The sequence below is a fragment of the Natator depressus genome, chromosome 1 (genome assembly GCF_965152275.1).
Source record: "Natator depressus isolate rNatDep1 chromosome 1, rNatDep2.hap1, whole genome shotgun sequence".
In the NCBI taxonomy this organism is placed as follows: domain Eukaryota; kingdom Metazoa; phylum Chordata; order Testudines; family Cheloniidae; genus Natator; species Natator depressus.
In genome coordinates, this window is record NC_134234.1 from 53194163 (window position 1) to 53338341 (window position 144179).

The window sequence follows — 144179 nt, forward strand, 5'->3', positions numbered from 1 at the left end:
CAATTTAAATTACTCAATTGATTCTTAGTACCCTGGAAAACAGGGGTAAAAAAAAAGTTTCACCCATCCTGAATCTATTCTTATGAAAAAAATCCATAAAGTATGACTATTTAGGTTTAAATGAATAGGCTTCCACATAAATTCACTTGGATCCTATAGAAATTACTCTGGAAGCCTATAGAAAATGAGATGTTTTACATAGGTTGTTTTAAATGATTCTTTAGAATGCTATAGCAGGGATATAATTTTTGAACAAAATTCTATAGAATGGTCCAAAAATAATGAAAGATTATGACTTTTCTTTTAAAGTTTGTAGAACTTTCTAATAAGAGTACACTTATGGCCTTTCTGCTTTTTAAGGCTGCCCTGATTCAGTGAAACAAATAGCAAGATGCAGAGCATGCTTTCTAGGAAACTGGAAGTTATATTAGTTCTAAGTGTTTAAAAAACAAAACAAAACAATGGACAGTGTAATCAGGTCAAAGAGGATCTATAATCTGGGATATTGTAAAGTGACGTCCATCCCCAGAATGCTGGCCTAGACTTTGAGTGCTACAAGAAGGATTTTAGCTAGTATCCAATCCTAGCTGTCATATGAAAACTTTTTCTCTCTCTGGATAGAAAAATCTCACAAGGGAGCCTTGCCCTTCAGGAGTCAGGTCATTCAAGAGCACAGTAGCATTCATTTCCTTTTAGAATCCTCCACTGAATCACCAGACTGTTTCAGGAGCAGGAGGTGTACGCAGTTCATCTGCCTCTCTTTCTAAGCTATGAGGCAGGAAGGATGGTTTAAATGGCTATGGTGCCGGCCTGGCACTTAGGAGACCTGGGTTCATTTTCCTGCTCTAATACAGACTTCCTGGGTGACCTTGGACAACTCCCTCAGTCTCTGTGGACCTCAGAGCTGTAAAATGGGGACAATAGTCTCCACTCCAGCAGTTGTATGAGGATACATTCAGTCAACATTGTAAATTGCTCAGATATTATGATAATGGTGGTGGGGAGGTCATATAAGTACCACAGATAATGTTAAAACCTACTCTGTAGATAGTGTTGTTGGGGGGGGCGGGGAATTGGGCTGCTGGTAACTGTGAATACCTGTTTCCCATATAGAGAAACCTATGGACAATGCAGTGAAACTACAAGTGCTTCCATCTCATTACATACCCCTGCAACAAGCATCGGAGATAGTACGTGTAATCATAGACATCAAAAGCATAAGTCCAAGAGAACTTAACATTTCTAAATTCACAAACCATAACAGCATAACCAATTTTAATACCCCAATTACCCATGAACCTCCAATAATGAGAATAGTCAAGGAAACAAAATGTAGAAAGCCCAGTCAATAAAGAGATGGAAAAAATTCTTAGAGTTCATAGAATTTAAGGCCAGAAAGGACCATTAAATCACCTACTCTGACCTCCTATACATCATAGGCCATTACATTTCCCCAAGTTGCCTAGAGAGGCATCCAGTCTTGATCTGAAGACTCCAGGAGTTGGAGAACCCACCACTTCCCTTGGTAGTTTGTTAATCACCTCACTGGTTTTTTTGGGGTTGTATTTTTTTCTAAATAAAAAAGAACTGTGCCTTATTTCCTATTTGAATTTGTCTGGCTTCAGCTTCCAGCTGTTGGTTCTTGTTATGATTTCCCCCACTAGCTTGAAGAGCCCTTTAGGATCCACGTATTCTCCCCCATAAAGGTACTTATACACTACTCAAATCACCTCTCAGTCTTTTTGGTGAACTCAATCTGTTCAGTTTTTTAAGTCTCACTATAAGGCATTATCCCCAGCCCTTGAATAATTTTACGGCTCTTTCCTATACCCTCTCTCTAAATTGAAAAAGTGCACACCACAACTGTACACAGTATTCCAGCATCAGTCTCACCAATGCTGTATCCAAAGGTAAAAATCACCTCCCTATTCCTACTTACTTCTCCCCTGTGTATACATCCAAGGACCATAATAGCCCTTTTTTCAATAGCATCACACTGGGAGCTCAAGCTGAGAGGCTTGAATACTATGATCCCTAAATCTGTCTCAGAGTCATGCTAGTTATATAACTTTGCATGTGACTGTTCTTAAAACACATTCTATATGAATGGTCCCAGTTTACCAAGGGATCAGTAATCTGTCATTGTTATTTACCACTCTGCCAGTCTTTGTGTCATCTGCAAATTTTGATCAGCAGTAATTTTATGCTTTCTTCCAGATCATTGATGGAAAAGTTGAATAGCATCAAGCATAGTACCAGTCCCTGCAGAAGCCCACTAGAAACACCCCCATTTGGTGATGATTCCTCATTGACAACTACTTTGAGATCTTTGTTAGCCAGTTCTTAATCCATTTAATGTGTGATCTATTGATGTTGTATAATGCTAAGTCCTTCCCTAAGTCCCCACTGTATTGGGAAAGGGGCATTCAAATTCCTTATGTACTATTAAGCTTCTACACATAGGTATTTTAATTATAATGCTCTCCTGGGGCAATAGTGAGCTTACTCCTGCAGGGCACATTACTTCAAATGGCTTCACTTGCCCCAGCCATGTGAGTTTGATCTAGGGCAGCTTCTCTCAGGAGCTGGGCTTGACCCCTCAGGAAACTGCAGGAATACCCAGCCCAGTGACACACCTTCACAGCACCGACTACACCACATAATTTAACGTTGGATGCTGCTTTCTCCTTCTAACCTCTTTACGCCATGCTTCACATCCAGAGTTTCTCTGTTCTTGTTTTAACCAATAATCTAACTCTCAAGAAAGACCTTCCTGTGTGCAATTTTTTCTTTCCTGCTCAGTCATTCCACCAATTTATAAAATCCTGGACTCTACCTTGCTTCTGTATTTGGAACAGAGGGGTCTGGATCTGATTATGCTCATGGTATGTTGCATGGAACATCTATGTGTTCTCATGGATTTTTCCAGGAGAGGTACAAGATGTTGAGCTGGCTTCTGATACCTATAACTGGGGGACTCCTTTCTTGGACTTGAGCCTTTTGTAAATGTTTGATTTAATTCCTTTTGTTCATGCACTTAGTGTTGATCAGCACACTTTAAGAAAAACCTGACTAAAGAGAGTACGGCAACACACATCCCAAATGGAAGTCAGGATTGTGCTAAACAAGGAGGAGAGCTGAAGAATGAGGCATAGATACCAGGGAATAGATCCCCCAAAAAATGCTCATGAATTATGATCCCTGTGAATATGGAGCTGAACACTAGTTTGTTCCATGCGGAGACAAATGTCTCTGAGGAGAACATTAGTGGTTTTATTTTTAAGGAGCAGACAGTAAGATCTTGGTACATTATTTGATCACTTCTGCCATTTTTAGACCGAAAGAAAAAATATTTCATATGCTCCAGTTAAGTGAGGGAACCATCCAGAGGCACTATTTTGTTCTGGCGTGCAGAGTTTTATGTGGGACATGCCAGACAGTGCTGACCTATGGATAGCAGCAAGTAAGATGTTTGGTGTACATCTCTACACTCCTGAAATACTTCTTATTCCACAGCAGCAGAGCTTCAAGCAATAGTATGAGATATAGTGCAAGTTGCACAGTTTCAAGTGTGGCTCTTTCAGTTGTGACTGATGGTAAGAATGGCCTAAGGGCAGAACTAAACATTATTGCAAGCTGGTAAATGATGTGTCTAACATGGTGAAGGACTCGTGAAGGACTCGTGTCAAGAAAGAAGAAACAACTTAAATTTCCAGAGTCAGTGCACCTTTAAGGCAACAGAGGCTGACAAATCTTCACACTATGGTTAATTTACATTTAACAGGCCATGTTGTTTCAGAAGAGATTTTTACCTCAGTGTGTGTGTAATAGGGTCTTTAGTGGGTCAGGTTGCCTAGTGGTTAGCATCCACAGCCCCACCCATCTATGGATAGGGTTTGCAGTCCAGTCCCTCTCTTAATCAGAGTTGCACTGAGGCGGGCAGAAGGTCTATGTTCCTCCTGTATTAGGAGCAGTTTGTAGGGGAGCCCAAGCCCACCCACTCCACCAGGCTCTGACACACAGTCCTAGGAGGGTCAACTGTGTCTGGTCCCTGAAGGTGCCTTCTGAGTTACTCTCCTTGGGTAGCTTCCTACTGTCTGCCTTTGTCCTCCAGTCTGATATAAGGCAAAAGGAAAAGACAACAAAAACAGTCAGCCCCAACTGGGCTCAACATACAGTCTCCTTCCCTCGGGAAGGCTTCTCTGGCACCCTTATCAGGAGCCTTCAGGGCAGGTCTGTGCTCCTTCCCCCTTCTGAGCTGGGTTGCTCCCTTTTCAACCCTTTCTCCAGTTGGAGCATGCTCTGTAGGTCTGGAGGGGCAGGGTTACCTGGGCCCAGTACTGCCATTTAACCCCTTCAGGCCCCATGTGTGGTCTGTATGCCCCATCAGTGTGTGACCCGCATGCTCACCAAAAGCATGTAGCATATGGCTGCTATTATTTTTGAAGACCGTTGACAGACTGACCATTCCATGCATATCCAAATGAGGTGATGGTATTGCTTGATATCCCTTCACAGTCCATTGTAACATTGGTGGCCAAAAAAAAAAAAATCAGTTTAAGATTTTTAATCAAACATCATAGCCAAGTTTGTCACTTTTTATTTTATCTAGTAAGTCACTGTTCTGCCACCGACAGCAGACAGATTGTCTGGATAATGGCAGACCATCAGACCAGAACTTCCAAGCTATGTCTGTATTTAATACGAGGCAGCTATAGGCAGGTTTTCTGTTTTGTTAACTGTTAGCAGCATTATGACATTCTGCACTCACCAAATGTAACTGATATCAAAATGGAGCACTTAAATGTTGAAGCTATTGTAGATGCTGCCGTGGTGAGATCAATTTGACTTCTGATGTCTATTTCTTGACAATTAGGCTACAGTTACACGAGAGAGTTTACAAAGGCAAAGCTGCACCAATGCACTAGAGAGCTTACAGTGACACAGCTGCAGCCATGCTAAGCCGGCAGGAAAGAGCTCTCCCGTTGGTTTAAATGCTCCAGCCCCACAAGTGCTGGTAGCTATGTCAGCGGGAGAAACTCTCCTGCCAACATAGCGCTGTCCACACTGGCACTTATGTCAGTGTAACTTATGTTTGGGGAGATTTAGTCACACACACACCCTTAGCAACATAAGTTGTGTGGTGGAAAATTAACCATGTGTTGTGTTTGGCTCAGAACAAACCTGAGGCTCCTTTATTTAAGCATGCGCATACAGGGAGAGTCAGACAGAGCTGCTCTGGTGTAAACAGAAATACAGGCGCTTATATTGCTGAAAACCACAGTTTGTCAAACCCACTTCCTTCAACATGATTTTTCTTATTTGGCATATAGTGCAACCTTTAACAGTAGCTTTGCCTTACTTGGAGTTTAGCAAAACAAGCTTTACCTGTTATTGACAGGTATTTCCTTTGCAGTTAACGTTTTTTTTCTAACTTTTAGCGGTTATGGTGACATTTCTCACGCTGTGCTGTTGCAATTGCCCCTCAATGGAATTTTCCTTACTCTCTTCTTATGCTTCATATACACAGTTAGCTTGACCAAAGTTTTAGGCCTATTAGTTTAGGCCTACTAGATTTTTCCTTCACAGTTGTGTCGACATAAGCTGTAGTGTAGACAAAGCTTTAGTGCAGTGGTGGTTCACAAATTTAATTTAGGAACATGACAATACTCTGTCAATGCTTCTCTTATGAGGAAATCATACAGGCAGCACAACCAACTGATGATCAAAGTAGAACCGAGCCACGAAATGGCTGTGAGCTAAGTAATGAGACTGATTCTTTCATCGCCTCACCCCATAATAGTTTATGCAAAGCAGACCGGCTGCATACTGCTGTCGGCACCAAGAGTAGCTGAGCAGAACATATTGCGCTCCAATTTACAGGCCCTTGGAAACTATATCTGGGATGATTATAGCTTGATATTTTATATCAATAGTAACTTGAAAACCTAATGAAGATCCAAGATGCTTCATGGTAGCACTGAAAAAAGTCCTTGCATCTAATTGCTTAGTTTAAGTAGAAACAAGTCACATTCAGAAAGTGAGGAGAGGGATACAAGCAAATATATACACATTCACAATTCTTTTTATTCTAAATCAGAGGTCGGCAACCTACAGCATGTGTGCCAAAGGCAGCAAGCGAGCCAATTTTTACTGGCACGCCGCTGCCAGCCGGGGTCCCAGCCACCAGCCCCACTCAGCCTGCTGCCGGCCTGGGTGAACGGAACCCCAGGCCAGCAGCAGGCTGAGAGGGGCCAGCGGACGGGACCCCGGCTAGCAGAAGCTGGCAGACGGAACTCCAGACCGGCGGCGGGCTGAGCCACTCAGCCTGCCGCCGGTCTGGGGTTCTGTCCACTGGCCCCGCTCAGCCTGCTGACAGTCTGGAGTTCCGGCCACGGGCCTCTTGGGATACCAGCCGCCGGCCCCGCTCACCTCGCTGCTGGTCTGGGGTTTCAGCCACCCGGCCCCCTGCCAGCCAGGGCCAGGCCTCCAGCCCTGCTCAGCCCTCCTGCCGGCTTGGGGTACCGGCAACCAGCCCAGGGCTCTGCTCCTGGCCTGGGCTCAGCACTCAGCAGCCCTTATCAAAAATTACACTACAATTAGTTTAAAAACTTGAAAATTTAAAAAACTTTGTATATTACAGTAGTCGTTAAAAAATGTATAATGTTAATAAATACATAGGTTTGATGAAACAAAGTAGTTGTACTTACGTGCCTGTGCTTAATTTGTGTTTTCGATGATTTACCTTTTAAAAAAATCTCACATGTCTCACACCCCCAGAAAGGGCATCTCGCTCCCCCAGGGAGCGTGTGCACCCCAGGTTAAGAACCACTGCACTAAACTGATAAGATCTGCATTTTAATTTAATTTTAAATGAAGCTTCTTAAACATTTTAAAAACCTTGTTTACTTTACATACAACAATAGTTTAGTTATATAATATATAGACTTATAGAGAGAGACCTTCTAAAAACGTTAAAATGTATTACCAGCACGCGAAACCTTAAATTAGAGTGAATAAATGAAGACTCGGCACACCACTTCTGAAAGGTTGCCGACCCCTGTTCTAAATGGATTATACGAGTGCTATCTGTTGTCAGCTCCTGTATCTTGCCTCTGGTTGGCAGAGGTGTGTCTTGGGTAGAGATTGTACAGTTATAAATCTGTTAAGGGAAGGTGAATCATGAATAAGGGCAACATTGGAAGAAAGCACAGATTTCTACATGAGGTGGGTGAGGAATGGCGCTGTTGCACAACAGTGAGATCGGGGGCAACCAAAATGAGAGAGTTGCTGGTAACTATCTGCTTTAAATGGATAGTGGTTAAACAGAACATACTTGGTTTTCCACCATAAGTGGCTAATGTAGCAGACAACTGACATACAGTAATTACTAGATGATTAAACAGAACAGGACATCTCCATTAGTAAATCATTTGCCATGCCAGATATATTGGAGGTCTGAATGTAAAGGAGATAAATAAATAACTCCAGAGTTGTATGTCAAACTGCATGAAAATAAGTTTTAGTGTGAAATTCAAATGCTTAAACATTAAGCTTTCTCATCTGTTGCTATGCATTTAATGTCTGTGATTGGGTCAATGCAGGGAAAGTTTTTTGTGCATGGTAGGAGGTGAACATGAGGTGCATAAAGTATATCTGTCCCTGACTGTCTGCAACAATCAATCAGAATCAAGAAAAACAGTTTCAAGGGTAGCACTGTGCTGCTTTACATTATCTCTGAAACTAATGTCCAAATAAATATATAGTGTATATATACTATGAGTTACAACTTTTGAAGTTTCCCTTTTTGGTCTTGCATTGAGAAAAATTTAATGACCCAGATCCTTTACACCATTAAGGCTCTCTTGTGATCAGGAATGATCCTGGCTTTGTTACCTTTGTGGCACCCAGTAAAAGATTTCTGAAATATACAGTATAAGTAAGAAACACTACAAGAGTGGTGTAATTCATATATATGTGAAATGTAAGATGGCAGCATGCTTCAGCATAAAGTTTTATAGTTGAGAAAAGTGTTCTTCAGTGGTAAATCAAGGTTTGGGTTTTAACTGCCTACTTAGATTTTTTGCACCTTCCTCTGGAGTATCTGGTGCAGATGGCTGTCAAAGACAGACTAGTAGGCTAGATGGATCTCAAGTCTGATGCAATAGGACAAGTCCTATATTTATATATTATTTTGAGTTTATCTGAATTCAATTCACAGTTCTTCAGTTGGACTTTTTTTCTATTTTATGCAGCTGAAGGAAGAAAGGCAGATTGGGAGGGGATGGGAATGTGGTAAGAGAGTGGATTTTGCTCTGTAAGAAAGAGAAAAGCCATCAGTGGCCTCCTCCAGGATCCTGCTATGACTGGTTGGGTCACAGAGACCCCCTTGGGACTGCCACCTGATGTGCTGGGACTACCTCTGAGCCCATTTTCCCAGGCAGCTTGGAACTTCAGTACCCTGTCTTGTTGAGCCAGACATGCTAGCCTGCTACAAACACAGACCCAGGTCTGAACTACGTCCCCCAAAAGCTGCAGACTTAACTGAAACAGCTTAAGAAGTGCTCCTGTCTCCAACACCCAGATACCCAATGGGATCCAAACCCCAAATAAATCAGTTTTACTCTGTATAAAGCTTATACAGGGTAAACTCATAAATTGTTCACCCTGTATAACACAGATAGAGAGATATGCACAGCTGTTTGCTCCCTCAGGAATTAAATTACTTGCTCTGGGTTAATTAATATTTAAAAAGTGATTTTATTAAATATAAAAAGTAGGATTTAAGTGGTTCCAAGTAAGAGCAGACAGAAGAAAGTGAATTACCAAGCGATATAAAACAAAAACACACAGAGGAATTATTTAAGCTCAGTACCAATGTGGACACAAGAACAAATGGATATAAACTGGTCATTGGGAAGTTTAGACTTGAAATTAGCTGAAAGTTTCACTCCATCAGAGGAGTGAAGTTTTGGAATAGCCTTTCAGGGGAAGCAGTGGGGGCAAAAGACCTATCTGGCTTCAAGATTAAACTTGATAAGTTTATGGAGGAGATGGTATGATGGGATAACATGATTTTGGTAATTAATTGATCTTTAACTATTCATGGTAAATAGGCCCAATGGCCTGTGATGGGATGTTAGATGGGGTGGGATCTGAGTTACTACAGAGAATTCTTTCCTGGGTAGCTGGCTGGTGAATCTTGCCCATATGTTCAGGGTTTAGCTGATCGCCATATTTGGGGTTGGGAAGGAATTTTCCTCCAGGGCAGATTGGAAGAGGCCCTGGGGGTTTTTCGCCTTCCTCTGTAGCATGGGGCACGGATCACTTGCTGGAGGATTCTCTGCTCCTTGAAGTCTTTAAACCACAATTTGAGGACTTCAATAGCTCAGACATAGGTGAGAGGTTTATCGCAGGAGTGGGTGGGTGAGATTCTGTGGCCTGCATTGTGCAGGAGGTCGGACTAGATGATCATAATGGTCTCTTCTGACCTTAGTATCTGTGAATCTAAGTCTAGACCTAATACAGTAGGAAACTAAATGCAGGTAAATCTCACCCTCAGAGATGTTCCAATAAGCTTCTTTCACAGACTAGACTCCTTCCGAGTCTGGGTCCAGCAACTACTCACACCCCCGTAGTTACTGTCCTTTGTTCCAGTTTCTTTCAGGCATCTCTTTGGGGGTGGAGAGGCTATCTTCTGAACCAGGTGAAGACAAAATGGAGGAGTTTCCATGGCTTTTTATAGTCTCTCTCTTGTGAGTGGAAACCCCTTTGTTGTCCTGTGCAAAATCACAGCAACAAGATGGAGTCTGTAGCCACTGGAGCAAGTCACATGTCTATGGGTGATTCAGCTTTTTTCAGGCAGATGCCATTATTTACATGTTAGTTTGAATGTTCCCAGGAAAGCTCAGATGTGGATTGGCATCTCCCAAAGTCCATTGTCAGTTAAGTGTTTCTTGATTGAGCACATACTAAGAATAGTCCAAGAAGCTGACCAAATGCTTCACTGAGGCTACTTAGAATCAAACAAGTACATAGCCAATATTCGTAACTTCAGATACAAAAATGATACACACATACAGACAGCATAATCATAACCAGAAAACTACAACCTTTTCATAGACACCCCACTTGGTCTCCTCTGTACAAGACCTGGTGCAACCATAGGACCCTGGTTGCAACAATGATCTATATGGTCACAGTTCCTGTCAATAACATCACACCTGCTTGACTTTAGTATGGGGGGATTGATCAAAAGGCCACTAGCAATCTCCTTCCAGATATCTTTGTAGCACATTAGAGGGACAAGGTGAGTGAGGAAATATCTTTTATTGGATCAACTTCTGTTGGCGAGAGAGACAAACTTTAGAGCTTACTCGGAGCTCTTTTTGTAGCACATCACTTGGTGTGTAACTTCTTGTTTTGTTTTTCTCTGTTCAGGGTCTGAATTTTCCCATCTTTCTACACTCATAAAAGGTTCTGTAATGAAATTATCTCAAAATTCAAATAGTCTACCGTTTCCATATGAATTACTTCTCTACTTTTTCTAAAGCTAGACATTTTTCTTGACAAAAATAGCTCTTGAGCCATTTAAATGTCACTTTCTTGAGATTTGTCAAATTCCGCTGAACCAGTAAATGGCTGTTTAAAATATTTTCCAAGCCATTTGTTACTGTCCTTCCTCTAAGTTTAGACATTATAATAGACACCTTGCAGACTACAATGATGCATATATAGGTGTGAGAGAAATTTCCATTCTACCCACTGTGTAATGGAAAAATAATTAAAAGAAATCCCTTTTCCTTCTTACAATCAAAGAAAATGATAATTATACATATTTGTTATTCACCTGCAGATCTGGTAACCAAGAAAGAGATTCTAGAGGACATTAAAAAAAAATCATGAATTTTTATTTCCTAAGGCTACTGCAGAGAAAAAAAATGCATAAAGGAGTCAGAAAAATCAACCAAGAGTTAAAAAAGGAAAAAAACCTGAAGAATCATGGGATGATCTGGAAAATATTGTTTGTATAGTTAGTGAACAAACAGCTTCTTTCCTTACCGTGTAATGCTGTGGAATGTGGACCCTGACTTTTACACGCACATGGAATTTCTCACTAACAGACAAGTATTTCTTTTGTCACTAAACACAATAACTCGCTCTACTTGTTGATGACCTGTGGTCCCGTTTCTGTAAGTGCAAGAGTACTTGATTCTATCAGGCAAGTATCTTTAAACCACGGTATAGCTTCACGAGCTTCTAGAGAAATATGTCACGTTGCTACCAAAAGCATTTAGAACTGCATTCTCTCCTACAATATGCATGCACAACTCCTGTTGACATTAGTGGGAAGTTAACATGGGTTTTTTTGTCTGTCTGTAGGGTTTTTTATCTGAAGAAATTCCAAGGGCTGAAAATTGCCCTCCAACACAATACCCTAGACTCTGATATTTGCAGGTAAATAAGGCCCTTCTTTATTTTATTTTAATTTTTTTGGCTAAATTTTAGACCACTTAGATACATAAAAATACTGATTATGTTAAGAAAATCCAATACAGTTCAGTGGGTGGATGTGTTTATGTTAATAACAAACTAGTCAAAGTACAAACGTGAAGTTGCTTGTTAAATAAGACAATATAGTGACCTGTGTGTGCACGTGGGATGTACTATTAATGTACAGTTCATGAAACAAACCATAGAATCAAACTGCTTTTACATCCTATACTTTTTTCTCTATTTGTTGCTTTTTTCTGTCCTCCTATCTCCTGATATTAATCCTGATATTAACCAAAGTTAATTACTTGCACCCATTTTCACACTTTTAAAAAAAGTTTGTAATAAACATTGATACATTCCTGGGAATTTTAAACAAAATAAAAACTGAAAACAAAGGGCCATGTATGTAATGGAAAGTCAAACTGAATTCAGGATCACTTCCATGCTAATTTTGGTAAACCGGTGAATTCTATGCCATCAATTTTTTTCTCAAGTGAAAGAAAGCTTAGTTGTACAGAGAGCCAAATTCTTTGCTTGCACCTTGTTCAGAAGCATACTTATATGCTGACCTTAAGAACCATTAGTGATTTTATGCAAGCTCACTTCATCATTGAAAATCGTTTCGTAAAAATGGCATAGGTAATGGTACTAGCTATGAATTCTCCTGACAACTGCATGTATGGACTACAGTAGCTGAAATAATGCTACTAGCTACAATCTTTTATCAGCTAATCACTGGCTGTTGTCTTGTACAAGACACATTTTCTGGTGACTGCTGATTCCATAATAAAGTTATCATGTAATGTTTGCTGTTTAAATTACTACTTTATCTGAACACAAAGGTTTCATGGGTGATTTATCATATAATTTTATTCTTTTCATTTTCTACCACATAGATCCCTTATAGGACAAGCTAGGTCATACAGCTTCTGAAATACTGGCTAAGTCTTCCTGAGTTACAGTATGAGGGCTATCATAGCATTAGATTGTTCTTGACTGTGCCCTTCTGGTACAGCTTTAGCTGCATTGGATATATGAATAGGCTCCATAAATCTTTGAAGATGTTGCATATTATCATTTAAGACTGCTATTTATCTCCCCTGCAGTTTGTTCTATTACTGGTAGCATTTCCAATAAAAAAAAAAATCCTGCCTTTTTTGTTGGCTCATTAAATAACCAGGCACTATCAATTACGTCCTATCTTAGTGTGGGTGAAGACAATTTCACAAATCAAGTCCTTAGTGCCTCCTATATTACAGAAGTGAAAATTACAAGAGAATAACCCTGTTTACTCCTACTCATCTGGACCCAAGAGGGGTGTTTACTCCTCTTTACCCACTTGTACAGTCATGTATTCCAAACCATTATCTTGTCGGGCTATTGCAATGCAGTCGGAGACTTCTATTGTTAAAGCTGAAGTATCTTTCCAGCTGGCCTGGAAAGGAAGTTTTACCATAAATCTAGGACAGGGATAGGCAACCTTTGGCATGCAGCCTGCGAGGGTAAGCCCCCGGCGGGCCGGGCCGGTTTGTTTACTTGCCATGTCTGCAGGTTCAGCCCATCGCAGCTCCCACTGGCCATGGTTCACTGCTCCAGGCCAATGGGGGCTGCGGGAAGCAGGGGCCAGCACATCCCTTGGCCCGCGCCGCTTCCCGCAGACCCCATTGGCCTGGGACGGCGAACCGCGGCCAGTGGGAACCACGATTGGCCAAACCTGCAGACGCTGCAGGTAAACAAACTGGCCTGGCCCGCCAGGGAGCTTACCCTGGCGGGCCACGGGCCAAAGGTTGCCAATCCCTGATATAGGAAGAGAAAAGGAGCACGCTGTCATCTGTAGTACCTTCCACCTTGTGCAGATATTAAGTATGATTTGCTGGGCCCTTGTGACATTTTACTACCTGATTTTGAAACTTGACAGATACTATTTAAAGCCAAGTTCAAGTGGCTGCAGTAAAGTATAGTCATGAAGACACACTACCAAACTTCTCAAACTTTCCACTGGATGAAGAGAGGAAGTTTACACCTGAAAACTTCTTCAGTAATATGGGTAATCAGGAAAATTCAGCACACACCGGTGACCTATTTTCCCAAAGGTGAACAGATTTACCCTGGTGTAAATTATTCGGGCAGACCAGAACTCAGCTTCTGACTGGAAATTTTCTCCTGGGAAACAGCTAAATGGTTTAATAGACATGAGACCACTAGAACATCTTAAGAACTGGAGACCAATATGCAATGTAGACACGCTTTAGCTAAAATAGGTTGCTAGCCTATATCAGTGAGCATTCTATGGAAATCCTTCTAGTGACTGACACAGCAGGTGAAGGACTAGCAGACATTTCTTCACTCACTTGAGGAATTTAACCTGGATATTCTGAAATACCAAGGAAAAGGTTACAAAAACATAGTGATTTTTTTTTAAAAAAAGGAAGCAGGCATGATGACTCAGGAGAGAGCTGAATTCTAGAGCAATGTATGTCTCATGTGTCTGCCTTATCCTGACCCAGGTTGTCAGTGTTCATGCTCATTCTTTCTTGGAGTTCTTACAGAACCTTTACAATCCATGTCCTTCACAATATCTCTGGTAAACCTTGAAGGAGCAGGTGCCATAACTCCAAAGTTGCTTTCTGTCACTCATTGGGAGTGCAGGATAAATTCTATGAAGGCAATTCACTGTCAGATGCACTTCAAGAACTAGAGGAAGTATTCTAAAACCTACAAGCAGTTTCAGCTTCTGTTGTAGGCCCCAGTTTCAGAATCAGTCCCAACCACTTCTCTCAAAATAGTCTGAGAGGTAAATCCCTCTGGTGGGTGTGATGCTGTCTGATTAAAGATGACCATTTCTATCGTTGTTACCACTGTTGCACAATTGCACTAAATTTGATACAAAGAATCATGTAAAATGTCAAAAGGAAAGTCTGACAAGTATGATTATCTTGGTTAAATCCATATATCATCACTGCCTCTGAAGTTATGAATATTAGCTATGTATCTAGTATCAGGGGGTAGCCATGTTAGTCTGTATCCACAAAACAACAAGGAGTCCGGTGGCACCTTAAAGACTAACCGATTTATTTGAGCATAAGCTTTCATAGGTAAAAACCCCACTTCTTCAGATGCAATTATGTATCTGTGTCTCAGCTGTTTGTTCTTGGGGTGACAGCCACAAGGTAGTTTACATCCAGTCTTGCCAGCCCACTGTGAATGGACTATTCAAGCTTGATGGGCCAATAAGAATCAACTCTCCAGAAAGCTCTTCTTGAGGATGTCTCACACAGCAAGAAGACAATGGCCACTCCTGTGATTCAGCAAAACATGTAAGGGCATGTGATATGGACATGACATGTGACCTCAGACTCCATCTTTTGTCAGTAACTTTCCACACACAGGGGCTGTGGGCTTTTGTTTGGGACAGTAAATTTCCATGCACTTGGCAGAGGATATAAAAGACACCTGAGACTTCTCCATTTTACCTCATTCCTGCTCCAGTTCTCTGGACAGTGGATTTGCAGCTAAAAGGAGTATTTTGAACAATGGACTGAAGACCTTCCAAACTCCTGGAAGTTAACAGAGACTTTTGCAAGCCAGCAGTTTATTCCATCACTGCTACAAACCTGGTACAAGGACTTCGCAAACATTTGTATGTGTATGAACTTTTAACCATTTATAACTCTATTCTTTTCTTAATTCTTAGTTAGTTTACTAAGGATTAGCTGACAGTGTGATATTTGGGTAAGATCGGATATACATATTGACCTGGGGGTAAGTGTCTGATCCTTTGGGATTGATAGATCCTCTGGCATAGTGAATTGGGCTTTCAGTAACCTCTCACTGAACAAGACCAATTTGTCCGGGGGGAAATCAAGGCCTGGAATGCCTAAATGAGACTGTGTTTTGGATTCTTGTTAAGCCGTGTGGTACTGCACAGAGAAGCTCTTCTGTCACTGGTTTGATGAATCTAATTGTAGTATAAACCACCAGGTTTTGGGGATTGTCTGCCCTGTTTCTGGCAGTCTGCCCTGAGTGTGCCATTCTCAGGGTAGTCCATCCCAGGCACTTGATCACAGTGAGAATCTTATTTTCTGATACCAGTTTGATTAAACAAAAGGCTCCTCTGCAGCCAGGACTGGCACCCATTTGGGCTATTTTCCAAAATTGAATACAGGTAAAGCCACAAGCTACATCAAAAATGTACGCATGCTTTAAACAATCCACTCGGGCATCGAGAGAGTCCACTGAAACAGCAGCCTTCTGCCCTCTTTGCCTCTTTGTGGCCTCCTCTCTGGATTGAACAAAGCAGTGCTGGTGGTCTCCCTCATGGGAATTCTCCTGCTGGGTCAAACCATAACCCCCAAGGTCACCTCTGTGAACACTCAAAGGGTCTGTACTGCCCATCACAATACTAGATGCATTGCAGTCCTACAAACCAATTGTGTGGCATTGAGTTTGGTACAATGCGCTTTTATTAAAAAAATAAAATGCTGTCAACAAGATACTGCACAACTGGAATATCTTCCGCCATTAGATATCTTAATGCAAATTGTGATGTGTTACAGAAATACAGAGAAAATGCTTTCAAGTATTGGCAATGCATGGTGGGGGAGGGGGGGAACAACATGTGGAGTCAAGTGCCTGCCGCCCAGATTTCTGCTAGGCCTGCTGGGAATGAGGGGAGAAGGAGAGGGGCTGTGTCCTTCTACTGCAGCGCTTGCCTTTGGCACACTCGGCTGCAGCACCTGGCAGCCAGGCCCAGGGGGAGGGAGTGGAAGAGGCAGGACCAGTTGCTTCTCATGCTGGCCACTCCAGGTTGCTGCTCTGTGCAACACAGTGGCTGCCTGCAAGAGAGCCTGGCTGATGTGGCAGCCCACCCCACCCATCTGCTAGCCAGGCCCGGGGGACAGGGAGAGGGGCCAAGTGCTGGGGGGAAGGGGAGCTCCAGCTCACTCAGCCCCAGTCCCCAGCAGCCAGGCTGTCTCTCAGGCAGCCACCACACTGCACAGAGTCAGCAACCCAGGGCGGTCAGCTTCAGTCAGCATGAGAAGCAGCGCCATCCTGCTCCTTCTGCTCCCCACCCAGGTCTGGCTTCCAGGGAGAGCAGCCACATGTGCTGGGGGGGGGGGGCAGTGGGAGAAGGACAGAACACCCCCTGCCCCTGCAGGTAACTCTGGTGGGGCAGAGAGAGCCCAGGGCGGGGAGGTCGCTGGGCAGAGGAGACACATGGGGCAGTCACGTGTCCTTCTCTTTAGATTGTGCACCCCCACCCCACCAGTATCAGGAGGCATGAGTCATCTATGCTTTCAAGTGTCTTATAAAGGATGCCACTGTGATAGTAACAGGTCTGGATGTACCACTTGAATTCACTGGAACGAGTAATCAACAATGGAAGAGGTTATGAAAGGCATGATGAGCAAAAATGTGATCCACAGCTTAAATTCAACCTGGATTTTTGTCAATACTTTGCTAAATGCAACACTATCCTCGCTTCATGAGCAGCTTCAGCAACGCTCTGAATTCCAATATACGTTTGGATTGTCTAACATCAATCGCAGAAACTTTTCTGTGGGGAACAGACAGGAAAGCATGAAGTTCTGAAAAACCCCAGGGGGCAAAAAGCCCGTTCTGACTTTCCTTTGCAGCTGACAAAGGCGCTAAAAATTTTGCTGAAATGAAACTTACAACATCTTCTTCACTGGATTCTATTGTGTGAAGTACCACAGATTTCCCCATATATACCCAGGATGCACTGCATATTTTCCTGCCTGTCCATCGCTATGGCTTCTGCAGTGCTGAATGTAGCGTTCAGAAACGTTAATTGGATCCATGTCTACTTAAGATCTATAATGAGTCAGGAAAGATGACCAAGATTTGCCATGATCTTAGAGAGCATGAATTTCCAATAAGCCTTCAGAACAACAGACTGGTAGACAACTTTTGTGCGCAAAAAGTCAGTCATGTCCCTGTTGAAAGTCTCAATTGCTTACAGTTGTTTGAGGTGATGAGATTTGTAAACTCTGTTTAAAATTATGAGACTGTTAGTTCACATTAATTCATAGCAGTGATCCTGGCAGCAGAGCAGATTTACAGTAAAACACAGGGTGCCCTGGCAGGGGGCACCCCAACAACAGGGGGCCCCAGGGCCGGGCAGCTGCGGGGGCAGAATCTTGGTCCTGTCGGCTCCTGCTGCAGGCTCCGCACCCACCGGCAGCCCAGCTCCCACCTCCCCCGACTCTTCCCCACCTACTCTCCCAAGCATGCCATGTTCCCACACCTCCCTGTCCCTCCCAGTGCTTCCCCCACCACCAAACAGCTGTTTGCTGGCGCTCAAGTCACTCCGAGAGGGAGAAGGAGGAGCAGGGCAGCAGTGCACGTGGAGGAGGCAGGGAAGAGGTGGGGGTGGGGCCTTGGGGAAGGGGGTGGAATCAGGGAAGGGCAGAGCAAAGAGGGGGCCCCCACATTCCCCCTACACATACCCCTCCTGCCGTGAGCTGCTCAGGGCAGGGAGCTGGGATGGGGCAGGGGGCTGGGAGCACCCCACAACCCCAGCCCACATCCGCAGCCGCCTGCCCTGACCCCTCACCCCCCTCACACATACCCAGCCCTCCCTGACTCCTGCACCCCCCACACATACCCAGCCCCCCCACCCTATGCCCTGACTCCTGCACCCCCCCCCACATTCCCACCCCCACCCTGAGCACCAAACGGGAGCTCCTGCACCCCCCGCCACATTCCCACCTGCACCCGTCGCACCAACCAGGTAAGTGCTCCACACCCCAACCTCCTGCCCCAACCCTGAGCCCCCTCCCTCACCCTAACTCCTGACCAGACCCTGCACCCCAATCCCCAGCCCGTTCTTGCACTCTAACTTCCTCCCAGACCATGCAGCCCAGCTTGGACTCCTGCACCCCCTCACACACCCCACCCCTGACTCCTGCACCCCCTCACACACCCCGAGCCATCTGCCCTCCCTGACTCCTGCACCCCCCTCACATCTTCCCCTGCACCCCTCGCACCAAATGGGAGCTGCCCCAGGTAAGCGCTCCACACCCCAATCTCCTGCCCCAGCCTTGAGCCCCCTCCCGCACCCTAACTCCTGGCCAGACCCCACACCCCAGCGTTTTTTAATTTTTTTTTTTTTTTATAAAGCGCTCTTATCCATAGTTAGCCAATGGTACAAACAATATTTAGAAAGATCATTAAGTGGTCCGCCGAGACCCTCAGCGATTTTCAAGTGGTCTGTGGAAAAATAAGTTAGACTACAAAAACAATCAAGGTACCTCACTTTATTTTCATTTACTTCTATTACTTATAGGAGGAGGATGAAGAAAAAAAGAATGAATAATGTGGGCGGGGGGGGAGATAAGAGAGAATATTCTTTTTCTTGGCTGGGTCCCAAGGAGGGGACCCAAAAATGAAGCTGAGCACAGAGCCCCACTAACTCTAAATCCGCCACTGCCTGGCAGAGAAGAATCAGCTAAGTGGTGTTGGAGGGCAGCGTAGGTGGAAAAATAGTTTGCAGGCCTGTCTCAAAATGCTAAGGCCATCCCTGTTTATATTGTTCCTCTTTGGCCCCAGTGGTTAGCCAACATTTGGGGTCTTGAGGTTTCTTTCCATTAGGAGGAGAAACTAGTGATGGAGACAAGTATATTTGATGCATTCCTGTCTATTTACAAAGAATGCACAGAAGTCCTGGTTCCCTGAACTTAGTAGGAATCAAACAGCAGCAGACAGTTCATTTGCTCACTATTTTAAGCCTTTTTCCAACCAGCTCTCTACCCAAAAATCTCTCTGAGCTTTTTCTCAGGGTCATGCTACAAGTATTTCTGATGGTCTCTGAGGCATCTTTGCTGCCTTCTGTTTGCTTCTCTGGTGTTTCTGCTGCTTGCAGTGCTTGTGCTCACACACACCTGCAATCAAATCAATCCCCCACCCCTGCATTGTTATCAGACCCCAGGGAAACTGTTGAACTGCATAGCTCAGCCACTGCCCAGGCTTGCATGAAGTCTAATTCTTGGGCAGTGGTTTTTACCTATCACTAAACAAAGAGGCACTTAGTTTTCCTCATTTAGCCTGAATGGAAGGCAGCTAGCATGCTCAATGAGTTTGTGTGATTACACAACCCCCAGCATACAGTTATACCAAGATCAATTCCATGCACAAGTCTGCTGGAAGTTTTGTAATGCTTCTTCCATGTCTGTGATTGACTTGAGTCTATCCTATGGAATCGGGGGCATCCGTCAAGCTCTGCAGAAGCCAGTTCCACTGTATTTCATAACAAGAGAGGCTGCATAATAGCTGAGATCTGTGCCCCACCTGGAAATGTCTAGGAGACAGTGTTCTGACGCCTCTCTGTCTGGTCAGCATTGGCCTACTACATTATTAACTTTGTTATTCCTCCAGTTATTGAGAACTGCCTTGCTGTTTTATAGCTGTGAGGTTTTTTGTTTTGTTCTGAGGTTTTTTTGGGTTCCTATAACAATTTTAGAAGGGAAAAATATTTCCTTTATATCTAAGTTTTGTTGTTGCAGACCAGCAACCCAATCTCACTTCTAAATCTGAACTGCCAAATATCTGCAAATAAGTTGCACATTTTTAACAGTGAAAGTAACTAACCATTGAAACAATTTACCAAAGATCGTGGTGGATTATCCATCCCTGGCAATTTTTAAATCAAGATTGGATGTTTTGCTAAAAAACATGGTCTAATACAGACAGAGAGTTTGGGGAAGTCCTATGACCTCTGTTACGCAGGAAGTCAGATTAGATGATCGGCGGTCCCTTCTAGCGGTGGATTCAGTGAAACTGGTGAAGAAACTGGGCATGAGTCTATCAAGCCCTAATGAGATCTGTGGACTCGCACTGAGATTTGACTATCAGAAAACCAGATTCACTCAAACCAAGTGTTCTAGAATTTTGAGTACATGCAGCAAATTTCACACAAACAGAACTTGGAAGGGTATGAATAGTTCTGCTCATAACACCCATTAATGCCATCTCCAACACATAGGATTCACACATCTTTTCTCCCAATTCTCTCTAGCTATAGGTGCTAAAAATAACCCAACAAACACTCTTGCACTAATGAAAAATAGCTTTAGAAGGGATTTGTAAACCTATATAACCTGTCAAGTATTGAGTTAGGGATGAGAATCTTTTGAGGTTTGATGTCTAACTCAGATTTCCCACATTGTGTCCTACCATGATGGAGGGCTTGTGCTAAACCTGGGCTACATTATTCAGAAGCTTGCTGCACTTTAGTTATTCTGAAGTCTTGTTCTAGGATATACAAAAGGAGTTGGGAATGTCTTTCCAGGATATTAGTGATATACAAGACAATTGTGCCTCTGTGGTGGGGTTTACAGACCCCAGACAAATTATATGGGAGGCAAGGGGCATTACTGGGCCAAGAAGGCCCCACCCTTCAGCTGTGGAACATGCTCCATATGGAGGATCTACTTGAAAGGGGAGCTCCAACAGCCAAGTGTGGCGGGGAGGGAGACAGGAATGAAGGGAGGAAGCCAGCTTTTGGGACAGAGCGATCCACAGGAGAAAGCTCTGGGCTGTGGTTAAATCCCAACCAGGATTTTCCCCTGACCATTTCTCTTCCCTACTCCCTGCCTTGGGAGAACAATGGGACACTGTGAGAAGTGAGCTGGGGAGTACCCATTTGACTTGAATACTCTCCACAGGTGGGGGCAGAGTACTGTGATTATGCCCCCAAACTAAGGAGAGAAGGGGAAGGTAGGAAGTGGCCCAGGGGAGGCTGGTCTGGTGTATCAGGAAGTGGCAACTCAGACACTCCTTAGTCTCCCTTCCCCCACACCCACTTGGGCCCTGGGCTAGGACCCGGTATAGAGGGAGGGCCGGGGTCCCCCTACCTTCTCCCTCCACGTATCCAGTCAGGAGAACTCGTGGAGCACCACAGAGCAATGGACTGCAGCTCTAGCTGCCAGGCCTGCAGGCCACCGGCAAGGCTATCCCAGCACTTTGAGGACTGTTGAGCCACAGCCTGCCCACTAGGCCTGCTGGCCTCTCAGTGTGCCTGCTACAACCTCAAAACTAGTGCTCTGAAAACCAAATTGATTCGTATGCAGCACCATCTTCTTGTCAAAATAATTTATGCTTTATAAATGAAAACTGCATCCTTGTATACACATGAATTATGAAACAAGTTTTTTTTACAAGAGCCTGATTTTCCAGTTGTGTTACTATAGTCCATTTCTAAATAACACTGGCTGTCCGTAGCCATGCTTGAGCTGTTTCTGATGAAACACACAGGTGGATGTCTGCAGCAAGAGTGACAGGATGTCAGAAGTACCAGGGGCTGCTATCCTAGAATATTATTCACGTGCTGCATCAAACATTATAAGGACTAAAAATCATTGATTTGAAGTAAATTTGGGTTTAATTTGTTTTTCTACTGTGAAATGTGACTCTATAGTTTGTCTCTCAGTGACATAGAGAAAAAAAGCTGTCATATTGCAAGACCACAGATGGGGGGTTTATAGTGTAAACTCACCTTGAAATCTAAATTGGGACTTGTGCCCTTTCTGGTTCATGTGTAATCAGTAGAGATTGTCTAATTTGAATTTAGGCCCAGGTCAGGCTTTCCACCAGAATACCAACTATGTAGAGGATCTGAAACCTCCTGCAGGTTTCCCACCCCCACCCCTTGAATTTCCTTTCCTTTGCTCGCTCTCTCAGATGGTCAGTGTTTGGCCTCCCCTCCACTGAGCGGGAGGGAGATTGAGGATCCTGAATCTGAAGACTTTTGGGGATCCACTAGCAGCTATTCCATTGGCTGCTGAACCTGTAATGCCTCAACAGAGAGGATTCCATAAGGGATTGCAAACAAAAAGTAATAGTGACTCAGGGCGAACTTTGATCCCTTTGGGTTTTAGGGGAGAGGGAAAACAGCAGACGCTTGTGCCTCTGGATCTCACTCCCTCACTGTGTGTGCATTCCCAATCCATTTGGTCTGAGAGAGTCCTTGGGGGCTATGCCTCACAAGTTTCCATGCCCTCCACTAGTGTATGTGGATGGAGCAGTTTGGACTCCAGTTAACAGTTCTGTTAATTCACAAGTCATACTAGAATCTGTTCACTCTCTTTGAGTTATGTTATTAGACTGTAAGCTCTCTGGGGTAGGGGCTTTCTCTCTATCTGTTTGTATTGTGCCTGGCACAATAAGGCCCTGATCCCAATTGGGCCCCCTATTATAAATGAGTAATAATAAAACGAGCTCATAATCTGGAATAAACAGAGGGAATAGATGGACTGAGTAAGAAGGTGCCATTTTATAATTTCTCCTTAACCATAACCACACTTTTTAATGTGGAAATCATTCTTGTTCCATATGCAAACAGAACAAAAATGTGTTAGAAAACAGTTGTATGCACCAACACAACAGCAAAAAACCCACATCCTACAAATTAAAATAAATTGAACAAATCTTTTATTTTTTAAAATGATTAGTCCGCACATAAATTTCAGTTCATTTTTAAAACCTCATATTCCAGTTAGTTTTCCGTTGCTAAGTGACTTCCAGTCATTCTAGCGAGATGTGAATTATAATGAAAATATTAATATAAAGCAGTTTGTTAAAAGTCTTTCCCATAAAAAATCATAATTCATTATCTTAATGACATTTTAGATGACAACACCAAAAATTCTGAGAACAATTTTTCTTGGCAAGGTCATTTCATTACTTGTCAGAAGTGGTTTGTGTTTTTATAAAGCAAGTTTATGTGGAGCAATTACTGGGGGGGGGGGAATACTCAGTTGTCTTATTTAGAAAGAAAACAGGATCTGATTGCTTTTGTGCAGCAGCAAAGGACTACACAAGGGCTCTGATGTGCCTTATAACCCCCACCCCCCAGGAGCTGTCCAGGATGAATTCTGCCTCAGACAATTAGAATTCCCCCTGAAGAGTGGGGTGTGTCTACTGTAGCACTTCAGGGGTTGTAACATGCTCCCTGACTGCATGGTTGATCATTATGCAAGGAACAGTGCCTAAGGATTACTGATCTGTATCCCAGAATGTGCTCTATGTATTGGTCTAAGATGGTGTCAGACTACTTCAGCACACCATCCTCCCCCCATAGGTAAATATGGTTGAAAGAGTACCAGTGATTACAAGTCATTAAGGTGGAATGCATCTAACTACCCAACAATGGAGCAATCATCACAGAAATGTTCTAGATAGCCTGTTGGGCCAACTGGTTAAAACCAGTCTGAGGCAGAAGGAAGTCTTCACACCTAGGCCCTGTAACAGAGACATCGCTGAGCATTGGTAATCAAACCCAGACACACAGAGGGAGTGGCAGCCAGTGTTCCCTCTAATTTTTGATAGGTCATGTGTGCAAAAAATTTATTCTGTGCAAATTGTTGTGCTTCTGTGCAAATTTTTGTGCATGCGGTGTTTCGCAGTGTACGTGGGGTTTAGGATCTGTGTGTGCACGCACACACGCACAGCTTAGAGGGAACAGTGGTGGCAACTTTGAAGGGGTGTGGGGACATTTTTCCTTTGGAGAGGAGAGAATAGCATTCTTAAAATGTCTGTGTAGAAAGCACATTTTTTGCAGCTTGGGCTGGAACTTGGGCTCTGAAACCTACCCCTTCCGTAGGCTTCAGAGAAGGAGCTGTAGCCCAAGTCACAACTTAAAAGCACTGTCTACACAGCCATTTTAAGAATGCTAGTGCAAGCCCTGCTGGTGCAAGTCTGTTGACCCAGGCTGGGAGGCTCACTTACGCAGGCTGTATAGACATACCCTCAGAGACAAACTGAGACCAAACAGCAGCCTAAGATGACCTTGGCTTGCTCAAAGAATGTAAGTTCTGTTCCTGCAACATAGGCTTAATTCTTATCTAACTTAGCTTGTAATGAAGTGTAGATAATACTAACTATGCCTGTAGCTTGTGTTTTAAAATCCTCTTCTCTCTCTAATGCTTTGTTCCTACTGCTAAATAACACATACTTTGTTTTAAGAAAGCTGTTGATACTATCAATCGCTGGTCATGGGTTCCCAAGGAAAGGAAACGCTGGGGCCTGAAACCCAGGTGGACCTGCAGAGTGGTAAGCAGTTGCTATACGTAGGATGCTATAGCTAGATCCTGGTCTAAGTGTGAGAATCACATGACTCCACCCCGAGACAGGTAAGGGCAAGACACCGATCACCTGAGGGGGTTCACTCAGAGTCCAGAAAGGGGATAAAAGTGCAGTTAGTCCTCTAACGGTGACATGTGACCTGCATTAAAGTCACTGCCTTCTTCTCCTTCACATTCCTCTTCAAGTTCCATGTCTACTGCAGTGCCCACCAAAAATCAGCCAGCCAAGGTGGACCAGCTTGAGCAGTACTCAGATACCTGACTATGTAAAATAAAAAAGGAAAACAAACCCTTTCAAATAATTTGAAACCATCAAATAGTACAGAGTGTTAGCCTATGTAACTGCATGATCTTATTACCCTTACCCATTGTCCTCTTTTCCCTTTTATACTGTTTCTTCTCTTACTTATGGCTGCCATCATGTAGGGGTTAGACATAGCTGACCTAGTAAGTGGCCCCTTCCAAATCACTGTAGTAATTCTATGAAATGTGTCTCGTTACATAATTGTTGTTAATATGGTGAATTTTGTTCCTATGAAATATCTAGGATCGTTCACACCAATGGGCCAACAGACTAGATTTGTCTCCTTTGCTATAGCAAATCTTCATATTCCTAACATGCCTTGCAGGGCATGTGCATCAATGTTAAGATGTATTTTATGTGAATTCTTTAGAGTACAATTACACTAGTTTTATGTGTATTGATTTTATGTATGAGATTAATGCATAAGCTATTGGTACTCTAGGGCTGACATCACATATGAATCCTCCTTTTCAGAATTCTTAGATGTTTTCATAAATGTAAGTGCTTTTGACATGCAGTAAATGCATACATTTGCCTCTTTAGCTTAACAGTCCCTTGTGGGGGTTAGAAATAACTAGTGATGCATGGGAGAAAGGAACAATTCCAGTAACACTTATGTGAATTACATGGGGGGGAAAGTGCTCTAACCAGTGGCCTAAAAGTTATAAAGTCGGCACCACTGCCCCCACCCACTTTCTGGGGAGTGAGGCAGCTGTCTGATTCATACTCACAAAAAACAACTAAGCTGGCTGAGTCTGGGAGAGGGTTTCCCAGTTGTGGATCAGAAATAGTTGCCTCCCTACAGCCTTGAGTTAGGTGCCTATCCCTGAGACAGGGGCAGCACTTAGGACACTTCCCTCTTGCTGGCATCTCCTATTGGCTAGTGTAGATAGCTCCCTCCCTAGCATGCTGCCTTTTGTGTATTGCAGTCTGACACCTATCTCTCCCCAATCACTGTATAGGGATCTTAGGTGCCTACCTCAGGCTTTGTGGATCAGTGTTGTTCCTGTGATTTTTCGAAGCACCTAACAATTAGGTGCCATGATACTTAGCATTGCAATGCATAAGTCCTTTTGTGATTCTGCCCCTAGGTTCCTCAGCTTCCATCATTCAAGTCCCCAAGAAGCTTGAATTTCAGTGGCTGTGCATGCTCAAGCTGCCTCAGTCCTTAAACTTCCCAGCCACTTTGGGGCCTAACACACACCTCAGCTCCAGAAGGAGTCATAAAGTAGGTGTTTCCCCACCAATCTTGCCTTTGGGGCCCGATCTAGTAGACCTTCTGAGAGCACATCTAAATAGATGGAGGAGAAGATCAACCTAGTTACTGAGAGCATTGTGAGGAAAGAGGAATTCTGAGGAGGAAGACTGGCCAGGTGCTAAGCAACATCTTCAGTTTAACACCATGCCACAGGATGTAGCAAGGCTAATCTCAGTGAGGGTAGATGGGACATTCCCCATGGTACAATCTGGATGGTTGAACATCTGTGTCCTTTCAAATCTCCAACCTGGGTGCCTTTTAAACTGCTTTGCTGTGAGAACCACCACACCTGGCCTGTTCACACACAGCCTCAAGCATGCAAAATCACTCCCAACTGAATGATATGAGTGTTCTAGCCAGCCACTCCTGAATTATATTAGAGAGTGACACTAGCAAATTCTCAGTCCCAAAGTTGTCCCCAGAAATGTGAGTCTTGTACTGTCCAGCATCCTCCTGGACAATACAAGCTCAGAGAAAGTCCGTCATTTCATTAATGGAAAAATATATGCCCAAACTCTGTTATCTCAAATGGAGGTTCCCAAACATTTCAATCCAAACACACACTGGTTTAGATAAAACAAGTTTATTAACTACAGAAAGATAGCTTTTAAGTGATTACAAGTAATGAGGCATAAAAATCAGAATTGGTTACAAAGAAATAAAAGGTAAAACCCAAGCTAATACCTAACTTATTTTGAATTCACTTAGCTTGATAAAGAAGTCTATTTGCCGAGATGTAAATTTCTCATTCACTACCCTCTTCCTGCCAAAGGATGGCCTCTTAACCAGGTGATTGTCCAGTTGATTTTGTTCACACCTGGCTGAGGTCATCGGCACCAACTCTATGGGTGCTCCGGGGCTGGAGAACCCATGGAAAAAAACTAGTAGATGCTTAGCACCCACCAGGGAGATCAGCTGTTGGCAACTGCCAATCAGCTATTTAGCACAGCAGCCCTCATCAGCTCTTTGGCTGGCTGCAGCCAATCAGCTGTTTGGTGCAAAGTCCCCATCTATCAGCTGTTTCCCCTGCTGCTGCTCTGAGACTGGAGGCAGATGTGAGTCCTTCTAATTTTCAGGGCAGAGGGAGCTGGGTTAGGGGGGGATAAGCATCCAGGGCATGGCAGCTTCTGGGCTAGCTGTGGAGGGGAGGGGAGGGGAGGCGAGGCGAGGGGAGGCGAGGGGAGATGAGGTGGGCAGCCTCTTGGCAGGTGGCTGAGGGGAGATGGGCAGGCACAGGACCCTGCCTGTGCCCAGACCCCTCCTATGTGGGCTCTGGGAGCTCCCAGCTCCTATGGTTCTGACCCAGGTCCTGGGGCACCGCTTCCATTCCCCCATGCATGGGGTGTTAGGAGGGGGCAACACACCACCAGTACTTCTAGCCGCATCCTCCCTGCAGGCTCTTCTTCATGGCCGGCTCTCATGCCTGGGAAAGTAAGGCTTGCCCAGCCCAAAGCTGTCTCCCCCTCCCCCGCACCCAGATTAAGCCTGCCTGACAGGGCTTTTCCTCCTAGAGAGGAAGTTTATCCCCTCCCCTGCCAATCAGCATCCCCTCCTCCCTGCGTCAGGAAGGATTGATTCCCTTCCCCTGGATCCACCCTCCCTCCCAGCTCCCGGGGAATTCCTTCCCTTGCATCCACCCCCCTGTATCAGCTTCAACTCAGGAGATGCTGCCTTGCTTCACCTTGGGATGCCTGAGCTCCTCTTGCTTCAGGATGCTGGCCTGCTGCAGCGGGGTGGAGGAAGCAACCACCCCCCTCCCCGACCTTTGGCCATGGTCCCACCAGGGGTGTTTGCCTTTTGTCTCTGAGATACTGGTTTGGACTATTTTTTCCCAGATTTGGAATATGCCTTAGTAACATCATACAGTAGGATCTTATAACTTTGCATATAATGTTGCCAGATATATTTTACCAAGACAATAATGATCAGCAAATTATGAGTTTTTAAATGATACCTCACAAGGCATACTTTGTACAAGATTTACCATAGTTTTGTAAAAGTGTTGAACGTAGGGGTACAGTCTGTCACCATAGGGTCCCTTTTTCATTGAGTTTAGCTGCTTTCCCGCTTTCATACTGTCCTATTTTTTGCACTGTATATTCATTTATTTATTTTCCTAAAAGAAAATAAAGATTATATGTATGCATTGCATTTCACTGTTCCTTTGTTATAGATTCACCTGCTTTCAGAGTAAAAGTTAGAGTAGCAATTTTTTCTTCATTTTCCTTTCTGCAGTTAATTAATGTTGATCAGATCAAAAGCTCCTTCTGCCTTTTGATATAAATTGAAGAGCGCTGTTGCAAAGGCCATGAAATTACATATCGTTTCACGTTAGCACCAAAAGAGCTCATCGTAATTAAATATAAGAAACCCAGATTTGCCATTTGCTCTAAAGTGATCATCTCCCAATTCTATTTTCAAAAGCTGCAAAACACAAAATCCTGAGTTTTAGATGTAACATTTTGATCAACAAAACCAGCTGCTGAATGTCAGGGGATCCTGACCAAAATAATCCATGCTGCACAGATTCTAGTTCACTAAATTACTAAAATGCTGCACAACTTGACACACAAAAGAGCTGGCAATCAAGCTCACGGTGTGTCTCTTTTTCACACCAGAGACTTTTTCTATAGACTCTGCTATAAATACTGCATTGCCTGTAGCATATTTCATCTGAACTTGTCTTTGGTTTCAGAGATAGGGACTTTGATGACTAAGCGTTCAAACCTTTCAGATTATCCAAGAGAAGGTTAAAAGGTGAGTTGATCATAGTTTAGTCGCAGAGGTCATGGATTCTATGACTTTAATGAACATCTGTGATTTCTTCGGCTTCAACCCCTGCAGCAGCAGCGGGGCTAGAGCTGTCAGTCCCCGAGATGGCAACAGGGGCTGGAGCTGTCAGCTGCTGCAGCAGGGGCTGTTGCCCCTCCTCCCCCCATGTGGCGGTGCTTGGGCTGTCAGTCAGTCCCGCACTTTGGGGCTCGGGCTTCAGTTCCCCCAGTTGTCAGCCTCCCCCCACCCTTCTTTTTTATAAAAGTCACGGACAGGTTGCGGGCCTCTGTGAATTTTTATTTATTGCCTGTGACCTGTTTGTGACTTTTGCTAAAAATAACCATGACAAAATCTTAACCTTAATCATATCTAGAAGTACCTATGTGGGGAGAAGCTATCTGGTAGATAGATGGCCCTTTGATGTAGCGGACAAAGGCATAATGAGATCCAATGGCTGGGAGATATACATTCAAGCTGGAAATAAGGGCTTGTCTACACAGTGGCATAATGCGCACTACAGGAGATGTGATATATAAAGTGCACTAGTATGTTGCACATTAATTGGTCTGTGTAGACCTCGCTGGGGTGCACTATGGAACATTCAGGTCACACCAGTAGGGTCTACACAGACCATTTAGTGCGCTTTAGAAATTACACCACCATCACCTGCAGTGCATATTACCCCACCTTGTAGACAAGTCCTAAAGTGAAAAATGTTTAATAGTGAGGGTAATTAATCAGTGGAACAATTTGTCAAGGGATGTGGTGGTTTCTCTGTCATCTGAAGTCTTTAAACCAAGGCTGGGTGCCTTTCTATAAAATATGCTGTAGCTCAACCAGAAGTTATCAGCTTGATGCAGGAAATATGGGGTGAAATTGTATGGTCTGTGTTATACAGATGATTGGACTTGGTCTCTAAAATGTATGAATCTGCTTGGGGAAACACATCTGGGTGTCCCTCCTTCATGCAAGAGTGATTACGGTCTCATCAAGGACATGGTTCCTGGAATGGTTCAATGACTGGGTGCCCGGCATGTTCTCCCATCTACTGTTGGAGGCCCCAGGGCATAATGGAATGTTACTCTTGACCATGAATGATTTCCATGTAGCAGTACTCATCTGAATTGGCTTTCAGTGTCTTTGCCTTTGATTTCAAGGGCTGGGCTGTTGCTGGCTGAATACAAAACCTGTTTGGGGATACCCACCTAACTGTCTCTGTCCTTTGTTTGGAATAATCTTTGTTCCTCTGTAACTGAGTAGGCATGCCGATCTTGTGCACATTTTCAGGAATTCACTTGTTTACACTTCACTTCTTTATTGCACAGCAATATGCATAAACTTACAGAAATTATAATCAATGCTCTATAGAAATGTGGTAGCATTTGAAATCTTTCCAAGCAAAATTCTGGCTTTGATTGTTTTTGATAGTAGTATCAGACAAACAGACCACTCTGAGACCACCCACAACACACATGTCCAAGAATGAGTGTTTGACAGCAACAGCAATGTGGTGGAGGGAGTGGAAAGACCAGTGTCATTCAAGGGCACACACAAGATGCTACTTACCTTGCTGATCAGATGCAAGACTCCTAGCGTATACAAGTGCTTGTGCAACTCTATTCTTCCCTGATCCAACTCCTATGGCAGACAACAGAGCTTTCTCCATACAGTACACAGGACATGACTCCCTCCTTGCAACCTTGATGTCCATTGGACTCTGTGAGAGTGAATATGGCACCCCCAAGTGCCATCTGACATCTGATTCTTTGCAGCCAACGCCCTTCCTTGGTTTGGATTGATGGGAGTGGGACAGATCTCAGCTCAGTGGTCCCATGAATGTGTTGGTGAGCATCCTGAGGCAGGGCAGAGCAGAACATCTCTGACTGCTGCCCCTGCAGTGGGTACTGGTGTCCCACATGTTTCCCCTGTTTAGTGGCATCTTGTCTATTCAGTTTGGCACTTAGTGATTGAGTCACTGGCCCAGGTGTTTCTGTTACTGCTGGGTGACTGAAGGATGCACAGCTGGGGCGGAGAGAGTCTGACTACCAACACACAACAAGGGAGGTTGTGGGCAAATGGGTTCTCCCACCCCTGTAGCTATGAAGCTATCTGCTACCCTGGAATGGTGATTGCCCCATCACCTATTGGGGCATAGCTGTGAAAGGCTGTGGGCAAGGTAAACAGCTGGTAGGTACCTTATCCCTAGTTCCCCACTCCCCCAAGGAATGGGATGCAGCATGGCCTTGGCATCTCGCTGCACAGGTGTTTTGTGTATAGGAATATAACTTGGACTGTGCTTGTCTGATACAGTTGGCAGATCTGCTCTTGGGATCTTTAAGAGTTCTGCACTGCAGGGAACTCCCTCTGCGAGGTACAACACACTCTGCATTGTGCACCCACTCCTGCTCCTTCTGATCTAGCTCAGTTGCAAGCCTTCTATATAGGTGGCTGCACTTCAGTATGCAGATTGATGGCTGTTTGCTTGGTAGAGTCTGTTTCTAAAGTATAGAGTCTGGACTTAGTCCTACCAGACAGCCAATGAAAGACAGACCTCTAATTTATCCTTCAAAAATGGTTCTTCTTCGAGTGCCAGTCCCTATGTGTATTCCAATCAGACTCTGCCCTCGCTTGCCCCTGTTACTGAAGTGACACTGCTGAGTGGCATGTACCTCAGCCCACTGTTACAAGGGATGTTTGCCTGGCCCAGATCTGACTAGAACCAGGCAGATTTTGAAGCCTGGAACTCTGAGTCCTGTACCGGGGAAGGGGTAAGCAGAGAGGGGGAAGGGGCCCCCAAATCTAACTATCCTTAAAGTATTTATCTTTTTTTTTTTCCAGCTATTACAGGAACAATCAGAGTTTCAATCTGCAGATAATGAAGGCTTCAGTCTTGGACCATCAGTGGTGAGAAAGGACAGGAGAGGTGGCTGGTCTGCACCGCCCCTTATACCATTTGATCAAAGCATGAGGAGAGAGAGAGCACAGGTGTGGCCCAACAGACACTACGAGCAAGAATCTATTGTCAAAGGGTTCAGCCAAAGTATCCCTGAAACTATTGATGAACAGCATGTACATAGATTCATAGATACTAAGGTCAGAAGCGACCATTATGATGATCTAGTCCGACCTCCTGCAGAACACAGGCCACAGAATCTCACCCACCCACTCCTGCGATAAACCTCTCACCTACGTCTTTGCTATTGAAGTCCTCAAATCGTGGTTTAAAGACTTCAAGGAGCAGAGAATCCTCCAGCAAGTGACCCGTGCCCCATGCTACAGAGGAAGGCGAAAAACCCCCAGGGCCTCTTCCAATCTGCCCTGGAGGAAAATTCCTTCCCAACCCCAAATATGGCGATCAGCTAAACACTGAGCATATGGGTAAGATTCACCAGCCAGCTACCCAGGAAAGAATTCTCTGTAGTAACTCAGATCCCACCCCATCTAACATCCCATCACAGGCCATTGGACCTATTTACCATGAATATTTAAAGATCAATTAATTACCAAAATCATGTCATCCCATCATACCTTCTCCTCCATAAACTTATCTAGAAGTGATCAAATCAGTCTGGCCTAGACTATCTCGGATGCAGCACTTTATGCTTCAGTGTGAATATCTACCATCCGGTAACAGCTCCTCCTTATAAAAAATGTTGAGACTATTCAATGTGAAATTCTTCAGTTGACTGAAGGAGGAAAATTAAAACACGAAAGAAAGATCAGTCAAACTGCAAAGATAGCACTTAATTAATGAAAAAAATCCCCTTGTTTGAAAGCATACATGACGTACACTGGAGAAGATGTAAGAAATAGGATGACAGCTAATTTCAGTGTATAGTGGTGTGAATGTATATCGAGCAGACAGAAATAAGGAAGATTGAGGCTTCCAAGGTAAGAATAAAACGTGCCATTCTTGAAGCTGGGAGGGAAGCTTCTATGTTGTTGGGTTTGTGGCATGTTTGGAAAAGGATAGCTGTATGTTTACTATTTTCCCCCCAAATCAATCCACCAGAATAAATAAAAGAGCGATCTGAGAGTGTCACTGGCTTTCAAATGTAAAATACTTGTGTCCACAAAGCCTTATTAGAGGCTCAATAGGCATTCAATCAATATCAAGAGTTGAATACAGTCCAAGCTTGGACCAGTGTGAACCCATCAACATGGAATACATTTTAAGCTGCAGCAGGCTCCTCAAGTAGAGGGACTGAAATGTTTTTAAACTGTAGCATAACCCAGAGAAAGGGTTTAAAAGGGAGGAAATACAGCAGTTTGCCAGCTCAAGGCACCTCCAACAACCAAAGGAGACAGCAATGATCCAGACCTGCTTTACATGCATAATGTAAAAGCGGAAGGGGTTGCAAACACTTTGAAGGAAAGGAAAGAGCCCCTTGTTGATAGAGAGGAGAATAGATATTGTGTACTATTCAGAAAAATATATATAGCAGCTCTATTCCTGGGGCCACATCGCCCTCTATTCCTACATGGGTTATTCCTGCAGTGGAAACCAGAAACTGTGCTTGTTTTAGGATTGCCGTGTCCAGTTTTCGACTGGAACGCTCAGTCGAAGAGGGACCCAGGTGGCTCCGGTCCACACCGCCGACTCGGCCATTAAATGTCCTTTCGGTGATGTTGCAGGGCTAAGGCAGGCTAGTCGCTACCTGTTCTGGTACCACGATGCACACCGGAAGTGGCCAGCACGTCCGGCTCCTAGGCAGGAGTGTGTGTATGGGGGGGGTCTCCACGCACTGCCCCCGCACTGACTCTGCAGTCCCATTCAACGGGAACTGTGGCCAATGGCAGCTGGGGTGGGTGGTGCCTGCGGGTGACAGCAGCGCGCAGAGCCTCCTGTCCCTCCAGCCTAGGAGCCGGACCTGCTGGCTGCTTCCAGGGCACAGCACGGAGCCAGGATGGGGGACTAGCCTGCCTTAGACCCACTGTGCCACTGACCGGGAGCCACCCGAGGTACGTCCGCACCCCAACCACAAGCCCCTGCCCCAGCCCTGAGCCCCCCCAAACCTGGAGCCCCCTCCTGCACCCTAAACCCCTCATCCCCTGCCCATCCCAAAGCCCGGACACCCAGCCAGAGCCTCACCCCCTCCTACACCCAACTCCCTTCCCCGCCCAGAGTCCCCTCCCTCACCCTGAACCCTCATTTCTGGCCCCACCCTGGAGCCCACACCCCGAGTTAGAGCTCTCACCCTCTCCCACACCCCAACCCCTCAATAACTTTTTCCTTTTTCTTAGCTAATAAACCTTTAGTTAGTTTACTATAGAACTGGCTATCAGCATTGTCTTTGGTGTGAGACCTGGGTGTGTGACTGGTCTCTTGGGACTGGGTGTAACCTGAATATTTTGTGATTTTTTGTTTTCATCTAAGTGGCCATTTATCATATAGTCTAGCTTGCCTGGATGGCAAGATAGACTGGAGTGCCTAAGGGGACTGTCTGTGACTCCATTATAAGACTATTGTGGTACTTTGGGAGTTCGCATTTGATACTGTGTTTGTGAAATCTAATTCTAGAATGTACCATCAGTTTGGGAGCTCTGCCCTGCTTTTGACAGCCTGCGCTGACGTAAGCACTCACAGTCATGAGCCGTACCAGACAGCTTGACACCCTGCTCATTGAGTAATGGGCCTACCCCGTCCTTGGTCTTCCTCTTGCTTCTAACGTATTTTTAAAATGTTTTCTTATTACCTTTTACGTTCCTAGCGAGTTTAATCTTGTTTTGTTCCTTGGCCTTTGTCAAGGTTCCTTCCCCACTCTGAACTCTAGGGTACAGATGTGGGGAGCTGCATGAAAGACCCCCTAAGCTTATTCTTACCAGCTTAGGTTAAAAACTTCCTCAAGGTACAAACTTTGCCTTGTCCTTGAACCCTATGCTGCCACCACCAAGCGTGTTAAACAAAGAACAGGGAAAAAGCCCACTTGGAGATGTCTCTCCCCCCCCCAAGCCCTACACCCCCTTTCCTGGGGAAGGCTTGAGAAAAATCCTCACCAATTTGCATAGGTGAACACAGACCCAAACCCTTGGATCTTAAGAACAATGCAAAAACAATCAGGTTCTTAAAAGAAGAATTTTAATTAAAGAAAAAGTAAAAGAATCACCTCTGTAAAATCAGGATGGTAAATACCTCACAGGGTAATCAGATTCAAAACATAGAGAATCCCTCTAGGCAAAACCTTAAGTTACAAAAAGACACAAAAACAGGAATATACATTCCATTCAGCACAACCTGTTTTACCAGCCATTAAACAAAAGGAAATCTAACGCATTTTTAGCTAGATTACTTACTAACTTAACAGACGTTCTGAAGAGTATTCCTGATCTGTTCCCGGCAAAAGCATCACACAGACAGAGAGAGCCTTTGTTTCCCCCCGACCCTCCAGCTTTGAAAGTATCTTGTCTCCTCATTGGTTATTTTGGTCAGGTGCCAGCGAGGTTATCTTAGCTTCTTAACCCTTTACAGGTAAAAGGGTTTTGCCTCTAGCCAGAAGGGATTTTATAGTTCTGTATACAGAAAGGTGGTTACCCTTCCCTTTATATTGATGACAACCTTTTTAATTTCTTATGTTTTTATTTTTGATTCATCCCTTCATAATTTGACCTTAGTTTCCACATTTTAATGATTCTTCTTTTTTGAGTTTCAGGTCACTGAAGATTCCTGGTTAAGCCAGGGTGGTCTCTTACCATACTTCCTATCTTTCCTATGCATTGGGATAGTTTGCTCTCATGTTGTTAGTAATGCCTCTTTGAAAAAAACTGTCAAATATCCTGTAATCTTTTTTTTCCCTTAGGGCTGATCTAACTTTGTAATGTAGACCAATGTACATCGCCTTGTGTCAACCTAGTTGTTCGTGTGTCTATGGCCATGTCTACACTACAAACTTTGGTTGACACAAGTTATGTAAGCATAAAAGCCGTTAAAGTTGTGTGCATGCATACTTGGATCCTTGCATCAGCACAGTGCGTGCTCACCAGGAGTGCTTGTGTCCATGCACAGTGCGTTGCACAATGGGTAAGTATCCCAGTGGGCAACCTGCCACCATCCAGTGCACTCTCTTTTGTGAAGTTTTGGTCATGCATAGTGGGGCAGAAATGAGTCACACAGGAGTGACTGGGAACAAGGGATTAATGTCTCAGTGTGCAAATGTCTCCATCCCATAACGTCTCCTATATCCCATAATTTTTGTACCTTTTTAAAAATCCCATGAATCTGTCCGGCCCTCCTCATTATCTGCCATAAGAACATAAGAAAGGCCAGACTGGGTCAGACCAAAGGTCCATCTAACTCAGTATCCTGTCTTCTGACAGTGGCCAATGCCAGGTGCCCAAGAGGGAATGACTAGAACAGGTAATCATTAAGTGATCCATCCCCTGTCGCCCATTCCCAACTTCTGGCAAAGGCTAGAGACACCATCCCTGCTCATCCTAGCTAATAGCGATTGATGGATCTATCCTCCATGAATTTATCTAGTTCTTTTTTGACCCCGTTAGTCTTGGCCTTCACAATAGCCTCTGGCAAAGAGTTCCATAGGTTGACAGTGTGTTGTGTGAAAAAATATTTCCTTTTGTTTGTTTTAAACCTGCTGCCTATTAAATACTGCCATCTCTGACAGAAGCATGGAGTCTGCAATATGCAGGACATAGTGGATGGATTTGCAACAATGGGGTTCCCACGCTGTGATGGAGCAATAGAGAGCATGCATATCCCAATTTTGGCACCATACCACCTTGCCACAGAGCTCATTACCAGAAAGGGCTACTTTTCCATGGTTATACTAGCAATGGTGGATCATTGGGGATGCTTCACTAACATCCGTGTCGGCTGGTTGGGGAAGGTGCATGAAGCTCGCATCTTTAAGAACACAGAAGTGTTCAGAAAGCTACAAGCTGGGAATTTTGTTTCCTGACTGGTGAATTACCATTGGCAATGTTGAAATGCCAACAGTGATCCTAGAGGACCCAGCTTAGCCCTTGCTTCCCTGGCTCATGAAGCCGTACACTGGCCTCCTTGACAGCACCAAGGAAAGAATCAACTACCAGCTCAGCAGGTGCAGAATGACAGTTGAATGTGCTTTTGGTAGAGTGAAGAGACACTGGCATTGTTTACTCAAAGATTGGATCTCAGTGAGAAAAGTGTCCAAATGATTATAGCTGCCTGCTGTGTCCTGCATAATATCTGTGTTTCAAAGGGGGAAATGGAGGTGGAGCAGGTGTTTGCTGAGTTTGAACAGCCAGGCACAAGGGCTATTTGAAAAGCTCCACATGGATCTATACGGCTCAGGGAGGCTTTGAAAAAGCACTTTAACAGTGAGCCACCTTAATGCATTGCTCTACCTGGCCCGGCTGTTTTGGGGCCTGTTGGGAATTGGTATACATCTATGAATATAACACTGACACTGTACCTACTAATTTTGTGGTGCTTGCTGTACATTTATAATTATTATATTGTTTTTATCACTGATCCTATGTGTTGTCACCCTGTACAATAACAAGTAAGTGGGTGCTGTCACTACTGCTAGGTCCTCTACAGAATATGCTGTGAACTAATAAAGATGAATTATTTTCCAAGTAATAGAATTTTATTCAGTAACAAAATCAGTGCAAATAAAAATTTGTGCAATTTAAAAGCAAATGCATTAAAAACTTAATAAATTAATGGAACAGAACTTACCATGGGGAAAGAACATTCATGTCCATTTTACCTACACACACAGGAACTGTGGTTTTCACAGGTCAGTGTATGTGAAGCTGTGGTTGTCCTTAATGTTCCTTAGGGTGGAGTGGTAGAGGTAGGGATGTGCCTTCTGATGCCATGTGGAATATTTAGGGGGGTGGAGCAGGGTTCAGGAGGTGCTATGCTGAAGTTATCCATGGACTGCAAAGGGAGGGGAGCCTGTGATTGTTGAAGCTATAGAACCACAAGAATCTGCAGCATCTGTGTATACTGCCAGAGAAGCCCCATTATGTCCTGGTGGATCTCCATCTCCTTTTCCTGACAAGATTCCTGACCCTTTCTCCTCTCTGCTCTTTTCTTCTCCAGCTGTCAGCAATGTTCATGCTCCAGGCCCTTTGCTCACAGACTGATGCAGCACTGGCTTGCAGGATCTCATTGAACATGTCATCCTGAGTCTTCTTTCTCCTCCTTATCTGGCTCAGGCATTCCACATATGTGGAGTTTGAGCCCCTCAAAGTAACAAGGCAGCAGCTACAGATAAAACACACCAAGTTACCACTGTCAGTATAGTCACAGTGGAAGGTGAAAGTTAAGATTCAGAACTCCCTTCCCTTGTGCCCCTAAAGTTTTAAACCGGACATGCTCATTGACGCTTCTGATTTGGAATGCTTATGCATGGTACCACTCACAGCACTAGCCATGGGAACTGAGGAGGGAATTCCTTGGTTGCATGAAACTATGAGTATAGGGTGATGGCACTGAATACTGGCACCATTTCCCATTAGCAGTGGTAATTTAAGCTGATATCTCATTCCAAAGGGTAACAAAGGCAGAGAGAGCACAACTGCTGGTGGTGTCCCAAAGCCAAGCAGGCCTGTATGCTGCCTACCCTGTTTACTTCAATGGTGCCTGCTGAAGTTATCACTGACTGGCATGGGAAAGTGTCCTACTGCAGAGGAAGAAATAAGCCTACTGTCCCTAGAAACTTTCAGGAGACAATTGCACAGTACCTCCATGAAAGTTTAATCGAGATCCCTCAGGAGGATTCAAGGGACATCCTGTGTACCTAAACACACTGCTCTATGTGGTTCCCCTGCCTAACTCTACAGAGGAATGAAAAGCAGATAACACTACCTCTCTTTGTTGTACCACTATCTCTTCTAGTATGAGTAAATTAATGGAAAGTCAATAGCTGTATTCTGTTAAGTTGGGGCTGCCATCAGGACATCAATGTAATAGAAAATACAATTACACATTTCTTTGAGGTTCCTTCCCTTGCATCGGGCTTGCCTGTGCTCGACTGCTGGAACTGACTGGCCTGCGGTGGAATCTCAAATAGGTCCTAGCTCGGGGCATAGGCCGACCCCCCCCCCGGTTGCATGTCCCCCATCCTCCACCTCCTCCTCGTCCTTGCAGTTCACAGCAGAAGCCTGTGACTAGGGCACCATTGCTGTAAACAGGTTAGCAGCATATGGGCCTGGATGGCTTTAGGACACCAGCAGCAGCTGTGCTCTCTGTGCCTTTGTAACCCTCAGGAATGAGGTATCAGCTAAAATCACCACTGCCACTGGAAAATGATGCCAGTATTGAGCGCCATTGCCCCATATTCATAGTTTCATGCAACCAAGGAACTCCCTGCTCATTTCCCTCTCCACTAGCCACCCATCCTCACCATTGCTGGTGGTGAGAGTGGCATCGCGCACAAGAAAAATATCTGCTTTTTCTGTAAATAAACTTCAAGTGTGCACGTCAGGGAAACTTTGACCTGCTTTTGGGCCATGCTGTTAGCAATATTGGTATGGGAAACTGCCAATTTGTTTACAAATGTAAATCTGATTGTTATTAAGAATAAAGGTTTTAACTTTGCTTTTTTCATGGAGACAGCAAATAAGTAAAACTTTTCTTTATTTCATTTTAATATTATTTTCTTTCCCCAAAAATTATACTGAGCACATAATGTGTACAATTAATTATAGAGGGCTAATTAAAACTGTAATACTGAATTCTATTTCACTTTAATATTCTTTTTTTTCCCCCAAATTTTTTTTTACTCAGCACATAATGTGTTCAATTAATTATAGAGGACTAATTAAAACTGTAATATTGAATTCTATTTTCATTAACAGCCATATGTTATTACTTGAAGCACTTCCATGGGACAATACAAATATTGCTCAGAGCATTTTGAAGGAATTATGCTAACTAAAAACTAACTAATGAAAAACTAACTAATGAAAACTACAATTTTCATATTTAGCAGGACAATTATTGCTGGGATGGATTTTAGTATAGTCACCAAATGAGTGCTACTGCTTAAAATAAGATTTAAGAATCATCTTGTTAAAATTATAAGGGATACAATTAACAATAAGTTGTGTGGACTTGCAAATTCAGATGAATGATTTAATTACTGAAACAAGCTCATAATTAAAGCTTCACGGTAAGAGAATGAGTTGCCTTGTGTATAAGCCAGCTGTTTACAATAGTATTAGGTATGATAATGAGGGAGTATTTAAAATACAGATGAAGATTCTGTTAGAGCTTTCCCTAGCTTGACACAGCTGTGGTGAGGGAGCACAGTTGCTGCACTGAGACCATCTTCTGAAGATGTTTTGTTTTTGGAGGACAGAGGCAGGCAGAATGTGTCTGGGGTACTGAAGAGGCTCATTAGTAGAGGCTCATTTTTTACACTGTAGCATCGTTCTACCAGCTTCAGCCTGTCAGCCATGCAGAAGGGAGTAGGTGAAGGAGGTAAGGCCATAGCCCTATCTCCATCATGCTCACCCTTTTGGAATACTTTGCACTACTAGTGGTCCCGTCGCTACCAGGTTCTTGAACTCAGGGATCACAAAGACCTGGACTGTAACTTCCCCGGTTCATAGGTGTGCAGGCTCAGGGGGAAGGTTCCTTCTGGCCATTTACCTTCTTACATAGCCAGGGAGAGGCTAGACACAATCTGGCCCTTAATTTGTTAAGGTAGGAATTAGCTTGCCTTGGCTTAGAAGGTTTAGGTTCAAAGTATTTTCAGTTTGAACCCCAAAGTTAGGCCAGCTGTTGACCTTTTCGTGGTGAAGTTAATACCTTGGGCTAATGAAGCAGTGCGTATATGTGAGGAAAGGTGGATCCCAATTTGAATTTCATATCATGGGTTAATCGAGCAACCTTTTAGGAGGGGATGCAGCCATCTCAGGCCAAACGTTTTTAGTCCTGCTAACTAAACCAGCTATTTATACTGCAGCTATGAATGCCACTAGCTTGGGAGTAAATGTCTGCTATAGATCACTAACCATGACATTAAAGATGTTCTTAATTGTGACTGCAGGTGCACATGAGGCCCTGTTGCTGTCATCTGATTTCATTACATTTCTTGATTACTCATCCACGTCATCCTATTCCTTCTCCTTTTCTACATTTGCTGAAAGGTTTGTTTCCAAAAGATGCCAGCATGTGGGCATTTTCAGGGGTTATGGTATCCTTTGCTGAGATGGGAAAGTACCAGCAGTAGAGTTGAAAGATTTTCCTTTTGGAATTTGAATCCAGAGTGACCTCTCCAAAACGTTCCTATTTTATAGTAACTTTTGAATTGTTTAAAAACAGTAAATGCAAATGTTAGAGTTCTCTTAGGTCAAAAATGTCTTCAAAGTGATCCAGACTAAAAATGGTTTTCTACGTTTCTGTTGCTCATCTCACTGGCTCTGAATTTAGAATTGGGTAGCAAAGGGCATGCTGTAGATCATATTTCTTGCCATTTAATTCACAGATGGTGCTGACCCAGGTTTGGCATAAGATGGACAGAGATGACTGTCACCTTTGTCATTACAGTTGTCTCATGCTCATTTAAAATAATTGTACTCATTGTTCTTTCACTACTCTTATGATAGCAACCTGACAGCCTCAGAATAGTGTAGGAATGGCTAATAAGACCTTTAACAGCAAGCATTTTCTAGTAGACAGCAAGCCATTCTTTTCTGTCTGTTTTGATATGGACTCTCGTATACTAATCATTCATTGCTGTCTCTTGCATTCATACAGACAGCTGGCGTTCCAGTGCAAAGAGAATGCTTAATTAGATGTCTGGACAATATTTTGTGCTGCATTGTAGTTTGGTTAAGATACCATTTCCTTTGGAGTGTGGTTGATCTGGCCCTATGATGTTTGTTTTCACAGTATGGATATACTGAATGTCTTGTTCCTCAAGAGAGAAATATCAACAAAAAACTCTGCAAAAGTGCTACATATAAAAACTGAATATTTCTATCTAGACTTACTGATCCCAAAACACCATCTGTATTTATTTTTGAGGGGAGAGGGGAAGAAATCATCCCACAAGAGTTGCACATAGTCCTTTCCCTCCTTCCATGAAAGGGAAGGGGGCCCCTACGGTACCCCTGGACCTGTAGAGAGCCCTCTGTAAGGAGCAGGTAGCAAAGACTGGTGCTCTGTACACTTTGTTCCCCCCTTATATCATATGCAGACAGAGGTGGATCTGCTCAAAAGTTAAAGCCTGACACATGCATTCCCTTATCCATGACCCTGTCCATGTGCAGAACCCATTTTTATGGGACTGGGTGAGAGAGGGGGTGCCAGTGGTAGTAGTAGATAGGGAGTCTCTAACAAAGCAATGCTGCCAGCGGGATGGAAGTGGGGAGCAGAGGGCCCTGGAGCCATTATGAAGACACAGGGACACCTCACAAATGACTCTGGTCTAGGATGGGTCCCCTGAAATCCACTGTTCATGGAAGTTGACCCCCCTGCTCATTCTACAATGGACAAACCCTGTCCCCCAATATAACAATCTAGAGAAAATTCTGTGAGGGGATCGTCCCCCATGCATCTTATCAGTTTTCCATGGGAGGGGGAAATCTGTACCCCAAGCAGGTTCTCAGGGGACTGTTCTATCCTAGTGCCTAACAGAGTTGGCATATGACATTGTTTTTTTTTATGAAGAAAAGGAAAAATGGAAAAATCACTGTCAGACTGACCAATGCTGTGGTGAAGAAAATCACCCAGGAGTCTGTGACTCTTGTGGTGGAGGACTAGGCCACAGGTCTGTTATAAGGTGAAGTGAGTTATTTGTTGCCTGAGCTAAGCAACTTCTTGGCTTTTCCCTGAAGCGTCTGGGATGGTTGCAGGGGGAAAATATCTTACCAGGCATATCCTAATACCTGCCAAAATGCTTTAGTTTTCAGAAACTCAGAACACTGAGGTTCCCTAACCACTCCTTCCACTCTTCAGTTGTCCTATATCTCTCCAATATACATCCTTCAAACTTCACCAGTTTTTGACCCTTTGAAGGAAAAAGGGACTCTAGATCTCAGACTCTCAGAAGTCTCCATTTGTTTCTGAGCTGAATGACTTGTGTCACATAAAACTATGAATAGATGAGGTGATAGAAAGAGCCCAAAGAATATTTAAACCATCCTTACCATAGACAGGGCACAAGGACTGTTGTGACTATGGCAATACTAATGAAAATGACATATCAATACACCAGGACTCTTCTGGCACTAAGTTGACTTACTATGTGCAGTTTCTTAAGCCAATAGGGGAGTTTTTACTAGATCTTGCTGTATTATGCAGCTAGCACAGCTGCTACTCAGATCTACAAGGTGACTTGTTCGTGTACCCCACCACTCAGGCACTATACCATTCACACATCTCAGTTTTAGATGTGGCAAGACATGGTTTACTTTACAGCTCTCAGGTTTGCTTTTGTTTACTGACTGTACTGGCCTGTATTTGGCATGCCCTTGAATACAGTGCTCCGTAACTCTGGCCCTTGTCCAAAGAAGTCAGTGGGAGTATTTCCATTGACTCCAGTGAGTTATGGATCAGGCCCTTTATCCACAAAGAATTACAGTCCCTCGGACTGTGCCTACATTTACCACAGCCAATATCTCAAGTGGCAAAGACTCAGATCCATAGTGGTTCTTGGCACCTGATTCCCAGACTTAGGTGCCAAAGACCCATATTTAGGCACCACTATAATCTAGAAACCTGTCACTTGGCGCTGCCTAACACTGTAGATGCTTAAATTCACTCAATGGCAATTTTCCTTGGCACCTATGATCCTGCCTCTGAGCACGCACACAGCAGCTTTCCTCTAGGTTCCTGTCTTCCGCTTAAGCCTCAGAGCCACCCATGAACCAGGGGAAGATGGGTATTCACGGGCCTAACTTGCACGTGGGACTGCCTAACTGCACACAAAATAGCTGGGAGAGGAGAGGAAAGAGAAGGCTCGCCCTTATAACTTTTAGCCCCGTGGTTAGGGTATTCACCTGGCATGTGGGAGACCCCCACTTTAAGTGTCCCTGTTGCCTGCTGAGGAGAAGGAATTTGAACAGTGATCTGCCACCTCTCAGCTGAGTGTGCTAACCACCAAGTGACACAGGGAGTCTCACTCTCTGCCCCAATTAATATTTAATTATTCAATTAAAGTGGAACAACTTCAATAGGTGAAGCTGAAGGAGACCCATATCAGAATATCCCATAGCCCAGTGGTTTTCTGCCCTCTCCCAGCCCACGGAGGAGAGGGTCTGAACAACAAAGGGAAGGCCAGCTGGGGAGAATCTGGTTCTTAGGTTGCAGCTTGCCTGAATTGATACAGACGCCCAAGAAGGAGGGTTGTGGGAGTGTGGCTCCTAGGAGGAGACGTCTGACTGAACCAATGTGGACTCGAAGAAAGAGGGCTGCAGGACTCCTGAATGAAGAAGGGTTAGAGCTAAAAAGTCTTTGTTTGTGGTAAAAACTAAATAAATAATTCCCCACAAAAGGGGATGCTTGTGTAGCCCAAGGTCTAGTGTCCTTCAGCAGCAGCAGCAGCCATGGGAACTACAAATTGTGGGCTACAAATTGTGGCATGTTGGGAGAACTTCCTGGTTCCTACCAGGAGGTACCTTCTGCCCCTCCCAGCAGGAAGTCCCAGCACTGACTGAAGCTGGGAACATGAGGCAGGCAAGCAGGAAGGAGGCTGCTGAATGGTAATCCCATTCTATGTTTCTTTGCAGAATAAAGCCTTGTTCCTGGTGGTTTGTCTGAGTGGGTCTGGTCTGAGGTGAATATACACTACACACAATGCAGAGCACACAGAGAAGCCTCAGGTCCAGTATCCCAAAGTTGTGTAAAAAGTCACAAGGCAGACTTCCCCTATCTTGAACAAACTCACACTGGGCCAGTGAACAGGAGGGGGGCTACACTTGTTTAAGTATTCCCATGCCAGGAGAAGGATGTGTTGGGATGACAGTTGCCCTCTTGGCCTCACATGATTATAGCATGTGTAATATGCGTCTCTCATGCTATTTTAGTGTGACACTGAGGACATTCAGGATGATATCATACCAAATTTCAGTAATCTTAAATGATAGACATTATCATAAAGGCCCACCTAAAAATTAGTATCTGTGCTCTTGTATATAATAAAAAACTTAAACCACTACCTAAAAAAAACATAATTGCACAAAACAAAGGTAGTGTTCCATAAAACAGCCTTCATATCTCTGTATATTCAATAGCTAATATGTGTGTGTTTGAGACTGGAGACTTCAATAGGGAGCAGCATTGAGCCCTACATTATTTAACTGAAAAAAATCTATAATAAAACATTTCTAGCTAAATTATCCATTTAATCACTCCATATAAGATTTTGTTTTCCTTCTAGGATTCTTCTTGGAAGGCGAAGCATTCAAAGTATGTGAAAAGAACAAAACTGAAAAGCTTGTTCACTGTAAGAGATTATGGTAGTTTATTATTTGCCAATGAATCTATTTAATCTAAGTTGACTGAGTGTCCTTTGAAGAAGAGGTCAGATCAATGAGGTCTTTCTGTCTTCAGTATTTATAGCCCTGTGTTCTGTATTCTCAGATGTAGTGTTTTCATCTGTGAAGACCAGAATAATGGAATTTTCAGCAAACAACAGACCACAGAAAAACAACTAAAAGAGGTTCACCAATGTGCATTGTTGTATGAATTGTTCATTTCAGATAGTAAAACCTCCAAAGTGATTTTCCCCCCCAAACTGATTTGAGCTATAAATCTGTAAAGAACTGAAATCCATCTAAAGCTTTGAATTTTCAAAAACAGACTGTCAGTTATGAACATATTGGGAACCCTACTGAAATTATTGCCCATTCTGCATATCTCTCGAGCAGAACTCCTTCTTTGTGTGCATTACTTACACAGGTAGGCCCAGGGGCTGCCGTTAGGACCCATAAAGCTCAGGAGAATGGTGGTGCACCAAATCCTGAGGTTTTCTGGCCATTAAGCCAGTCTCTGGCATTAAGCAGAGCAGCCTCAAGGCAAATACACTTCATACCTAGCAGTCTGTGGCCCCAAGGGGCTATTCTGACCACTGGAGATGTTCCCAGCACATAGAGACAATCCCTTTTTCTTGACCGAGCTGCATTCCCTTCTGTAGAGACTGTAGCTACTTCAATTTTCACCACTAGAAAAAAATCCACTACGCATGGGGCATTCTCTGCTGGTCAACTAAACTGGCTTTAAGACTGCTTTTGTGTTCCTAGTTGTGCAATGCAGCCTTAACAGGCCCAAGAGTGCAGAGCTTAGGTTCCGATCCTCTTTCAGGGCACTTTAGGGCTAGGTCAGATCCCTGAGCCCAGGGAGAATCCTATTAAAGTTGCCGGGGGAGGAGGGGCATTGCTCAGTTCAGCTGAACACTCAGAAGTTTGTATGTTGCTTATCCAAATCTCTCTGGACTGCAACATTGTGCTAGAAGTGTGAATACAGTGGATTTCTGGCACTTCTTACTTCCAATTGAGACAGGGTTAAAGACTGCAAAAACAGCCTTGTGTGTGTTAGTTTAGTAGCTTTTCTTCCTGGTACTTGCTGCAGAACTGGAAAATGAAGAGGGTGCTGAAGTAGACAACACTGAAGAAAAAAAGCAGTAGTATATTCTTAGCAGAGCCGTCCCTAGAGATTGTGGTGCCCTACGCAGCCCCCCTGTGGGGGGGCCGGCCCCAGCCTCTGAGGGCGGGGGGGTGTCCCAGGGGCTTTGGGAGGCAGGAGCAGCCAATGCAGGAAGGCAGCAGGGGTCAGGCCCGCACCTGCACTCACAGGGCAGCGGGAAATGGAGCGACCTGGCCCCAACCTGCTCCGCTCTGCTCCCCCGGCTTCCAGGCTTGGGGAAAGAGGGGGAACTGCCCCCCAGCACTCACCGGTGGCATGGCTAGGAGCCAGCGTAGCGTAGCGGGCTGGGGCCGGGTTGCTCCATTTCCCGCTGCCCGGTGAGTGCAAGGTGGGCCCAACCCCTACCCCTGCTGCAGGGACTCTTAGCTCAGGGGACGGGGTTTGCGGGAGAAGGGGTGGAGATGGGGCAGAGCAGGTGTAAGCGGGGGAATGGTCCCGCTATTGTGGGGAACTTTCCTGGCTTCTGCACTACCCCGGTGAAGTGGGCTAGCGAAAGGATCTGAGTCCTCGCTCCCACTCCCTTTACCCAGAGGCCTCCCTGCCCTTGAGGCCTCCCCTTCCACTCTCCTGTCTGGCAGAGTCCTTGTAACCCCAACAAGGCTGGGCCCAGGATTCCTGGGGGGCTTGACCCCCAACCCTGCTGTGGTCATCTAGGACAGGAGCTAGGGTGTCCCCACTCCGGGGTACTCTCTCTGCACTGGGCACTTCCCTGACCCACTGATCATTTCATACAATTTAAAGCAAATACAAGTTGTTTAATTAACAATTAATTTAAAAAAAGAATAAGTAAAAATGGGAAAGGTTAAAGAAAAACACATCACCCTGCTCTTTGGCAGGGAACATCACAAACAGCGTCTCTGGATGTCAGGGCATTTCATAGTCTGTTCCTTGTAGGGCCCAGGTCTCCTTCTCAGGCCCTGGCTGTGTTGCAGGGATGCTGCGGGTTGGACACTTGTAACGGTGGTGGCCACACACCTCTGGGCTTTGGGTGGTGGGACCCTTCTTCCCAGAGTCAGCCCCCCCATTGCGTTAAGTTCCCCCTCCCAGTCTGGCCTGCAAGGACCCTTGGCTGGGGGTGTCCTTCTGCACTGGGCCCTTTCCCCAGGGTTCCCCCTTGCTGGCCCCAGTTGCTCACCACACCTGGCTCTGTGGCTGCAGCTCTGCTCCCAGCACAGGATCTGCTCTCCCTGGGCTGCTTCTGTGACTGCTCCCAACTCTGACCTGCTTCCCGGGCTGCTTTTCTGGTCCCTGTGGATCTGGCACGACTCTGCTCCCAGCTCAGCTTGGGCCCCTACTTTCTCCTTAGCTCAGCCCCACCCTGTCTGACCCAGGCAATTCCAGCTCACACGGAGGACAGGACCCCCCCGGCCTCCTGACTCCCTGATTAGCCTGCCCGCCCTGTCATTCAGGCTGACTTGGAGCATTGGCCTCTCCCCATTGTTCCGAGGGACTGTCAGGGTCCTGATTTCCCATTGACCCTTCCTCTTTCTTTTGGTACTGGGAGCTAGCCAACCAAAACACCCCCACTGAATGTTAGTAAGGGGGCAACAGTCCCCTTACAAGGGTGGGAAGAGACGGGGCGGGGGCTGAGGGGAAGGGGTGGGGCTGGGGCAGAGGCAGAGGCAGCTTTCCTGGGCCCTGCTGTGTGCAGCCCATGTCAGGCCGGCTCAGCTGTCCAGGGGATCAGGCCGGCCGTTGGAGTTGGATGCAGCAGGCAGCTGCATAGGGCACCAGGAAATTTGGTGCCCTACGCAGCTGCGTAGTTTGCGTATGGGTAGGGATGGCCCAGATTCTTAGATCTGCACAAATGAGGACTGGTTTGAGTTTGGGACAGAGATTTGGGTCAGTTCTTAATTTCTGATTTTGTACAGGGCATGTTTATGAATAAAACCAGTAACAGCTGTTGGTATGTAATATAGTGAGATAAATAAACAAAGACTCGGTAACTTACAAATTGAAAAATCATTTTGATTTTTAAATACTGGGCTAGAAGTCTACTGCAAAATAATGCTTTACCTAACTTAAGGAAACATTATTAATGATCTTCAGTTCTCTGTTTATAAAATTCAAATGTTTGATTAGTCTATATTTCTAAATGATTCTGAAGATTCCGCAAAGGTAACTTAGTCTAACTTTCAGGGTGCAAGGTGTTTGTTAGAATTTCGTTTTGATTAATTGTGTAAGTGATAGGCTGGTCAACAGAATCATTTATTTGCGGCCAGCATATCACTTTGTACATTATAGTTATTTAAACAGAACATCAATAGCACACTGCAACCTAGAAGGTATCACGTCTATGAATATGCATACCCAGTTGACATATTTAAAGTATAAATTAAATGGATTCTATTAATTAAAATGCCATTACTGTGATTCTTACATTGCCATCTTGTGGAAAATCAATGCAATTTTAATCTCAGGGAATTGACACTGAAATTATCAGTTTGAGAGGGATAGTTTTGTAGCCTGATCTATGGATTGTGTACTAACTATATTGATTACATACGAATTCCCAGTTATCACTCTGAGGTTTGACAGGTTCTTGTCCCAAGATCAGGCCAATATTATTAAAATCAGTGTTCAGCTGGGAACCCTGATGTGCACATTTGCGACACTCACACTTTAGGAATACTGTATAGCAAGACTACAGCAAGGCACAAAAAAGAACTAGATAAGTTCATGGAGGATAGGTCCATCAATGGCTATTAGCTAGGATGGGCAGGGATGGTGTCCCTAGCCTCTGTTTGCCAGAAGCTGGGAATGGGCAACAGGGGATGGATCATTTGATGATTACCTGGTCTGTTCATTCCATCGGAAGCACCTGGCATTGGCCACTGTCGGAAGACAGGATACTGGGCTAGATGGAGCTTTGGTCTGACCCAATATAGTCGTTCTTAGGTATTTGTAATAGTTTATTAATGCATTTAGCAAAATCACAAACACTTTAACCCAGCAAGGTAGATAGAGATAATACAGAACGTACATCTGAACATCCATATACTCACACCATCCCTTGAGAATAACCTGATATGTTAGCTGTTATCTTCCTTACCACCATCACCTTCCTCATCGTCACCAATGGCCATCATCCTGGCACCTCTCAAGGGCTACATCTTTCTTTCCCCTGCACACAGGCTGGGCTAAAATTTTTATAATATGTTACACTGGCACCACTGTGCCTAATGCATATTTAGTAGGGGTGTCTCCACTGTTCCTTATTTGTATTTCCTCACCCTACTAATGTTGGGGTGCCCTTCTTCTATAGGTTAGGATATTAATTATCTCAATTTATTATCAGATACGTCATGGCACTCTTGCGGTCAGACATTTGCAGATGTTCCTACCCTAAAATATGCAAAAGCTGGTGTTAGCTCATGTTCCTGGAGTTGGCAGGTGTCGTTATGGATAAACTTCCCCCTTAAACACTCTATTCCCAGTTCTCCAAAATTTAGGGGTGACCATTGGGCCATTAATCTGTGCCAAAGTTCATAGGCCTCAAGCCTTATGCTAACTGCTGAAGACAATGTCTTACAGGATACCAGTCTGTATGTTCCTTGCATTAGTGCTGAATATTATAAATGCTAAAACTAGCTCTATATGCACAGTTTAAGGGGAGGAAGGATGACCCAGTAGTTGGGGGTACTGGCGTGGGACAGAGGAGACCTAGGTTCAATTCCTTGCTTGGCAATGAATGTCCTGGATGACCTTGGGCAAATCACTTAGCTCCCCTGTACCTCAGTTCCCCATCTGTAAGGGGTTCCAGGGAAGAGATGGGCACCACCAGGTAAAAAGAACACCCATTGAAACATTATGAAAAATGACATCCCTGTGACCGACTTGGCCATGAAATACGTAGACAAAGGGTAGTTGGAAGTTAATAGGAATACCTATTAGAGAGAGATTATTTTTGCAGCAAAGACAAAACAAAACAAGTTCTGAGGGGATGCAATATTTCTCAGTGAGTGTTTCTTTCTCCAGCATGTTTTCACTTGGCATTTCTCTAATTATAACCAAAATGCATTCAAGCACGGAAACATTTACAGTGCATTGTCTGGAGCAATAAACGCATTAAAAATACACTAATTTACTTGTTTTCATTGGAAAGCCTAGAAGGAATTAAAGATTTGAAACAATGCTTTAAAATCATAAATATTTGAATTGCTTATCTCTTACAATTAGAATAATGGCTGTCTTGTCCGAAAACATACCTTATTGAACATATCGAACAGTATTCACAGGGTGAAATCCTGCCCCGACTGACATCAGTGGATATTTTGCCAATGACATCGATGTGGGCAGGATTTCAATAAAGTTGAAAATTTGCCCTATTTCTCACTCCACATATTTGGGAGACCTCTCTCCCAGAGAACTCTATGGCTTTCTAAATACCTTCTCTTAAAGGGGATATTCTACAAGAAACTCAGAAGGTGTTCCTCCCTAAGAGTTTTCCTGCCTTCCTCTTCCCCTCCCATGGGTGTCTCTATGAATAACAGGAATTTGCCCCAGGAATAGATTTTTTTTTTAATGCAATTTCTTAATTTGGAAGAACACTAGGAAGTGGCATTAACATTTTTTTTTAATCTCAACAAAAGAATGGAAACAAAAGTTTGTCAACTCTTCATTAAACAATCCCCACCACCACCACTTTCCAATCAGCTGTAGTTATCATAATCAAAAGACTTATTTTTATATAAATGAAAGCTTGGATTCTGGTGTACAAGATTCAGGCATCACAGGAAAGAGCCGGTTCATTGAGATACTGCAAGCAAGCTCAATGCGATCCATGCCACCAGTTAAAATCTAGACTACAGATTGTGAAATGAAATACCAGCATTTAATTTTCTTTAACAAACTCCAAGGCAAATGATACTGCATCAGGGTAGTGACTCAAACCATGTTAGAAATAATGCATTGCTATTATGGGGCCTGATTCACCACTGTGTTCTTCTAGTTTTACACCAACGTAACTCCATTGAAATCAATGGAGTAGCACAGTGGTGAATCATTAGCATTGTCTATAAAAGATCAAATATGGTGGAGAAACCTGGGCAACACCCTGACGACTGTATTCTCCGTGCCTCTATGCAATCATAATAAGCATTTTAACATCATGTTTTAAAAAGATTCTTGTATGTGCCGTATTCACAGAGAAATAGGTAGTTACATTATAGGAAAATTCTTGGTGTTATATTTTTTACTGCAAAAAGGTAAACATACATGAATTTAAATCTGGTTTGCCTGAAATGTCATATGTTCAGTTCTTGGTACAATCAAGGAAAGAGATTTGGCTTGCACACTTTATCCATCAGTTGTTTTAATTTTTACTTGTAATTTTCACTACAGTATGTTCCTATTGCAAAAAATAATCTCCTCTCCCGTGGATTCTAATGAAAGATTGTGTGCAGCCTAATGGTTTATATTGCAAATCCAGTGTGTTCAAATCTGATAGGAGGGGGTGTGACTTTCTTACAATTTCTTTGTATCTTTTATTCTCTCAGAATCAAAGGGCTAACTAATGCACTTAAAGCTCTATCCTGTTGAAAATATCTGTGGCTCTAGCTGTGAAACAAGCCAACCTATTCAGTAGCGGGGTTGTCCTGCTCCCACCTCTCACACAGTGCAGCTACCCTTTTATTCCCAGTGAGTCTGTCATTTTGCTGAGCACATACAGCAGTCATAGCAGGAAAAGCTCTGGGCCCTTTCTTGGCCCTACTGTGTAGCAAGACAGATTAGTGTTCAGACAAAGGAACAGCTCGAGAAGCAGAGGACTTTTGTTCTTCATTTCTGTAAATCTGTCCTATAATGCAGAACCATCAAAGGGCCAAACTTTATACCACAACTGAAGATGTGAGGAAACTGAGGAAGGGAAGGTGTAGCAGGGTGCTGCTAGGAAAGCCCTTAATCAGCTCCTGCCATCCTAGCCCCAATCAGGGGGAATGGATTGGGGCTGGGTAAATAGCCAGTGCTTGCCTGGGAGCTGCCTGCACCTGCTAGCCTCATTAGCAGGAGCTAAAAGGCTGGGAGAAAATGGAAGAAGGGGTGGGGACCAGGAGGGAAGGGAGGCTCAGGGAGAGGTAGGAGCATGCTACTCTGTTGCTGACCAAGCCTCTGTTAGGCCAAGCCATTGTAAATAGCCAGTACATAGTAGGAAACTGGTGGTGGGAAACGGACACAAATAAAGAGCATGGGAGTTGCACCAGCTTGGAGTGTCCCTGAGTCTATGAGGAGCGGGGCTAAGGGGTGGATACACAGGGGTGCAACAGGCACCCTGTTACAGAAGGGCAGTATCCATATGCCAGCAGACTAGACAGATAGATAATTCTTTCTCTGGGAGACTATGCTCCAAACCCTACTTTTGTGGATTTCCCAAAGTCAACTGCAGCCAAAGAACTTGTTCCAAAGAGATCATATGACAACAATATCCCCAGAAGGTAATTGTCACACGAGCCAACTGGAGTTGTTCAAATGCAAGGGAGGGTTATTGAAGTACCATCTTTGCACCTAGACTTTGACGAGGCAACTCCAGATAAACTGGAGAGAAAATACATTGAAAAAAGGGTCTCCGAGGAATTTGAGAATTCCTTCTCCAGGTATGACTTGTATTGTGAACATATCTTTGGGTTACCAATAAGATCTGGCTGGAGGATGACGGTCCTTTCAGACATAGAGCCAGAAGAAGTAGTTTTTGAGGATTTGCATTCAACATCTGTATGAACTAATGGTCAAATTAATCACTGAAGAGCCTGACAGTCTTTATACATCACCAGTAGTAATTCTCTGAAAGAAATAGGTAGGTAAATAACTCTCTTTAAATGGTTATGGACTACTACATGCTTTATCATTTGACTTGACTATAAAGATGCCTGTCCATTTCCATGAATAGAGGAGGTATTTGCCATGGTTTCTTGTTCCCAACAGTTCCCGTCTGGCATGGGCCACTGTCACAAGACAGGATAGTAGGCTAAATGGACCATTGGTCTGACCAATACGGTCATTCTTATGGTTTTCTGTCCAGAATTTAAAGGGTGACTTACTAGTATGTGAAAGTGGAGAAAGAGTATGCAAGGACAGACTTATCTACACCTGTGGGGATCCAACAATTCAAGAGGAAGCCCCAGATATTGACAGATAACCCTAATTGTCTTCCAAAACATGATGAAGTAAGTCATGAGTCTTAAAGATGCAGTTACCTCCTGAGGTGACTTACCCTCTCAATAGTGGAGGAACATATGGGTCACCTAGTGAAGCAACTACCTGATCATGTGCTGAACTTCTCCCCTTCAGAATGCAAACTGTTTCAAAGATCTGTCAAGTTTTTGGAACACACAAACTCAGAAGACAGGATAAATAAAACAGCTGTGACAGAGGAACGGCTAAGGTTTATTATGTCCAGGATCTACTCTCCTTCTTGGGATTTGCCAGACATTACCTGTATTTTGCCCTGAAGTCCTCTGCCATTGCAGAATCACTGAATGCCCTGCTGGAGGGACTAAGCTGTAAAACAAAAGAGAAAGGCCTGAGGAAGCACATCAAGAAAGATATCATAGCATTCTGGACAGTGGAATGCTAGCAGGCTTTCAGTAAATGCCTGTGCTAGTATAGGTTTCAGAGTAACAGCCGTGTTAGTCTGTATTCGCAAAAAGAAAAGGAGGACTTGTGGCACCTTAGAGACTAACCAATTTATTTGAGCATGAGCTTTCGTGAGCTACAGCTCACTTCATCGGATGCATACTGTGGAAATTGCAGAAGACGTTATATACACAGACACCATGAAACAATACCTCCTCCCACCCCACTCTCCTGCTGGTAATAGCTTATCTAAAGTGATCATCAAGTTGGGCCATTTCCAGCACAAATCCAGGTTTTCTCACCCTCCGCCCCCCCACAGACAAACTCGCTCTCTTGCTGGTAATAGCCCATCAAAAGGACCACTGTCACTTTTGATGGGCTATTACCAGCAAGAGAGTGAGTTTGTCTGTGGGGGGGCGGAGGGTGAGAAAACCTGGATTTGTGCTGGAAATGGCCCAACTTGATGATCACTTTAGATAAGCTATTACCAGCAGGAGAGTGGGGTGGGAGGAGGTATTGTTTCATGGTGTCTGTGTATATAACGTCTTCTGCAATTTCCACAGTATGCATCCGATGAAGTGAGCTGTAGCTCACGAAAGCTCATGCTCAAATAAATTGGTTAGTCTCTAAGGTGCCACAAGTCCTCCTTTTCTTTGTGCTAGTATAGAGATTAACTTAGTTTACCAGGCATTTGGAAGTTGCCTTATCCTGCATACTGAGGCAAGTTTCCCAAGATTGGGAAGATCCAAAAAAGTAAGTTTATAAATGTAAGCCACGGACTGATCTGAAGTGAGAAATTGTATTGTCCAAAAGTTCAATTTCTTGCACAGAAACGGGGAGAGAAATTTCCTGTCTTATCTATCTTATATGGTGTAGGATTTGAAGTAACCACTGACAACAGTTCACTAATATAAGTTCTCACTATAGTCAAGTCAGATGCAGTGAGCCATTAATTGCTGGCAGCACTCTCACCATTTCGTTTTGACATCCAATGAAAGGTTGGGATCCAGAATGGTGATTCAGAGAGTTTGTCAAAGATCCCACAGGGGATGTACGAAGAGGACTATGATTCAAGAGAAGAGAAAGAGAGGCTATGAAGGATGATCTCCACAGCTTGACCACAGCAGGAGAACTATAAGACTATAATCACATCACCTTTTGTTTCAGAGTAGCAGCCGTGTTAGTCTGTATTCACAAAAAGAAAAGGAGTACTTGTGGCACCTTAGAGACTAACCAATTGTGGTTCTCATAGATTTAAGTGCGGTATGGGACAAAGTTTTGAGAGTGACAAGCTAGGGTCAGGGCTAGAAGATTTCTCATGAAGGAAATACTATGCTAGAAGAATATAAAGATCCAGAGAATAGCCAGGTATCCCCTTTAGTTTACCTGAGACTCCACCTACTGAGTGAAGGCAATTCCAAAGGAAGGGCAAATACATCTTAATTTTCAGTAATCTTGTTATTCTTGAGAAGGGTCAGAAAACAGATGAGAAATATGAACCCCATGACATGCTCTTGTAATGGAATGAGAGATGTTATACTGGATAGTCTGTGAGGTCCAACAATTTGATCCAGCCAGTTGTGGTGCCTCCATATACAGTATAAACAAATCTTTTATGGAATCCATGATGCCCCGGGCCATCATGGGGGTGTCTCTTATCACCAAGAATTGTTGAGGTGAAGTTCTCTGAAATCTCACCCCCAATCTCAGTTTGGAGATAATGAGATGTTTAATCCAGTGGGCCACTCTCCTTCAGTCAGCCAGGGAGGATCCTGCTCTTTGAAACCATTCCATTATTGTTGATTACTATAGAAGACAATCAGAGAGGATGGAGTCTGAGAGTCCACCACTGGCAGGGCTTCATAGAATCCAAGGCTAGAAGGGACCATTTTGATCATCTCTAATCTGACCTAAGTATAACACAGGCCAGAGTATTTCCCCCAAAATAATTCCTTTTGAACGGCTATCTTTTAGCAAAACATCTAATCTTGATTTTAAAAATTGCCTGTTGGAGAATCAACTAAACAAACCCAATTTTTTCAATCTTCCCTCATAGGTCACGTTTGTTAGACCTTTAATCATTTTTGTCGCTCTACTATGGACTTTTTCCAATTTGTCCACATCCTTCCTGAAATGTTATACATTTGTCTGCTACACTGAAGAGTCCATTATCAATTTTCTGTTCCCCATGTAGGTACTTATAGATTGTGATCTTAATCTTTTCTTTATTAAACTAAATAGATTGAGCACCTTGAATTTATCACTATAATGAATCATAGAATATCAGGGCTGGAAGGGACCTCAGGAGGTCATCTAGTCCAACCCCTTACTCAAAGCAGGACCATCCCCAATTTTTGCCCCTGATCCCTAAATGGCCCCCTCAAGGATTGAGCTCACAACCCTGGGTTTAGCAGGCCAATGCTCAAACCACTGAGCTATCCCTCCCCCCTTTAATCATCCTTGTGGCTCTTTTTTGAACCCTCTCCAATCTATCAACATCCTTCTTGAATTGTGGACACCAGAACCAGACACAGTATTCCAGTATTCAGAGTAGCAGCCGTGTTAGTCTGTATTCACAAAAAGAAAAGGAGTACTTGTGGCACCTTAGAGACTAACCAATTTATTTGAGCATAAGCTTTCGTGAGCTACAGCTTGCACTTGCATCCGATGAAGTGAGCTGTAGCTCACGAAAGCTTATGCTCAAATAAATTGGTTAGTCTCTAAGGTGCCACAAGTACTCCTTTTCTTTTAGTATTCCAGTAGTAGTCACACTAGTGCCAAATACAGAAAAAATAACTTCTCTACTCCTACTCGAGATTTCCCTGTTCACGCATCCAAAGATCACATTAGCCCTTTTCACCACAATGTTGCATTGGGAGCTCATGTTCAGTTGTTTATCAACCATGATTTCCAAATCTTTCAGTCACTGCTTCACAGGATAGAGTCTTCCATTCTGTAAGTAGGGATACATTTCTTGTTCCTACATGTATACATTTACTTTAGCCATATTAAAACATTGTTTGCTTGCGTCCAGTTTACCAAGTGATCCAGATCACTCTGTAAAAGTGACCAGCTCTCATTAATTGCCACTCTCCCCCAATTTTTGTGCTGTCTGCAAAATTTATTGGTGATGATTTTGTTTTCTTCCAGGTCATTGATAAAAATGACAAATAGGGTAGGGCCAAGAACTGTTCTCTGCAGGACCCCAATAGAAACACACCTGAAGTGAGTGACTTTGTAATGCTAAAATGTACCAATATTTAAGAAAATTTGCAGCCTCTTACATAGAAAGAGTTACATTTTAAAGAAAATTTTGTTGCACTATAAATAGCAATAAAAAATAAATAGCAATAAATAGCATGTTTGTTAGACCTTTAATCATTTTTGTCGCTCTACTATGGACTTTTTCCAATTTGTCCACATCCTTCCTGAAATGTTATACATTTGTCTGCTACACTGAAGAGTCCATTATCAATTTTCTGTTCCCCATGTAGGTACTTATAGATTGTGATCTTAATCTTTTCTTTGTTAAACTAAATAGATTGAGCACCTTGAATTTATCACTATAATGAATCATAGAATATCAGGGCTGGAAGGGACCTCAGGAGGTCATCTAGTCTAACCCCTTACTCAAAGCAGGAAACTGTAACTGATGCTTTTGTTGTCCTTCATATTTCTTACCCCAAAAAGTAGCTAGTGCATAAAATCTAATTCTCATTCAGCTAGATAAGGGAGTTAATGTAATAAGTCTTAGGTCTGGGCTGTGGAAGCACTGTTCAACTTTCTCCTAAATTATGGTGCACCTACCATACTCACCCAATTGACACATACATAACAGGATGAATCTAGGCTTAAATATATGGTCCTTGAGTTTGCAGAAGATGTAGGCAATGTCCCTGAGCATAGTGCGTCATGAAACTGTGAGCCATAGTTTCTTGAACTCTTGTGATTAAATCCTGTAAGGGTTCACGAGAACCCTTACTACAGTTTCCCCTTAGGTTAGTTCCTCACTGCACATCTCAAAACATCCATTAAAGAGCAAATATAAAATAAGAGTGACAAAAAGAGTAATAATTCTGCAGATAAGGCTGACTGGAGAGGAGGGAGAGAAAGCTTTTCCAACAGCCAATAGAATTGCTGAAATTGAAGATAAGGTGAGTAGGGATGGGAGAACCAGTTTAGATAAAATGAGAACTGACCAAAACCGATTTTTTGAAGTTCAAAGAGGTCAGAAATGAACTTATTTTAAATTGATTTCCTTTTTGCATGCCTCAGTATATCCTGGCTTCAGATGGAAATGAAAGTGTAGCTAATTATCAGCTGACTCTTCTATAGATATCAAAGCAGACATGAGTCTAAAGGAGGCATCTGACGGAAGATAAGGGTGTGGCTTTATACGGGAGGCTGGGCCTCACATAAGGAGGCGGCATGGGAGAAAGCGCAGAGGTCAGCTCTTCTGGCTATCAGAGAAGTTACCATGCAGAAAACACAGTTTGTAGTAATGTGAAGAATCCATAATACAGCATGTTTCATTAAAATTCATATCAAAAGGCACATACTATGTTTGATTAAAATGTACTAAAAATATCCTCAGGGTGATTCATATGTTTTGGTTTAATCCAAAAAGGTTAGAATTAAAATCATGTCCACATAAAATTAATCCCTTTCCCAAAGTTTCCCGCTAAAGATCCTTGCTTACAAGAAGAAAGACATGTTTTTGCCCTGTAGTTGGAGTAATATCATTGGATAAATTTTATAGTAGTTAAACACACAGCACTGTCCACTTACACGTAGGCATGTTTGGGAATCCCAAGTAGAACTGGAGAATTTCATTCTCTCTGGACATTTAATCTCAGCTCCTAATATGGAAGGGAAAAAAAGTTGGCATATAGGTTATGAACTGAATTACTCTGAACAAGATGTGAAAACTGGCCCAAGGATTTAGTGTCCATTCATTGTACATCAGGGTGTTGTCTCCAAGGGAAACTCACAATGAATGGAATAAGATCAGGCACAGGCACAAGAGGGAGTAATTTTAATGCCTATGAATACATAACACTTACAAATGTTTAACTAGGCTATATCCACTTTATATACTCCTTTCCAATGTCAAAATGGCCAAGGAACTTTCTGAATAACAATACTATAAACTGCTACTTAGTTGGAGCTAGCTTGTACAGCCCTTACTCTCCTCAGTGAGCACTTACTCATGTTGAAAACCCCACTACCAGCTTAAGGAAAGGATGCACAATCTACTCCTCAGTGAACAGGAAATTAGCTATGCCATGTTCGGCTCTAGATTTGCTTTAGGTCACGATTATGAGGAGCAGTTACCAAATCTCTCTAGCTGTAGAATCATATTTCAACTGCACAGAAAACAGAACGAGAATGGAAGGAAAAAAATGAAATTTTTCTGATCGCTCACCTAATCGGACACAAAAATGAAAGGGTAAATGCAAATTAGAAATGGAGTTTGGCCCCTCTGTAGAGGAAATGAAATAATTTAGAGTAACATACAATAGTGTAAAGTTTTCCATCTAAATCATTTCTCCTTCAGAACATTAGCATTTACACTGTAATGTGTTTCATGAACAAGCTGTTATATTAGTAAGCAGAGGCATGTGGTGAGATCAAAACAAATGCACATAGTCCATAAACACAGGAACATAGTAAATTGCTGCACAGGATGTTCAATCTCTCTTCCAAAATGTTGCACATTTTCCAAAATAAGCACAGTCTACCCTGCCCTTTAAAATATATACTCAAAATTAAATAATAAATGTTTTGAAGCAAGGACAAAGAACCAGATTTTTAAAGGTATGTAGGTGCCTAAAAGATGAAGATAGGTGCCTACCAGGATTTTCAAAAGTGCCTAGCCACCCATTCACATCCTTAGGCATGATGAGGGAGTATGCACCTAGTGATGAGCTGCCAGAAGCTGAAGAACTGGTTCCTTCAGTTGCTCCAGGTCTTCAGCAGCAGTTCGGTGGCACGTCCTTCAGTCGCTCCGGGTCTTCGGCGGCACTGAAGGACCCACCGCCAAAGAGCCGATGAAGGCTCGGAGTGCCGCCCGGTGAGTAAAAATTCACAGGGGAGCCTCCCCAGCCGAGAGCTCAGGCGGGACAGACAGGATGGTCCTGCGGGCCGCATGTGGCCCATGGGCCAGAATTTGCCCACCCCTTTAACAACCGGTTCTAAACTGGCTTCAAAATTCAACAACCAGTTCACGCAAACCGGCTCCAGCTCACCACTGTGTGCACCCCATACTGGCCCAGCAAGAGCTGGGTGGGGCCAGATGGCCCCAAGCTACTAATTAGGCTGCAAGCCAGGAAGTTAATTGAAGAGGACCAGACTCACCTGGGCCAGAACAGGTTTGGCCTGTAGAAAGTCAGATATTTGGCTACAGGGTAAGGGATGGCTGCTAGGAAAGAGCAGGCAATCCCTGGAAAGTAGGAGGTGTGTTTGAGGTTGTAGGAAGGCAGGTTGTACAGACTCCCTGAGAGGAGGGAGTGGAAATGCTGGTGAACCCAGAAAGGAGGGGAGTCAGGTAGGTAGGAAAGGAAAAATCCCAGGGAAACAGCAGCAAGGTCAAAGGCAGTGCAGGCCTTTGCTGTGTGTTATAGGGTCTCTGGGCTGGAACCTAGTGTAGAGGGTGGACCTAGGTTCCCTTACCAGCCACTGGGTAGTGGGTTAGGATGCTGGAGGTGACAGCTGGTATGGAAAGACTGATATCCCCTGAAGAGGAGGGACTTAGTGACCTGGCTGGAGGGCCAAGCCATGGACCAGAAGTGGCAAGAGCAAGAGAGGCCACATACATTAAGAAGATGGGTAGAGAGACAGCTGAGAGACTGAGCTAATCCCCAGAGTGACCAGCAGGAGATGTTATGAATGGAGAGGAAACACCATCTCAGGTGCCCAAATATCTTTACAGACTTGGCCCCAGGTCTTTGTATGTTTTCATACAGTGTCTAGCACAATGAGGATCTGGTCCTGATTGGGACTTCTGAATGGCAAGATAATGTACTAAATTATTAATTACTAAAAAATTAAGAATATAAGAATGGCTATACTGAGTCAGCGCAATGGTCCATCTAGCCCAGTATCCTGTCTTCTGACAATGGCCAATGCCAGGTGCTTCAGAGGGAATGAACAGAACAGGCAATCATGAAGTGATCCATCCCCTGTCATCCACTCCCAGCTTCTGGCAAACAGAGGCTAGGGACACTCAGAGCATGGGGTTGCATCCTTGCCCTTCCTGTCTAATAGCCATAGATGGACCTAACCTCCATGAACTTATCTAGTTCTTTTTTGAACCCTGTTATAGTTTTGACCTTCACAACTTCCCCTGGCAATGAGTTCCACAAGTTGACTGTGCTTTGTGTGAAGAAGTACTTCCTTTTGTTTGTTTGCTATTAATTTCATTAGGTAATCCCCTGGTTCTTGTGTTATTTGAAGGAGTAAATAACACTTCCTTATTCACTTCCACCACACCAGTCATGATTGTATAGGCCTCTATCATATCTCCCATTAGTCATCTCTTTTCCAAACTGAAAAGTCCCAGTCTTATTAATCTCCCCTCATATGGAAGCTGTTCATTTTTGCTGCCCTTCTCTGTACCTTTTCCATTGCAATATATTGTTTTTGAACTAGGACAACCAGATCTGCAAGCAATATTCAAGATTTGGGCATCTATCATGGATTTATACAGAGGCATTATGATATTCTCTGTTACATTAGCTATCCCTTTCCTAATGGTTCCTGACATTCTGTTAGCTTTTTGACTGCCACTGCACGCTGAGTGGATGTATTCAGAGAACTATCCACAGTGATTCCAAGATCTTTCTTGATTGGTAACAGCTAATTTAGAGCTCATAATTTTGTAATTATTGCTGGGATTATGTTTTCCAATGTGAATTACTTTGCATTTATCAACATCGAATTTCATCTGACATTTTGTTGCCCAGTCACATTTTGTGAGATCCCTTTGTAACTCTTTGCAGTCTGCTTTGAACTTAACTATCTTGAATCCTTTTGTATCATCTACAAATTTTGTCACCCCACTGTTTACCCTTTTCCAGATCATGTATAAATATGTTGAACAGCACTGGTTCCAGTACAGACCTCTGGGTGACACCATTATTTACCTCTCTCCAGTCTGAAAACTGACCATTATTCCTATCCTTTGTTTCCTGTTTTTTAACCAGTTACTGATCCATGAGAGGACTTTCCCTCTTATTCCATGGCAGCTTACTGTGCTTTAGAGCCTTTGGTGAGGGACCTTGTCAAAGGCTTTCTAAAAGTCTTAGTACACTATATGCGCTAGATCACCCTTGTCCACATGTTTGACCTCCCTCAAAGAATTCTAATCGATTGGTGAGGCATGATTTCCCTTTACAAAAGCCATGTTGACTCTTCCCCAACAAATCGCGTTCATCTGTGTGTCTGATCATTCTGTTCTTTACGACCGTTTCAACCAATTTGCCTGGTACTGACTGAAGTTAGGCTTATCGGCCTATAATTGTCAGGATCGCCTATGGAGCCTTTTTTAAAAATTGGCGTCACATTAGCTATCCTCCAGTCATCTGGTACAAAAGCTGATTTATATAATAAGTTACATACTACAGTTAGTAGTTCTGCAATTTCATATTTGAGTTCCTTCAGAACTCTTGGGTGAATACCATCTGGTCCTGGTGACTTATTAATGTATAATTTACCAATTTGTTCCTCAATGTGGAACAGTTCCTCAGATTTTGTCACCTAAAAAGAATGGCTCAGGTGTGGGAATCTCTGTCACATCCTCTGCTGTGAAGACTGTTGCAGAAAAATCATGTTTCTCCGCAATGGCCTTATCTTTCTTGAGTGCTCCTTTAGCACCTAGGTTGTGCAGTGGCCTGGTTGATTGTTTAGCAGGCTTCCTGCCTCTGATGTATTTAAAAATTAATTTGCTATTACTTTTTGAGTCTTTGGCTAGTTGCTTTTTGAATTCTTTTTTGGCCTGTCTAATTATACTTTTGTATTTTTAAAATAAGAATGTTATTATTTAAAAGGGGAAGACAATTTTTAACAACCCTGTCCACTGCTCTGTCTCAGGGAACAATTCTCAGCTGTCATGCTGTTTAAAATACACAGCTGTCTCTATCCCACACCCCTCACAAAAGTCTTTAAAGCAACTCTTAAATATAGTCTAGTCTATTAATATGTTCTTAGTTTAAAAACTCATAGGAATAATGGGATGGGGGGACAGTTTTCAAAAGCACCCTGGTGATTTAGGCCCTTTTGAAAATATGACCTCATTAAAATATATGGAGATTTAAGCTTTGTCTACACTATAGACCTTACAACAGCACAGCTGTCCTGCTGCAGCTGCACTGCTGTAAGGTCTCCTGTGTAGCCGCTCTATGCTGGAAGGAAAGCGTTCTCCCACCAACATGATTAAAGCCCCCCAATGAGCAGCGGTAGTTATGTTGGTGGGAAAGCATCTCCTGCCAACACGGCGATGTCCACACCAGCACTTCAGTCAGGGGTGTGTTTTTTTCACACCCCTGACTGACATAAGTTTGACTGACAGAAGTGCTAGTGTAGACAAAGCCCTAGGGTCTGATTCTCTGCTCCACTGAAGTCACATTGACATAACTGTTCTACCGAGTGAAGAATCCGATTCTTACATTTAGCGAAGTCCATTGGAGATCTTACATTTCAGCCCTACTCAGTCTATTGTATTTCAGTACTTTTCTGTTATAGTGAAAGGTTCTTTTACTGAAATATGTAAGTTCTACACTACTGTACAACACAATGCTAATATTCTTGAAGAAAACAGTACAAAACATATTACTGGATGGAGATACTTGGAATCAACTTGAAAATGTACATGTAATGGTCGATGATAATAGTGAGCAAATAATTTACTCAACAATTTTAGACTTTTCAGTTCACAGAATGTCTGCATGCAGATTGTGATGTCACTCTCATTTGTTCATTATTTTATTTAACTCAGATTTATTTTGAAAACTTATTTAATCTTATGGATCAGGTGTGTGCAGGGTATCACCAGTATTTAATATTTTATACTCTAAATTCAAGTTACATTAGTTAGTTGCAGTTGGCCACATAAGACACATGATGCCCTTTCTGTTTCCTGACTGGATGAATGTAATTCTTATAATCAGGACATCGCAACAAAGTCATGGGGGCTTTGTTTGGTGTATGCCTTACTTTCTATATGGTTGAGAAGTGTGTATTTGTGGTTGCCTATATTGTAACTTAGAGGAATTCTTGGAGTTCTTGCAAATGTGTTCACAACCATTTTAATTGGGTATACCGTACAAAAAAAAATCCGGCTTTTCCAGCTGTACTCCAGTAGAGGCATCTCACCCTCTCTGTTAGACAATGAACCCAGACCTATTAGAAGACAGGACAGAGCTATACCATTACTGTATGCTTTGATCTCACTTGGGAACCAGGTTTACAATTTATTTCCTGCTTTGATCAGCCAAGCATTAAAAGGGGTGGGATGGGGGAGAACATTGTAACAAGCATAGGAATAGCTAAAGATATGGCTATTGAATATGCATTGCAAAACTGAGCTCTTGCCAAAAGCAGGCTACAAAAAATTAGTTCCCCCTCCCAAAAAAACCCCCCCAACAATTCGCAAATTTGAACAGCACAGCTTACGAAGCACAGTAATTTGATTTTTTTAAAACTGAATTTACTACCATATGTGACTCAAAACTAAAAAATATCTAGGGAAGCATCTCTCCCAACTTAGTGAAGTCTATATTTAGCCTATCTTTCCCTCCTTCTATCAAATGTTTGCTAGCTTGAAAATTAACTAAATGAATTTCCCCCTCCTGCACCTCTCTCTCACTCCTTTCTATCAACTCTCATTATAGGCTATAGTAAGAAAAGTAATTGTAACTCTCTCATACTCTTCACTGGGTTACTATCAATATTCTTACATTTGTCGGCTGGTATTACTGTCTGGCTTGAGGCTCTTCATTATACTGAGGCAGTAGAGATATCACATCTGACCTGTACTGAAGTGCTGAAGATTAGGAGTGATTTCACTGCACCTGCTGCATGGTATACGAGTGTTGTGTGTGATCTCACGGTCAGTGTCTCCACTAGAGTATGGTGAAGTAATGTTTGAGAGGTGACATAGATGCCTATTTTTTTTTTAAAAAAACTGCTTAATGCTGTTCTCATTACATTAACACATACTGTTTAATCCTCTAAAATTCCATTCATGCACTTCTGATTGCATAAGGGCTGTTCGAATGCAAACTTATTTTGAGCTTCTGGTCTGGTCCATACAATGGGGACAACACACCATGAGGATTAATCTGCAAAGTGTACAAATCCCACCCCCAGTACCAAACAGCTTCAGGAGAGATTGTGCTCCCTCTTTTTCCTTTTTTTACAACTAAATCAGATTTAAAAAGCTCTTAATTGGAGATAAAATAAAAGGGCCCAATCGCATAAACGCTTACTCAGTTCACCTATTCATTATCCTGGTAGGATGGGAGGGATTCAAGCGACATCTGCCTAACAAATCTATGCAAACATGCTGAGGAAAACGACTATTCTCAGTGGTAGAAATGCTTCAGCTCCTTATGCTTCTTGTCCTCCTTCCTTCCATGTCCATTCCTTCTCCCAGTGCAGAGAAGATGCAGAGGGACAGACATGCAGGATCACATGCCTCCCCAGATCTGGTGCCTGGCTTGTACTGAGCATGCTCAGTAACACTACAGAAGCCAGCTGCTCTCACTCTGGGCCCCCACACCTGCCCCAACCGCCCTACAGTCATTTCAATGAGATTAAGGCTGTGGCAAAGTACAGGTGAATGTGTTGCCCTGAAGAACACATGTATGCACTTCAGTAACTGTGAATGCAGCTTCTCTTGCTTGAGCCTCACCCTCTCTATCTTGTTAGGGGTGCAGTAGCTGTGAGCAAGGTAGCTACAATGAGAATGCATCGATAGGAACAATGTTAACTTAAAGATCACATCTCTGTCTGATTCTTTTTACAAGCAACGCCAAAGATTACTATAAAATGAACATAATCACAGAACAGAAATTCTCAGTTTTTCTCCATTTTGTTTACTTTGTGTATCTGGCAATATTGAGTATAGCAGTTTCACTCTTTCCCTCATGTAGACAGTTTGTGTTTCCATGGATTGATTGAAAAAGGTAACAGGTGACATAAAAAACAGGAAAACTGTATTGTAAATCTACAAATTGGGGCATCTAGAGCAGCGTTTCTCAAATGCAGCCACGGTGGCTACATGCAGCCACCAGCGGCTTTCCTTGCGGCCACAGCCTTCTGGGCAGTTATTGGTGGGGGCGGGGCAAAGCAGTGGCCCCTCTCTGGAGACACAACAGCTGGAGGAGTAGGCAGCCAGTGAGTTCTCCACCTTCCCAGAGGCAGTGGGGTCAGGCTTCAGCCCTGGAGTGGCAGGTGGCAAGACTCCAGCCACAGGGCTTTGGCCTCCGTTCCCCAAGCTCATCATCCCTACCATCACATCTGGCCCCCGCTGCGTTCCCTAGTGCCCCATTGCCCCTGGTCCCGCTGTCTCCATACCCACCTCCCCATTCGCGGCTCAATTTGTCCCCTGGATTGCCAGGGCTGAGTTAGTCTGCTGTGAAAAAGTTTGTGCGCAGAATTTGTTGAGTCAGACTCGCAGTTCCACCTAAATTATTGTAGTTATGTGAAACAAGGTAACATAGCCCAATGTCTCTAAATGACATTGCATAGTCTCTGTTATCTGGTACCTTGCTTTTTCAGGACTTATTCATTGTCCTCTTTGTCCAAAAATGAAAATTACATCCCATTTGTTAATCAGATCTACAGTTCAAGGAGAAAATTGAGGATGAACAATATCTTTTTGGTGAGGCAATTCTGTCTTTTTAACCCTGCTGCATATACATCTTTCTCTGAAGAACTTCAGACCAAGCTTCAAAGAAATATTCTCGAATGTTGCTTCATAGTTAGAGAATGTTCCAAATTTTACAGCCTCCTAAATACCAAGGGTGAAATCCTGGCTCTACTGCGGTCAATTGCAAATTCCATTGACTTCACTGGGGCCAGGATTCCTTCCTCTAGTCTCATGCAGTAGCACTGTCTGGAAGATTCTGTTTATATATGTAATGCTAACATATGGTTTATGAGATTAAGAAGAATTTTCCTAAGTAACCTCTGGGCAATATCTATTCTGTTATAAAAATCACAACTGTCTAAACCCTGATAGATTAGAGAACCATTTAACAAAAGTAGAAAACTGCCCTACCATACACAATTTCTATCTAGCTCTTCAGATTGCATCTTCTCTTCGCCTTCCTACTGCCCTCTGGTTAATCATCCCAATTTTATTAATGAGTTCAAGAATCTTCTGTGACTCTTTTTTGCTTTCCTTAGTTACAGCAAACATTCTATTGAGACAAGCAGATATTTTAACAACATATATGCACATATTGGAGTGTACATAAACTACCTGTATAATTAAGAAAAAATAACAAATCTCTTCACTCAGCTAAAAATATATCCTCTAGGTCATAATTTTTGTTTTATAAATGCTTCAAATGAACTATAGTATACACTAACGTGTAAAATTCAAAGATATGTCTTACTACTCCTTCTCCTACAAATGACATGATTTATGGGTATGAATAGAAGTGTTGCATATACCCAGTGTTGTTCCTTTGTATCACAATAATTCAGACCATAAAGAACAGCAGCAATTAATTCTATTCAATCAAGAAAGAAAAATGAACAGTGCACAGGTAAGATCAATATAACATTTACTCCTCAGGGAATTCTGCACCAAAAAAAATTAAAAATCTGGGCCCCAAAATGGAAATACTGCAAAATTGACGAACTCCTATAAGCTTGCAGCGTCCAGTGGACATAACTGGACACTGCAAGATGGAAGTTCCTGGGGTTCTGTCTGGGACTGGAGATACTGGCTAGTGTAATTTGGTTGCACAATCCAAGCAGTGGCTGGCCAAAAGTGCTCACTCCCGTAACTGGGAGCAGCTTACATGCCAAAGGCTGTGCGTCAACAGCCCAGGACCAGAGGTTCTCACAACAGAGCAGGGTAAGGCTGGCTCCCAGAGTCGAGGATTGGAGTGACCTAGCAGATCACCGGTCCAGATAACACCAGGGGAACATCACATATCTGCATATTTTCTCAAATAAAGCACGCCAGTTTCAATTATTTTGGTAATTTATTTAAACAACAATACAGAAAAAAGTCACAATAACTATTCACCATTTCTTAAACACATGAAAGTTAAGTTACAAATAGAAAAGGAGTACTTGTGGCACCTTAGAGACTAACCAATTTATTTGAGCATAAGCTTTCGTGAGCTACAGCTCAATGCATCCGATGAAGTGAGCTGTAGCTCACGAAAGCTTATGCTCAAATAAATTGGTTAGTTTATAAGGTGCCACAAGTACTCCTTTTCTTTTTGCAAATACAGACTAACACGGCTGTTACTCTGAAAGTTACAAATACTTGCTAACCAATACCCTGCATTCCAGTTATAATCCTGGCGGGCTACTTTTGGAAGTGCTTTGTTCTGACTGTCCTGACATTTAATTGACTGCTCGATAAACATTTTATTTGCCCTCAAATTCTTTTTTTTAATGGGTAAGTAAAATAGATCCTGAGCTGTAATCTAACCCCATTGTGCCTCTCTGGCACAGGAAAAACACAAGAAAGCACATAGATCATCCTAGCTGAGGATTCCCTTACTGTACTTTACAATAAGGCTCCTTTACACCACTCTGGCAATGTAAAGGAGCCCTAAAACTTTTAGACCTTTTTATGCTCCTGGGGGAATTCACTAAGAATGGGAACAATCGGCTTACAACAATAGGAACAATTAAGCAGGCAGGCTGCTACATTTTCTGCTCTGCTTGCAGGGACAGAACCTGCCTCATGCTTACCTCCAAACACTGAAGCTCTACCGCTCCACATCGGGACAGAGCCTCTCTTGTTGCATGTGCAGCTCCGTTCCCCCTGTGGTAATTGACATTTCCCCACACTCATCTCCCCCAGCTGCTGCGAGCACTCGAACAGACACGCCTGGACTGCTGGGGAAGGGGCACACGTCCCCCACCGATTGCTTTGCTTCCCCATTTTTCCGTGGGGAAGCAAAGAAATCTGCAGGGAAAATGAATTCTGGGCACACGCAGTGATTCCCCCAGAAGTAAACATTATGTCTACTACAATATACAGAACATCATTTTGACTGTAATTTACATGACTATTATATTCCCTAATTTACACAGGATGAGAATGTTCCTTAAATGCATTACTATAATTCAACCTTCTATTTCATGGCAAAAATGTTTAAGCTAATTTATCATGAAGTCAAGAATTTTCACTGACACTTAAGGTTTTGTCTATAAAATTTAACAAAACAAGTTTTGGACTGTAACTACTTAACAGTGTCCCGGCAAATTACACAGTGGTGGTAGTCTGCCAATCTGTAGCTCTCATGTCTCTTAATTTAAGGCAGTAGGGACACAGACAACAAAGGAGAGATGATCCTGTAAAAATGAAGATACATTGCCCAGCAGAGGAAATTTTATACATTCTCATGTCAAGAAGCTTTAAATTTTTAAGTTGATGCCCAGAGACCACAACCAAGACCAAGGCCTCATTGTACTTGGCCCTGTACTGATATATGGTCCAAAGACCTTACCAGCCTACCCAGACAAGGGTGGGAGAAAGGAAGTGTCATTCCCACTATGCCGATGAGATTAAATGATTTGCCCAGGATCATATGGAAAGTCTGTGCCAGAGGCAGGAATTTAATCCAGATCTCCTGAATCCCAGTCCAAGGCCTAACCCCAAAACTATCCCTCTTTTCCAGCTTTTTGGAAATGGATTAGCCTAATTATTGTTTTCTGTCTACTGCCACATGAGCCTTTCTAGTAAAAGCCGTTGCCTCTAGTGTGGCAATCAGGGCATACTCCCAGCAACACAGACCCGAACAAATACTACACCCATGTGCCATTATTTGCGGCAGCTTACCCCCACCAAACAGAACTATGAGATCCTGGGTAAGGAGCTCCTAGCCATTAAGACAGCCTTTGAGGAGTGGTGACATTATTAAGAAGGGGCTCACCAAGGGAAGCAGTGGGGGCAAAAGACATATCTGGCTTCAAGACAAAGCTTGGTAAATTTATGGAGGAGATGATATGATGGGATAGCCTAATTTTGGCAATAAATCGACTACTAGTGGTAGATCTGCCCAATGGCCTGTGATGGGATGTTAGAGGGGGTGGGTACTGAGTTACTACAAAGAATTCTTTCCTGGGTGTCTGGCTGGTGAGTCTTGCCCACATGCTCAGTGTTTAGCTGATCACCATATTTGGGGTCGGGAAGGAATTTTCCCCCAGGGCAGATTGGCAGAGGCCCTGGGGGTTTTTCGCCTTCCTCTGCAGCATGGAGCACGGGTCACTTGCTGGAGGATTCTCTGCACCTTGAAGTCTTTAAACCACAATTTGAGGACTTCAGTAGCTCAGACATAAGTTAGGGGTTTGTTACAGGAGTTGGTGGGTGAGATTCCGTGTCCTGCGTTGTGCAGGAGGTCAGACTAGACGATCATAATTGTGCCTTCTGACCTTAAAGTCTATGATTCTATCTAGTCCAACTATACGCTGAACTCAGAAACCTGGAATATCTGCTCACAGCAAAGACATTAAACCACCGGCAGCTCTGGTGGGCTCTATTCTTTTCGTAGTTCAGCTTCACTATCACATGTTGCCCCAGAACCAGAAACAGCATGGCTGATGCCTTGTCCAAGAGCTTTGTTACTGAACCACATGGACCTAGCTGGGAACTGGCCCACATCCTCAAGCCCCACAACTGCCTGAATGCTGCTCCTTGCTAGGACCTAGTTGCACTGATTTGTTCTGACTCTGACTCGGAAATTCTGTCTAGTGAACTAGCTGCTATCAAAGGGGAATGACATTATATGTGGGAGGGGGTCACATCCATGAATAATGGCATTTATGCTCCTCCAGGTCAGGCTAGAGTGACAGCCTTACAGCTATGACATGACTCCAGTTGCCAGGACACGTGGGTTGCTTTGAAACTCAGCAATTGATACCTTGTCTTTTCTGGTGGCCTCGAATGAGCCCCTGAATACGGGCCGTCATAACATCCTGTGATGTGGCTTGATCCAAGATGCCATGCCACAAACCCTGCAGTATACTCTGACCTCTAGACACTCCATCCCAACCCTGGGCCACTATGGCATTGGAGTTTATCGTGGAGCTCTATGAGTCCAACAGGTTCATGACGATCTTGACAGTGGAAGACCACAGTGGTCTATTTTGTGCCCTACACCAGGTTACCTTCTACCAAAGAGACACCCAGAGTCACAATTTACAGCTCAAGTTTGGCGTGAGGCCCTACATTTTCTGAGGGTGCAGCCTCACCACTCCTCCACCTACCATCCTCAGTCCAATGGCCAGATGGAAAGGGTCAATCAGATTTTAGAGCAATACCTACAATGTTATATTAACCACCATCAAGATGACTGCTCCGCACTACCACCCTACGTGGAATTTGTGTACAATAACGCAGATCACACATTCACGGGGGGAAAAAAAACCTTCTCTGCCAACTATGGGTTCCACCCGAATTCTACCCACAACTACCTATGACCTCTCCTAACTCCATCACTTCAGACTCAGTGCAGAGGATTCATCAAAGCTAAAAACAAGTGACATGCAGACTAACATCATCAACCAGGCCCCACCTATTCAGTGGTACAAAAAGTATGGCTCTCAAAAGAGCACCTCTGCATGAACAGACCCCTTGCATAAGTGGGACTTCCAGTACCTTGGCCCTTATCGAATCCATCACCAAGTTAATCAGGTCACCATTGAACTACACCTATCCCGATCTCTCAAGATTCACCTGGTATTCCACATATCCCTCCTGAAACCCTATACTAAGAACTCATTTCCACACAGGACCCAACTGTCTCCCCTGACAGTGTGTGTATAAGGCCACAAGGAATATGTCATGCATGAGATCTTGGCTTCTAAATGCCAGCAGGGTAAACTTTTACATCTTATTGACTGGGAAGGCTATGGTCCTGAGGAGCATATGTGGGAGCCAGGGAAATACATTCATATACCGGCTCTAATACAATAAGCCTTCCAGAAGAACCACCCTAATAAGCCTCGACCCACAGAACCCAGAGGGCACTCCTTGGAGGGAGGGGGTGATGTCAGGCCCTGCTGGTCTCAAACCTGGGTGCATAGGTGTCATGGGAGTCATCACATTCCAATTCTCCACCCAGCAGCTCACAGACAGCACCTGGGACTGGGGTCCACGAACCCCAACTCGGCCACAAGACTTGTCCCTACATCTGATTGGGTGAGATCCAAAAATTCCTGATTGGGCCACAGCCCCTATTTAAGCCAGAGGAAGAAACAGGAAGTTTTCTGTATAAACTGGATTTTACCCTGCCATGGACTGCTAGTCTGGTGTTTACCCATTCCTGCCTTCTGATCCTGACCTCCTGGTATCCTGACTCTCCATTCTGACCTCCTGACATTCCAACCCAGCCTCATTCCTGGTCATTGGCCGCTGAGCCCATAGCCCTGACCACTAGATTAATGGATTATAAAGCCAGAAGTGACCAATGTAACCATCCAGTCTGACTACATGCAGGGAAGGTCTTTCTTCCCAGCAATCACTTTCTTCCTGATCCACAAAGAAGAGGAATCTCCAGGTCCATCGCTAAGCTCCCAAAATATCTGTGTTCACTCAGCAAGCTCTGGAGATGGTCACAGGAATCACATCAGTTGTGTCAACAGCAGGACACCCAGGGCATGAACCCTAATGTTAGTAGTGGTGCATCTGAGATTAATACATGCTACATTTAGAAGTCTTTACATATTTTTAAAGCCTTGACAAACCAAAGTGTGCAGAAAGTGGCAGAAAGTTGTCTTAACCTGTAAACGTGTTATAGAAAGATTGCAGTTGAAAGCAAGTACAAAATCAAAGGAATCATGTGGACTGAGTTTTAAACTAAAATATAATATAAACATGCATAGCTCAGGTCCTTCTCTGACATTGAAGGGCCACTTTCTACTGTTTTTTAGATATTATTTATTAACTTAAATTGTTGGTTACTCTTTGAAGCTTAAAAAACATTCTCTGTGCCAGTGTATTAAATTTCTACTTACCAAAAACATTTTAGCACTGTAGCATTGCATTAGAGGAGATGATTCATTTGCAGACATGTTTCCCAATTCAGAACTTTCCCCCTAAACTTCTAACTCCTTAGGAAATCCACAGAAAAGAGACATATGAGGAGTGGATCTTGGCATTGTACTCAGAGAAATTAGAAGCTGAAGTCTGATAAATACACAGTCTTAAGAGTTCTTCTGATGTCTTCTGCTGCAACAGGTTAGAAAGACCTGTCCTGGATGAAGAAAATAAAAGGTCATGTTTATTTTGCTGCCAAACAAAGGCTTCAGCAATTGAAGACAACAGATTCTGCAAATACAATGCAGGATTTTCTCTGCAAATTGCAGACACATGCACTATCCTATTCTGTCTCAGTAAATCTCTCTTTTACACTCTTCAGAAACACTAGATTACTGATCTGCATAACTTTACCTCCCTGTCAGTGAAAACAGTCCTCCTGCAGCACCATTTGCAGACTTTACAAACCCTTTTCTGGGCTTCCCATCAAAGAACATAAAAAGGGGAATAGGAGAGTAATGAATGACAGAATAAAGGAAATGTACACCCACTAACCTTTTTTAGAGTACTGTGATCGTTACTGTAACTGACATCTTGTACTCAGTCTATCCTAAGCAATCTTCCAGAAGCTGACATTAAATTCTTATTATGTAGTCCAATTCCTGCTGTTTCTTGAAGTAAGAAAATAAAACTAAATCAATATATAACAATGAAGTCATTACAATAAACTAAATTAACTGCAGTAAAAATGTAGTCCTGATGGAAAAGTCCTAAAAGCATAAGCACTTCATGAATAACTGAATTAGAGCAACAGTAGAAATAGGGCCCATACTAGTTTCTCCATCATTGCCCTAGATTGAGAGTGAAATTTTGGTGTCACTGAAGTCAATGGCAAAATTCTCATGGACTGTGGTAGGGCTAGGATTTCGCAATGCTCTTCTGAGAACCTGAAGTAGAAAAACTGTGAGAGGGTCCCATTAGTTAGTATTAGAAATCAGGAAGCAACTTGGTCTGGAATAACGTTAATGTTTTCCAAAAACAGAAAGATACTCAGACTGCAATAAAAATGTACTCGGATTGAATTTAAATCTTTCTACACTGTTTTGTTTTACTGTATGAGCCTGTAATGTCTGTACACATTGCCTGATTCTCTGAGTCATCTTGTAAACAAGATCATTTCATCTCCATTAACAAGCCAATCTACAGTATTCTAGTGTATAAATAAGTCAATTATAGCATTACATGGCCTGATCATGGAAGTAGGGGAATCAACTCAGAGGCAAGCTTAATGGGTAATAACAGGTTTCAGAGTAACAACCGTGTTAGTCTGTATTCGCAAAAAGAAAAGGAGGACTTGTGGCACCTTAGAGACTAACCAATTTATTTGAGCATGAGCTTTTGTGAGCTCATGCTCAAATAAATTGGTTAGTCTCTAAGGTGCCACAAGTCCTCCTTTTCTTAATGGGTAAGGCATTCTGTATAACTGGATGAAACTACTTTCTTGAACTATGGCATGTGATCATACAAGGATGATCTTTTGCATATGCTGGTAACTGTAAATGACCCAGCAGAAAAGAAATAAGCACCCCTGCGATTAAATTGTACCAGCACAGCTGCAATCATATCACAATTCAACAAAGCATGGGCACAAAGGGTAGGATTCATGAAAGGACTACGGTGTTGCAACCCTGAGTGTCATGGCACCTAGAAAATTACAAGAACAGCACTGCAATCCACAAAGCCAGGTTAGGCACCTAGGCTCTCCATATAATGAATGAGGTGAGATTGGTGCCTCCACAAAACCCAGCATGCTAGGCAGGAAGCCACCTAAGCCAGCTAATGGGGGATGCTGACAAGAGGTGCGTGTGCTAAGCCCTGACCCTCTCTTGGAGATAGGCACCTAAGTCTGGGCAGCAGAAAGATGCCTATCTCTGCTTAGTGATCCATGAAGAGGAACCTGATGCCTGGAGTCAGGCCGTTTAGGTAACTAAGGGGTTTCTTGTGAGACTAAGTAAGGAGTTGGCAGCCAGGGATTAACAATTCACCAGGAATGTGAGAGACCTGGATTCAATTTCCCTCTCTCTGCTGGAGGAGGAAAAAGGATTTGAACAGGGGTCTCCCACCTGTCAGGTGGGTACCCTAACTATTGGACTACAGAATTATTCATTCATATTTTCCCTTCCCCCATTCTTGACTACTTAAGTATTTACCCACTGTGAAACAATCATTGGTGCCAGAGAGAAAATGACTGAGGTGGGAGATCCAGGATGCAGTCCCCCTGCTCCAATCATTCTTTCAATGTGCTGTGACATTTTAAATTAGGCATGCAATTCTACACTTGCATACAAAATGGCATCATCCATGTACATTCGGGAGGTGGACAGAATCACCCCCTGGGCACAGCCGGCCCTGGGACATGCAAAGCATGCATTGTTTACACCAGGGGTCGGAAACCTTTCAGAAGTGGTGTGCCGAGTCTTCATTTATTCACTTTAAGGTTTTGCGTGCCAGTAATACATTTTAACGTTTTTTAGATGGTCTCTCTCTATAAGTCTATATATTATATAACTAAACTATTGTCGTATGTAAACAAGGTTTTCAAAATGTTTAAGAAGCTTCATTTACAATTAAATTAAAATGCTGATCTTACACCGCCGGCCCGCTCAGCCCACTGGCGGCCTGGGGTTCCATTCACCTAAGCCGGCAGCGGGCTGAGCGGGGCCGGTGGCCGGGACCCCAGACCAGCAGTGGGCTGAGCGGCTCAGCCCGCTGCCGCTCAGCCCGCTGCCAGTCTGGGGTTCCATCCGCCGGCTCCTGCCAGCCAGGGTCCCAGCTGCCGGCCCCACTCAGCCCGCTGCCGGTGTGGGGTCCCGGCCCAGTCCACATAGAGTGGGTACCTACCTTCTCCCTGGTTCTAGCCATTCTCTTCCTCTCTCTCTCTGCACTGAGATGAGGGTGGGAGTGCACTGAGCACAGGGCTAGGGGTGAAGGAGCAGGCTGGGGGTTGGGGTGCAGGGTCTGGTCAGGAGCTAGAATGAGGGAGGGGGCTCAGGGTTGGGGCAGGAGATTTGGGTGTGGAGCACTTACCTGGGCAGCTCCCATTTGGTACGAGGGGTGCAGGAGGGAGAGTGTGTGTGTGCGCGCGCGCGCGCAGGAGCTCCCATTTGGTGCTCAAGGTGGGGGTGGGTATGTGGGGGGTGCAAGAGTCAGGGCATGGGGTTTGGGGGTGTGTGAGGAGGGTGCAGGAGTCAGGGCAGGGAGCTGGGTATGTGTGCGGGGGTGCAGGGGTCAGGGCATGGGGCTGGGGTGTGTGGGGGGGTGCAGGGGTCAGGGCAGAGGGCTGGATGTGTGAGAGGAGAGTTCAGGGGTCAGGGCAGAGGGTTGGGGGTGTGGGCTGGGGTTGTGGGGGTGCTCCCAGCCCCCTTCCCTGAGCGGCTCATGGCAGGGGGCTGGAGGGGATATGCCGATTCCACCCCCTTTCCTGTAGACAGCAGCGTGCCATTAAAGATCAGCTCGCGTGCCATCTTTGGCACGCGTGCCATAGGTTGCCGACCCCTGGTTTACACAAATGGCACACCACTGCTCTTTCATTATGTTCACGGTGGAACAGTTTCAATAGGATTGAGGGAGCTCTCACAGCAGAATATCCCATAGCTCTGTGATTAGAACACTCTCCTGAGAAGTGGGAGATCCCCCTTTCTCTACCTTAGGTAGAAGGGGAAATTGAACCTGTGTCTCCCATATTCCAGGTGAGTGCTCTAACCACTGGGCTAAAAGTTATACAGTGTGCAACAGCACCATCACCTCCTCCTCTGTCCTGATTTTGAATGGCATCCGATCTGGTAGGCATGCCAGAGGTCACCTACCACATTGGGCCCTGCATGTGACTTAGGTGGCCAAATGCCTGTCTTTCCCTAGTTCATGAATTGCTCTGGGGCTTAGGTGGGAGATAGGCATCCAGATGCCAAGAGTGAGGCAGCAATGAGTAAGCCCAGAGACAGAAACTGCAACACTGAAACCCCTTTGCAAAGAGTCTCCTGTTCTTTGCAAACTCCCCTCAGCTCAGACCTGGAAAACTCACTACACCAAACATGTCTTACAGGATATTTATCCATAAAGAGTAACATGTAAGGTATCTACAGAAATCTTGTAACTTGTCAAGATTCATAATCATTGTGAGGTGGAAGTATGGGCAATATTTAAGGAATTATGTATTTATATTGCAGGTATGCTTTATGGACTTAGAGTGAAAAATATTCACCAGGGATAATGTGTCTCATTGATGCCCATTTGGGCAAAGGAAAGTTGTCACCACACCCCTAGTTAGCCAGTGAAGTGCCTAGCCTTGCTCGCTCCCAAGATTATCAATTGAAAACCATCAGAAATAACTATAAATGATTGAAACCTCTTGGAGGTGAAAGAGGAACATTACAAGAAGAAAGGAGTTTGCCCTATCTGTGAATGGAAACAAAAGACTGTTTTCAGTATAATACAGAGGAGGGAGAAGCACTGTGTATTCATTCACTCAGGAAAACCCCTGGTGGAGGGGGATGCTTTCATGAATGTTTGGATCTTGGCTTTTGTGAAACCAGCCAGATCTGCAATAGCCTGATTTTTGAGAAAAAAAGCCTACTTTATTATATAGGAAAGATAGGTATTGATAAGTGTAGAGCCAGATAAGCATTTTATGATTTTGTTTTGTCACCAGGTGTTCCCATCACTTTCTCTCACTTCTAGGTAAATCGTAAAATGTAAACCCTACATCTGTTTTATTATAAGTAAGGCTACAATTTAGTCATGGGTATTTTTAATAAGTAATGGACAGGTCATGGGAAATAAACAAAAATTCATGGCCCATGACCTCTCCATGACTTGCAATATAAATACCCATGACTAAATCTTAGCTGGGGGGGGCCACTGTCTCGGGGTTCTGGGGGGAGCCGCTGCTCTCCGGGGCCTCAGAGGGCTGCTGCTCGGGGGGGGGGGGGTCAGGGGCTGCTGTTCTGGGGGGTCCTCGGGAGCCACTGCTTTGGGGGGGTGGGCCTGGGGCCAGCGGCACCAGCTGCCGGGAGGTGCCGATCCACAGCTGCTCTGGCCATCCCTGGGACTGCTGCTGGGAGACACCGAGGTGTGACTGCTCCCGCCACCCCCGGAATGGCTGCTTAGGCGGTCCATGGGGCCAGCCACACCGGCCGTTGCTTGGGCGGTCCCTGGGGCCAACTGCCTGGGGCCACCCAAGCAGCAGCAGATGCGTCTGGCCTCAGGGCAGCTCCAGCAGCAGCCAATGTGGCTGGCTGGGGGTTGTCCCCAGGGCCGCTTGAGCAGCTGTCCCTGGGGCCAGCCACACCGGCTGCTGCAGAAGTCACGGAGTTTGTGGAAAGCCATGGAATCTGTGACTTCCGCAACCTCCATGACAGACATGGAGTCCTAATTATAAGTACTCACAAGTGCTGTGTAGTTTACAGGAGCCATGGTTTAAGATAAAACTAGTAAGCAGGTGTATACTGCATCTTTTGCGTGCAACGGATCTGGAATTTCTGTGAGTAGCCAGTGTCAGGAGCTTGATATCATAGGGGAAAGATTCAAAGGGACTTGAGTGTACCTACTGTTAACATGCCTGCCAGAGGAGAGTGCTTGAGCAGCTGAAGGGCTGGCAATGCCAAGGAGCCGACACGCAGATGTCAAAAGAATGGCTCCTTCTCCCTGGAGGCAGGGAGTAACAAGGTCATTGGCGGTCCTGGGTACCTTGAAAATTGTCTCAGAAACTTAGGTACCAAGTGACTTTAGGTGACCACCAGGTTTGGCAAGAGTTTTGTATACCATTCATATGTTCACTTGTTTTAAAAACAAGCATTCATATATATATCAAAAGAAATTATTATGTACACGTATCACTGCCAAAAATGTCATAGTGCTCATTATCATACATGACAAAAGAAACATGAATCAATCTGGGACACCTGGAAAATTTAGAAAATAAGTGACATTTCATAAAAATACAGGAAAAAATGTTCTGGTCCCTTTATACGCTTATGGTGGCTTTTTCCATTCATTATAATTAAATTTCTGGTCCAAGGTCAAAGACATCATAAATGAGATCACAGGACTACAAGTTCCACTTGGTCCAGCCATTTTTCCTGTAGGATGCTAAATATCCTTCTGACTCATTTTTTAAAATCTCAGTAATCAACTTCTCTTAGCTAAAAAATGTTACTGGCCACATGCGGAAAACTACATCATCTACAACTGATGAATGCATTCAGTATTCTTGCTTTGGAAGAATATAACTGCTTGCTTGGCAGCCAAGTATCAGAACTATACATGTATGTGGAGCACCCTTGTATTAATATGTAGGAAAGAAATTTTGCAATGTACAAGACCTAGTCTATGGGTATGTCTAACTCGCAGCTGGCCTGTGGCAACTGACTTGCAGGCTGTTTAACTGCAATGTAGACATTCCAGCTTGGGTTGCAGCCTGTGCTCTAGGGCCCTGAGAGGGTCTCAGAGTTCAGGCTGCATCCCAAGCCTGAATGTCTACACCACAATTAAACAGCCCCTTGGCCTGAATCCTGCAAGTCTAAGTCAGCTGGCATGAGCCACCACAGGTGTCTAATTGCTCTGTAGACATACCCTAAGATTCTCCATTTTATCTGATCCTGGAAGGATTAGATTTTTATTGGTGAATGTTGGGGTAAACATCAATTTCATTGTACATGCACAAACCAATGAAAAAACATTTTAATCAATAACTGAAATTTACAAATAGGCAAAGTAAGAAAAATGCTGCTTGATAACTTGTTAAAATTTGATTTAAGGATATTTACTTTATATAGTTTGACATGTGATGTTGACATTTTGTGTTTTAATGGTTATAAAGCTTTAATTTTTGAATCTCAATGTCTACTTTCATTAAATAATTGTCTGGCCCCTCTTACTGTCTGTCCCCACCATAATTTCCCACACCAGTGAAAATGTAAATCAATTACAATTAAAAATTCTTATAACCCATATTTTGCAAAATTCGGTACATTTAAATTGATAAAAATTAAAATAAATGTTCAAAAATAAACATTAATATTATTTATCAAAATAATTTAAAAAATTGAATTCTACCTACCTAATTATGACTGATATGATTAATCATTATAACTGTCTATTTTGTTTGATTTGACAAACTATTTTTGTACATTATTTCTGACACATAAATGAGAGAACTGTAAGGATAATTTTAATTGTGTTTTGCTAAATAAAGATTACTGCGATGTATTCATTCATATAATTGTCCAAAATACGCAAATGAAACCATTGTGTTCCTCATGTTTTATTGTCTTTTGATTCTGTCATATTTTGAAGAGACACAAACACTTTGTGCATGGCAATTTTTTTTTAATGTTTAGATTTAAACATATAGACACACACTGTTATATTGTATTTGCTTTGATCTTTCTCTGGAAGATGAGGATAACTTTCTGTCAACTGCATTGTGTTCTAGTACAGCAGAATGCCCTATTTTATAAAATAACTGGGGAATAAGTTCAAAAACTCAAATAGTTAATTGAACATCTCAAAATTACAGTAAATGTGGTGCACCACTTTCTTCTCGTCCTTCAAATCACTCCAAAGTGATTTAAGGCATCGAAATATGAGGGGATGTTGAATTGTTAATTACCATCACTTTCATTATGTGATTTATTTTTCCATCAGGAAAAACAGTTCATATAACTGGTCATTCATAAGATTAGTGTTTGTAAAACTGAGGGTCTACTATATAACAATGAATAAAATTAAAATTACTCTTACCCTTCTGATTCTGTCAATCTGTTTCTTCACTTCAGCAGGTGGGTATTTTATTCTAGTACAGTGGTATTGAATTCTAGTACCAGAAGGATATCCAGAAGTCACCTACTAAAGGACAGGCCCAAAAAAGAAAGTAACAGAACGCCATTAGCTGTCACCTTCAGCCCCCAAGTAAAACCTCTCCAGCGCATCATCAAGGATCTACAACCTATCTTGAATGACAATCCCTTACTCTCACAGACCTTCTTGTCAACTGTTTGAAATGGGCCCCCTGATTATCACTACAAAAGTGATTTTTCCTCCTGCTGCTATTAGCCCACCTTAATTGATTAGTCTTGTTACAGTTGGTATGGCAACACCCATTTTTTCATGTTCTTTGTGTTTATATATCTTCCTACTGTATTATTATCCACTCCATGCATCTGATGAAGTGGGTCTTAGCCCACCAAAGCTTATGTCCAAATAAATTTGTTAGTCTCTGAGGTGCCACAAGTACTCCTCCTTGTTTTTGCTGATACAGACTAACACGGCTACAACTCTGAAACTCTTAAAAAAGGCATTTCTCTTCAGCAATAGCAACAAAATATGAAGTTTCTAGGCCAATACATTTTAGACATATCAGGAGCTAAAAAACTGTTGGAAAACTTTTCAAAAAGAAATCTACAGCTGCATTTCCAAAACTCCATACCATGGGCCAGATCCTTTCCCATGGCCGAGCTCAGATTAGTGCTAGAGTAATGGGGAGGAATTAGGGAGCTGATTATGACTTCCTGGTTCTGAAGACTGGTCTGCACCAGTTCTGACCTGAATTAGATCTTCTCTAACTTATGCCACTTGTGTAGCATTTTAAATGGACACTACACCACTGGATGATAGGCGTTGCAAAACTCTGCTACTCCATGTGTGATATGACTAATACATCCAGGTTGTGAAGGGAGGTAGTGTCGCTGGTGCAGGAACAGCCCCTGTCAGTTTTGTGGGAGCACAGAGTTCTACACCAGGGAAATTCCCTGCTGACCACTTACAGCTCAAATCTAGATCCATAATTAAAAAACCCTTTAGGTGCAATTCTCCACTGCTTTGAACCTTGTGTAGTCTTATTTCTGGTCAGCAGGTATAAAATGCTACCAAATCAGAATAGTAGCCTCTTAGACCCACCTGGCACATGGGTAAATAATTAGTGAAGGATTGCAAGCAAAGGATTGTTATAAATTATGGGATTGGTGTAGGAGAACACCATAGGGTCTGATTTATTTATTTATTTAACCAAACTTTCCGGAAAAAAATTTCACCCTGAGATGAGATGCATCACGTAAAATTTCAGGAAGAAGAGTTTCGTTTTGAGGAAAGGAAGGGCAGGACTGAAAATAATACAGCTTGGTGTAAATTTAACATTAGTAAGTAGATTTCAATAAGGTAAAAACTTTGTACCTATCCTATTTTTATTCTACGTCCTGATTGTCCTGTTTAACTTCCTTTTCACACAGTTAAAACAGACCTATTTAGGTGGATATCTTTATATTACAGGCAAATGAGAAGAAAAGCGCCTTTGTTCTGCAATCTTTAGGAGTAGCCTCTCTCTTCCTGTTTATTTTTTAACACATTAATTACAACTCTAACTATTATTTTAAAGTACTGCATTGGTTTTTATCTCTTTAATTCAAATATATTCACATCATGCTCTTCAGGGGGGTATTTCTGTTGTTTTGTGGCGGGGTTTTTAATCTCTTCTGCCAAACACTTTCCATTCTGCTGGTTTATTTCGATTTATTTGTTTGAATCTCTAATAGTGCCTTCCAGTTAATGTATTATAATTACACACTGCTAGAAAAGCCAGCTAACTATCTGTGCCTCATTTCTATCACACAACACACTCAATACCTCAAGGGTGTGTAAATAAGAAATGCACAAAACATAAATACAATAATGAACCTCCAACTCTAGAATTGCTGCGCCAAGTCTCACTCATTTGGGGAAAGAGAGGAGACTTAGTTGGGGGTAGATTTTAGGGGTTTTTGTTTACAATATCTCTGGAAATGAGACGGAATTTGCTGTGCATAATTAAATGAGACATGTAGCATTCCGCTCTAGTCCATCCCTGGCTGGATCTGTATATGGAATAACTCAATACTCTCTGGTTGGCAAATTCAGATCATATCCTCCTATTCAGTATTAAAAAAACCCTCACTGGGCCACTCAAAGTAAGCAATAGTGGTATAAATGAATTTAAACAAGTGTACAAGACCTAGAATGCAATGAACTAATAAAATTCCAGTGTCTGGCAACGACAGAGCAATCACTTCTCTGAGAACACTTTAGGTCCTGAATCTAATTTTAAATATCCCAACTCTGGGGCTTGCAACAAGTGAGAAGACTATGCCACAATGTAATAGATTTCACTACAAAGTTCTTTTGGCATTATCTCAATTGTTCCCTTTCTCAGTTTCACCCCATGAGCCTGAGTTCTTATACCTTTGTGTACCATAGTAAATTAATTTCTCCTTGGTGTTTACATTTTTGTCATCTATTATCATGTCCCTCTGTTCAGTCACTGCTTAGCCAATTTGCACATATTTAACTCTTTTAATCTTTCCTCACACATCTCAGTCATGGTTAACCACCTGTCAAACAATTTATCCCAGTTTGTGCTACAGCTCCTGAAATAACCTTTCTCCATAGTGGGATACATTGTGAAAACCATCTAACTTAAAACTGTGTATTACTGCCTATGACCATACCCGGTTGCCTTCTGAGCAAAATATATTGGCAATAGCAGAGTTCATGGAATCTCTGGTTCTTAATTTCCAGATTATAGAAACTCTACTTGAGACACGGGTTTTGTTTTGTTTTGTTGATGCAGAGGGTGCAGAAAGGGAACACTTGATGCTATGAATGGTCTGGTTATGGTAGAAAAGATTTATAAAGGAGAAAGTTTGCACAGTGTTTCCTAAAGGTGGTCAGATTCCAGAACAGGGATGGGCAAACTTTTTGGCCCGAGGGCCACATCTGGGTATGGAAATTGTATGCCGGGCCATGAATGTTCACAAAATTGGGGTTGGGGTGCAGGAGGGGGTGAGGGCTCTGGCTGTGGGTGCAGGCTCTGGGGTGGGGCCAGAAATTAGTTCAGGGTGCAGGAGGGGGCTCCGGGCTGGGGCAAGAATTGGGGTGTGTGTGGGGGGGGTGAGGGCTCCAGCTGGAGGTGCAGGATCTGGGGTGGGGCTGAGGATGAGGGGTTAGGGGGTGCTCCAGGCTGGGACCGAGGGGTTCGGAGTGTGGGACGGGGCTCCAGGCTGGGACAGGGGATTGGGGCACAGGGGGGTGCAAGCTCTGAGGCTGGGGGTGCAAGCTCTGGGGTGGGACTGCGGATGAGGAGTTTGGGGGTGCAGGAGGGTGCTCCAGGCTGGGATCAAGGGGTTCAGAGGGTGGGACGAGGCTTCAGGCTGGGGATTGGGGAGCAGGAGGGGCTCAGGCTCCGGGCAGTGCTTACCTCAAGCAGCTCCCGGAAGCTGCGGCATGTTCCCCCTCTGGCTCCTTATGCATAGGCAAGGCCAGGCAGCTCTGCGCGCCACCCCGTACACAGCCGCCACCCCTGCAGCTCCCATTGGCAGCAATTCCTGCCCAATGGGAGCTGCGGGGGCAGCACGTGGGCCAGGGGCAGCTTGCAGAGCCCCCTGGCTGCTCCTACCCGTAGGAGCCGGAGCGGGGAGATACCGCTGCTTCCAGGAGCTGCGCAGAGCTGCAGCACATGCATGCAGAGCGCCCCCAACCCTGCTCCCCAGCAGGAGCTCGAGGGCCAGATTAAATCAGCTGGTGGGCTGGATGTGGTCCGCGGGCCATAGTTTGCCCACCCCTGTTCTAGCATCATCTAAATTCCTCCTCTGGAAGTTCATTCTCCATCCACAGTCTCTCAACTCTCTCTTATCTTGCTGAACCCTACTCTTGGCTGAAAACTTGAAATGACCACGGTGAATGAAAAGTGCCAGAAAAGATCATTTTAATCTATAAACAGGCATGTAAAATTACTGTTGAAAAAACCCCCCACAGAATGTAGTCACCACATATCTAAACAGTTTGTCTCAACTAAAAACTGATGTTTAAGGGTTTTCTAGGCTTCTGGTGATGCTACAAAATGGTTTTACTAAAAGAAAGTGTATATATAGATATGAACCACAAAACTGTTCGTTTTGACAGGATAAAATTGCCAGTGCTTTTGGACAGGCTTTCCTGGAGAGCACCTAGTAACTTGCTTACACCTAGCAGGGAGCATAATCCATCATCACATTTCTGATCCTGAAAGATTTTTTCTTACCGTCCAGACAAAGAGAAGGAATCAGAAGCCATTTCCTGGCTGTATCCTGAGCCACTCCTGAGATGTGAATCTAGGGTCCATTTTTTTCCCCCCTCCTCAACATGTCAGTTTCCTCTTTCACCTTATTTCTTCTACATCTCTTCTTTCTTTTTGCCTTCTATCTAATAAGACTCCAATTCAGAAAGCTATGACAGATTTAATTTTGCAACAGTTTTGCCGTGACCAGTTTGGAAAGCAATAAACGATAACAAGCAGCCTAATCTGCAATGAAAAATTTACCTCCCACAAACCAGTGAGAGGAAAATAAAAGCAATTTAGCCAAACATTTGCCAAAGGAGAAAAAGCCAAAATTCAGAAATGGCCAATTGGGTCACATGCTGTAGCCTCTGATCTTCTAACAACTGAACAACAAGCACTAGAGACAAAAAGCTGCATTTTCCTATGTTTTCCTATTCTTTCACAATTATTGATTTAGTCTGTTTTGTCCCGAGAAGAAAACTGGTTGAATTTTTACAAACAAAAAAACTTGAGAGCTAGTACCTAAAACTTATTCTTGTCTTCTAAGCAAGAGTATTTGATACCATCCAAGAATGTCAGGCAAGGAGTTTACATTTAAAACATGCTATAGAGAGAACACAGGAATTGTTAAAATGAAGACAATTTTGAATTGTACATGTTTTTAGTAGGTTTTGTTTCTTTTCTTCTGTCTTTTTTTGGGTTCATTTAATGAATGTTGAAAAATTATCATTTTTTGTTTGTTGAACAATCAAAACCAAGACCAAAGCAACCAAACCTAAATTACTGATAGTTTGCAAATGGCACAAAAATTGGGGTAGTAGTGAAGAGGAAAGGTCACTGATTCAGAGCAATCTAGATCGCCTGGTAAACTGAGCACAAGCATGTGTTTTAGTACAGCTAAATGTAAATGTATAGATCTAGAAACAAAAAATGGTGGCTATACTTACAGGATGGGGAACTCTATGATGAAAAGCATAAGACCAAAAGAGCAGTCATACTGGGTCAGACCAAAGGTCCATCTAGCCCAGTATCCTGTTTTCCGACAGTGCCAATGCCAGGTGCCACAGAGGTAATGAACAGAACAGGGAATCATCAAGAGATCCATCCCCTGTTGCCCATTCTCAGCTTCTGGCAAACAGAGGCTTGGGAGCAAGTATCAGGGGGTAGCTGTGTTAGTCTGTATCCACAAAAACAACGAGTCTGGTGGCACTTTAAAGACTAACAGATTTATTTGAAAAGGAGGACTTGTGGCACCTTAGAGACTAACAAATTTATTTGAGCATAAGCTTTTGTGAACTACAGCATCCGATGAAGCGAGCTGTAGCCCACGAAAGCTTATGCTCAAATAAATTTGTTAGTCTCCAAGGTGCCACAAGTCCTCCTTTTCTTTTTGCGGATACAGACTAACATGGCTGCTACCCTGAAACCTGATATTTATTCGAGCATAAGCTTTCGTGGGTAAAAACCCCACTTCTTCAGATGCATGGAGTGAAAGCTAGGGGCATCATCCCTGCCCAGCCTAACAGCCATTGATGGCCCCACCTTCCAGGAGCAGGGACTCTGAAAAAGATTTGGGGGTCATGGTGGATAATCAGCTGAACATCAGCTCCCCACCTGACGCTGTGGCCAAGTGCTAATGGGATGCTCGGCGGCAGAAACCAGGGACTCTCAGGCAGAGGCTCTAGTTGGTCCCGGGGCCAGTGCTGCTGGAATACTGTGCCCGGGCCTGAGGGCCACAATGCCAGGCGGCTGCTGGCGGACTGCAAAGGCTCCCAGCTGCCCCGGGCAAGTCACCCACCGGCCGCACACGGAGGCGAACCCCGCCCCGCCCGCGAGGTCCCTGCCAGCCTGGGAAAGTCCTTCCCGACCCCCCCCGGGCTGCTCCGACCCCCCCGGGCTGCTCCTCGCACCCCGCCCCGCCGCCCCCAGTCTCTGTGCACCGGGCGCCTGGGCCACCGCGGGAGCCGGGGAGCGGGTGAGCTCAGGGGGCGGAGCCAGGCCCCGGGCCTCGCCACGCCGCACAGCGGCAGGACCCAGAGTAGCTGTCCCCGCCGCTGCCTGTCGAGAACCCGCTCCCTGGCCCCGCCCCCGCCGGCTCAGGGTCCCGCTTGCTCCGTGGCGGTTTTGTTCAGGCGGCGGCCGGGCAGCTCGGGTGGGGCGGAAGCGGGGCGAAGGACCCCCCGGCCGGCCGGCGCAGCGGCGGCTGACGTGTGCCTGGGGGTGGTGGCGGCGGTTCCTGGGCCCGGGCCGGATCATGTGAGTGACACGGACGCCCCCCCGGCTCCCCCATCCGCCGCGGCCTCCCCCTGCCCCGCCGCCTCTAACGCTCTGTCCTCTGCCTCCCCAGGTCGAAAGTCACCTTCAAAATCACGCTGACCTCGGACCCGCGGCTGCCCTACAAAGTGTGAGTGACCCCCCCCCGCCGCCTCATGCCTTGTGCGCATGCGCTGCCACATCTACTCCCCCCGCACCTACTGCCCGTCCTCCCATGGGCACCACTGCACGGGCACTGTTCCCCCTCCCTGGCCCGTGGGCACCCCCCACACCCTATGCCCCCAGCCACCCCGCCTCTGGGCACTGTCCTCTACACCAGCCCCCTTCTCTCCCCCCCCCCCCGCCGTCAAACCCCGGCCTGCCCATGGGCAACATTCCCCAGCTCCCCCACCCCCAGGCACTGACCCCTGTATGTCAGCCCCTCGGCACTGCCCCCCATGCCAGCCTCTTGCCACCGATCTCCCTGCTGCCACTTCCTGTGCCTCGTCCATGGGCACCGCCTCCCTCCCTACTCCAGCCCCGCAATCACCCTGACCACAGGTACTGCCTCCCCACACCAGCTCCTCCCAGGCCAGTGGGCACGGCCCCCTCACACCAACCCCCTTGCCATCGACCTTCCCCACTCATGGCTATTGCTCCTCCAACTCTCTCTCCCTGCCCATGGACACTATGCCCCCGGTCACCACCGTGCCCCCAGACACTACCTCCAGACACTGATCCACCCCTGCCCACTGATACTGTCTGCAAGCCTCCCTTAGCTGTGCCCCCAACCCACCTGTCTTGCCTACAGGCACTGCCCCTGGACCCATGAGCACTGCTCACTCCCACATACTTCTTTGTCCACGTAGACACTGCCTCATGCCTATAGTCACAGAGTTTAAGGATAGACGAGACCACCAGATCACGTAGTCTGATTTCCTGTAGAGCATAGTTCACCATCACCACACACTAAACCCAACAACTGAAATTAGATCAAAGTATCGCAGCCCACAGGAGACTAGATTGTTCTATGCCACAGGCAGAGAACAGGAGGGACTGAAGTGCACTGATGCCAGAGGGCCCCCCAATGGCAGAAAATTGATTGAGATATACGCAGGTAATCTCGGGAAGTGACCCATACCCCATGCTGCACAGGAATGTGAAAACCCCCTAGGTTCACTGATCTGGGGGGTTTCAGAGTAGCATTCTTTCCCAACCCCATATATGGCAGTCAGTTCGACCCTGAGCATGTGAACAAGAACAAGCCAGCAAAGCACATGAGAGTGAGTGCTTGTGCCACTTCAGCCTCCTTCTCTTTCCATGTGGGTATTGCCCCATGTCTGTAGCTTCCGTTTCATTCCATGTGGGCACTGCTCCACATCTGCTGCTTTGTCTGTGCTTTGAAGAACGTTAGTTTCAAGTATAGCACAGATGGAAATGGCATTCTTATGGGACTGATTTGTTGCACAGTTATTTGTAATTGATGTTTTTGTGTAGTTTACTAAGGCCATGTTTACACTACACAGTTTTGTCGACATAAGGCAGCTTATGTCAAACTAACTATGGAGGTGTACACACTGCAGTGCTCCTGCCACTTTAACTTGCCTGCTATGCCTACATAATAAAACCACCTCAACGAGAGACTTAAAGCTTAGAGAGACGTAGTTAGAGCAACACAGTGTCAGTGTAAACAGTGTGTTGCTTACATCACCATAAGTGGCCTCCAGGAGGTATCCCACAATGTCCACTGTGACCGCTCTGGTCATCGTTTTGAACTCCGCTTCCCTGCAGCCAGGTACACAGGTGAACACTCCACCCCTGTTAAAGCCCTGGGAAGTTTTGAACTTGCTCTTCCTGTTTGCTGGATGTGGAGAGCTCTCATAGCAACTTCCCAGCTGAGCATGCCAGCTCCACACAGCAAACACGCTCCTGTCTGAAGGTGGTGGATTTGCTGGGTCTGTGGGGAGAGGAGGCTGTGCAGGCACAGCTCCAGTCCAGCTGCAGGAACTTGCTTGGAGCATCGAGGGGTATGAGGAAGGGCTACGACAGGACACACACACAGCAATGCTGTGTAAAACTCAGCAGAAGACATGGGAGGCAAATAGTCACTTCTGGTGCAGAGCCGAAGACATGTTTCTTCTACAAGGAGGGGGCTGGAGTCAGGATGATGGTGAATTGTGCCTCTCCTCCCCTGTTGAGCTCCTCTTATAGCCTTGTGTTCATAACACACAGCACAATACTGAAGAGCAGTGCAGGTTCCATGCTTTCTGACACAGATGGCTGGCTCACAGATTACCAGGGCAGTTGAACAGCAGCTGGAAATCTAGTAGGATGCCCATGGAATGATGGGTCAGTGAAACCTGCATCATGTGATGCTGAACTTGCCACCATGAGACATTGCAAACTCTTTCCAAAACACCCTGTGGTCAATTACCCAGTGAGATAGCCACCCTCGGTGTACTGCTTTCTGCATCAATGTAAGAACTGCTACTGTGGATGCATTCCGCTGATACAAGGAGCATAGTGTGGACATGCAACAGCGGTTTAATTTCAATAGTGGCTGTACATTGACTTAACCTTGTAGTGTAGATATAGCCTAAGTAATAATAATTAATATATGGTTTAAAATGAGTGGTATTCCTTATAACTAGATAAAGTTTAAAAATAGGCAGAATTAGGGTGTGGTTCAATGATACTTGGTTCTGATCTGGCTGAATTTAAATTGTTTTATTACTGTCACCTGGACAGTACTTTACAGATGCAGAAAAGGGTAGCGCTTATCTTCTTTCCTATCAGACAGATGTGTTCTTTAAAGATGGTATATAGCTTTCTACTGCTCCTGGTCTATTTATCTAGGTATCATCACTGTGGGCTGGAATGACGCACAGGACTCCTCATTAATCTGTATGATGTAGCACTGAGGCCAGGTCTACACTACAAACTTACATCAGTATAACTACATCATTCAGGGATGTAAAAAATGCATGCCTCTGAGCAATATAGTTATACCGACCTAAACCCCAGTGTAGACAGTGCCTTTCCATCGACGTAGCTGTTGTCTCTTGCGGGGGTGGATTAACTATGCCAACAGGAGAATCTCTTCCGTCGGTGTAGTAGCATCTTCACTAAAGCCCTGAGTTCGTAAATGGCCATATTGCTCATCATGTTGGTACCACAATATGGTTTTTGAGGTCTTATTATTAAATCAGTGGTACTACTCATGGTATTAAACACCAAGCCCCATAGTAAGTGTTTGCAAGATCAGGCTGTTGGTAGGGGAAAGTTGAATATGTAATCTCACACACACAAAAAGGTATGGAGAGTAGATACTGGGAAGTCTTCCACAAGTCTTATGTGGTAAACATGTTGACATGACTTCTGGAATGCCTGTAATAATTTATTTAAAAATAAAAACTTCAGTTATTTTTTTGCAATGTACTAGTCTTCTTTCTGTGTTTTAGGCCCTTATCATTGGGCACTCCCATTGATTTCAGTGAAATTATAATCAATAACTTTTAGAACCATTGGAATTAGTCTCTAATTTGGTCTAGAAATCATATTTTCTATTAACTCTTCTTTGTTTCAGGTTAAGTGTGCCTGAAAATACACCTTTCACAGCTGTCTTGAAGTTTGCTGCAGAAGAAGTAAGTGTTGAATTGTGACAATGTTTACATCAATAACCAAAGAGTTAAATTACAAGACTCGTGTAAATTTTTGTGTGAAATTATAGATAGCTGGGTCTAGAATGATTCATGTTGGAAGTTTGCTTTTATTGAAAGAGCTCATTGGAATTTCATCAAGGCAGTTACATAATTATTCTTTTTTAAAATAATAAAAAGTGATATCTGATCCATAACGTATTACATGGGTGTAAAATGTGTGTGTGTATGATTTAAAAATATGTAGAGATAGAAAATAGGAAGTAAACATTAAATTAATGAAAGAGAGAAACCTGGTAAGCAGTAATGATTGTGGACAACAAAATGTCGTTGGCTTTTTTGCTGTAACACATTAAAACTTGTTTTGGGCTGCGTATGAGGAAGTGCCACATCACAGTTCAGTGGGGAAATGGTGCGTCTCTACTTTGCTTTGGTGAATCTACACCTGGAATATTATGATATTTTGACCTTTCTCTTACTCAAGGGAAAGTGATAGTTTGGAGGGATTTCAGAGAAAGTAAAATTGATGAAGGGGCTGGAGGGATAAATGTGAAGAAAGAACCAGAGAAATGTGTATAAATTGCTAAGTGATGACTAAGGTGGAGGCATAGCTTATAAGTATTTGAAGGGTATAAACTCTAAGGAGGAGTAGAGAAGAAGGATGGTCCAGAGGTTAGGGTGCCAGGTTAGGATTTGGGAGCTCCAGGTTCAGTTCTTTGCTTTGCCACAAACTTCCTGTGTGATCTTGAGCGAGTTACTGTTGGCTTGCCATTGTAGGAAAGTTTATACAAGTATAAAGTAAGACGTGAATTTAGGCTGTGTCTACACTGTTACTTTCAGTGCTAAAACTTTAGTCGTTCGGAGTGTGAAAAAACACACCCCATAGCGACAAAAGTTGTAGGGCTGAAAAGCACCAGTATAGACAGCGCTTTATCACCAGGAGCCGTGGTCCCACCATTAAAGCTATCACCGCTCATTCGGGGTAGTTATTTTTTATTGCCAGGAGAGCTCTTCCCTGGCAATAAAGCTTGACTACACTGCCCACGTCGCTGTAACATGGGCAGTGTAGTCATACCCTTACACTAATATAGTTATACCAGTATAACTCGCTGTGTGGACACTCTTATTCCTGAATATTGTATTATTCCTGAATTATTGTACCTGTATAGTTAAACTGATACAATTACACCAATATAGCTGCTTCTGTGGATACTCTTATTCAGGAATAAGAGTGTCCACACAAGAAGCTATGCTGGGTGTAATTGTATCAGTTTAACTATACTGGTATAATTATATCCATATAACTGGTAAACCTTTCCTGTGTAGTCAAACCCTTATTCTCTCTCTCTGCCTTGGTTAGATGGATAAAAATGGCTAAAAATAACAGTATGGCTGCAGTGGCTCAGGCTAGCCACTCAAGTACAATCCCACTTTACTCCTTGGGACATGTACTAGAAAAAATAATAATGTATTGGAAGAGGGAATGGATTTGATGACATAGGCCATTCCATATTAGAAAGGGTTTGCCGGTATAGCTGTTCAGGAAGATCCTCTTACTGGAGATGCAATTTGCATCACCAAAGAGTGCTTTTGCCAGTATAGCTTATACCAGAGGTCGGCAACCTTTGGCACCCGGCCCACCAGAGTAAAGCCAAACGGATGTGCTAGCCACTGCTTCCCACAGCTCCCATTGACTGGGAATGGCGAACCCTGCCCGGGTTGGCTCCGTACCTGCAGACGCGCCAGATAAACAAACTGGCCCAGCCCGCCAGTGGCTTTACCCTGGTGGGCCGGGTGCCAAAGATTACCAACCCCTGGCTTATACCAGTTCCCCAAACAAAATAAGCTATACTGGCAAAACAACTTTTTTGATGGTATAAGTGCATCCAAAGTAGGGCTTTTGTCAGCTTAGCTATGTTGGTGAGGGGTGTGATTTTTTTTTTTTTTTTTTTAAACACACACTCTTAACCAAAATGGCTATGCCAGTAAAACTTTTAAGTGTAGACCAGACTTTTATAGGTCTTTTCCATTTCAAAGGCTTTTGTGTACACTAGAAGCCCATGCTTTAAAAACAGCCATGTTAGGAAAGTATTAGTTATTAAAATGGTCCCATTAAACAACATACAGTTGCAACTAGTGTGTATTTATGTACTTTGGATCATGCCTTTTGAAATCAACGGGAGTCTTTCTGTTGACATCAGTGGGCTTTGAATCATCCCCTTTGTGTAGGTTTACAACCTAGAGGGATAATTACAGCTGTTTTGAGGAGGGAAAATGAAGAACAATTGTTGTAGTGGGCTCTTGTACCCCACGTATCATTAGAGTTCAGTTATATAAATCCACTTAGCGCACACAGAAGAAAACATTTTATTTTTAAAAGATAAGTTTTGATATTTTTATAGGTTTTTTTGGAAGCCACCTATAATACAATATGACAATGATTAGTTCTTTCACACACTGGTACAAGGATCTATTGAGGGGAGGAGGAAATAATGAAATGATCACTTTTAAAAATACTGCATTGTCTTTGGTTATTGTTATTTATAATATTTATTTGTACTACAATAGGGTCAACGAGCTCTAGTCATGAACCCAAGACCCCAGTGTGCTACGTGCTATACAAATATAGAATAAAAAGACTTTGCTTCCTTGCTTATTAGTTACATTCTTTGGGGAAGGGGAGAGGGGTAATTTAATTTTTAATTCAGACCACAGGTACTGCATGTATTTGGCACTGAAAAGAACAAGACCTGGTTTCTGGCTTTATAAATGGACTATACTCCTTGAATCACTTAGTTTAATGTTAACTCAGTCATTTGAATAGATGAATCATTCATTTACTGTGGAGGGAATTTTTTAAGATAACATACAGAATATCCGTATCCCGTCAGAATAAACATGCAAGTGCTGGTTTAGAATTTTAAAAAAGCATAGTTTACAACGTGTTTCTAGAGGTAGAGAACTAATTGATTTCTAAATTATGTTTTTAGTAGGCATGCCATCTGAAATAAGCTTTTGACACGGTCTCCCACAGTATTCTTGTCAGCAAATTAAGGAAGTATGGGCTAGATGAATGCACTATAAGGTGGGTAGAAAGCTGGCTAGATTGTCGGGCTCAACGGGTAGTGATCAATGGCTCCATGTCTAGTTGGCAGCCGGTGTCAAGTGGAGTGCCCCAGGGGTCGGTCCTGGGGCCGGTTTTGTTCAATATCTTCATAAATGATCTGGAGGATGGTGTGGATTGCACTCTCAGCAAATTTGCGGATGATACTAAACTGGGAGGAGTGGTAGATACACTGGAGGGGAGGGATAGGATACAGAAGGACCTAGACAAATTGGAGGATTGGGCCAAAAGAAATCTGATGAGGTTCAAGAAGGATAAGTGCAGGGTCCTGCACTTAGGATGGAAGAATCCAATGCACCGCTACAGACTAGGGACCGAATGGCTAGGCAGCAGTTCTGCGGAAAAGGACCTAGGGGTGACAGTGGACGAGAAGCTGGATATGAGTCAACAGTGTGCCCTTGTTGCCAAGAAGGCCAATGGCATTTTGGGATGTATAAGTAGGGGCATAGCGAGCAGATCGAGGGATGTGATCGTTCCCCTCTATTCGACACTGGTGAGGCCTCATCTGGAGTACTGTGTCCAGTTTTGGGCCCCACACTACAAGAAGGATGTGGATAAATTGGAGAGAGTCCAGCGAAGGGCAACAAAAATGATTAGGGGTCTAGAGCACATGACTTATGAAGAGAGGCTGAGGGAGCTGGGATTGTTTAGTCTGCAGAAGAGAAGAATGAGGGGGGATTTGATAGCTGCTTTCAACTACCTGAAAGGGGGTTCCAAAGAGGATGGCTCTAGACTGTTCTCAATGGTAGCAGATGACAGAACGAGGAGTAATGGTCTCAAGTTGCAATGGGGGAGGTTTAGATTGGATATTAGGAAAAACTTTTTCACTAAGAGGGTGGTGAAACACTGGAATGCGTTACCTAGGGAGGTGGTAGAATCTCCTTCCTTGGAGGTTTTTAAGGTCAGGCTTGACAAAGCCCTGGCTGGGATGATTTAACTGGGAATTGGTCCTGCTTCGAGCAGGGGGTTGGACTAGATGACCTTCTGGGGTCCCTTCCAACCCTGATATTCTATGATTCTATGTAGATATTTTGTTCAGTTTATTAAGATGTTATCAATCCTTAAATATAGGTTTCATATGAGTTATGTTTTTAATACTATACCTTTTAATATTGTTACCCCTTTTGACTAAGCTGTTAGCTGAATTTGGGGTGTTGCAGGTAGGAGGAGAAATTGATGACAGAAACAGGTATTTTCTTTGATGCAATCTTGTTTGTTTACAAAAATTATACATAAAGTCCTGTTTTCCTGAATACAATAGGAATCAAACAGCAGGAGACAGTTTCATTACTTGCACTTCCATACCTGCTTTGCCACCAGCACTCTTTGCCCACATAGTTTTCTTTCTTAGCTTTCCATCAGGGCCACATTACCAGCACTTCTGTTACTTTTGACTTTCTTGCTGCTTCGGTCTCTCTGTCTTGCTTCTCACTCTCGCATGTGCACATACACGCACACACACCCTTAAACGATGCCCAGCTGAGCCCCTGTCCACATAGTTCATGTTCCTGAGTGGCTTGGATGTGCCTTTGTTTTGGCTGGAGACATGGGCCTGTGTTTAGGGTGAAGTCAGCTTAATTGTTTCAGCCACTTGATTACAATGTCCTGTTCGTATTTATCCTGAATATATAGCAGATGGTTATGCCTGACCCATAACAACAACGTTTAACTCAGCCCATAGCAATATGATTTTTTTTTTTTGGTATGACTCTGTGAAGCAAGTATTTAAACCAAGACTTAACCATTCTTTTTATACCTAAGCATTATTTTGCCACAGATATTGCAAAGAATACAAATGTGGACGTTTCTAGAATAAACATGGTATTTGCTTTCAAAAAGCATAAGTCCAGCAAAATTGGATGGCTTTTTCTACAATATCAGATATGATCTTCACGTTATTTACCCACAACAGTTTGAAATATAGGCATTCCCGCAAAAAGGTCTTGATCTGGTTCCCGCTTTTTTTAACGGAGCAGGATCAATCCCCAAATCCATATTTCGGACACAAAAGCTCTGTTAAAAACAAGTTACAAAGTCAAGCACTCAAAAGTTAGAAAATGCTCGTGCAACCTTAATTTAGCCCCCCTGTTCATTATGATACAGATTTTCATTACATGATCACTACTATTTTTTCCACTGGACCCCTCCCTCATTCAATGCACATCTCCTGTTCTGGAGATGAATCAGGGCAGTGTAGTAAAGGAGGCTGCTGTCTGTAGGATCCCTGCCTCAATTGTTGCAGGAATTGAAAAGTAATGAATAACACAGGGAACTGTAAGAAGAGAAAGGATGGTTTCCTGGTTAAGGCAGCTGGATTCTATCCCTGCTTCTGCCACAGGGTTCCTGTGTGATGCTACCATGCAAGTCATTGAAACCAAACCTTACAGAGGTGGTCACTAATTATGTTTTCCTCATTTTCTGCATGCCCAACTTGAGATCTTGGGCCTCTTTTACAAAAATGCTGATCGCTCACAACTAGAGGGAGCTGTGCTTGAATATATAAAGTGGTATAAAAAGTTAAGTACATTCAAAAATCAAGTCCTAGGCATCTCAGCTTGAGCACCCAAAATTGGTGGGTACTTTTTACCTTACTGTCTCTGTGCCTCAGCTCCCATCTGTAAAATGGAGATAATTCCACTCCATCACCTCACAGGGGTGAAGATAAATTAATTTTATGAAGCACTCATATACGAGCGTGATGAGGGCCGTAGAAAAAATCATGCAGGTATCTTCAGAGCAGGGTTTGAATATTGTGTGCTTAATGAGGTCTATGGCCACACCTTACATAAAAAAGATTAATGAACAGCTATACAATACTTTGTATTAATTTGAGCACTGTCCATCCAGTGCATTGAATGAGACAAGGATCCGATGGTAAAAAGAGTATGTGATCATGTAATTAAAGGCTGTATAGTAATGCACATGCGCAAGGGGGCTCAATTAAGGTTACACTGGAAACTTTAATTGAGGCATTTCCTAACTGTTAAGTGCTTGATTTAGCAATCTAAATAATGTTTTTTTTAAGTATATTTTTTGTGGGTGTGTGTAATTTCATAGTAGCAGCCGTGTTAGTCTGTATTCGCAAAAAGAAAAGGAGTACTTGTGGCACCTTAGAGACTAACAAATTTATTTGAGCATAAGCTTTCATGAGCTACAGGAATGCCTCCGATGAAGTGAGCTGTAGCTCATGAAACCTTATGCTCAAATAAATTTGTTAGTCTCTAAGGTGCCACAAGTACTCCTTTTCTTTTTTTGTAATTGCATGGTTTTTTAAACAAGCAAACTGAACAAACATAAATTCCATCATGTGGCATCATATGGACACTCAATGATTCATCAACAGGATTGAACCTTATAGTTCAACCATGCAAATCTCTGCAATCTCAGCTAACAAAGTAACTGTTAGTAGTAGTAAGTTGTCATCCTCTGTCTGGGCCAGCAGTAAATGGGGATGAGACACTTTGCCAGTAGGTTTCACACATACTTTCAGACAACAGAGGACTGTTGGGATAGGAACCTTGGGTTCCATTTCAAGCTCTGGAGGGGAGTGTGCTCTAGTAGGAGCAGACTTTTCTTGTTTCCCCAACGTGACCCCTTATGCCCCTGCCCCTCCAACCTGTCCCCGTCCTGTCTTTTCCCCATCTCTGGCTCATTGTCCCAGTCCTTCTTCTCTTGCTTATCCAATCCATCTCTACTCCTCAGGCTTCTCATTCAAGTCCCAGTTTCCTTGTCCAGATGGTTCTAATCTACCTTATCCCACTTCCAAACTCCCCCTCCCAAGATCCAGTCCCATTCTCCTTGCCCAGTCTCTCTCCTTCCACTGGCTCCCAGTTCTATTCTCCCTCCCTGCATTCTTCATCCAGTCTCAGTCTCCCACCTTCTCCCTGGTTCCTTGTCCCTGTATCCCCCGCTGTCTTATCCCAGTCTCTTTGCCCAGCAAATCCAGGTTCTTTCCTCACAGCCCATCTTGTCAGATCTGTCTCCCCTTCCCCCAACACACACACTCTGGTTCCTAGATGCAGCCTCCTTGTTCAGCCTCCCCCCACTTCCTCATGTCGTGTTATCTCAGTGTCTGCCTACCCCAGTTCCCAGTCCTAGTCTCTTTGTCCAACCAGTTCCAAACTGCCCTTCCTTCCTACCCAACCAATTAAAGCCTTCCCTTTTCCCATCCCCCACAGCTTCCAGTTCAAGCTTCCTCTCCCTTTCATTCCCAGTCAACACCCGCCAACCCTATTCCCTTGCTCAGACAATTCTGGTTTTCTCTTCTCCTTCCAGCCACAGTCTTGTCAGACTACTTGTCCAAATCTCCTCTTTTCTCTCCCCAAGTCCGCCTTGTGTCTACTCTGCTTTTGAATTTGGCAGTTTCCACCTTCTTACTGGCTGAGTGCCAACAGAGGTGTCACTGAGAGCACAGGACAGACAGGTTTCTTGCTCTCAGTTCCAGTGCCAAGCCACACTGCAACCTCTAGCAGCCATTACAGGGAAAGTCCAGCTTCTCTGTAGCCTTGGGCTGGAAGGAAGCATGTTCAGTCATTCACTGGAGATGGTGCATATACAGACCAGTCATATAGGAGATGTAAGAGGATGGATGCTCAGTTGCTCTTTGGGGATAGCCAGCGGTATCCTTTCCGTTACATATAGTTGGTGCATGAATTCAGCGGTTCCTTGGAACATTAGCAAATAATGAGTAACATTGGGAGCCCTATAAGCACTGATTACTGCTGCTTTCCCCTATCATCCCAGATGTCATAGACTTGGGCCATGTCTACACTACCGCTTATGTCAGCAAAACTTATGTCGCTCAGGGGTGTGAAAATAACACTTCCCTGAGCAACATAAGTTTTGCCGGCATGAGTTGTAGTGTTCACAGCACTTTGTTGGTGGGAGAGCTTCTCCCGCCAACATAGCTTTCACTGCTCGTTGAGGTGGTTTTTTATGTCGACGGGAGAGCTATAGAGTCATAGAGCCATAAGGTTAGAAGGGACCGCAAGGGTCATCTAGTCTAACCCCTTGCCAAGATGCAGGATTTGTTGTGTCTAAACCATCCAAGAATGATGGTTATCCAGCCTCTTTTTTGAAAACATCCAGTGAAGGAGCTTCCACGACCTCCCTAGGCAGTCTGTTCCATTGTCCTACTGTTCTTACAGTTTGGAAGTCTTTCCCTGAGATGTAATCTAAATCTGCTATGCTATAGCTTGAACCCATTGCCACTTGTCCTGCCCTCTGTGGCAAGAGAGAACAACTTTTTTTATGGCAGCCTTTCCACTATTTGAAGACCGCTGTCATGTACCAGTCTTAATCTCCTCTTTTCCAAACTAAACTTACCCAGTTCCTTCAGCCTTTGCTCATATGGCTTGCATTCCATCCTTCTGATCATCTTTATCGCTTGCCTCTGGATCCTTTCCAGCTTCTCCATATCCTTTCTATACATAGGTGACCATAACTGGACACAGTACTCCAGCTGAGGCCTAACCAGCACCGAGTAGAGCGGTACTATCACTTCCCGTGACTTGCATGCAATGCCGCTGTTTTTTGCAACTGCATCGCATTATTGGTTTATGTTGTGGTTGTGATACACCACAACTTCCAGATCCTTTACAGCAGTGCTGCTGCCAAGCCGGTTATCCCCTATTCTGTATTTGTGCATTTGGTTTTTCTTCTCTAATTGTAGCACCGTACATTTGTCTTTGGTTGAATTTCATTTTGTTGTCTATAGCCCAGTTCTCCCATTTATCAAAATCTCTTTGAATTTTAGCTCTATCCCCAGCTTTGTGCCATCTGCCAGTTTGAACAGTATGCTCTCTAGTCCTACATCCAGGTCATTAATAAAGATGTTAAATAACTCCAGACCCAGAACAGATCCCTGTTAATCCCTCTTGAGACCTCCTTCCAATCTGACATTATTCGATTCAGAGGGACTCTTTGTTTGTGGTTGTTTAACCGGTTATGTATCCACTTAATGGCAGTTCCTCTGAGCCCACATTTCTTCAGCTTACTTATTAGACTGTCATGTGGGACTGTGTCAAAAACCTTGCTAAAGTTTGGGTATATTAATGTCCACCACTTTCCCTCTATCCACCAAACCAGTTACCCTGTAAAAGAAGGAAATCAAGCTGGTTTGGCATGATTTGTTCTTAATATGTCCATGCTTCTGGTATTCACAAATTGAATATTTTATTCATTGCTCTATTAGCTTCCCAGGTATTAAGGTCAGGTTGACTGGTCTACAGATCCCTGGCTTCTCCTTTTCCCCTTTTTTAAAGATGGGCACTACATTAGCCCTTCTCCAGTCTTCTGGGACCGTTCCTGTCATTGATGCATTTACAAATATTATTGTCTATGTTTACCTGCATTTTAAATATATACCAGGACTCAGATTAAAAAAACGAAAAGGAGGCTTGAATCAATGTGACTTTCTCTGGTAACAGTAACCCTTTGTCCACACCTACTATTTTCTCCTGTACCCTGATGTTAAGCATAATATGTGGTAGACCATTTGAGTCCAGAAACAGAGCATACTGGATCAGATCTTTCAAAGATTTAAGCTTGTGAGTCACTTTATGGACCTGTGTGTTTACAGGATGGGGATGTTCGATTGGAAGCTCTTTGAAGCAAGAACTGTATTTTACTATATCTTTGTACAGTACCTAGCACAATGGGGTCCAATTCTGGCTGGGACCTATGGACAGTACTGCCACATAAAAATAATATCGTAGTCCATCAAAATTCCTAACTATTTTCAATGCATTACCTTAATATAGAAAAATCAAGTAGCCTGAAGTGAGTGTTTCAATCCAAGAGACTTTTGAAAGACTTACTGAAAATAAGGTCAGAAGTGCAGAATAGAGTCTATTTTCTATCTGGCCATCTGTGACAGGTGGTTTTTTTGGTTTTTTTAAAGGAGTTAGCAGTTTATGAAATGGTTGTAAATTCCCCCACATAAATTGTCTCAGTAGCAGACCATCCCTGCCCAGCCCCAAGTCAAGTCAAGCAGGAACTCTGTATTGTGATTCCGCTCATTGTGCTCTTAATAAATGTTACTAAATATGCACACAAATGATTTTACAGTTGTTCATGCACTGAAAAACACCATAGCTCTCAATACCGGGACTGTGTACGTTTCAGATTTCAGCCATTTTTGGTATAGCCATGTCTTTAAAAAAATAAAATAAAATCACGTTTATGCAAAGACCAAGGCTCCAATTCTGCAAATTCTTATGCACACGCTTAACTTTGTGTCCATGAATTGATACCTGAGTAGATTCCGTGAAATTGTTTATGTACGTAAGTGTTTGAAGGTTTTATTTGGCCATTTTTATTTCAGAAGGTTCTGGCATCTATATTTGGTCAATTGAAATTAAAGCAAATTATAAAACAAAATTGCATATTTGTTCCAGAAATGTATGCAATTTAGTAGTTACTCATATTCATCAAAATTTTTGGTGCTGCTCCTTACAGTATTATCAGAATTATTATTTTTTGAACTTTTCAATTAGCATAATTTTGACATTATTTTCAGATTTTTTTTCAGATGGTTAGATCTAATCAGCTGTTTTAACACTGTGTACTTTATGTTCCATGTAACCTCTTAGTGCATAATAAGCTTTGATTGTAAACTATTATTTTGATAGTCCTATAAAATCTGAAGAGAATTTTTTCCCATAATTATTCTTTATACAGGCCTAAGCATCTAAAATTACAACAGAGTTTGAATGTTCACTGTAGTATTTTCCACTTTGTTGTCTGTCTTTAAAACTAATTTCTCATACTTTTGCTTCCTTTAGTTCAAAGTTCCTGCAGCAACAAGTGCTATTATAACAAATGGTAAGAATATTATTTTTATATTGTTGATTCAGTTAACCTGTATTCCAGAAAAGTATAAGCAGGTTTTCTCTATAACCTAACCAGCATACAAACTGATGAGCTTTAAAAATAATACCTCACTGTTATACATAATGCTGGTGCATGGGGTTTTGCCATTAATATTTTATTGCTATTTGAGAGGTTTTATTCTACAGCATATCTTGTGGTTCGCTATGCTGAAATTTTTATCATCAGCTGTAAATAATAAAGCTGACTAGCGATACTTTTTGGCAATAGGAAATTAATAAAGACTGATATTTAATAATTATTACAGTATATTGTTTAGAACCTTGTATATTTTGCATTCATTTTAATGATGTAAGTTTACACTACGAGATACTTGGATCTTTTTTTGTTTTAGCCCCTAAATCAAACTGTTTTTGTTTGTTTGTTTGTTTTTAAAACTTAGATGGAATAGGAATAAACCCTGCACAGACAGCGGGTAAGTAGTTATTTGTGAAGTCCAGTTAAAAAAGAAAAAGAATTATTTTTTATTCAGTTACGATGCACCACAGTGAATGACTTATGTTCTCATCTAGTTTATCCAAGTTTTAACAGCTTTTCAAATAGGGACCCAGAAGTACTAAATAGTGGCTGAAAACTGCATCCAAAGCCTCATGTCAAACATTAAGATCATATAATTATTGCTCAATATTTTGTTTATTTAGATCTGTGAAACAGTAGGTGCCTAGCTAATATTCCAGCTAATATTTGCATAAATACTTAATATGATAATGAAAAAGAAATAGCAACCCCATAATATAATACTAAATAACCATGCAGGGAAAAAACAACAACCTTTAACTTACCCTGTACATCACTCAGCAATATTTACTACTTCTGCAGCCTTTCTAAATAGATTTAGCAGTGTGCCCTGAAGGTCAACTGGTTAAAGCTACTTTGGACTGGGTGAGAGAAACATTCCAAAGGAAAAGGAAACATTCCTGCCAGCAGTCTCCTCTCACTCATATCGAGGGGGATCCAGTTAAAGGACTTCTTCTGATCTCAACTGCGGCAATGTGCCACAGAGAGAGAGGTGGTCTCTCAAATAGGAAGTTTTGAAGTCATTTTAAAATCAACATCTTAAACTGCACCCAGAAACACACAGGCAGCCAGTGCAGATTTTGGAGGCTTGATTGGGTATGCGCCTGGAAAGACGCTCTGTTTACAAAGCAGGCTGCTGCATTCTGCCCTAGCTTACCTTACAAATAAATTTAAGGTTTAACCTTAAGAGAACATTGCAGTAGTCTAGTCTCCAAGTGACAAAGGCACGATTTATGTTGGCAAGGTCCACTTTGGAAAGACTTTTGTGACTTTTGCCAAATCTTCTGATTGCTTTACCGAGTCTACCAATATCATCTCCTTCTTATCTGGATTGAGCCTCAGCCAGATCTAACTCATCTGTGTCCCAGTCTCCACCAAACGTTGTGGAAGACACACAACCACTCAGGATCAAAAGAGAGAAAAATGAAGCTGGGTGTTTTCAGCACATTTGAAATACAACAACTCTTTATTTCCCACTAAGGCCCAGTCCCACAAAGGACTTAAGCACCTTGCTGAATCAGGGTATAGTCCACTAACATCCTCATATGTACACTGAATGAGAAGGAGGAGAGATTAATAAGACTTGGACTTTTCAGCTTGGAAAAGAGTCAACTAAGGTGGAATATGATAAAAGTCTATAAAGTCATGACTGGTGTGGAGAAAGTAAATAAGGAAATGTTATTTACTCCTTACTACACCAAATGAAATTAATAGGCAGCAGGTTTAAAACAAAAGGAAGCATTTTTTCACAGAAAACACAGTCAACTAGTGGAACTCTTTGCCAGAGGATGTTGTGAAGGCCCAGACTAAAACAGAGTTAAAAAAAACCCAAAAAACTAGATCAATTCATGGAGGATAGGTCCATCAATGGCTATTAGCCAAGATGAGCTGGGATGCAACCCCATTCTTTGAGTGTCCCTAGCCTCTGTTTGCCAGAAGCTGAGAATGGGCGACAGGATGGATCACTTGATTACCTGTTCTGTTCATTCCCTCTGGGGCACCTGGCATTGGCCACTGGGCTAGATGGACAGGACACTGGGCTAGATGGACCTTTGATCTGACCCAGTATGGCTGTTCTTATGAGAACAAGATAGAATCTTAGAGAATCTAAGGCAGATGATAAATCTAATAATGCAGTATGGATACTTGAACTTCATCCATCACCACTAGAAAGTCATCTCGGAATGTTACAAGAGCAATATCGTAATTGACATGGGTCAAATAAATCAGAGGCATCTAGGTACCGAGAGTTCTCACCACAATCTTCTCATGATTCTTAGCTGCAAAAGGAAGATTAGATGCAGGGTGATCGGAAGCCAGATTGTCAACGTCAGGTGACGGTTTCTTAAATATGTACCGATGCTGCTAAGCAATGCTGGCACATTGCCCTTCTGAAAGTGTTGAAAGTCTTCATCAGCAGTAGGTTCTGCACATTCACTGGTATTTAGTGCCCCATGCTTCAGTTGTCATGGGTCATACGTAAACCTAGATGACTTATGACAAAGTTGGTTATCAATAGACATGGTATCATGTACTACTCCTGGGGGAATTCTATGCCACTGTGCATGCTCGAATTTATTTCCCACACAGATTTCTTTGCTTCCCCACAGAAAAATGACTTTCTGATGGGGAAACAAAGGGAAGCCACAAGCGCGGTATTGCGATCCTCCCCAGGAGTATGTTTCAGGTGCCCAGGGCAGCTGGCAGAGAGGTAAATCACTGTGGTGCAGGAGGCAGGGCTGGGGAAGACCCAGCTTCCTACCCTGTGATGGGCTCAGCTGCTAGTCCTGGCTGGACTGGGGACAACGGGATTTCCTCTTGCCTTCCATAGCATCTGGGGCTGGGTCAGACCCACCCCCAGATTTCTCCCCCAACTGCAGGAAGCTCTGCAAACTCCCCCATCCCCCCGCTTCCTGCACCCATCACTCCTCAGCTGCAGAGGGAGGGATGCCTGTACAGGAGTGGCTCCCCCATCCACGCAATCCCCATGCATCGAGACCCCCTCATACCCAGACCCTCCTGTCGATCCTCACTCCCCTGCACTCAGAACCTCCCCGATGAGCCCCACTCCCCCCGCATCTGGACCACCCCACCAAAACACCCGGAACCCCACCCCACCAAGCCCCAGTCAGCTGCACCTGGATCCCCACCACACTGAGCCACACTCCTCCAGCATCTGGATACCCCACTGATTCCCCCCTCCCACCAGACCCCCCCTACAGAGCTCTAGACCCCCACATCCAGACACCCCCCGCCCCCGCTGAGCCCCAGTCACCTTCCCCTTCCCCCCCCACAGAGTCCCGTTACCATTGCACCCAGAACCCCCCACAACAAGCCCCTGTACATCCAGATCCCTCCTTCACCCGGATCCCTTACTGAGCCGCCTGCACCCAGATTGCCCCACACAGAACCCTTTCAACCCACACCTGGATCGCCCCCACACTAAGCCCCTCCACACTTGGATCCTTGTCTTGCTGAGCCTGCCTGCCCACACCTGGTGCACCTGCACAGAGTGGGGATGTTTCTGGGGCAGGCCCAGTCCTTGTGCTGTGTCAGGGTTGGGTGCAGCCTCACTGCTGAGTTCGGGGTGGGGGGAACTGCACAGGGATCTCCCACCTCTGTGCAGCCAGTGGCCTGTGCTCCCCAGTGCCATGCTCAAGCCTCCACGTTTATTTGACAGATAAAATTTGCAGAATTTTAAAATATTGTGTGCAGAATTTTTAATTTTTTGGTGCAGGATTTTTATTGTTTCAGCTCAGAATGCCCTCAGGAGTAATCATGTACTTACCGATATACAAGAACTCGTGTTTTTAATATTTTCATTTAAGATGCTTTTGGTGCTTTAAAATCTCATTTGATAGAGCAATTGTTTCAGTCTTTAGAAACCTCAGAACGTGAGGATCTATTGGAAAAAATTTAATGTTATCCCTGCAGATCTCAGTCATTCCATGAGAAGACACAGTCCTTCCGTGCCATTCCCCTGTCTCCCCACCCCAACAACAGTAATGTTATTCTACCAAAATGTAATCTCTCCTCCTCCCCCACATTGACTGTGAGTTACCTCCATTTTGGGAGGGGGAAGTAAAAGATGCAGAGCATGGGTTAAAGCAATCCAACCTGCATTAACTCCCATACAGATTTCCGTTTGGGAGCAAGCATGCTGTACCTTTATAAAGAAAACACTGTTGCATTAATGGTAGAGGCAGGGAGAAAGGGGCAGGAGTGAGTGGTGTGTGAATGGGGGTAAATGTGGGCCTGTTTAAATAACATTTGTACAGCTTGTGTGTGGTTTGTAGTGGCACAAGTACATTTCATCCAGATTAGAGTGTTTAGTCGTCAGGGTATCAGATTCATTGTTCAAGCCCTAATGTGTTTGGATATAATCTGCTATATTTTCATGTTTCCTTTGTTGTGCTTTGGCTTTGTGAGTAGCATAAAATAATACAATAGCCATATAAAATCTTTTGGCTTTTTTGTGCTTCAGCAGTATATGCTCCTGGCAAACCTCTTAAAAGTATATGCTTGTGGCAGGACACTCCAAGTGCGTGGATCTGCCAGCCCTCAGTAGGCTGGACAAATAGAATGTTTTAAATCACCGCCACTGTGCCTAAAGTGTCCCTTAGTTTTAACTTCAAGGGAAACAGATAAATGTTGCTCCACTGTAGTGATAACTTGGACAAGTGTTAAAGATTTTGATCTCTGTCATAAAAGCAAGCACTTAGCAGAGGTGATGTTGAGGCTTCTGGGAGAGAACTTGTAACAGGCATATTTTCACACATAAGTACCAAGGGATAAGTGCCTTAGATATTTGTCACATGTAGGTAGATTTTTTGGGGAATAGAATTGAAATTTGTAGAGGAAATACTCCCTAAATGTTAGATATTTTTACTTAAAACTGCTTTATCTTCCTGAAAAGCCTGTCACTACCTGCAGTATAGGCCTGCTATCCATTTAAATTGTGGTTAAGGTTCTACAGAAGCTAGGTTTTGTTTGCTCAGTCACACTAGTAGTTTGCAGTCTCAGTGTACCTGTGTTTTTTGTATTATCATTGGATTGGAACAGCTACCTAAGGATTGGACAGTGCTTCCTAAAAGGTGGACTTACTCTCAGCCCTTGTTTTCTCTGTCTTTCTTTCTTTTCCTGTGTGGTCTCATTTCTCCACCACCATCACTACCACCACCCTTTATGTCCCTTTATCAGTTACTCCCCCTCCACTCTCATTTTACTTCCTCATGTTATCTCATCTTCTTTCCACCTCCAACCTTGTGGTGGTGGTCTGTGTCATTCCCTGTCCAACCATTATTCTCTGTTTTATTCTCCCTCCCTACTTTGGTTTTCCTGATGCATTGTTCCAACCTGTCCTATTGTATGTGTGAGCATTAAAGTGAAATTTACTAAATTCCTGATCTCTGAAGTGTACTGTCTGCAGGTTGTTAAGATATTGGAAAGTGGTCTTCATTTTGCTGCCCGTACAATACAGCTGACTGAGAGAGAAGGAGAAGGAAGGAATTAAGGAGGAGGAAAAGAGACACGCAAAAATAGTATATAATTTTCTGTTTTCAGAGGCAGAGACGAGGAACCGCTGACAGGGCTAGAAGATACATTTTTAGTATAATACATAAAAGTAGAGGAGTGAGTCTGTTTTTCTCTTCAATGTCCTGCTCAGGAAAGAGATTAAAAAGTACTGCTGCAGAGATGTAGAGAGATGATTCTTTCAACTTCTAACCACTGAAATAAATATTTCTTAAGGCTCCACTAGATTTCTTTCTTCATTTCATTTACAGTTTGAGCTGGTCATAATGTTTTAAAAGAAAAAAAATGGAAAAAGTTTTGACTAAATTTTCACATTCTCCTCCTCCCCCCTTCCAACCAAATATAGAACTGGTCAAACTTTGCCCGCTCTCTTTTTACACACGCGCGTGCGCGCGCACACACACACACTTTTCATAGCTCTATTTACAAACCAGGATATCAAGATGACTTATCGCTTTCTAATTTTTGGTTTTAGATGTATATTTTAATCGCCATCTCTAGCAGACTCTTTGGTTGACATTCACATTTGAGAGGTTAAACATCCAATCAAGAAAGCTTTTTTCATTTGAGGCTTTATTCCCTGATATGCAAATACCTGTGAACAGGTAGTCACCTATAACATATGTTGACAATAGGGAAGAAAATTTTGAGGGAAATCTGATTTTAATGATGTTTGACTGCTTTGAGTTTCATAGAGCACAGAATGGGTAACATTTAAGTTAATTTAGGACTATGTTTTGATATTACAAACCATCCAGTGTAAGAAACAGTAGTATGGAGGAGTTGAAAATCTACTTTCCAGCCTCCTGGCTGCTCCAGATTGGCCTAAACCGTATCAAGTCTATACCCAGTGCTGTGGAATCTCCCTGATGTACTGCACCGCCAAGGTTCATTTGGGTGTGTGGGAAGAGCAGAGCCAAGATTCCACCCACTCTCCCCCTGACCCCCTTCAGTGCACCTCTAGAAAACGGTGGAAGTAGCAACTCTGCTGAACCTGCTTCTCCCTTTGTGTTGCTTCCCATGATGTGGGTAGCTGGTACAGAGTTTAAGGGCATCTTGTGCCCTGTACCTCCACCAAGAGATGTGTACCTGTATATAAATTCATAGTAAGATCACCTTAGGCTCGGAGAACTTTAAAAACCTGTAAGAAGACTCAATGCATTAGACACCTGTGAAAAAAGTTCTTGAAAACACAAGCTAATGAGTGAGGAGCTGACTTTTCCTGCTTCATTGTTGTTCAAGAAAGATAGTACATTTATATTCAAACAAAAAATTATGTTGAGCTAGTTAAGGTTGGGAGTATGTGTCAGTGATGTTAGGGTTGCCAGGTGTCCGGTTTTTGACTGGAACACCCGGTCAAAAAGGGACCCTGGCGGCATTGGTCAGCGCTGTTAAAAATCCGGTTGGCGAGGGGCTGGCTCCGCACAGCTCCCAGGAAGCATTTGGCATGCCCCTCCGACTTCTAGGCATAGAGGTGGCCACGGGGGCTCCGCGTGCTGTCCCCACCCCGAGCGCTGGCTCTGCAGTTCCCACTGGCCGGGAACCTGCCCCAGCTCTGAGCCCCCTCCCACACCCAAACTCCTTCCCAGAGCCCGCACCCCCTGCTGCACCCCAACCCCTTGCCCCAGCTCAGAATTCCTTCCTGCACCCAAATTCCCTCCTGGAGCCCATACCCCTTCCTGCATTCCAACTCCCAGCCCTGAGCCCCGTCCCGCACTCCGAACCCACAGCCCCACCCCGGAGCCCACCCTCCCAGCTGGAGCCCTCACTCCCCCTCCATACTCCAACCCCGCCCCACGCAGGTGCTCCCTCCCACACACTGAGCCACTCATTTCTGCCTCTATCCCAGAGCCTGCACCCCCAGCCAGAGCCCCCCTCCACTCACGCACCCCAGCCCTCTGTCCCAGCCTGGTGAAAACAAGCGAGTGAGTGAGGGTGGGGGAGAGCGAGCAATGGAGGAAGGGGGAGATGGAGTGACCTGGGGCGGGGCCTCTGGGGCGGGGCAGGGCAAGGGTGTTCGGTTTTGAGCACTTTGTTTAATTTTTGTGACAGCCAGCTAGACTGTACTACTTAATCTACATCGTTAAAAACTCATTACCGTGCACAATGTATGGTATGAACAAAGCAGCCACAGCAGGCTGTACATAATGCTGGGAGGCCTTGAAAGCATATTGTATTTGCAATATCTTTGCTTTTTATTCTTTCCTTGAATTTTTGTTGTTATGTTTAAAATCATGGTGAAACTATTAATTTATATTGTTAACTAATGAGCTTAATATGTAACCTTGTGCCTGGCTTTTTTGTTTTAAATTGCAAAGTGTTCATTAGACTGTGCGTATGTGAGAGGAACTGGAAAATGTTATAAAGTACACAGTCAGTTTCTCATGGGTAAGAGACATTCTGACTATGTAATTGAAAACTGAAACATGATATTATTGTTCCTAAGATCATACTTACACCTTTTGGTAACTGATTTCCTTGAAGAGCTCTTATTGATAACACATACGTGTATTTAACCTATAGGTGACCAATTTTCTCTTTTTTTGTTTAGGAAATGTTTTCCTAAAGCATGGTTCAGAACTACGGATTATTCCCAGAGATCGTGTTGGGAGCTGCTAATATCTACTGAGTGGTTTTGGAACAAGTGAAATCACCATGTTAAAGAATAAATGGTCATATTTATTTTGGAATTAGTACAACTAATGAATCAGCCTGTTTTAAAATTACTTACAATGACTTCCTGGGATTTAAAAATTAATTAAAAACAGAGTTTTCATTTTCTTTCCCTGTTAGCATTTAACAAATCATAAGCTGGCCTGGCCCTTCATCTACTAACAGAAGAATGGTCTGATGTAATGCTATATTCTTGAAAGCAGGATGGACCTCTTTCTTTTTACTAACAGAACCTCTTAGGAAATGTTATTGAAAACAAAAGGGCAAACCTTGTCAGTAGAAACATACAACTGTGATTGATGGATTAATAACAGAATCCTGTATTTAGAAGTTCATTTCATGGAAGGAGAAGCTGTGTTTGATTTTTAGAAAAGGAGACCATTAGGAGAAATGCTTTCCTACTGAAAGCTAAAAAACATAAGTTTAAGCCCTGAATTATGTATAATGTACATTGTCAAACTCAAAGAAACAGTTTTCCTCACAGTTAAAATTGTCAGTCCAAATAGAAGGGGTATCTTGAAAACTTCAGACTCTTGTTACTGAAATATGCAGAGAACTTCTAAGAAATGTAAATACTTGGCTACAATCATAGGGTACTGGAAAAAAATTAAAGAAAAATAAATATACTTTTGTTAAATCTTCATTTGAGCTTCATTGGTCAAACTAGCTTTTACAAATTTTCACTGATGCTGGATTTAACATTTTAAATAAAGTGCCCTCAACTGAAAGGTGGTGTAAAAACACAAATCATGGGAATCCCATGTGCTGTATGATAGGGATTTATCGGTTGAGTACTACATTCCTTCATCAGCAAACATATTTATTTGAGGAAAATGTCTTAGTTTGTTGCTACTATGTGTTACTTGGAAAACAGTGTTGGAATCACTCGTATGTTTGTATGTTCAGAAATTAAGCATTTTGTTTATAAATTGTCTGAAGTTAAATTGTTACATCAACCACTGACCTACATTGGAGAAACCAGTATGTCTTGTTTTGACACACAATGATATACTGTTGTTTCAAGATAGTATGCATTTTGCCAAACAAATCATTATTGCATTTTATCTATCCTCATACATTTAATTTACTGAGGTTACAAAAAATTGAACAATAAACAATAATACTTCGTAAAAACAAGTATTTGTCATGTATGTCTTTATCTCATTCAGAAAACAGACCCAGAGGGGACTCGGAAAGGTGTAATGGTGGCTAATGCTATTCACAGGCACCCGAGTCCCCTTCTTAATGGAAATGAAGAAATGCGCATGTGGAGGCCCCCTACATGTTCACATGTGAAGGAGGCATACAGACTCCTGCATTTTTCAGCTCTGTCTGAACTGCCTGTATTTTGGTTTCCCTTTAGCAGAGTAAACAGTGTCCTGGAAGGAGGGGAGGGAGAAAAGAAAGAGTTGAAGCAACTTGTGTTTATTCATCATTTTCCCAATCAGATTGTGGTAATAAATTAGAAATTGTGCACTTACACCTTTTAAGCAGTATACTCTGAAATTCATTATAAATGGAGAGATCCCTATTACAGTAAATTTTATGGTATGTTGATTTAAAGGGCAAAGTGCATAACTTCTATTAATATATTGCCACGATATAATTAGAGTGAACAGAATTAATTGCTTCTAATTTTTGTCCTCAAGACTGTTTGGCTGGATAGCTGAAAACCACTTGCCATCAGAGCATAAAAAACAAACATGGAGTTTCTCTAATCAAGAAGTTTTCTTGTCTGTACAAAGTGCAATACAGCTTAAAGCCTACCAAATTCTAAGGTCACTTGAAAAGCTTCAGCATCTTTTTATGCGTTTTATAAAGGGAACTAGGTTAAAAAAATAATTTCAAATGCTTTATACATGCATTTTATTATAAATACACTCAAGTGATACCTTGACCATTTTAATAAACAGATTTGGCCTATTTCAAATTGTAACGAAGAAAATTGAGTAAATACTGTGAAAAGGATCTCAGCAACTTGGAACAATGAATGATCACGTAGTATTGCATGTGTGTATTCTTGCAGTACATTCTTTTAAACCTGGGCATAACTCTCCTTACCATTAAAGCAAATGATGTGTTGCATCAGTAATAAAAGGCTTGTTGAACTCTTTGTGGGCGTGCAATCTGATTTGATGTGATTTTCCATTTTGTTATGACCAAATTATGTTTGACACTGGGGGCGGGGAGGAGAGGGAATAACCAGGGACAAATTTCCAGGGGCTCTCAGCATTCATAGTTGAGGTGAGATTTTTCAGAGGAGGTTAGTATAGAACTCAGCATCCAAAGTGGTGTGTACTTTTGGAATCTGGCTAGTTATGGGAGTTGAGCTCTTCGTAAAATCTGGCTCTGATTGTGAGTGTTGAGCTGTTTTTGAAAATCTGCCCCTTGGAGTCTAATCCAAAGTTTATTGAAGTGCTCGCCTTGACTTTAGTATGTGTTAGATCACTCCTCTGGTGAACAGACACACACAGCCAATTCTTGGGCTGGTTTGTGCATTGAGTAGGTCTCAAATATTCAAGCAACTATAATTTTTCAATGTAAAAAGTGTGATGTTTTTGGTTTTGGGGGGTTTTTTGTGACAAGTCAATATTTGCATGTAAGAGCCAATGTTATAATCCATGAAAACTTCTCTGCCAAAGAGCTTTGGTCAGTCCTTAGATTTGTAAATTGATGCAGAAAATGTATTCCTAGGACACATACATTTCAAATATTTTAATTTACTTGGGAGTGAACTGCACAGAGACTGGTAGTTTATGAAGGAATTGAGCGATTCTAATCTGCTGTTAAAATTGCTGCTATTGGCAAGTGCTGTCCTCACTGTTTCTATCTCTGTTATTAGTATTCCCAAGCCACAGAGTTGAACCATAGCAACAGGCTCACTCAGGTTTTGGAGAGCAAAATACTTTTTTTTTTATTTGGGGGGGGCGTGGGGAGGAGTTATCTTCTTGTGGCTGAAAAATCACTGTAAAAATTGGTGATGACAGCTCCCAGTGTTAGATGTTTTCTCAGAGGTAAGACACAGATTTTTAACACCTGCTTCAATGTTTAGCCCCTGCCAGTACAAAGGGTACAAGATGCAGTCAGGGTGAAAGGAGGAACGCTGTTCGTGTGACTAAAGGCTGGGAGTGGCCGTCGAAGATTATGGATGCAGCAGCCCTTCAGATGGTAGCTTGTAGATGATGGGTGAACTGAACAGCTTAATGGGCAAGATGAAACTAAATCCTTGAATCAGCCTAATGTTACTGTTGAGATCACATTTCAACAATCTTGTCATTAGTTACATGTTCTGTCTGGGTGAAATTCACCCATAAGAACAGCCATACTGGGTTAGACCAGAGGTCCTTCTAGCCCAGTATGCTGTCTTCTGACACTGGCCAATGGCAAGTGCCCCAGAGGGAATGAACAGAACAGGTAATCATCAAGTGATCCATTCCCTGTCACCCAATCCCAGATTCTGGCAAGCAGAGGCTAGGGGTACCATCCCTGTCCATCCTGGCTAATAGCCATTGATGGACCTATCCTCCATGAACTTATCTAGTTCTTTTTTGTACCCTGTTAGTCTTGACCTTCACAGCATCCTCTGGCAGAGTTCCCCGTGGGTGGGGGGGGGGGGGGCGCGGAGGGCGACAGCACAAGCCCTATGCCCTATATTTAATGGATTTAAGTAGGATTTAAGTGGTGCATCGTCTTTATACCAGTGCTGTGCACAACAGTAAATTTCATTCACTGCTTCCACCAACTCCCAGGAGGCTGGAACAGCAAGAAGCAGATATGGTCATTCTGTTTTCCAGAAGCTGAGAATGGGCAATGGGAATGGATCACTTGATAATTAATAGTTCTGTTCATTTCCTCTGGGGCACCTGGCATTGGCCACAGTCGGAAGACAGGATACTGGGCTAGATGGACCTTTGATCTGACCCAGTATGGCCGTTCTTATGTTCATAGTATTCAAGTACTGTCGTACCTAACCACCTAGTATCTGTTTAGTATAGCAGGGCACATGAAGCTCCAATGGTCCAGTTTGAAGCCAAAATTATAAGAGGACCTTATTTTGCATGCCATTTCTTCCTTATATAGTTATATTTGAGCTCACCTCTTTCCATTTATTTGCTGTAGTTTTAGCAACAGAGAGCAGTTGTCAAATTTTACAGTTGGATTTGTCATTTAAAATTATTTTTAATTTATTTCCATCTGCAAGCAAGCAATAATACACTTAAGTATCAGAGAGAGGAGCTACATTCCTTTTACTGCATTTCTTTTGTGTATATTATTTACCTGCTTTTTCTCCCTTCAGTGACTTAAAAAGTCCCCGTAAAGCAAAGTGAAAAGACCCAAATACATGTGAATATTCAAGATACAAGTGCAAATAGTAGACCTCATGCATAATGCTGTTCATTACTAGAGAGCAAATTCTGTTCCCAATGCCAAGTGTGAATAACTGGTCTGGCTGTTGCGGATCTCCTGGCAAGACAAAGGGAGGAATCCTCTTGCTCAGGGTGTGGAAAGACAGCCAAGTTGCTCTGTAACCACTGCTCCAGCCTTAGAGCAGGACCCTAGTGATCTATTTCATGTGGAGAAGTAGCTTATAGATTCACACAACAGCAGATCCACAGACCTTGCTCCAAAATAAACTTTTATGGACAAGCAGGGAGACTGTAGAGATAAGCTTGGAGGCATGGAGGAAGTGCAGACCCTGAAATCTTCTACCAAATCTAGACAATTGACCTGCTGTGTTGACTGTGTACACAGAGAAAAGGGCGGGATTTATCCCAATGGGATTTTAGATCAAAGGCTGAATACTAACTGAAGGATACAGTGCATGTATTTTCTAGAAAAGACTAGGACAGGCACAGGGGCTGTCAGAACTAAAGAAAAATACTTGTGAAGAATGTGCTTCATCTTCTACCTCTGTGCATCTCACAATCCTAGGGTTTCCTACATCAGCCTTTACTAGGTACGTGCTACCCGGACCTCCGTGACTAACCTGATTTATAAATTATAACATTGCTGGTGAGACAGTGGCTATGAGAGAGAGGAGTACCTCAGGTGGCCTATCGCTATTATTGTACATTGAATTATTTTGTTGTGATGGCTGATCTGTAGTGCCCTTGTACTATGTTGCTTTACTGTCTTTATGATTTAATGTCAGGGCATGTTACTAGATTTTTTTTTTTATTTTTTGCAAGGATCAGGCATTTTGAAACAATGAGTTAAAGTTCATGAGCGATAATTACCTTAAGTTGTTTTTCATAACTTTGTTAGGATTTCTGTAGCCACTTAGAATAACTCAAATGATAGGCTAATGTTTACATTAAAAAGCTTTTGACTTTTTATACCAGACTTCCTTTTGAATGTTCAGTGATACAGGGTTTGAGTGATCCAGTGCTGTTGCTTTGTAGCACTTGTCAAACAACATCTTTGAAAACATCCTAGTACAAATAAAGAGTTAGAAGATGTGACCAAGACTACCCCGGTGCAGGGGAATAAAAAAGAGTAAGAACAGTCCCTACAGCCCTACTTGGGCATACCTGGACCTTAGGTACACATGCATGTGAGTATGTGAGGCCGTGCACCTGTTTATTCCCCCCTGAAGAAGGGGGTTGGGGAATGGAGGAAGCCTCCTTTTGCCTTCACTCACCAGCCAGAGAAGCTGAGCCAATGCAGGTGAGGAGGTAGTGATTTGCTGTTGATCAAGGTAAGCAGAAAATGACTGCCTCCTTGGAGCTAGGAGGAAGCAGATGCAAAATGGAGTTGGAGATGTGTAATCTGTAGTCCTAGGGCTTCTCCTGGGGCAGTGCAGCTCGTGCAGCACCTCTTGCTCAGGGCTGGGCCCAAATAAAAAATCTAGCACAAAATATAAGTACTTGATCATGCAACACTTCCTCATGTGAGTTGCCTCATTGGGAAGTAATCTGTTTGACTCCAGTATAGGGATTCTCACATGAGCAAGGGGTGCACAATCTGGCTTGACTGGAACAACTGACCACCCTTTGTTCTGAAATCGCCATTAGAACAAGTTACAGATATCAGCCAATAGATCAGTTTGTCAGTGAATGTGGCTCGAAAGCAAGCAATTGTTTTCCCTGAACATTTAGCTGGGACTCCAAGTCTAATTCCAGTTGTCAACAGCAGTTTCCTTATTTAAAAAATTTACATTTTCAAGGAAAATACCCCCCAACTTTTTGTTCTGATAATTTGTTGCTGTGTGTCTGTACACCTCATACTTGCAATGCAATAAATAGGCTGTCTGGCTGATCATCTCATAATTACTGTATTGAAAGGAGACCAAAGTTGAACTGATGTATGCCACAGGGGGGTTTTTATGCTCTGGAGCCATCGAGACAGTGACACATCATCTGAATCTTTTGATATTGCAGATTTGATTTTCTCTCTTCATACAAAGTAATATTTCAAAGACTATTACAAAACATAATGATTGTTAGCTGGTTGGTAGGAGTCAGATGGAAAATGCAGCCGTGATGTTTGTCTCTTTGCCCAGCTCACAGAATTGATGGTGAGAGCTCTGTGCAAGCCTACAAATGCCGACTGTACTGCATCACTATTGTATTCTAAATGAATAATCTTGGGAGATTAGAATTTGGGCCTGGGTTAAACGAATAGCTTTTATAACCAGTGAGGAAATTGAATTGGCGCACTAGATGACTAGTACGTCTCTCTTGCTTGAAATAAACTCTCTGCTTTATTGGTGAGTGAAACTAGGGGAGACAACATATAAACCAAAAGCTCTATTATCAAATTTGTGCACTCATCTGAATTTTCTGTTTTATCAGCTACAAGTCCCAAATGAGTTGCCTGTTCCATGTCATAAGAGTTCTAAATAAATGTACAATGTGAGGACCACTTTTAAGTGTAGCCCAGTAATAAATTAGCAACTCTTCAAACTATAATTTCTTTGAGAGTTCCAAAATTAAACGGTCAAAGAACCAAATTCTGCCACCTCTTCTCACATTGAGTAAAAGTATGAGTAACCAACTGCAGTGAAATGAAGACAGCTACGTGTGGAGCATGTTGCTACTCAATGTAACTAAGGATAGCAGACTATGGTCCTAAATAATGACACACTTTAAAATAATAGCTCAGTTCCACATTTTAAATTTAATCTATTATTTACTTAGATTCGGACAGGCCAATTTTTGTGTGTGTTTGTACAGGGCTTAGCGCAATGGGGCACCAATCCATGACTGGAGCTCCTAGGCGCGACCTCAATACAAATAATAAATCATCATCATTATAACGTTGATTAATTATCAGTGACGAATTTTGGAAATTCCTAGAAGCAGGAGATCATGCAAAGGCCTGGAAGTTGCAGACCAAGGCACAGATTTATCGTAGCAGGCATGTATATATATATTAAATATCCTTGTGGAACTGATCATGCAAAGAATATTTATCAGAACTTTGATGTTACTAACATAGGCCACAATCCTGCCTTCAGATCCACACAGGTGCAGGGATCCTCACTAACCTAGTGACGAGGACTTTATACTAGGTTCGCCGGGGGATGGAGACCTAATCCCTGAGGTAAGTGAGGAAGTGGGATACCAGAAAGAAACACCAGAGGGAGGGTGAAACAGGGGAGGCCTCCTGATTCATACTGAGAAAGTAGGGCAATCGGCTAGTTATCTTAGGTGCCTGTACACAAAGTCTGGGAAACAAGCTGGAAGAATTGGAAGTCCTGGCACACTCAAGGAACTATGATGTGATTGGAATAACAGAAAGTTTGGGGGGTAACTCCCGTGACTGGAGCACTGTCATGGATAAACTGTTCAGGAAGGACAGGCGGGGGGGAAAAGGTGGAGGAGTTGCACTCTATGTAAGAGAGCAGTAGGATTGCTCAGAGCCCCAGTATGAAACTAGAGAAAAGCCTGTTGAGTGTTTTTGGGTTAAGTTTAGAGGTGAGAGCAACAAGGGTGATGTAGTGGGGGGCATCTGCTATAGACCACCAGACCAGCAGGATGAGGCAGACAAGGCTTTCTTTGGACAACTAACAGAAGTTTCCAAATCACAGGCCCTGGTTCTCATGGGGGACTTCAATCATCCTGACATCTGCTGGGAGAGCAATACAACAGTGCACAGACAATCCAGGAAGTTTTTGGAGAGTGTTGGGGACAACTTCCTGGTGCAAGTCTGGAGGAACCAACTAGGGGCTGTGCTCCTCTTGACCCGCTGCTCACAAATGGGGAACAATTGGTAGGGGACGTAGAAGTGGATGGCAACCTGGGCAGCAGTGACCAAGAGATGGCCGAGTTCAGGATCCTGACAAAAGGAAGAAAGGAGAGCAGCAGAATATGGACCCTGGACTTCAGAAAAGCAGACTTTGACTCCCTCATGGAACTGATGGCAGGATCCCCTGGGAAGCTAATATGCGGGGGAAAGGAGTCCAGGAGAGCTGGCTGTATTTTAAAGAAACCTTATTGACGGCACAGGAACAAACCATCCCGATGTGCAGAAAGAATAGCAAATATGGCAGGCACCCAGCTTGGCTTAAAAGAGAAATCTTCGGTGAGTTTAAACACAAAAAGGAAGCTTACAAGAAGTGGAAACTTGGACAGATGACTAGGGAGGAGTATAAAAGTATTGCTCGAGCATGCAGGGGTGTAAACAGGAAGGCCAAAACACAACTGGAGTTGCAACTAGCAAGGGATGTGAAGGGTAACAAGAAGGATTTCTACAGGTATGTTAGCAACAAGAAAAGGGTCAGGGAAAGTGTGGGACCCTTAATAAATGGGGGAGGAAACCTAGTGACAGATGACACGGAAAAAGGTGAAGTACTCAATGCTTTTTTTGCTTCGGTCTTCACAGACAAGGTCAGCTCCCAGACTGCTGCACGGGGCAGCACAGGATAGGGAGGAGTTGAGCAGCCCTAAGTGGTGAAAGAACAGGTTAAGGACTATTTAGAAAAGTTTGACAAGTCCTTGGGGCTGGATCCAATGCATCTGAGGGTGCTGAGGGAGTTGGCCGATATGATTGCAGAGCCATTGGCCATTATCTTTGAAAACTTGTGGTGATCGGGGGAGGTCCCGGATGATTGGAAAAAGGCAAATACAGTGCCCATCTTTAAAAAAGGGAAGAAGGAGAATCCGGGGAACTACAGACCAGTTAGCCTCACCTCAGTCCCCGAAAAAATCATGGAGCAGGTCCCCAAGGAATCCATTTTGAAGCACTTGGAGGAGAGGAAGGTGATCAGGAACAATCAACATGGATTCACCAAGGACAAGTCATGCCTGACCAACCTGACTGCCTTATATGATGAGATAACTGGCTCTGTGGATATGGGGAAAGCGGTGGACGTGATATACCTTGACTTTAGCAAAGCTTTTGATAAGGTCTCCCACAGTATTCCTGCCAGCAAGTTAAAGAAGTATGGATTGGATGAATGGATTGGATGAATGGATTATAAGGTGGATAGAAAGCTGGCTAGAGTGTCGGGCTCAACAGGTAGTGATCAATGGCTCGAGGCCTAGTTGGCAGCCGATATCAAGCGGAGTGCCCCAGGGGTCAGTCGTGGGGCCAGTTTTGTTCAATATCTTCATTAATGATCTGGAGGATGGCATGGATTGCACCCTCAGCAAGTTCACAGATGACATTAAGATGGGGGGAGAGGTAGATATGCTGGAGAGTAGGGTTAGGGTCCAGAGTGAAGTAGACAAATTGGAGGATTGGGCCAAATGAAATCTGATGAGGTTCAACAAGGACAAGTGCAGAGTCCTGCACTTAAGATGAAAGAAGGACATGCACTGCTACAGGCTGTGGACAGACTGGCTAAGCGGCAGTTCTTCAAAAAAGGACCCGGGGATTACAGTGGATGAGAAGCTGGATATTAGTCAACAGTGTGCCCTTGTTGCCAAGAAGGCTAACGGCATGCATTAGTTGGTGCATTGCCAGCAGATCAAGGGAAGTGATTATTCCCCTCTATTTGGCGCTGGTGAGGTGACATCTGGAGTATTGCATCCGATTTTGGGCCCCCCACTCCAGAAAGGATGTGGACAAGTTGGAGAGAGTCCAATGGAGGGCAACAAAAATGATTAGGGGACTGGAACACATGACTTACGAGGAGAGCTGAGGGAACTGGGGTTATTTAGTCTGCAGAAGAAAAGAGTGAGGGGGGATTTGATAGCAGCCTTCAACAACCTGAAGGGGGGTTCCAAAGAGGATGGAGCTAGTCTGTTCTCAGTGAAGGTAGAATGACAGAAGAAGGAGCAATGGCCTCAAGTTGCAGTGGGGGAGGTCTAGGTTGGATATTAGGAAAAACTATTTCACTAGGAGGGTGGTGAAGCACTGGAATGGGTTACCTAGGGAGGTGGTGGAATCTCTATCTTTAGAGGTTTTTAAGTCCCGGCTTGAGAAAGCCCTGACTAGGATGATTTAGTTGGTGTTGGTCCTGCTTTGAGCACGGGGTTGGACTAGATGACCTCCTGAGGTCTCTTCGAACCCTAATCTTCTAAGATTCTATGATCCACTTGCGCAGATCCAGCTGCAGGCCATAGTATGAAATTTACCCCAATGTAGATGGCTAGTAGAAGGCCTATGTACTGCTTAAAACCTACATAAGCCCACAAAACAAGGCTTTTATGTAGGATTTAATAGTGGGATATCAGAAGAAAGCAATAATGCTGTTTGTTTTACTTAATATCACAATATTATATCAAGAACAAGTTTCTAAAAATCAAAATAGTAGAAACAATGACACGCTACCCTGCAAGCTGTTTTGCCTGGCCACAGGGGTCCATCCACCCATTAGTCAATTATTATTCTGTTAGAAAAGTTACAGCAATATATTTCAGCCTTCTATAGAATCTAGGCCCTGGTAGATTCATTAAACAATTATGATCAAAACTGAATACATGCTAGAACATTAGGACATGACTTTATTTTTTTTTAATTATAAGACTATCCACCTGCATCCCCAACAAGGGTTCCGTTCATGAGCTGTGACCAAGCTGCACTGAGACTCTGGTCCCAGGAGAGCAATTTTTTCTTATCTTTGGCATGCGATAATAATTCATTAGATATACTGTAATAGATCCTGTAATACACAACTCTGGTTGAACCTTCCTGGGTCTGCTATCAACAGTCTATAATGTATCGGGGTTACCATGGAATGTTACTCTAATAATGACACTTACCCACTTAGTTCATTTGATCATATTCGGCTTATTTTATTTTCTGTTGCTCTATATGGAATTCAGAATGGAAGCTGATGCTTTCTGTGTGGATTGAGTCTCCGCAGCCATTCCCCCTGTCCTGCATGCGCTCTGACAGAATGACTCCATTAGAACTCTCTTGTTAGGACTTCCCCAAACTGCTCCTGCCCCCGGACTTCGTGCAGAAGGACGACAGAAGGAATGCTGCAGTGAGGTCCAGGGAAGTTGGGACAGAGCCACAGAGCTGGCTGACCCCTTATCTCCACATAGGCAGGGAATAGCCACCTGGAGAGACCTTCTGTGCCTTTACTACCAGCCAAACATTAGGTTCTTCATCTGTAAAATGGAGAGACCCATTTATTTGTCAAAGTGTTCTATTCCATTCATATTAGAATCTGAATCAGGAAAATGTAGGGCTATAAAGGACTTCAGGAGGTCATCTAGTTCAGCCCCTGTGTGCTGAGGCAGGACCAAATATACCAAGAGCATCCCTGACAGGTGTTTGTCTAACCTGTTCTTAAAAACCCCCAATGAGGATAATTCCACCACCTGCCTTGGTAACCCGTCCCAGTGCTTTACTATCCTTATAGCTCTTGGAAAGATCCAAATAAAATTGGAAATGCTTGTTAACAAAGGCAACTAGTAGGCATCCTCAGTACCATTGTGTCTAACACCGAGCAGTGTATGTGTTCACCATCACTAAACACTATACCGATGTGGATGAGGAGAATGGGCTAGTGTATAGTGCATCCTGCCAAGTGCAAGATAGTTAATGCCACAGCATGAAACTTCAATTTACTCTGGATGACAATTAAGACAAAATCACCTTCTAATGATGATATGGTCTATTTTAGGTTTGATTTATTTAATTCAGATTAAGAATATTCACTTAGTCCTGCTACTTGAACCAATCCTGCTCACACTGACCCTGCACCATTAAAGTCACTGAGCGCTTTAGTGGACACAAGATCAAGTCCATTAAAAGCAATGGGATTTATGCCATTGTCTTCAATGGGAGTGAGATTGGGCTGCTTATCTTTTAATGACTTGTTTGTAGTTTTTCCAATTCATTTTTGTTTTGAACCATATTGGCTGAGATCTTATGATGGACATCATATAGGGATGCAGATAAGGCATTAAGTAATTCCCTTTATTTGGTTATCCTTTCTCTGTCTATATCATAATGCTTGAGGAGGAAAGTAAAGATCTCCCATAGTGCACCTTGTTAACTAATCAGTTATGCATATTTGGGAGAGATTACTTCCTGTTCTCTGTAGATCTTCATCCACGTAGCTTGCAGAACTACAAACATTAATATGGGTCTAAAATTATTCAGCTCTTTAAAAAACTGCTTATAAACTAGGCAGGAGAAAAGCTGAGCACCTCGTGCCTATCTAAATGTGCTTTAATTAAACTTGTCTCATAGGTGTTCAGGCAGTAAATTAATTTGAAATCTTACAAACATATCTGTCCATTCAATTAATTTCTTGACGCGTGCATTTAAAGATTTCAATCTTTATTTGTTATAGGGCTTTCTTTTACTTCATTTAATGCTGGATTATCCACTATCACCTCCTTTTAACATAATTGGCTGTACGTCTGCCTTTCTATCCACATCCTTTTGGCTTTATATTTTCAATAGGGGTCCTCTTTTTATTTAACCCCTTTCTCCATCATCTGCACAGGCTTTACTTCATTCCAATTTTTTTATTGCTATTGTGCCCCCTCCTTTCCTGTCACCCACCTGCACCCTCCTTCCACAGCCTTCCTCTCTCTTATTTTAGGCAGCGCAATACAAGTGCCACGTTCTGCCAGGCCCTCCTGATCAGTGTCTTTCTTCTTGTCTGTTTTGCTTTCATTTTTGTCCTAATCCCAAATCTACTGCAGCAGCATTTTTCATCACCATTTTGTAACTTCTTTTCGCCTTTTAATCTGTGTCTTCTCTCACACTCTCCATATTGTTTCAACACAGCTACGCTTGTGTTAGTGGAAAGGCTCACGGTTGAATGGTACTTGTGTGAATGTGCTGGTCAATGAGGGGGAAAGAGTCTGGGAGACATTAGCTTCATCTTGAACTTTTAAAACCCATTGCTTCATCCCAAATTGTGAGGTCAGAAAAGTTTTCCATTAAAACGTTACCATTCAAGGGTGATTTGCTGTTTGTTTTCTTGAAAGTCTCCTCGTTTCAGGTAATTGATCATTCCACAGTCATTTCAGGTCATAGATTTTTATTTTAAATGGTGGGGGTTCTCACATCTGTGATGGAGCTTAATTTATTTTTCACACAAGTTGTCAAATGGGAGTAGGATGTTTTCAGTTTGTAAGGTTTGTTTTAGATAAGAATCAACTAAGGGTCATCCAAAGCCCATTGGAGTCAAACCACTGATTTCACTGAACTTTGGAGCAGGATCTAATATGACAGAGAGCTAATGTACTTTATACCTTCATTTACAAAGTAGTTAGTAACTGCTGCCATTTAGGCCCCAATCCAGCCCAGCACTTAAGCACGTGCTTAATTGTAGGCATGTTTGTAGGGTACAAAATTAGTACGTGCTTAAGTTCTTTGCTAGGTCAGGGCCTTGCTAGTCACAGATTTACCATATTTTACAAAAATATTTATTTCATTTATGTTTATTTCAGTTTAATTTAATAGCCACTTTGGTGAGGAGCCAAGGCCTATATCCACATGGGGGATTTAGGTGCCTAGCTGTCCTTTTAAGCACCTAATCCAATATTTAGGGCACTGCTGGCATTCCCAAAAGCCCTGCTCAGCTGCCACCCAACTCTGTCGGTGCCTAAAATTCCATTGGAAAAGTCCCCCAGATGCCTACATTTCTTCAGTGGGTAAATGCACAGCCACCTAAGTCCTGACACCACTGAGCTGCTCAGTGCCTAATGCACACCGCAACCCTAGCAGGATTCACAAACAAGGCATTTCCCCACCTATCTCAAGTGCTGGACACAAGCTACTTGGTGTGCTCAGAGCACACCTAACCTGTGCAAAATTTGGTGATACTAGTGTCTCCCACCCAAAAACCCACTGGTTAAAGCACTTACACATGATGTGGGAGATATAGGTTCAAATCCCCACTCCGCCAGAGCTCAGCTCCCTCCCTGCTATAGTGAGCACCTCAAGCAGTAGAATACTCTGAGGTGGGCCCCTCTCCTTGTTGAAGCAGTTCCATTTTATGGGAAATACTTAAACATTAATTGGGCCAGAAAAGTGGCACCCTGCTCAGTATTCTGGCATCTGTGAATCCCTAACTCTCCCTATGCAGTGGGTGGGAAGCCTGGGCACCCAACTCAGGGTTGTGAATTCCACAAGGCAGCAAGGCACCTACAAGTTAGATGTTGCAATGCTGAGCAATTCAGTGTTCCTATGTCATAGAATCATAGAATATTAGGGTTGGAAGGGACCTCAGGAGGTCATCTAGTCCAACCCCCTGCTCAAAGCAGGATCAATCCCCAATTTTTGCCCCAGATCCCTAAATGGCCCTCTCAAGGATTGAACTCACAACCCTGGGTTTAGCTGGGTTTAGTGACACTAGTGTCACTAAATTCCCCCTGTGAAACTAGCCCCACCTCTTCCTGTGTGTACAATACCTAGCACAATAAGGTCCTAGCCCTTACTTGCACCAGTGAAGCCAAGGGATAAAATCATAGAAGGACTGGTGTGCTGTCAGTTGCAGGACTGGGGCCTGTTTGTCATTATTAATTAGTGAGGTAGCTCCTTTCATCTTAGTTTTACCATGGTTTCAGCTCCTAACTAGGTGCTATGCTCTGCATTTACAGTAAGAGAATTCTGGAGATGTAGCCAAGGATTGCTTTAGACAAGGGCAAGCCCAACTTGACCCAGAAAGACACAGGTCCAGATACTGCAGGTCCAGTGTGATGGTGAGTTTCAAGTGTTGAAAGTGGGTGGTTTGGTTTTTGGGTTTTTTAACAGATTTTTGATAATCAAATACAATAGACCCAAAAATAAAGGACACAGATACCCTAAGAAGCCCCCAAACCACTCTTTTTCTATTAATAATACCAGAATAATTTATACCAAGATCTCTCACCCTATGGTGTTGGTATCTTTAATCCAGGGGCTCTCAAACTGGGGATCGGGAGGTTATTATGTGGGGGGGAGTCACGAGCTGTCGGCCTCCACCCCAAAACCCGCTTTGCCTCTAGCATTTATAATGGTGTTAAATATATAAAAATGTGTTTTTAATATATAAGGAGGTTCACACTCAGAGGTTTGCTATGTGAAAGGGGTCACCAGTAAAAAAGTTTGAGAATCACTGCTTTAGTCCTTCTTAGACAGTATTATTTTCCCCCTCTGATTGCCCAGTCACAAATACCATTTAAGGCTTTAATTCACTCTTTTTACAGGGGGGTATATTTCCTAGCATGCTCTGCTGTGGTAGCTGGCACTTTAAATCCAGAAGAAAGGCTAAAATGGCAAATTTTGTATTCCTGTAGGTGACTATTATACCAAGTGTCAGAGGGGTAGCCATGTTAGTCTGTATCCACAAAAACAACGAGGAGTCTGGTGGCACCTTAAAGACTAATACATCTGAAGAAGTGGGGTTTTTACCCACAGAAGCTTTTGCCCAAATAAATCTGTTAGTCTTTAAGGTGCCACAGGACTCCTGACTATTATAGGTTCTAGCTCCTTCCTCTCCAGCTATAGGCAGAATGGCTCTTTTTTTTCCCCCTGGTTTCTTGCTATCTTTTCAGCAATGCTCATTCCTTTAAGAGTGACTGTATTACTCCGTAAATTCACCATACACTATAATCCCCTCACTAACTCCTCTTTGTTCATGGCTAGTAAAACCACTCAATGAAAGTGAGGGGAAAAGATAATAGAAGAGGTTTTGTGTATCAAGCAGAGAATAAAGAAGAGTATCCAGCATTTCAAAAATCATCCTTGACGTAGAAGGAATTTACAAGAAAATCTTGGGTAGGTATTTCTTTCAGCTAAATGGCACACCCTTAGAGGCAGGGAACTGGGCTAGTTTCAGCTGGTAGAAATTCTATAGGAAGAAGTGGCTGGGGATGTAGAGGATTCAGCCTTCTAAATCTGTGCCCATCTGCATTGATCCACTGTGGAAAACTAGCATTAGCCGATACAGTATATTAGCTGCAAAAAGAAAAGGAGGACTTGTGGCACCTTAGAGACTAACAAATTTATTTGAGCATAAGCTTTCATGAGCTACAGCTCACTTCATCGGATGCATTCTCACAAAAGCTTATGCTCAAATAAATTTGTTAGTCTCTAAGGTGCCACAAGTCCTCCTTTTCTTTTTGCGGATACAGACTAACACGGCTGCTACTCTGAAACCAGTATAATAGCTGTGGATTGAGTTGAGTTCATACCAGAGGACTGGACTCTGTCACCCATACATTTATTGCCTGTTTCAGTGGGATTATTTGCAGAGTAAAATACTGCTTATCCTGAGTAAGAGGGGCAGAATCTAGCTCTCTGACCTCACTGCACCTCAACCCACCAGTTTTATGTAGCGTAAGATGGAAAGTTGCAACCCTGCTAGTCCCCAGACCTTCAAAGCCCAGGAAGCTCATACCTGCAAGAGATCTGCTGAGAGGTTTTTCATGGGACAAGGAAAGGGGGAGCAGGTCAGACACTCATTCCTCTCCCATTTCTGTGCCTCTCGTTCCAGATGCTCTTGAAATGAATCCCTTCGGTGCACAATGGAAGGAGTTCCGGCATATCTTTGAGTCTATTTTGTGTCAACTTTATAAATGTTATCTGCATGCTTGTGAGCCAGACCTTGGAAGCATGTACATTTCAAGGACTATTCTACTGAGATGGTCCAGACAATATCGGTTTGTAGAATATTCATAGACCTTTGCATCAATCCATGTTGTATTTGTGCATTCCTGCTCACTGAGTGGGTTCCCTGTGGAATATGGAATCAGGTGTGGGTGAGTGATGCAAAATCCCAAGGCTGTTTATGCAGAGACCCAGCCTTTGAAGCTCTAGCCGCTAGGGGAAAGGGGCCGTGACAGGTTCTCTCTCTTCCAGGAAGACTGAGACCAAAAGCCCTGAAGAATATAGAAGTGTTAGCCTAAGCTGACAGAGGGGTATCCTTCTTGATCTGCAAACTGACATGAACCCTTAACCAAAGGGGCTAACCCAGCTCAAAGGGATATAAGGGCTGGAACTTGCCAGAGTCTCCATGTGGGAGATGGTTGACACTAGGTAAGCCTAACTTGTTTAGACCTTTTTATTGGTTTTGATATGGCTTTTGTCCTCAGACAAAGGTACTTTGCTTTGTGAAAGCTGTTTGGTCGCTGAGTTTCAGTGTCAGAGCTGTTGAGAGAGCAAACTGCAGGTGCAGGACTAGGTTCAAACCTGCTGGGATAAATCACAGTAAATTGCAGGGGAACTGAAGCCTAAATCTCTGGTCAGGAGGTAGTGGGATGTAGTTCCCTGCCTACAGCGAGCTGACAGCTGAAGGCCTGAGATCTAAGTGAGGCATCCCTTGAGCAGACCACAGAGGGGTCAGAGCTGCAGTTACCCTGAAACTGTTGCTATGTACTTCACTAAAATACATGGAATGCTCTATAAAACTACTATGACTGCAAGGAGATCATAGAATATCAGGGTTGGAAGGGACCTCAGGAGGCCATCTAGTTCAACCCCCTGCTCAAAGCAGGGCCAATCCCCAACTAAATCATCCCAGCCAGGGCTTTGTCAAGCCTGACCTTAAAAACTTCTAAGGCAGGAGATTTCACCACCTCCCTAGGTAACCCATTCCAGTGCTTCACTACCCTCCTAGTGAAAAGGTTTTTCCTAATATCCAACCTACACCTGCCTCAATACAACTTGAGACCATTACTCCTCATTCTGTCATCTTCTACTACTGAGAACAGTCTAGATCATCCTCTTTGGAGCCCCCTTTCAGGTAGTTGAAAGCAGCTATCAAATCCCCCCTCATTCTTCTCTTCTGCAGACTAAATAATCCCAGTTCCCTCAGCCTCTCCTCATAAGTCATGTGCTCCAGCCCCCTAATCATTTTTGTTGTCCTCCGCTGGACTCTTTCCAATTTTTCCACATCCCTCTTGTAGAGTGGGGCCCAAAACTGGACACAGTACTCCAGATGAGGCCTCACCAATGCCAAATAGAGGGGAATGATCACGTCCCTCGATCTGCTGACAATGCTCCTACTTATACAGCCCAATATTCCATTAGCCTTTTTGGCAACAAGGGCACACTGTTGACTCATATCCAGCTTCTCATCCATTGTGACCCCTAGGTACTTTTCTGCAGAACTGTTGCCTAGCCGCTCGGTCCCTATTCTGTAGTAGTGCATGGGATTCTTCCGTCCTAAGTGCAGGACTCTGTACTTGTCCTTGTTGAACCTCATCAGATTTCTTTTGGCCCAATTCTCTAATTTGTCTAGGTCCCTCTGTATCCTATCCCTACCTTCCAGCATTTCTACCACTCCTCCCAGTTTAGTGTCATCTGCAAACTTGCTGAGAGTGCAATCAATGCCATCCTCCAGATCATTAATGAAGATATTGAACAAAACCGGCCCCAGGACCGACCTTTAGGGCATTCTGCTTAATACTGGCTGCCGACTGGACATGGAGCCATTGATCACTACCCGTTGAGCCCAATGATCTAGGCAGCTTTCTATCCACCTTATAGTCCATTCATCCAGCCCATACTTCTTTAACTTGCTGGCAAGAATACTGTGGTAGACCATATCAAAAGCTTTGCTAAAGTCCAGGAATAACACATCCACTGCTTTCCCCTCATCCACAGGGCCAGTTATCTTCTCATAGAAGGCAATTAGATTAGTCAGGCATGACTTTCCCTTGGTGAATCCATGCTGACTGTTCCTGATCACTTTCCTCTCCTCTAAGTGCTTCAGAATTGATTCCTTGAGGACCTGCTCCGTGATTTTTCCAGGGACTGAGGTGAGGCTGACTGGTCTGTAGTTCCTCCAGATCCTCCTCCTTCCCTTTTTAAAAGATGGGCACTACATTAGCCTTTTTCCAGTCAGCTGGGACCTGCCCTGATCGCCATGAATTTTCAAATATAATGGCCAATGGCTCTGCAATCACATCAGCCAACTCCTTTAGCACTCTCAGATGCAGCGCATCCAGCCCCATGGACTTGTGCTCGTCCAGCTTTTCTAAATAGTCCTGAACCACTTCTTTCTCCACAGAGGGCTGGTCACCTCCTCCCCATACTGTGCTGCCCCGTGCAGTAGTCTGGGACCTGACCTTGTTCGTGAAGTCAGAGGCAAAAAAAGCATTGAGTGCATTAGCTTTTTCCACATCCTCTGTCACTAGGTTACCTCCCGCATTCAGTAAGGGGCCCACACTTTCCTTGGCTTTCTTCTTGTTGCTAATATACCTGAAGAAACCCTTCTTGTTACTCTTAATATCGCTTGCTAGCTGCAACTCCAAGTATGATTTGGACTTTCTGATTTCGCTCCTGCATGCCTGAGCAATATTTTTATACTCCTCCCTGGTCATTTGTCCAATCTTCCACTTCATGTTAGCTTCCTTTTTGTGTTTAAGATCAGGAAGGATTTCACTGTGAAGTATGTGAAATCATATGTGAAATGCTGGTCACCTGCCATATTTAATATTTTTTCTACACATCGGGATGGTTTGTTCCTGCAACCTCAATAAGGATTCTTCTGAGATCATAATGCCAGATGATTTCCTCAGGCCTTCCTTGGAACATTTGCCTTCATGGACAGAGCTGAGCTACAGCCAGTCTTTAGGAATGGAATTTGGATTATTCTAGTACAATATCCATTGTCACTAATGGAAACACTAAGGAGTTCATTATTTAAATAAATGACTGCTGAATTATATAAAGCATCTAATATGAAGTACTGGAGACTAGAATAACAAGCATATAAAGGATTACACTAAGTACAGAAACTAAAAGGAACAGTATATTCATGGAGCCATTATAAATTGGTTTTCTAATGTGATACATGCATCACTCAACAAGGGTACAGCCCTATTAGACTTGTAATTATTTAGTGAGCTCTGTCTTAGCCATTATAATTTTTCACCTGTCATATTTTGAGGGTGGGGTGGGTCTTTTTCCTATTGAAAAGCAAAATTGGGGGGAAAATCCTTTCTAAAACTTAAGATTTTAAAAGAAGACCCTGCTGAGGAAGTGTTCCAAATGTCATCTACTTTTTTACTTTATAAAGGAAGATGAATACACTGTTTGTTATTTCAAAATGCAGTTGGACAGAGTTAAGAACTTACATTATGCCCTTGGAAATATTAGGATTTATTTATATGATGCTGTGTCCCAGTATAAGATAAAATTACATTCACTGCGTTCCTAAGAAAAAGCAAGGTCAAATAATAACCTAAATCAAACCTTATTGATTTATTAAGTCTGTTTTCCCATGTATGGCTCTGCATGTAGCAAAGGGCAGGTGAGAGCTTAAATGAAAACTTAGTGCTCGAGCTTACTGAGAAGGCAAATGCCTTAAATGGGTGCAAAACCAGTACACCTCTGTTCCTTCATTTGTCTCTTAAAAGCATAAATTGTACAGTTTGACACTACAGAATAACAGTTCTAAGCAAGAAAGACACAGCAAGAATTAGTAAAGCTGTATTACAAAAGACCAAATACACAAATATCAGGAAAAACCTACTGGTTCAGTGTATTGTTGCTAGGACTGGCTGGCAAGGTAGCTTCATATCAGCAAAACCAGAATAAATGCCAGTTTGCAAATGTTAAGATTTATTAAAGAAATGCTTTCCTGTAACTGAGACAGATTCAGAAAGACTCCAGCTGGCATACTTCGTAGCATATTTGAAGCAATACTCATAGAGCTTTATGCTTCCAATAAAATATTTGTATTTACAAGGCATATTCAACCATACCAGAACACAATCTTGATTCATCCCCAGAGCAGGTCCATCCTGTGCACTGAATGAGGTAGGGGTCCTATGGGAGAAGATCTCATGTAATCATGTAACTAAAGACTGTATCATAATTCATACACACAAGGGGCCCAAGCTGGCATAGAAGATGCAGTCTTAATTCTGGTATTTTCTAATTTTTGAGTGCTTGGCTTTGCAATCTTAATGTATCACCATTGCTATACATTATATATATATATATATATATATATATATATATATATATATATATATATATATATATATATATATATATATATATATATATATATATAGTGACAGGGTCACGCCAGATGGCTATAGGAGAGTAATTTTTTTTTTGAAGCAAAAAAGGTATTTTTTTATTTGCATAACACACTTACAAAACAAAACAGCACATGCAATGTGTAACACAGCAACCAATCACAATTGTTTTCTCATTAGCTTCAGGGTAGGGAAGTGTTCAAGCTTGCCTGGGCCCAGAGCGGGGGGCTTCCTCAACTCTCGTGGTCTTCCACCCTTCCGAGTTACCTGGTGGTCCAGAACGAGGGGGCTTCATTGACTCTCAAGGTCTGCCACCCCCTCGAGTTACCTGGCGCCACGCCCGAGTGTCACCAACAATTCCCTCTTCTGAAAGCACCCAACAAAAGGGGCAGGCTGTGGGGTGGACAACCCGGGGGGGAGATCCCACGACTTTGTGAGGCCATGGATGGGGAGTGCATAAATAAAAAGGTGAGGGGAAAAATGCAACCAAAAACGTAATAGGAGATTTGTGAGGAGCCGGAACAGGGGCTGCAGCCTGGCGCACTCCAAATATATGTGCGCCAGGGTTTCCCTCACACCGCAAAAGGGACAAGTATCTGGGATGGGGTTGAACCGCACCAAGTACGTGCCCGTGCTCACAGCTCCGTGAAGGAGCCGCCAACTGATGTCCCCGACAGGCCTCAGAACCAAGGTGGAATATAGGCTGGCCCACCAGGGCTGCTCACACTCCAAAGGTGGCAGAAGGTCTCGCCACTTTGTGTCGGGGTGGGACACTAGGGTGAGGGTGTGAAGGGTGTGGAGCACGAGTGTGTATAGATGTTTCCTTGGCTCGGTTTGGAAGCATACCGGCTGCAGTTCATGCAGCCGGCTTGCCGTAAAGAGGTGAGGGGGTCGATTGGGTCTACGGGGCAGGGGTCCAATTAAAAGGTCCGGCGGGCCTGGGGTAGAGGGTGGGCGCGGCGTGCCCTCAAGCAGGACCCGATCAAGGTAAGCTCTAGCAGTGGGCGGCAAAGCGGCCTTCACCTCCTGAAGTACATGCCGGGGGGTACGAGGGCTGGAGAGCCCCATGCGCTGAGCGAGCATCAGGGGATCCAGCCAGTCTCCCCGGTCGTAGTCCAGGAGGTCTCCGACTCTCGTGACTTCTGCCAGGATCAAGGTCTGGCGCACCGAGCGGGACTATGCCACCTGCACATGGAGCTGGGGGTTGTGTAGCAGGGGCTCCGCGAGGAGATCTGCCCCCTCGGTGGCCGCCACGGACCTGGTCGTTAAAAACCGTTTCCAAGTCTGGAGGAGGTCCTGGTAGAAGACCGGCAGCCTGGAGAGGTCTCGCAGAAGACCTCCCGGACAGAGATAAAAGAGCTACCTGTCATATCGGAGCCCTCGGATGAGGCGCAGGATAGCGTGCGCCAGAGTGCTCCATGCCGAACTGCCTGCACTATAAAGGAGCCTCTGTAGGGCCTGGAGGCAGAAGACGCAGACCTGAGTGTGCAGACACTTCAGGCCCTGTCCTCCTTCCTTCAGGGGTAGATGAAGAACACCTACAGGGGCCCAGTGCATTCCTGAACAAAAGAACCCCAGAATCGATGTCCGGAGGTTGGTTAGGAAACCCAGGGCTGGGACCAGGGCGTTGAGCCGGTACCAGAGCTTGGACAGGACTAGTTGATTAAGCACCAGCGCTCTCCCACGAAGGGAGAGACATTGGAGTAGTCCCATCCATTTCTGGAGCCGCTCTATCACCCTGCCCTCTAAATTTTCCCAGTTCTCCGGCGGAGAGGGATGCGTGGCAGAAAGGTAAATGCCGAGGTAGAGCAGCAGACCCGCACTCCACTTGATGGATGCAAGCGCGGGCGGGAGGGAGCTCGCCTGCCGCCAGTCTCCTACAGCCAAGCCAGAGCTCTTGACCCAGTTGACCCGGACAGAGGAGGCTGCCGAATAGGTGGCCTCGCAAGTCTCCACCTGCGCCAAGTCGCCCGAGTCCTGGACCACTAGGAGCACGTCATCAGCATACGCCAGCAGGACCAGCCGCAGCTCCGGCTCCTGCAGCACCAACCCTGTCAACCTCCTGCGGAGGAGACAGAGGAAGGGCTCGATCACCAGAGCGTACAGCTGGCCCGAGAGGTGGCACCCCTGCCGTACGCCTCGCCCGAAGCTGACCGGTTTGGTCAGGGTCCAGTTGAGCTTAACCAGACACTCTGCGGAGGCGTACAGCACCTAGAGAAACCCCACAAACTGGGGTCCGAAGCCAAATGCTCGCAGAGTGTTCAGGAGGTACCCGTGGTCGACCCTATCGAACGCCTTCTCCTGATCTAGGGACAGGAGGGCAAACGACAGACCGTCTCTACGCCCGAGTTCCTAAAGCTCCCGAACCAGAAATAGGTTATCAGAGATACTGCAGTCTGGGACGGTGTAGGTCTGGTCTGGGTGGCTCATGTCCACCAGCACAGACCCTAGCCGCAGCGAGATTGCTTTCGCTACGATTTTGTAGTCCATGCTGAGGAGCGAGAAGGGACGCCAATTTTGTAAATCGCGGAGGTCTCCCTTCTTCGGCAGTAAGGCGAGCACAGCTCACCTGCACGAGAGAGGAAGGACCCCGCTCTGCAGAGACTCGGCCCAGAAAGTGACTAGGTCTGGGCTGAGGACATTCCAAAACTCGCGGTAGAACTCCACGGTCAGCCCGTCCATGCCTGGAGACTTATTAGTGGGCATACGATGGAGCGCTTCCGAGAACTCAGCCAGAGTGAGAGGCAACTCTAGCCAGTCTCGGTCGCTCGCGCTGACCATAGGAAGCTCCTCCCAGAGAACTCTGCAAGCGCCAGGGTCGGTCGGATCCAGGGAGAAAAGACTTGCGTAGAAGGCTCGGGCCCTCCCGCACATCTCCACCAGTTCCTTGAGGGGGGTGCCGTCTTCTGCCAGGAGGCAAGTGATGTGTTTCTTGGCCTCCCTCATTTTCTCCAGGGCATAGAAGAAGCGGGAGCTGCGATCCATCTCCCGAAGGAGGCGGATGCGGGATCGAACAAAGGCACCCTGGGCCCGATGGTCCTCGAGGGCCCGGAGCTCCTCCTGCTTCTCCCGGCACGCTCCGCAGAGGAGCGGGTCCTCTGGGCTAGCGGCCAGACGCCTCTCCAGCTCTAAGACCTCCTGTTCCAACTGCTCTATTGCCGCATTTCTCCATTGGCTGGTGCCCCGGGTGTAGTCGCGGCAGAAAAGCCTGGTGCACACCTTCCCCAGGTCCCACCATTGCCGCGCCGAGGGAAGGGCACGCCGCTGCCCTCGCCAGACCAGCCAGAATTCCCGGAAGGACATCATGAAGCCCTCATCCTCCAACAGGCTGTTGTTAAAATGCCAGTCGGCCGGCCCTGGCCTCTCCGCACAGAGGGAGGCTGTCACGGTGGCTAGATGATGGTCAGAAAATGGGGCCAGCCAAATGCTGGAGGAGTGGGCTCATGAGAGATGGAAGCATGATAAATAAATGCGGTCCAACCAGGAGTGGCTCGACTGATGGGCTTCCACCCGGACAAAGGTGAATGTGGACGTGTCATCCGGGTGGTGGTAGCGCCAGATGTCCACTAGGGAGTGATATTCGACTATGTCCCGGAGGGTGTCCGTGGTGGCCGGGCTCTGCTCGGTCCCCGAGCGGTCCTGTTCCTCGAGGGTGGTATTAAAGTCCCATCCCAGGACCAGGCACTCATGAGAATCTAAGGTGCCGAGGAAGGTGGATGCCCGCTGGTAGAATTGCAGCCGTTCCGGGCCTGATGTCGGGGCATAGACATTAACGAGGTTAACCACGAGCCCCTCCATACAGACCCGGAGATGCAGCAAGCGACCCGGCATGGCCTCGGCGACCCCTAGCACCTCGGGCCGTAGGTCGGGGGAGAACAGAGTCGCCACTCCAGCCTGTCGAACCGTGGCATGGCTAAAGTAGACCCTATCCCCCCACTCCAGCCGTCAACTGTCTTAGGCGGTCAGGTCCGTATGGGTCTCTTGAAGGAAAACCACAGAGTACCCTCCCTTCCAAAGGAAGGAGAGCACCTGGGACCTGCGGAGAGCCATCCTACAACCCCTGGTGTTCAAAGTTGCGATGGTGAGAGGTGTCATGGGGAGGGTCAGGGGGTTCTCAATGGCAGGGACGCTCGCATCCCCCAGCGGGCCACGCAGCAGTCCGTGACCCATCCCGTAGGTGAGTAATTGTTCATGGAAGATGCGGACCCACCAGTAGGCCACAGCATCCTGCTTCCCCATCCCTTTACCTTCCCCCATGAGGGCCCTTGTGGTCTGGAGGATTTCAGAAAAGTCCCCCCATCGCTGGAGAACAAGTTGTACCTTGATGCGGGAGCCACGGACATCCTCTAAAAACTTCTGCAGCTCTCCTCGCAGCTCATGGGGGGCTGGGGTTACGGTTTCCCGTTTGTTCCCCGGCGGGGCCCTTGGTGCAGCCCTGTGGTCCACTAAAATGGACAAGCAGGGTGCGGACCCCTGACGGGGTGCCTGATGGGCTGGAGCTTCTAGGCCTGCCTCAAGTTCTAGGGCGATAGGGGGTGGTGGAGGGAAAATAGAAGCTCCTAATGGGTCCGGGCAGGAGAACACAAAGGCCGCTCCCTGGGGGTCATCAGTTGGGAAAGGGAAGGAGACAGCCCCGGGGGCATCAATGACATTGCAGGAGGTAAATTGGATAGGGGTAGGGGCAGGGGCAGAGGCGAGGTTCTGGGTTTCGGGAGGCAAGCAGCTGGATGGTGGCGCCTCCCGATGAGGCTCAAGGGTTAAGGGGGTGGGGAAGGAACTCTCAGTGACACTGGGCGCGCGCTCTGTGGTGGATTTAGCGGCCACAGCATCAGGACGTGGATTATCTTCTGTAGGGCCCCTGCCCGGGAAGGAAGTAGATTGCTCTGCACCAACGGGGGGTGCCCTGGCGACTCATGTCCCGGCTGCGTGGTGCCGGCTGTCACCTAAGCAGGCTCGGTGGTCATCAGCGGGGTGCCATCAGCGGCTGGGTCGGTGGAGGAGTCCAGGGGCTCCTTGGAGGTGGGAGCGGAAGCAGCAGTTAAGGGGAGGGAGCATGGGGAAAAGAGGGTTGGAGTGAGGTCGCCCAGATCGAGGTTTGCTGGCAAAAGGTCGTCCTCCCCCTGGGCGACCGGGGTCAGATCTAAGGCCTCGATCTCCTAGAACATGGAGGAGAGGACACTTTCCGCCGCCCCGGGGTTCTCCCCGCTGGCACCCGCCACGACGGTTGCCTCGGGGTTCACGGGGGCTTCGGGTAGCGTCAGAACAGAAGGGGCTTCCTCGAGGGTCTTGGAGGGGAGGGTCTCCTGTGGAGGGGAGACACTACCCTCCGGTGCTGCCATGTCTTTTCCGGCTGACACCGGTGGATGGGAGGCACTCGTGGGCAAAGCAGAAGGTTCGGCATTGGTGCCCCCCTTCCTGGTCTTCCGGGGGGCCTCTGCCTTGGGTAGATGAGGCGGAGCTCGAGCCTTCTGCTTGCCTCGCTTCCCCTGGTCTAGGGCCCAGACCTGAATGGCATCATCTGGGGGCTGGTTAGCAGGGGTCGTGTCAGGAGGAAGAGGCGATGGCTCAGGGACTTGTGGGGGAATGGTGGGGCAGCATAAGGGAGGGAGGATTCTCCCTGGGGCAGGCTCTCTCCCATGCCTGGTGGTATCTCTGCCACACCCTCCTCCATAGGCCCCGCTAGATTGTCAGCAGCGAGGGCAGGGCTCTCCCGCTCGTCTGGGCATTGTAGGGGAGGTGCCCCTTGGGCCTGAGCGGGAGTAGCGGTAGTCTGAAGATGAGGGGGGCAGGTTTGGGTACTGGGCAGCCAGGGGCGTCAGCAATGATGGGGCCGATGTTCTGCCGGGTCTCGGGGATCCCAGCTGCCCCTCCTTGCTGGGCTAAGGGGCAGTCCCTCCGGACATGCCCCGACGCCCAGCAGAGGTAGCACCAGGCTTCCCCCGTGGAAAAGTACACCCGGTAATGGGCGCCCTGGTGGGGGACTAGAAAGGACCCTTCGAGCGCCACTCCGTCATGCGCTGCCGATGGCAGTAAAAGTTGCACTTGCCGGTGGAAGGAAAAAATGTGACAGAGGGTGGGGTCCTTGCAGCCCAATGGGAGAGGGCTGATAACAGAAACAGGTTTCCCCAGGGTGGAAAGGGCAGGTAGCAGGGCAGCATTGGGGAGAAAAGGCGGGACAGAGGTCAGGACCAGGCGGATGCCCAGGTCCTCTAGCGGCTCTAGGGGGACAAACACCCCCCCACACACCGCCAGGCCCCTCTCCACTGCTTCCTGGGTGGCAGCCTCCTATGCTAAGAAGAAAATGACCTTCCTGTACATTTTGGAGGCCGCCACAATGGCCGAGGGCCCCACCACCCTCACCAACGCCTGCACGTAGATCTCCACGTGGGGCGAGGCGGGCACCAGGAGGCATCAGACACCGTGCTTCCTTTTCCTGGTGGGAAAGGGGCCCCAGCCACTGTTGATGGTGGCGGAGGTGGTGGGCGGGAGAGATGACGAGGCGGCAGGCGGGAGGGCTGCCGCCTCCCGGGCATACGTCCTGGAGGCTGAGGGAGGGACATCTGCAGAGCTGGTGGAGGGGATAGTGGGGGAGGATGCCGTGGTCGGTGGCAGGGCTGCAGCAGTGGGGGTGGCCCCTCCCATGGAGGGCCTGGTGGTTTTAGCGGGGCCCTTCCCCTTGTTCTTGTCCTGGCCTTTCCCACCGGCTGGGGGGGCTTCCCTAGAGTCTGGGGAGGTGATGGGCATGGCTGCAGCGGAGGTCACCCCAGTGCCCTCCATTGTTGATGCCCCAGCGGGGGCGGTGGCAGGTGATTAACAGGAGTTGGGGTCAGGTAGAAAGGGACAAGCTGTGGGGTGGACAATTCGTGGGGGGGCACATGAACCACCGTACGCTTCTCCAGAGAGTCCTGTTTGGTTGGCTGGTGCTTCTGGCCCACGCAGTGGAATCAGGGCGAGCAGCTGAGTCCAGAGACAGATGTTAGACAGCCAGCAAAGATGGTGGAGTGGGGGGGTGAAGATCATAGTGTGGGGGTTGGGAGGACACAGATGGATTGGGGGGCAGCTCCGTGCCACACTCCCTGTGTCCCTACAAACACAGTTAAGACACAGTCAAGGCCTCCCCCCACACAAGAGCACAGTTTGAAAGTTACTCAGTCTTAGGTCCCCTCCACGGCGATTTGTAGATTCCCCGGGTGGTGTTCCTCCGGTGGATGGCTTTTTCTCTGTCTGTTCCGGGCTTTCTTTCTTGCATTCCAGAAATGCCGGAGCAAGTGATAAGAGTCCTCTCGACCGGAGACGGGTCCGCAGACAAACAGCAAGCGGCTGGTTCTGGGGGCTGGGTCCTTCCACTCCCCGCCTCTGGGGAAGCGGGCTGGCAGGCCCCCCCTCTCTCGGGGTGGGTTTCAGCTGGAGCGGCAGCAGTGTCCAAGGGCGGGCGGGGGTGCGCTAACAGCCGGCCGGCAATCAGCCAGCACTCTAGCAACAGCAGAGAAAGAAAAAAACAAAAACAAAAAGAAAAGAAAGGCGGGAGAGCGTCTGGCCCGGTCGGGGGGGAAGCAGAAAGCAGGGGCAAAAGGTAAGGAAAGCCCAGGCCAGAGGGCAGCAGCAGGAGAGTAGGCTAAGTAGGTCCCTTTTCCCTGGGTAAGGTAACAGGGAAGGTTTTTTTTTTTTTTTGAAACAGAAAAGAATTTTATTGTAACACTTGCAAAGAGTTACCAAGAAAACAAAACAAACTATGCAACAAAACAACGCAAACAGAAGGGAGGGAGAAGTGTTCAGGCTAGCCTGGGCCCAGAGCCGGGGGGCTTCCTCGACACTCGTGGTCTTCCACCCTCCTGAGTTACCTGGTGGCCTAGAGCGGGGGGGCTTCCTCGACACTCGTGGTCTTCCACCCCCTCGAGTTACCTAGTGCCGCGCCCAGTGTCACCGATTATCCCTCTCCTGAGAGTGCCCGGCAAGATGGGCATGGCTGCGGGGTGGGCGGTTTGGGGGTGGGGGGGTAGACACCCATGTATTATAGGACCCCTCCTAGATGACAGTAATGATGGTATCCACAGCGGCAATGGCTGGGGCTGGTGTCTCTCGCTCTTCCCCTCAATCAAAGGGTCAGACGGAGGGAACCGGACGGGGTCACCGAGCAGAGAACCCCGGACAGCGCCCACCGCTCCTCGAAGGCGTCAAGGGAGTCGGTGGATGCCGCCCAGAGGAACTCCGCCCGGATACGTGAATGTACTGAGGATCGGAAAAAGGCCCTACAATTGCAGGACGTTTCATGGGCCAACCTCCTCTCTCTGGTTTTATAAATGGTTGTTTTAGCCAAGGCTAGGAGGAGGTTAACCAGGAGATCCCGCGATTTTGTGGGGCCCCGGATGGGAAGTGTATAGATAAAGAGGTGAGGGGAGAAATGAAGCCAAAAGCGCAATAGAATATTTGTGAGGAGCCGGAAAAGGGGCTGCAATCTGGCACACTCTAAATATACGTGCTCCAGGGTTTCCCTGACATTACAAAAAGGGCAAGTATCCGGGATGGGGTAAACCGTGTCAGAAACACGCCCATGCTCACAGCTCCGTGAAGGAGCCGCCAACTGATGTCCCCGACGGGCCTCGGGACCAAGGTGGAATACAGGCTGGCCCACCGAGGTTGCTCACCTTCCAAAGGTGGCAGGAGGTCCTGCCACTTTGTATCGGGGCGGGACACCAGGGTGTGGGCGTGAAGGGTGTGAAGCGTGAGTGTGTATAAATATTTCCGTGGTGCAATTTGAAAACTGACCAGCTGCAGTTCATGCAGCCGGCTTGCAGTGAAAGGGTGAGGGGTTTGTTGGGATCGGCAGGGTAGGGGCCCAATGGAAAGGTCCGGTGGGCCTGGCGTAGAGGATGGACGGGGTGCACCCTCGTGCAAGGCTCAGTTGACATAAGCCCGAGCAGCGGGGGTCAAGGCGGCCTTCACCTCCTGAAGTACGCGCCGGGGGGTACGAGGGCTGGAGAGCCCCATGCGCCGAGCGAGCGTCAGGGGATCCAGCCAGTCTCTCCGGTCGTAGTCCAGGAGGTCTCCGACCCTCGTGACTTCCGCCAGGACCAACCTCTGGCGCACCGAGCGGGACTCCGCCACCTGCACACGGAGTTGGGGATTGTGTAGCAGGGGCTCCGTGAGGAGATTTGCTCCCACGGTGGCCGCCACGGACCTGGTCGTTAGAAACAGTTTCCAAGTCCGGAGGAGGTCCTGGTAGAAGACCGGCAGCCCGGAGAGGTCTCGCAGAAAACCTCTCGGACAAAGATAAAAGAGCTGCCGGTCATATCGGAGCCCTTGGAAGCAGCGCAGGAAGGCGTGCGCCAATATGCTCCACGTCGAACTGCCTGCACTATAAAGGAACGTCTGCAGGGCCTGGAGGCGGAAAACGCGGACCTGAGTGTACAGACACTTCAGGCCCTGCCCTCCTTCCTTCAGGGGTAAATGAAGAACTCCAACAGGGGCCCAGTGCATTCCTGACCAAAAGAACTCTAGAATCAATCTCCGGAGGTGGGTCAGGAAACCCGGGGCCGGGGCCAGGGTGTTGAGCCGGTACCAGAGCGTGGACAGGACTAGTTGGTTAAGCACCAGTGCTCTCCCTCGGAGGGAGAGACATCGGAGTAGCCTCGTCCATTTCCGGATCCGCTCTATCACCCCGCCCTCTAAATTTTGCCAGTTCTCCGGCGGGGAAGGGTGCGTGGCAGAAAGGTAAACGCCGAGATAGAGCAGTGGACCCGCACTCCACCGGATGGTCTGAAGCGCGGGTGGGAGGGAGCTCACCTGCCACCAGTCCCCCACCGCCAAGCCAGAGCTCTTGACCCAGTTGACTCGGGCGGAGGAGGCTGCCGAATAGATGGCCTGGCATGCCTCCACTCGTGCCAAGTCACCCGGGTCCTGGACCACGAGGAGTACGTCATCGGCGTACGCCGACAGGACCAGCCGCAGCTCCGGCTCCCGCAGCACCAACTCTGTCAACCTTCTGCGGAGGAGACAGAGGAAAGGCTCGATCGCCACAGCATACAGCTGGCCCGAGAGGGGGCACCCCTGCCGCACTCCTCGCCTGAAGCTGACCGGTTCGGTCAGGGTCCAGTTGAGCCTAACCAAACACTCCGCGGAGGCATACAGCACCCGGAGAAAACTCACAAACTGAGGTCCGAATCCAAACGCCTGCAGAGTGCTCAGGAGGTACCCATGGTCTACTCTATCGAACGCCTTCTCCTGATCAAGAGACAGGAGGGCGAATGACAGACCATCTCTCCGCCCGAGTTCCAAAAGGTCTCGGACTAGAAATAGGTTGTCAAAAATGCTACGACCTGGGACAGTATAGGTCTGGTCTGGATGGATCATGTCCGCCATCACGGACCCTAGCCGCAGCGAGATTGCTTTCGCTACGATTTTGTAATCTGTGCTAAGGAGTGAGACGGGACGCCAGTTTCGCAAATCGTGGAGGTCCCCCTTCTTCGGCAACAAGGCGAGCACCGCTCGCCTGCACGACAGAGGGAGGACCCCGCTCTGCAAGGACTCAGCCAAGACAGTGACTAGGTCTGGGCCGAGGATGTCCCAGAACGCGCGGTAAAACTCCACGGTCAGCCCGTCCATGCCCGGAGATTTGTTGGTGGGCATGCGACGGAGGGCTTCCGAGAACTCGGCCAGGGTGAGAGGCAGCTCTAGCCGGTCTCGGTCGCCCAGGCTGACTGTGGGGAGTTCCTCCCAGAGCACCCTGCAAGCGCCAGGATCGGTCGGATCCGGGGAGAAAAGGCTTGTGTAGAAGTCACGGGCCCTCCCACACATCTCCTCTGGATCCGTGAGGGGGGTGCCGTCTTCCGCTAAAAGACGTGTTTCTTGGCCCCCCTCATTTTCTCCAGGGCATAGAAGAAGCGGGAGCCGCGGTCCATCTCCCGAAGGAGGCGGATGCGGGACCGAACGAAGGCACCTCGGGCCTGGTGGTCCTCGAGGGCCCGAAGCTCCTCCAGCTTCTCCCGGCACGCTCCGCAGAGGGACGGGTCCTCAGTGTTGGCGGCCAGGCGCCTCTCCATCTCTAAGACCTCCCATTCCAACTGCTCTATCGCCACATTTCTCCGTCGGCTGGTGCCCCGAGTGTAGTCACGGCAGAAGAGCTTGGCGCGTACCTTCCCTAGATCCCACCATCGCCGCACCGAGGGAAAGGCACGCCACTGCTCTCGCCAGGCCAGCCAAAACTCCCGGAAGGACGTCACGAAGCTCTCGTCCTCCAACAGGCTGTTGTTAAAGTGCCAATAGGCCGGCCCCGGTCTCTCTGCATGGAGGGAGACCGTTATGGTGGCTAAACGATGGTCGGAGAATGGGGCCGGCCGAATGGTGGAGGAGTGGGCCTGTGAAAGATGGAAACGGGATAAGTAAATACGGTCCAACCGAGAGTGGTGTGACCGATGGGCCTCCACCCGGACAAAAGTGAACGTGGAAGTGTCATCTGGGTGATGGTCACGCCAGACGTCCACTAGGGAGTGATGTTCGACTATTCCTCGGAGAATGTTCGCGGCGGCTGGGCTCGGCTCGGCCCCTGAGCGGTCCTGTTCCTCGAGGGTGGTGTTAAAGTCCCCTCCCAGGACCAGGCACTCGTGCGAATCTAGGGTGCCAAGAAAGTTGGACACCCGCTGATAGAATTGTGGCCGCTTTGGGCTCGTTTGCGGGGCATAGATGTTAACAAGGTTGACCACGAGCCCCTCCATACGGACTCGAAGGTGCAGCAGGTGGCCCGGCACGGCCTCAGTGACCCCTAGCACGTCGGGCCGTAGGGTGGGGAAGAACAGGGTCGCCACTCCAGCTTGCCAAGTTGTGGAGTGGCTAAAGTATACCCCGTCCCCCCACTCCAGCCGCCACCTGTCCTCGACGGTCGGATCCGTATGGGTCTCCTGCAGGAAAACTACAGAGTGCCCCCCTTCCCGAAGGTAAGAGAGCACCTGGGACCTGCGGAGAGCCATCCTACAGCCCCTGGTGTTCAAGGTTGCAATAATGAGAGGCGTCATGCGGAGGGCTGGGGAGGTGGGGGTTTCTTATTGGTGGGGATGTTCGTGGCCCCTGGCGGGTTGCGCAGCAACCCGTGGCCCATCCCGTGGATGAGTAGATCTTTTCGGAAGCCGCGGGCCCGCTCGTAAGCCGCAGCACCGCACTTTCCTTGCCCCCTGCCCTCCTGTATAAGGGCCCTGGTGACCTGAAGAATTTGATCAAAGCTCCCCCTTAGCTGAAGAGCC

At 44.8% G+C, this 144179-nt stretch overlaps 1 protein-coding gene and 1 long non-coding RNA gene across 10 annotated transcripts; one reads left to right on the forward strand and one right to left on the reverse strand.

The window, feature by feature from the left end:
- Positions 1-28143: 28143 nt before the first annotated feature.
- On the reverse strand, positions 28144-88246 carry LOC141991623 (uncharacterized). Of its 8 annotated transcripts, none has more exons than XR_012640414.1 (7): positions 88142-88246; positions 81139-81243; positions 73894-74009; positions 73317-73555; positions 58893-58963; positions 53965-54029; positions 37719-38144 (listed from the first exon to the last, which is right to left on the reverse strand). It is a non-coding gene; the product is annotated as an uncharacterized LOC141991623 (long non-coding RNA). The 8 variants fall into 8 exon arrangements; XR_012640409.1 differs by lacking the exon at positions 37719-38144 and adding an exon at positions 45354-45488; XR_012640416.1 differs by lacking the exons at positions 37719-38144; positions 88142-88246 and adding exons at positions 45354-45488; positions 87077-87322 and having other exon boundaries at positions 81139-81240.
- UFM1 (ubiquitin fold modifier 1) lies at positions 87625-112676 on the forward strand. 2 transcript variants are annotated; one of them, XM_074959942.1, is made up of 6 exons: positions 87625-87718; positions 87810-87866; positions 91302-91359; positions 102283-102322; positions 102771-102803; positions 110490-112676. In XM_074959942.1, coding segments are annotated over exons 1-6 (258 nt in total). In that variant the 5' UTR covers positions 87625-87716; the 3' UTR covers positions 110558-112676. The 2 variants fall into 2 exon arrangements, with proteins under 2 accessions (XP_074816043.1, XP_074816047.1); XM_074959946.1 differs by lacking the exon at positions 102771-102803.
- The last annotated feature ends 31503 nt before the right edge of the window (positions 112677-144179 follow it).

Coding starts and splice junctions, on each gene's coding strand:
- UFM1 (XM_074959942.1), top strand. Junction 87,867..91,301: donor CCGCGGCTGCCCTACAAAGT/GTGAGTGACCCC, acceptor TCTTTGTTTCAG/GTTAAGTGTGCCTGAAAATA. Junction 91,360..102,282: donor TGAAGTTTGCTGCAGAAGAA/GTAAGTGTTGAA, acceptor TGCTTCCTTTAG/TTCAAAGTTCCTGCAGCAAC.